We start from the raw sequence: 105,497 nt of genomic DNA on the forward strand, positions 1-105,497 counted from the left end.
CCCTCTCTTTTTTTTTTTGTGGGGGGGGGGGGGAGCAGGGATGAGGGGAGGAAACAGATATTTTTGCTAGGGATAGGCTGCAGAAAATCACTGGGAGCAGTGTCCATAGGGGAGTGGCAGGCCATATGCTATTCCCCCAAGCACTCTCCCATCCTTGACTACTTCAGCTCGGGGGATATCCTGACTTAGATGTGCCTCTGCCTATTTGTTTTTTTCTGGGTACTTGTCCAGTGTCCCCTTGAGCCCCTGTTATCCTTCAGTAGTTACTACTTTGTCATGCCCTTGTTTTATGCTCATACACTGAGCACAGCCAGCTGCCTTAAGCTTTTGCTTGATTCCTCTATGTGGAGAGTTATAAAACAGCCTTTTCAGTAAAGCAAATCCTTGAAGTGGCACAAGGCTCATGGTCTGTAGCTACATTAATTTATAGAAAAGTCCTTGTTGAAGACAAGAAAAATAAAACATTCTAGATTTTTCTTTTTATCAGATCATTATACCAGCAGCATCACTTCTTATTTAGATCCTATCCCCACTAAAGATAGTTTTAAAACTTTATATAGTGAACAGAAAGTAACAGTCAACAGGATGTGTAATTAAATGGCATTAATAGCTTCCTCATGAATTTCTTCAGTGCTCCTGAACATGAGCCTCACACTGCATTTTTCTGAGAAGTCCTGAACGCCAGCTGATGTGGAAGCGTCTGTTTGCACTGACCACCGCTCATCATCCATAGGGATATGAAGTTCCTTCCTAAATCTGCCTATAGGAAGCTCTAATACCTCCTTTAGTGATAGCCAGAGTGGGTATGGACTGAGCACAGCTGGCTGGCAGGGCACGCTCTTCCTCACGCCGCCCCGTCTGCCACCACTTGTGCCTCTTCTCCCAGGAAAGGCTTGGGGATAAGGTTTGGACCAGAAGGAGGACAAGCCTGACATTAAGAGTTAAAAAGCCAGAACCAGCTGCCATTGCAGACAAGTGGTATTGATCTGAGTTCATGACACAGAGACGTTAATAACTAGAGAGGGGCAGATTTTTTTTTTTTCTCAATCTGTGGGAATTTTCAAGCTTTCACAATTTTTCTGTATCTCATATCAAGGCAGGAAGTTGAAATACCAAAAGCCAAGCCAAATCCTCTTCCCCCCTTCCTTCTGGATTGTGTTGTTCAAAGTGTCTTTCAATTTCAAATATGTTTTTCCTCTTTTTTTCTATTTTTGTCTTTGGGAAGAAGTCATATGTCATCTTTGATCTGCTCTCCCTTTCCCACTACCCTCCAGAAGGCATCCCCTTGGCAGTAAATGCCCACACCTCTGGCTGTGCCCTGTCACCACCTCCCTATGAACAGTGGGGCCGAGCTGGTGCAGGGGTCCTCAGCACTCTCCCTCTAACTGCTACCATAGTACCTACCCAGCATGATACAGCAAATGGTTAATATGTTTTAATTCAAAAATAATTTAAATGAGACGTTTCAAATGTAGAAAGTCTTTCCCAAACATTTCAAGGCACAAAGTCCTTCCACTGGATCTATTGTCATAGACATTAAGTTTGGATAAAGCTCTGTTTTGATGGCTGGCTGCCTCTCAGGTAAAATGCAGTGAAGCACCAGGACCTACATTTATAAGAGAGAAGCAGGAGCTGAGCTTTTGCACCCTACAGCACAACTGACTCTAGAGGGAACTGGCCCCATTTTCCAATGCTGGTTACTCTAGTAGGTCCAAATGAGGCTCAGCACTTTTGAAAGTCAAACCTTGTTGTTCAGGCATATGGGACTCAGGCATAGATCCTGGATCTAGTTTCAGACACAAATGTTTGTGCCCAATGTTTCCCTAGGACACAGTAAATCACATCACTTACAAGCACTTACATGTACAGCCTTCTCCAAGATGGCAGTGGAAAGGGCTAGGCTACTATTGATTTTCCTCAGATTATGGCTATGTTATGTAGGGATCTGTACTGCTGTAAACTGCTTTTCAGAGTGCCTTTTGGATTTTTCTGGGATCTGGTATGCCTCTCTTCTGTATTTATCTCCTTTGTTGACTTTCTTTGGTTATTTTTGAAGTTGATTTGCCTAAATTTGAATCAACTTCATTTCATTTCTTAATGCTCAGTCTCTACAGATGAAAAAGGGGCAAAAAATTACTTCTTGTTTTACTTCCTTCACCAAAGTAGTGAGTATAGTGATATCTGTGGTGGGCTTTTACCTAACCTAGTAAAGCAAGATAGTATGTCCCATAAAAAGAGACAGAGCAATTTTATTCAAAAAATATGTGTTAACCTTAACAGCTCCTGACATATCCTCTCTTTGCTCATACCTTTAATGCCACAGGGTATACACACCTTCAAGGAATACAAATACCTAACATCAATAAGGAATCTCATACCATCCAGGTGCAGGTGTGCACAATTTATCTGGGACCAAATGGCATTCCCTTAACTCATTGCCTCCCTTCTCATTGCTCTTAAAGTCATTTGCATCTGAAGCAGATTGTAAGGGATCCCTTTTTTCCACAGAGACAGGGGACAAGTTGTCTTCCTCTTGAAAAGTGCTTTTGTGCACTGTTACAACTACTGTGTCTTCGTATTACTGTGACATCTACAAACCTTGGCCAAGGCTCACAACACTCTTGCTCTTGGGCCAGATAAGCATATTAACTCCACAGTGCCATACCTTACTTCTTTGCTCTCATTATGTCTCTTTTAATGATGGGACACGGCAGACTGGGCCATTCAGTCCAGTTAAGACCCATAGGTTGCACCTTGTTGTGCCCCAGCAATGGCAGCAGTAGTAGTCAGTTAATATTATTATTGCAGGAACTGACAGTCTTTGTTGCGCGCCAGGAGCCACAGTGCCAAGCAGGGAGCAACCACAGAGCAAAGGCAGTTACACCTTTGGGAGACTGCAGCATAGCAGAAAGAGGAGGGCTTGGGCAGATGGAAGAGCACAGGGAAGCAGTAGGAGGGCACTGGCTAAAATGACAGTATTCACACTCACAACAGCACACGGGCAACCTAATGCTGTCAGGTTGTCCATGGACAACTGCAAAAACAGCTGTACCTCCACAAGTTGCCTTGTGGTTCTTCCAGTCATCACTTGAGTGCACAAAAATCAAGCAGCAGGTAGAGCAGAACCAGAAGTCTGCTTAAATCCATCCTTATAGATGCAGAGATGGGAGCCACTGAGCGGGGCTGTTACCCGGGGATGTGCTGAGCTCCGTGAAGCCCCAGGCACCTTGTCACCATGAACCATGCTCGAAAAATATCCCAGAGAACATAACCACGGTCCTAAAAAGCCTTCTGGCCTCCTGAGTGCACAGCTACAAGGGATGGCCACTGCCCTAGAAAATTTTGTCAGTGACACCAGAAATAGCTGTTCAAAAAGGGACCTGATTCATTGACATTTGTTCTGTGAAATCTCACACTGATGCAATTTTGGGTAAATGCACATAGATGGAGTCAACCCACTTCTACTTCAGGTAAATAGCATTTATTTATTTCCCATGCCCACAAATCAGACGAATAAACCTGCTTTCTTGTTTAGCCCTGCGTGATAGGCCCAATCAGCTGATCCAGAAGCAAGAAATGATTTTGCAAATCGACATGGATAAGTTTTTAAGCCAGCTCCATTTCTGCAAGAACCCTGGAAGACTGAAACTGCAACATAAGATAGGTAAAAGGGATGACAGCAAAACAGAAAAGACAGTAACTGGAGACTCAGTAAAAACCTGATAGACACAAAATGGCTTTGTGCAGTGTTTCTAATGGTTTGGCTTAGTGCTGTGGCTTAGCGGACAGCATGGGAAAGCGCTTAGCCTTGCATCCCTGGCTCTGGCCCAGATCAGCCCTTGATGTGAAGAAATCCCTGCAAAAAGCTGTAAAGAGTAGTGGTGGCAAGGACATGGCAATGGGGTCCCCTTGCCAGACCTGCTGCTGTGGCGGCTCCCAGCAGTGACACACAACGCGCATGCCACAGATATACAACATACTGTGTCACTCAATCTGCGGGGTGGGGGGAAGACAGCATTGCGCTCCTTCAGCATTGCTCCAGCATCTTCCAGTTCCTCCACTGCCTTCAAGATGAATGGGAAAGCACCAGAATTCAATGTTAGGGTGCTGCACATCCCCTGGCAGTGATGTATTGTTATGGCTTCAAACACAAAAGGGAGCTGTGGTGTTTGCACGTGTGGCTGCTGGGCTAACTGCAGCAGTGCATGCTCTCATCTCCCAGTTCAGTCTTCAGCAGAGTTTTAATTTATTTGCTCAGAACTATTTATCTACCATTTTTAAACCTCACACACACACAAGGCTTCAGCAATTTAAAAAGTTTTGAACCATTTCCACCTCCCCGTTTCATTCCAATGTTGAAAGAACAGATACCTTGTATGCATTATTGAACACCGAAGATGGGGACAGAATTGAAAAACAAACAAGCTAAAGCTAAACAAAATATACTTGGTAGTGTATCTGTTATGTTCTTGCTCAGCTCAAAAAGACCCAGCTGAAATTGCCCCGTGATACCCAACTCATGTTATGTACCATTTAGAAATCAGAACCTAAGGAAGATCTTTGGCAATGTTTTGTCAGCAGATAAGCCAGCTAAACATTAACCTCTTTTTTGCAATCCCTAATCAGAGGTTTCCATTCACACGGCTGCTCTGTACTCTGAACCTTGAGTTAATGTGTCTCTGTTTTACAGGAAAGCTTTGCTCACGTCGCTTTTGGGCTCTGCAGACTTCACAATGTGACCTCCTGCTGCCGGCTCAGGAGGGAACATGATGCTGTCTCTGCTTAGGTCACGTTAGTTAACGAATCCACGTCAGGTCCAATGTTTAGCTTGTTAAGCACGACTTGTGGTTTCTGAATGAAGTGCACCATCCTGAAAGTAGAATTTTACAGACTGAGAGAAAGCACTATGATTTGGAAATTCACATTAGATGGACAAAAGTATTTCCAAATCCCTGTACAGGAGTGAAGCAAGCCTGAAACAGACTGCTTGCCTGGAAAAGCAGACCCTGCCAGCAGAGTACCTACAAGCCCTCAAGTGTCTTCTTCCATGAAAAAAATCAAATAGAAAACTAGACATTTTGGTGTTTCGGGAGAGTATATCAATGTGGTCTATTTTAAAAATATAAATAAGAGGGACACATTAGCTCAATGTTGTCATTTGTCGGTACTAAGTATTAAAAAGGAAATAGAGATAAGGGGCACAATAGCAGCAGAAGTCTTAGATTTGCACAGAAAGGTTGAATTTTCATTTGGGTAATTTAGGATTGTTTTGTGATTTCTCAGCAGTGCAGAGCTGATGCAGTTAAACTGGTTGCAGGGCAGATGCAGCATCCTGGGGTAAAAATGTTCTTGTGGAGCCACTCAGTGGCTCCCTGGTCCTTCACGAAGCCTGGTCAGCAGCATGGGGTGAGGAAGACTGGAGGATCTGAAGAGAGGAAAGCATCTTATAATATTCTCTGTCTGTCCCAGCCTGCCTGGACTCTGGGAATGTTCTGTGGGCAGCGCTGGGCCAGCATCCCCGCACAATGGAGCCATGTCCCCTCTTCCCCTCCCAAATTCTGCAGCTCTGGGACTGTCTGAGCTGCAGCGAGAACTTGGGGCAAGTCTTACTCTCAGTATCCTGGATATTGGGGCTCTGACCCTCTGTGTTTAAGTGTGCCACTGCAGACTTAGCCTGTCTCTTCTGTGTCATGAGAACCTAGTTTTGAAAGGCTTTTCCTCAGCTCCTGCTCAGACATTTTATTTTCCAGACAAGAAAATTAGCTGGGTCACAATTCAGTAAACCCTCCCTATCCCACACAACACTTCATCACATACTTAACTGTAACTTTAGCACTGACCTGAAGGGGATGTGAGCACATACTCAACTTGATGTCCATGCTAAATTATTTTCCTGAGCAAGGACTGGCAGAAGGATCAATCCTGAGCTGAACTTGCCAGATTTTATTTTTTAGACCTCAGCTGTTTTTTGCTGTTGTTTAGCTTAGAAAAAACCAACAGCATTGCAAGAATTTATTTTACATCACAAGAAAAGATATATTTTTTATACTTTGCTGTAACTCAATAACAATTGAAGGGATAAAGCTCACTAAAATAATTTATTTCTGGCCAGAAAGCAGAGACGAACATTTTCAGCTCAAAAAGTGAATGTTTTTCAGACTCACAAAAGGTGAGAACTCAGGGTGGTAATTGAGCACCCTTGTGGTCTTATTGCAGCCTTCATGCAAAAGCTCCTGGGTAGATGATTTCTTCTTACATGCAGTCTAAGGCTACAAAACTTTTTTGTAGACGTCCTTACAGTACTGCAAAGCAGTCCCGTGAATGTAAAATCATCAGTACAGGGATTATATTTATTTTTCCAGTTGTACAGCTCCAAGCACACTCTGACATTAAAAAAGTAAGGGACAGTAGCAGAGTACAGGGTCAAATATAGCCCCATGTTAAAAACGCAACACTGCTGATTACATTAGCTTTGGATCTGGGAGCAGATAAAGATACCATTTTCTGATTGCGTTACAACTGTGGCTAGGATGAGCTGTCCACCAGCTCTCAGCAACTCAATCCCTCCAACCTGAGGATCTAAATTTTAGACTTATGCAACAAAGAGCGGTAACGCAGAAGCCTCCCCTCTCTCCACATCCTTTATGTGTGCACCACGCCATTGAGGCACAGTGTTTGCTGCAGTATCCGCAACAAGCTGTTTATAAGTATGTCAGCCCGTGCTCCTATTGCGGGTGTGAATCTTGACAGAACAGGCTCAGTCCTGTGGGGTGCAGGGGGGCAGAACCTCGGAGCGGAGCCCGCTGCTGCCCCGCCGCCCTGCTCAGCTGCCTTCCCAGCCCTAACATGCCACCTCTGCTGAGATCCTCCAGTGTCCCTCCTATCATGGCCCTGCTGAAAATAGCTGTCTCCTGAGTGTCCTTCCCTTCTGGACCTCTAGGAAGCCTTCCTACAGCCTGTATTGTCTCACCTAGGTGGATCTGCTTCTCTCCGGGATCTTTCTGTGCTCATTTAAGACAGTGGGAAAATCATTTCCTCCTAAGAAATCATATACAGCTTTACTTGTAAATCTCCTGTGACTCACTACCTTAATAAGCAGATTTCTTTTACCATTTTTGATGTCAGATACAATCTAAATTATATTTGCATGTGTCCTAGGCTTCTCCTATGCAAAGGATTTCCAACATATTGAAGCAAAGCCTGATAACTGCTTAGGACTGAACAGTATTATCTGATTTTTTTTTTTAGTGTCTCAAGAATAGTAATCATACATTAGTCTGCAGTAAAGCCATTATATAATGACCCATCTGTGGAAGAAAAATTCCCGTGAACCTAGTGGTAAAGAGACAACCCATTTTAGCTGCCTATCACTTCCACATGAAGTAGAAGAGCATGGCTATATTGCCCAAAACTGCCTCTCCGGGAAGGCTAGTGAGAAGGAGAAGCCTGTGGATGGAGACTGGTTTGCTTGAATAATATTTAGTATGGATAGGCTGCATCATTATAAATACCTGTATCTGTTTAGATTTACCTCTGTGGTCACTGAGGGATAGCAGAAGCATATAGTGTCATGTGCAATTACAGACTCCATCCCGCTCCGTGGGAGGAGGCAGCACAGCTTTCATTAAACATCTTTTTATCCCAAGCTAAGAACTGTACACAACTGATCAATAAACTGGAAAGTAAAATATATCTTTTATTCAGATCAATAAAAACTCAAACTGAAGTATAAGCACAAAGGGTCAGACTGTGATGTCCTTATGGGCAGAAAACAGCACTAAATGCAGTTCAGTGGAAGCAAATAGCAAACGCAAGGGAGCTAAGGGGTTAGCCAGTGTCAGTAAAGCACCACAGTCAGACAAAATCACAAGAAAAAGAAAGAGAGAAAGAAGGACAAGTGAAGGGGAGAAGTCTGATATAATACTGCCAGCGTTGTATGGAACTGGGTGGGTTTTGCTCTGCAGAAGTGTGTGAGAAAAGTTTCCTGATATTCGGTGCGTTGGTACACTGACCCCCCTCTCTCAACAGATTTTCACAAAGATGTCACATTTCAGGTGAACCCATCTGAAGCTATATGCTATGTTGCTATATATGTTTGTTATATGCATGCATGTTATATACAGCTATAAGGTAGCTGTATAGTATATAGAGTATATAATATATGTTTTCTGCTTTACAGTGGCCAGAATAACCTGTACAAAAACAGCAGTGACCCTTTAGGACTTCCAATCAGCCGGGTAAGCCAATAAAAGGTAATGAATTTCTTCCTGTCCTTGCAGAACATGGAGGAAGGATGCAACTTCTCAAGATTGAAGTGGCTCTGCAACTCTTGTTTCCTTTGCTGCTGTCTGAGTTTCTACAGGCAGGTTGACTTACCTCTGATTTGTGCATCTTGCAAGGCAACCATTGGTGATGATGTAAAGAGCTGCACTGTGAGGTGTTCTTTGAGTTGGCTGTACTTCCAGGTGATCACAAGATTTTGGTTTGTTTGTTTCAGGGGGTATTTTTTATTTTGCAATTTCCCTCTTTTGGCTTGTAGGTACGATTTATAGCTTGCTTTGTTTTTATGCAAGAGCAGTTGTTCATTTCCTTTCTGCATGAAAACTTTCATCTGCTCTTTTGTGGCTGCTCTCCTCTTCAGGATTGCTGTTTCAGATTCAAGAGGTCCTAGCAATAATAGTTAAAATTGCCAATTGCTGGTCAGCAGTTAGAAGACACAGGACACTAGGGCTAGATGCAAGCTGCAGTGCTGATGGGGGAAAATGACTGAATAAACAATGCCAATGATCCCCTACTTGGTGCTATGTGAGCCAGATACACACACGGGGGCAGGGAGGACTGTCCGGTGCATCTCTCCACGGATGTGTATCTTCCCATGGAGCAGGCCTTAGGATGATTATTTGCAGGACTTGATAAATCTTCATCTGTTGAGGGCCAAGAGAAGATGTTAAGGCAGGCCCTCAGTACACAAACAGTAAATGATGCTAATCTCCCCTGTGCTTATTTTACACCAAACTGGCTGCCTTCATTTTGTATGTCAAAGACAGACATCCTCCTTTCCTACTCAGCTTGGTATGCACTGCCAGTAACTGCCAGCATTGCCCCTGAAGGTGACTGATTCATTGAGAAGTCTTTTGAAACTGAGTCCCACAAGCTTTCTCCTTTGCCACAAAGCATAAACTCTGATTTATCTTCATGACCATGCACAACTGCAAATATAATTGCCTGTGATTACCTGTGACAAAAATAAACTCCTACCACCCAGCCCTAGCTTTTAACTCTAGCCATTTCTGAAGTGTGAGCCACACATATTCACAGTTCTGCTGCTGAAATGTGGGGTTTGGAGGTCAGTGTGTCTTTCTTGGTTACAGCATACACAACCCAAAAGAACTGAACATTTTACCCTTTCCTAAGATAAAGTCCCCAAACAAAAAGAGCCAGCCAGAGACCTAAAAAAATAGATCTGGGACATGCAATTGAAGTTGAATTTGTCTCTAATAGCTCCAGAAGCATGCCCTATGATTGTAAGCCTATGGAAAGCATTTATGGACACCAAAAGTTTGGGGTGATGGACTTAAGGACTTGGCAAACGTGGTTGGTTAGAGGTAAGGTACTAGCGGTTGTACAGAATGTATCTTCACATTCATGCAATGCAGCTCCTCATTCTGCTGCTTACAACGCACTTTGCAAAACTTGCATCCACAGTGTCTCTCCACGTGAACATGAATTCTCCTATTTCTATGGATGAGGAAATTTCATCACAGAGAAGTTGAATGATTTTCCCTGGTCACGCAAAGCCAGAAACAGACGGCAGGAATGTCTGATTCATCTTCCTGGCTCAAACCGTCTGATGGCAGTTCCTTGGGATGAAGAAAACAGGCAGCTTTTTCAAGGGGACTTAGAGAATAAATGCAGTGGTCAAATCTTACTCCCTGTATATGTGTTTCCAGAACCTGCCATAAGTCAGCACAATAGTGTGCTAACTCCTGACAAAGACCAAATTTGACTAACCAAGTTCTTTGATAAACTTTGAGAGAGGCTGCACAGAATATGGTATCATCTTTCTTTCCCTAAGTGCTCAATTTGAGTCAGATTTAAAACATAGAATGTGAGGGGAAGTAAAGAAAAAAATCCCAAACCCATGACCTAAATAAGGAAATAAAGATAAATGAGTAGAGCAAGGAAAGTTTTTAATAATGCAGGGATCCAGTTCTTCAAGTAGAAAGAAGTTTAATCGATTTTAAAATATTTAAACTAGAAAATCTACTGTAGGAAACATTTCAGATAACTCATTCCATTAAAAAAAAAACATTACCAGAGATATGTGTGTGATGGAAAGCTGGAATGATTCAAACCCAGGATGGTGAGGGATTCAAAGTAGGCTCCTGGCTATTTTCTGGGCCAATGCTTCCTATCATTTCTGGATCCAATTTTTTTCTAATTCTGTTGCCACCTACACTGTAAGCATTAGGAGTGGGCATGCTGGGTCAAGGAGGCTATGGGGGTGACAGAGGCAGTCCGGCCTTCAGGGAGGTATTGGCATATGGAACAGCACCAGGGAACCAGACCGTTTTCCAGAGGAAAGCATCACCTCACAGACAAAGGGGAGACAGAGAATGCTGCAGGGACACTGGTGTTTTTCTTGGATGAGCTGGCCATAACTGTGCTAAGTTCTTTGTATCTAGGTGGTGACAGATACCTAATTTTCACAGCAAAGAAAGATGGCTTTGGGCCTTGTAAGCTGACCACCTGCCTTTTATTTGGTCTTTGGATGCCATGGAAATCTTTCTGCACACTTAGCTATTCAGATCAGAAGTAGGCAAGGAACGAGAGGATGATGAGAGGATCACTGTCTCCCCTCCTTCCACCACAAAGAGGGGATGTTCATTTCCAGGGTGTATAAGCTGCCCAGAGGATAGACTCACCCTGCAGAAAAGGCCATAACAAGAGTCATCAAGGCTAGTTTGGCTATGAGAGGTTGTAGTCTGAGGATCCATTGGCATGTGAACTAACAGTAATGGCCTTTCCATTTCTGGGACACACTCTCCTCTTCATGTTTTGCTTCCATTTCTCATTGAGCATGCTAAGAAGGAAAACATTTGGACATGGCTCAATTGCAAATAATGCTTTTTATTTACACGTGCACACATGAGCCCAGTGATTTCTGCAGTGTAAGAAAAAGAAACTTGGTCAAGGTCCCAAGCTAGTAAAAGGAGTGCAATGCTATATCTTCACACCATTGGAATAACTGATGGAAAATCACTCCAAGAAAGTATAACTTTCCTGGAGGAAGAGTTTTCTTCCCTCTTACAACTTCCTGTAAGTTCTTCTATGGAAAGTCTTGGGACTATAAGGGAAAAGATTTTTAAGGAAGCACAAAAGAAATAACTTATCTGTCAAATGTAATGCCATTTGTCTTGTAATCACTGTATTCAGGAGCCTTCTTTGCTAGATAAAATTTTCTGCTGGGTTCAGTTATTTTGGGGGATGAAGTCATCTGCACTAGGCATACGCAAAATGATTAAGTCATCTACATTTCCCTGAACTTTTTGCTTCGCCACCCTGTGGCACATCCGCTGCATGGTGAGACAGTGAAGAACAGTCAGCACAAGTGGAATAAAAGTCTCTTGTACGTTGCCATAGGATGTATCTGTTTGCCTGCTTCCAGATGTGGGGGGTTAAATGCATTTTGGGGTTGCCATTAGAAGCTAAGCACTCAGCACTTGAAGCTCTTCGGCTGAATCTAATGCTCATCTAATGCTCAGTCTTTAGCTTAGGCAAAACAGCCTGGAGGAGCCAGACACCCTGCTGAATTGTAATCAATTCCGATGCTGCAGGAGCAAACTCCTTTGATGTAGAGGCTCGTCGTGAGGTTGTTTGCTCTTCTACAGTGTTTGTTACTCAGGTATTTTTTGTTACTTCCATTTGGTCTTTGCTCAGAGTTCACTCCTTCCCGTTATTTTGGTGCTAATCAGAACTAATCTCTTTCAAAAGTTTCTCCTTCAACCCCTTGAACAATTTCTGAACTGAGATGAATATCAAATCCCATGAGCAAGCACAGATTTTTTTTATAACTATAGGTAAATGCTAACCTGTAAGTGTTACCAAACGTGTTCCAATATCATGAGTTAGTCTCAGGGGCTTTCCTGGTGGTCAAAAGATTTCAAAGAAAATATTTCTCTGGTTACTTCATAATCCCATTACTCAGAAGCGCTTTGGAGCCAAGCGTAATTTATAGGCTCAGTCAGGTCCAAAAAGTTTTCCCAGGAGATGCCAAGCTCTGGTTTAGGAGAACCAGTGAGCCACTTTCTTCATGGTGGTGTTGACAAACTCTGTCAGTAATGGTGCTCGTAGGTATTTTTCATCAGCTATTGCTGGAATGGGTTTGATTTACATGTGGTGACTCTGATTTCTTTCAGCACTTCTCTGATGCCTGGCTCTGTTAATGTGCTGAAATCTGGAAGAAGGGGAAACATAGCCTCTCATGTGCTTTCGGTGTGGTTGCTCCCACATGGAAAGGGCTTCTGCAGTGCCAGGGATGCTTGACGCCTGTGTCTGCCAGTCCCTGACATTGCACAAAGCTGATTTCTGGAGACACTGGGGAGCACTGAGGGCTGACAAGGGGATGTAGAGGTCGGGACAGTCTGGAGTGTGGGAAGGAATTTAGCTGCTGCAAAGGCAGAACTGAGACATCTCCCTGCCTTTGACACATCTGTGATGGAGGATTTGGGGAAGATTTGGAGGATGTCTGAATCTGATAACCTTTTCCATGCCTTCTGTTTTATTCTCCTTTTTCATGTTTAAACCTGATTTTTTCTGCAGGAATTATTTTGGGACAGCTTGCACTCCAGTGACAGCAGTCCTCGTTGGTATTTAGCTATAATTCCTTATCAGCTTTTAGGTACTCCAAGGAGGGGGCAACATTCCCACAGGGCACACTTCAGCTGTGAAGCAACAAAGGGGTTTGTAGTAGGCTGAAGATGGAAGAAGAGGTTAACACACAGAAAAGATATGTTACTCCATTGAGTTTTAAGGTACAAAGGGAATAGTACTATATCATAAAATGAATTTACATGCCTTCATTCATTCTCCCTGTAGTATAAAATGCCCTAAATGTCTCTGTGTCTGTGGTTCTCTTCCTATTGGAAAGTATATAAAGAAGAACAGCAAATTATTAAAAGAGCTCTGGTGCACTAAATAAATAAAAAATAAAAAAAAAAGGAAAATTCTAACACACTAAAATTGTTTCGCGATAAACCAAATTAATTCTTTAGTGTGATGCATTGATGTGTGAGGTTCTTAGCTTATCTGCTGTTAGGAGATTTTATGCTGCCTGCCCCAACATTATGAATACCAATCCTTCCTGAGCACCCAGAGGAAGATTGGTCACCTACTTGTTCAAGTAGTTACAGAACAACAAGCTTTTGGGTTTGGCTGGATACTTAGGGTGCTTCAGTCTTCCCATTCTTAGACTGAAAAGAGTCATACATAGGCCTGAGAGTTCAATGAAAAAATAAAGGGCGGGGGGAGGACACGCATCATAAATGAGATTTGGATCTTATGTTTGAGAGTATCCAAACAGAAAAGCTGAACAAGCACACTGATTGCACTTCATGAATTTGTGTTTCTCCTCATAAACACAGGCTTTAATACACTTTTCACTAAAGAGTGGCTTTCACAGTAATGCCCCTCATCCTACTGTTCCTGTGCTTTTGTAGCAGAGGCTCTAGTCAGCTGTGGTAATGCAATAATTCATAGCTCATCTCTCTTGGGCCTGATCAAGCCTTTGGCATATGCACTCAAGCCTCCAAAACACAATTCCTCCCTTCTGCTTGGCCCAAATGTAGTCCTTTCCCACATCATCAGAAAGATTAGCTCAGTCCTCCTTTAGGAGATTTTCCTTTGGGCTGTTCATCTTGTGTCCTCTCTCCCCGCAACAGCACTTTGCTTCCTGCAATGCAGGTGAGTTAAAGGTCATGTATCTCAGTGACGCAGAGTAACCAGTGCCGAATACCTTCCTCAGTAATCAATATCTGCCAACAAGGTGATGCACCTGTTGCCTTATGAACTATAAAAGATTTGTTCATTCAATATCATATATTTTAGACAGAAGACCTTATTTAAAATCAAGTAATTAAAATGTAATAATTCCATCGTGATTTTCCATTCAGAAATAGTGGCATCCTTCGGAGGCTTGTGGCTCCTAACCAGGATACACGATAGCAAAGAAGAAAACCGAGACAACATCTTTGATAGCAAAGAGGGTGACTGATCACAGAATTCAGTGGAAAGGTGGAGCAGCCTGAGTGTTATCAGGCTGAGCAATTCAAAGGTGAAATATCCATAACTGTGAGTTGGAGATTAGAGAATTGCCCTGTTATTACAATGCCCCACTACTTTTAAGAGGAGGAATGGTTTGGTCAGGAGCTTCCAAGAAAAGATAAATTCACAGGCAAAACTTCTGTCTGAAGGACTACAGGTGGCTTGGGCAGGCAGGTGATGGTTTAGCATACACTGGAAAGAGGGAAAGATGGCTCTTTCACACCAGGTTTAGCAGAGCCAGTGCTGTGTTGGGGGGAGAAACGCAGTAATACAGGTAAAAGAGCTAATGAAGAAGTGGTCTGTAGACTGCTGTAGGCATAAGGTTTAGAAGAGCAACTTGAATACGTAGGCAGGAAAGGCAGTTTCTAGAAGGAAATCACAGGTTCAGGAGGAGCATAGAAAGCATTGGAGAAAGAGGTGGTGAAGGCATGTTTCCCTCAGCACTGGCACAGCAAGCAGTGAGCAAGCAGAGAGGAGCTGTGCAATGAGCTCTGGATAAAGACCATTTTTGGCTCTGTCCCCAGCCTGTGTGTGTGACGACAGCCAAATCATTATACCTTTCCTGTGCTTTTTTATCCTTCCCACTATGGAAATGTCTCTTGCTCCAAGTTTGCATGGTTCTAGCACAGGAGGGCCTCACGTTCTCTGTGGCCTTCAGGCACCATGGCAACGAAATATTATCTAATTATAACAGAAATAATAGAAAGAAGGCCAGGTCCAAGTACAGGTCTGGAAAATTAAAGTAATAACGCAGAGGGAAAACACAAAATGTCCATAAACTTTACTAGGAAGGAGTGCTTATCAGCTTTGAAATCTCTGGGTCTCTTTCCCTTTGTCCATCCCTTTCCCCCTTGTCATTCCTCTTGTATTATGCCTTCACTTATATAGCTATCAGCTGACATCCAGCAGCTAAAATCTACATGTGTCATTCCCAACTATAGCTTGCACATTGCTACGAACTGCTTCTCTAGCCCTGTTTCCATGGAAATGGAAGCTAGCAGCATGACAATAAAGTAGGAGAAAATCATCAAAAGAGAGCAGTCTAATACCTTTATCTTACTTCTGCTTAGTAGTAGCAACAAGGCAAACGCTTTCTATCTAGAGCCATTTCCAGTGGTGGATCTCAAAGTGCTTTCTAAATGTAACTGTAGTTAGCCTCAAAACATCCCTGAGGTAAATAGTACTCCCATTTCATAATGGGCAAATAGACTTTTTAGACTTGAAGCTCCCTTGCCAGGTACGTACAGAGTCCTTTTTTCAGACTGGGCCTTTTAGGCACTGCATAGCAGTGTCACATAGCATGTGACATGACAGGACCGTGGTAATATGTTGAGGAATAGACCCCAGGGCTGTCCATCACACCACTTTCCCCCAAGAACAATCTTCTTCCTAGGTGTAGAAGGAAGTAAAAATGGCCTTTCCTGACTTCCTGGGATTACAGATTCAAATTAAATGCCACCAAAAACAACAAAAAGTGAGTGTCTGGCTTTCATTCCCACTTCCATTCTCAGAAAAAATGAGATCAGAGAATAGGAAAGCCTTTCAAGCACCTTTAAAACAATTGCCTATACCGTATGTCTGACCTTCTCACTCCCATTTCCATGGAAACAGAGCAGAAAAAAAAATGCAGTAGAATGGGACAGAGGACAGTTACACAAATGTATGTAATAGTTCTCACTAATAGACTCCAATTTCAGGTTGGGTGCATTTCAAGCAGGGTAATTTAAAATCTGATAGATATCTGAAGGTGCATCTCTCCCCAGTACAAATCTTCACCAGCTAGTCAGATCTATTCTTTCTTAGCGTTCATATCACAATAAACTTTATTGCATTGATTGATAGGTCTCCTCAGCTTGGTTGTTGGTTGCACCAAACTTTCCCTTGTAGTCCTGTGGAACAAATGTATTAGAACAGGTACATATGAACACCACAGTCTTAAAACAAGTCTCAGACACATTGAAAATAAATCTGTCCATCTATTTGTCTGTCCATCCATCTTTACATTACCTGTGCACTTCTGTGTTTCCACTGGGCCAAGCACGTAGCACTGATTTCATATGCCAGCTGCCATACGGTTGTCTTTGCTTTCTGGGGTGATACAAGCATTGTAATGAACGGTATTATTCATTCTGGACAGTACCACAGCTTAATGGGAACACAACAGCATTTTTCATGTATTTGTTTTATTTGCCTTCAGTGAAAATTTGCATGTGCATCAACAAGTCCATGGGAGGCAGCAGGCTTGGGATGTAGGTTCCTGGAGCAGAAGGCTCCCAACTTTCTCCTTTCATTGGCAGAGAGATGAGACAAAGTGGTGATGATGGGTTCACACACACTTGTTTATTTTGTGTCACTGACAGAAGCGATGACAGAAAATTCCAGAACAATCTGTAACATACAGCTGGAATACTTTAAATGGATCAAACCAACATTTGGAAAAAAGGAAGGGAAAGGTTTTCAGAGCTTTTTTCTGTCATCCTGGCATGGAGGTGGTCCTGCATGTGCATGAGGGGACACTTCTGCATGGATTGACTGTTGCAGAGGTCTGTCTGGGCTCAGAAGTTTGCCTGTGGGACAAATCACTCAGGCAACTTCCAATACACCCTAAACGAGGTGTATCCTCCAGGAAGGTGTCTGGTCATATAGAGAAGGAAGAGGGGGACGCTGACTATTAGGACTTTACCCAGTTAAACAGAGTTTGCTCTCAGGAAAGACTCTTTGAGCACGAAGTCTGTGTGGCCTTAAACAAAAATTTTATAGAAGATGCTGTAATTCTTCATTACAGCTGCTTTAGAGCTACTTCAGACTCTCCTCTGCCTTCACTGTGGACCGTTCAGTCAGAAAATAGGGAAGAAAAATGCTGAGGCCAGTAGCAGCCAGCTACCGAAGGGTCTTGTTAAAATACCCGAAGGAGCTCAGAAAAGGAGACTGAGGGATTTCAGTGTGCAAAGGGGAGTTGCTGAGGACAAGAGAGGGGGAGAGACTCTCAGGGAAAGAAGAGCCATTTAAAGGAGTCCTGCTGGCAGGAGGAAGAGGAGGGAGGAGCAGGTCATAGAGTAGAATCAGTCTTGCAACAACTGGGAAAATGCAAATAAAGAGTAAATGAGGGGGGAACTGTGGTCTGCTTATGGATATTCTGGAAGCAGACAAATAGGTTGACCTAATTGGATAAGTTATTAACCATGAATTACTCATTCCACCTGGATGATTAGCAAGTCTGTTTATTCTTGTAGCCCATTTTGTGTTTCTTCACAGATCTCACAGTTAAATGCAGAACTGGTTACTTAGGTAAGGCATTTTGATAAAGGAAGAAGGTAAACTAGTCAACTTGCTTACAATGGCTTCCTGCCCAAGGGCACTTGACACAGATTACATTACACAAAGAAATAATTCAGATGTGACTCTGAAGCAACCACATGACTCACACTGAACCTTTATTATAAACTTTGTTAATTGTTTACATGTGCAATTAAAAAGTCTGTACCTCATTTTGGCATGAATAGAGCCAGCTCAATTCTCCTTGAACTTTACTCAGAAAAGTCTGAGTTTAGACCAAGTAAAGCAGATGTACCTTTATCCGTAGAGCTAAGATGTTTTGGCAAGGTTGATCTGAACTGTAGAGAGCTGTTAAGTGTTGGTGTCCTTCCACTCCAGCAAAAGAAAGCAGGAACTGCCTTACTCACTGGCTAATTTATTTATCTTCAGATATTGCATGGAAAGAGAATTGCTGTCCTGGGACACCCCTACCTTTCTGGTGCTAAGAAAGTGTCAGGGCAAGCTTGGTCAGAAAAAAAGGTGCAGCATTAAAATTCAGCTCCTCTTTGAATTATTTGGGAAAGCTTTGCTTTCTGGCCCATCTAACTTTCCAGTAAAGTGAGATCACAGCAAGTCTGACAGACTTTTTGCCTATAAGCCAGGGCATCCGGGGCAGTTTGCTTCTTCTGAGAGAGGGAGGACAAAGCTCTGCTCTTGGTCTGATCGCCACGGTCATCTGTCCTGGGCCTGCTAGACCTGCCTGTACCTCTGTGAGGGCGCGACTCACCCAGAAACACCTCTTAAGATCCAGATTGTGCTTGAGGCTCTCCACATGGCCTTGCAGCCTGCATAGCTCATGTTAGTCCTCCCTCCATTATCACAGCTCTGCTCCAGATGTGGTTCCTTTGTTCCTGTAGCACATATAGAATGGCTCCGTCACTTTGTAGGTCCCATCACCAAAAGTGACAGGATTTTTAATTTGCTTATCAGAATATTTTGGGTCTGGTACCAAAGATTCTTCACATATGAGAGATGAGGGTGGGTGACTGATGATAGCACCTCTGCTTCCCAACCTCCGCATTCCTTGCTCTATGCCTGTCTTCCTGTTAAACACTTCTTTGGTTCATAGCCCAGTGGTTCTTTCCAGGTCACTTGTCTCCCAACTGCCTTAGAAGGAAGGTCCAGAGGTCCAGGCACTGCAGGGAGGAAGGCTGATGTCCACCCTTAGGAGCTCGCTCCCCCCTTAGTCTTGTTTAATGAACAGATGCAATGCTTACCTTCAGATCTGGACAGAGATGTCTCTGCTCTGTTTTAGGGGAACGTGGACTTCTTTGCCACGCACAGCTCAGAGTCAGTCCTGCAGGGAAGGGTGTCCTACAGAGGGTCCTGTGCCCCAAAGTGAGGCTGCTCTTGGCCCACTAGATCACCCCACATTAGTGCCTTATGCATGGTTTTGGGAGCCAGGGACAGGTCCCTTTCTTAGAAGATTCTCAAACCTAAGCTCTGGCTTTCTTCCATGACCTGAAATTAATACACCAAAATGGCAAAGAAGGCATAGAATGGAGCAAGGTATGGTAAATCTGAAGATAGTTTTGGTTGACTCTCTTTTGGAAGCCATGTGGCTTGTTTAGTGGAAATCCTTCAGATCTCTTGGGGAGGGAGTCATTCACTTACAGACAGTCCTGTTCATCCCTGGACTTCAGGAGCTGCTTTTAGAGCAGCCTCTCTGTCACCCAGAGGAGCTCAGTTCTAACTCCTCCACACTGCAGTGCCTCCAGGATGCTCTGGTGCAGTGTGTGGTGGTACTGCTGGGAGGTGGTCCCAGGGATGCCCCTGGTATGCCCTGCTCGGAGATCACAGCTATCAGACACCAGGAAGAATACAGGTGTGGGGCCATAGATCTCCTTAAAGAGATATAACCACAGCCTTCTTGCTTTGCCTTTCCTGCTCATGAGGTTGGGAACGTAACCACGGAAATGCACTTCAATTTTGCAAACATTACCTTGTGCTTCCAAACATTCTTCAGGAATCTTATCAGCAATGCTGAATGGTTTTTGCATTGAGCTAAATTGCCAAAATAGCTATTTTGTTGGGTTGTGACTCAAAAGATCTGACATCTGTTCAATGCTCTGCTACCAAGTTTATCTGTGGCCACAAGCAGATCCCTTCTTCTGTCTGTAATGCAGAGGGGTGAACTAACAGTGAAGTGGGGGGATTTAATTAGCTAATGTTTTGCTTGTTCAGATGCAGAAATTATCATGGCCCTGTAACATGTTAAGAAAGAAGGCAGTGAGTGAAAAACACCGATAAGGTCTGCAGAGCTGCAGCATAGCACCCAAGAGCAGAGAAAAGGAAGAAACAAGCTTCTAGAAAGTTCCAGCCAGTCCTGCAGCTACCTGGAGCCTCTGGACATGTTTTAGCATTTATCAGGTCAGAGCGTTTATCAGGCTAATATTTGAGTTTATACAAAAAAAAGAAAGCATGTGTGTGTATGTATTTATATATGTAGTTGTACAGATTTATAGCTGTAATTGTAAATCTAGGTTACTAGAAAATCACACACACTTTCATGTATATATATTTTTTTTCTGGTTTAAAGAAAGAGTGAAGACCACTCCCATTATAACACAGGTTTCTCCTGAAAAAAAACCAAACACGAAATCAGCTCAAGTCTATCTCTCTGCCCTTCTAAGCATGGTAGAAACCAACCAATCTATTCAAAAGATATTGCAGAGACAGCAGATCAACAACATAGTCTTCACTGCCTTAGAAAACCAGGCCAAAAATCAAGCTCAGCATTTGGAAAGATTCCTATAGTCCTCACACTCTACCACTTGAATAAGCAGAAATAATTCTCTTCAAACGTCCTCAAAGAAAAACTGTTTTATCAATTTGTTTACCTTTTTACACTCTAATTTCACTGGATTATGTACTGTGTTTTTCAGACTTGCCTCCCATTTTCTGCCCCTTTCCTTCTTCCTGTTGAGAAAACAACTTACAAAAGAGCCAGGTGAAAGTCTGCATAGTCTCAGACTCAGGCTAGTGATACCTTGGATCAGCTCCTCCCTACTTAGCAGCTTTATCTTGGTCTACGAGTAATTTTTAAATTAGGGTTGTCCACCTGGCTGGCTGGTGACTGTACCCATCCTGTGAGCTGATTATGTCCAACTTCCAACTGACTTCAAGTGTTTCCTGGTGTGTTGATGCATGCCTGTGTCCTGAGTACCTCAGCCATTGCAGCCATATGTGTGTCCTCAGTCCCTGAGCCATTGTTGCATCCAACTGACTGGCCCATAGCATGGCCCCAGAATTGACATCCCAGTTTTGGAAAGGTTGGCTGACACAGGACTTAGCTTTAAATGAACAACTCTTCAGCCAAGTTGTCTTTCAGCCAGTACACACAAAGGCCCTTGTTCCTTTCCTCCCATTGCCCCAAAAGTCCACCAAAGAGTACTACAGAGCTTGGGCACATGGAGAAACATCAAGAGAGATTTGGAAACCATGAAGAAAGTGAGAAAAGGGCAAAACTACCAACTACTTATATTATCCACTGTTTAGTTCTGACCCAGAGTATTTATTTCTTCTCATTAGCTCTAATTACAGAAGTATTTTGCATTATCATCTACATGGGGTATGAAGCTTGCTTGTTCTGAAGAAGAATGTGGGCACATTGCTTGTTGTCACCGCGGAAGCTTCTCCAAAGTCTTGCTCAGACTCTCTGTGAAAAGAATCAGAGCTGTTCTCTCAGCCCTCCAACCCCAGACTGCCAGCAAATCCTGTCCAAACATTTTCAGCAGTGGTCATAGGGCTGACAGCATTTTCTGAGAACATTCTCACTAAAGAGAGTTCCAGTAGTGTTACTTCTCCACTCTACAGAAGATTTTATGGGCAGGACTCCCAAATGTGGCCACAGATGCAGGACTGAACTCCTACAGACAGACTACTTGTGATCTTCAGGTACTCCTGAGCATTATCCTGCCAGGGGCTCCAGCCTACTCCAGTGATATTACAGAAAATTGAAGGAATTCAGCACCGTGTATATAGGGTTTGTCCCAAATAAAGTCTTCATTGCCTTTGGGTGGAGCAGTTAATTTTGAGTGCTTTCAGGGCATGAAAGACATCCTCTACATAGACTCTTACAGATGGTGCAACAGGTATTAGACTAACCAAGAAAGCTGGGAAACATTTTGCTCTAGAAGAATTTTATTATTTCAGATAGCCTCTCAAAAGTTTACATATTCATCAAACTGTATTTTTTCTCAGAATCCATCAGTTTTGTATAACTTTTTTTGGGTGATCAGGGGTTGAGAGTACTTATGGCCATTTTTGACAGGTTCCCATTTCTTGTGACATGTGAACCGCGGGAACCAGTGCAAAAGGTTCATGTCCCACCCAGACATGAGTTCCCTTCCTTTCCTCTCTCCACTCCACCTCTGTGACCCCCATTATCAAACACGGTTTAATCTTCCAGGGCTTCTTCCTCAGCAGCCACATTTCCAGGAATAGGAGAAGTCTTTGCAGCCTCCTGACGTGACCATTTACTAGACACTGTGTGCTGGCACTGCTTATATTCTGGGAGGTTGCTTACATGCTGTGCAGGCACTGGCTTTTGGTCACACATATATCCTGTTGTAGCAGCATTTGTGCTCCTTGCCCTGCCTGTTTCTCTGCTCTCTTACTCCTCCACTAGCCTGCCTCAACTCCAGTGAACACTGTCTAATGACATAAAACATAGCACTTACCAATATTTACATAAAAGCACAATCTACTATGGAACAGTATGGCCATTGGAAAGCCCAAGTACTTTACTTATTTTTCCTGTATCATATTTCTTCAGTTCTTTCTACTTTTTAAATTACTTTTGTACCTTGTAGGGACCAAGATGGCTTTTTCCTTCTGGTTTTGCATCTTGTTGATCACAGTGGACTGTGCAATAATACAATAAGTTATAGCGAGATGGCAATGGTTTTGGACGTAGTAGGACACAAGGAAGTTAAACTGTGCCAGCCTGAAATAAGCATCATGGTTTTTGAAGTTTACTGGAAGTCTCTTATCCAAGTCATTAATTGATCAGAACCACCAGAATAAATGAATTATCAGATTTTGTGCACCTCTCAGTGCTTCAGTAGATGTCTTGTCAACTGCAGAAAATAAACTTTTGCCTAAAGGTATTCAGTTGCATAAATAACCCATCAGCATGCAGGCTGGGCTAAGGCAAAACATCCATGTGACAATTCATTTTTGAGAGCAAGCCTTTCTCGCATTCTTCTTGGCTGTATTACTAGTTCTGGATCTGACAACTTTTTTTTTCATCCAGTCATAAGGGGAAAAGCAAACAAGGATATTTTTGCATCTGTCCCATGTAATGCTGTGAATTACTTTGCTATAATCCTGTTTCTCCTTTGTACAAGAAACCAGCTGCTCTGATTCAGCTTGTGAGCACACACGAAGTTAGGAAAAAAACCAGTCATCTCCAGATTCAGTCATGGCTTCTCCCATTATGTTCTGATGGAATTCCAGTATAGTTCAGTCTCCCTCTTCTTTAGCTAGGAGTCCTATGGGGGAAAAAATTCACCAAGAAAAACATTTTTGAAATTCTGTGTGCTATCAGATGGATTTAGGTCCACGATGTTTCATGAAATCAAGAATATCAGATCAGATTATATTGATAGAGAATGAGGAAGGGGAGGTAAACATGGTTTAACTTACTGAAACACCTTGAAAGATCTCACTCACTGGTGGAATAACACTCAATGGACTTAGTGTGCTGTTGAAGGTTATTTTTTGCAGTGCAACCTTAGCCTAAATACACCCTCCCTGCTGCTGTAGTCTGTATTGGTTGGCCACAGATTCTTCAAAGAAGATGAAACACTGTTCTCTCATGAATTTCACGTTTATTAAAAGGTTTCATCTTCTCCTGTGTAATGTTTGCATCACAACACAAATCATCAGCTTGCTTTGACCCTGACACCATTTTATAGGCTTAATAATAATAAATCTATGTCCTGAAATAGTTTCTGCAGATTACAGCAATCAATCAAAATTCAGGGAGCCTTAAACCATTAATGTCATCAGCAATGATCCAGCACCCTGGGAATCCATCTAAATCAGCCATTATTACTGAAAATGCTCCTTAAGAGCCTTAAGATAAAGGTAGTATTTGGGAGCATAAATTGCGGTTCTATTTTTATCAGCCATTGAGGGATGATTTTCACAGTGATTTTTTTGTACCTGTTTTGAAAAAGACAAAGCCAGAACAATTCTTTCTTTTGCCTCATGCAGCTGTTTTGGTTATTGTAATAGAAAAATAGAAGCTAATACACAGCAGATTGCTTTACTAGAGTGAAACTGAAGTATTTGTTATGTAAAGGAGTCTCCGGATTTTTCGAAGGAAAAGGAAAGAGCTGCTATCACCGGTCCTTAGTGCGCTTTATGTTGAAACATTTCTAGTTCAAGGCAAGACTCCTATGAGAAGCTGTGCCCACTTTATTGGACTACAGATGTCTACAGGTTTGGTAATTTCATACTGTGGAGTTTTGTGATGTGGAGAAACAATGCAGGCGTTCAGGACAAAGCAATTCCTTCACTGAGAGATATATCTACAACTCTTTGTCTTGGGATTTTCTGTAGCCATCCATTAACAGAGTACCTGAAAGCCTATCAGGTAAAATCAACACCAATAGTGAAATGTTGCAGAACTCAGATACTTTTTTCTTTTGTAGGTAAAAGTCTGTTTACTTTCTGGTTTGCGTGTAGACTTTTTAAAATTATTTTTCTTTTACCTGTTTTAATTGCATTTGTATATGATTTTTTAATTTTATTTTTTGCTTAATTGGTTGGGTTGAAGGACGCTAGTGAAACAGAAGGGCCACATGCTTTGGGGTAGGGTCTTTTGAAAGTGTCTAAACTATGTCCTGCTGATTATCATGCCTAATGTGCTCTGACAGCTTGTTCCCACCCAGCTGTGAACACACAACACATCTCCAACACATCAACACAGGCTCTGTGATCAGCATTGTCCTGAGAAACAAGCCATCATGTTAAAAAGATCAGAGCTCCATCACTAATGGGAATGGATTCAAGATGCCATTGAAGACTAGGTCTGGCCTTGCAGATTTGCTAGAAGCTACCTGATCCCCCAACAGCCTAAACCTAATGGACAGTGCTGAGGCAGTCCAGCAGTCTCCATCTTCAGCAATCAGTATCTCAGCAGAGATCCAGCCAGATAGCTATAAAACATGCCAGCAAACTCAAAGTCAGTGAAAAAATGTTTAAGTCATGTTGCTACAGATAGGAATGTAAATCAGCTAATCAGACTGTCCCTATCACAGGGCATCTCTGAAAAGGGAAAAACCTTTTTTTTCCAATGGCCTAATTTATCCACAGGTACAGCTACTGTTCTGTTGTTCATGCCTTGATTTTTCCCCAAAATAGAACAAACATGAACTGCATGGATGATTTTGAATCTTAATACCTAGAAAAGAAAAGAACACAGACAAAACCCTGTCTCAGAAAGCATGTTGTGTGACACTCACTGAAAAGCAGCTTAAATTTTGATCTAATTCAAGGAAATATATCTACAGACAGGTTTTCAGCCTCTAATTTCACACTGAAAAGTGGAATATGTACGAGAATAATTGTCTGGTTCCCTACTTGTGAGAAGCACTCTAGTCTTACTTGGTGGCTCCCTGTTTTTGCAACTGCTATAATTCCCTGATAAGAGATTAGCTGCTGTTCTGCACTTGAAATATGACATTGGCATTGTTGTCTGTTAATGGTTCAAACCAAGCTTCAGGTGTCTAGGGAAAAAGATTCCCACAGCTGACTCATTCCTGGTAAGAAATCTCTAAACTTTGCTCACCATCACCAAAGAGTTCTATAAAATTCTGGTCCCACCAGAAGTATGCCAAGTTCCTTTACCTGAAGCTGGACAAGACCCTGCGGAGTCTATGCAGTAGATAGAGACAGGTGTAAGGGGAAAACAAACAGGTATTGTTCTTTTTCATCTGTTCTGTGAGTTAATGGAAGAATAATCTATGAAAATCATAACCTAAGGAGCATGCAGCTAAATCACCTTCTCTTGTTCTCTCCTTAACCTTGTATTTCCTAAAATGATACACTTGATCTTTTACGTCTTTTAAATTTGATAGCAGTATCTTTCAAAAACAGACAGACAATTGTGACCTCGACAATGTCAAATAATTTTATCTACCATTAGATGCCAGTCCTTCTCATTTAACTGATTTGCATTCGGGACTGCAGCTCTCCCTGAGCTAGGTGGCTGTTAATGGGGCCTGCTGCTGTGGTTGGTGATGCAATGAGCTATAAATGCAACCTTTTATTTTAGCTTTTACTATGCAAGTAAAATCAGTTACTGTAAAAGCTGTTTGGGAAAATGGGTGACGAAGCCCATCAATTGAATAATGTAGCCCATTCTATGTCTGAAACTTTGCTACAGGAATTGCAGTTAAAGACTGGGGGTGGGGACCAAAAAAGCCCTAAGGCCAAGACTTTGGAGGTGGGCAGCTACTACTTTAATGGAGTAGAAGAACAAGCAACAAAGTTTTTATCAGATTATTTCTGAGGAAAGTTTCCCAGATGTACTGAACAAAGCACTTGGCTAAAGAGGAAAAGCATGTGAGAAGGAGCCATGTAATTTCTTGGGGTTCATGAAATTGCCCAGTATCATGATTTTGAGGCCGGTCTAGGCTCCATCTGATGGCTGCTACCCACATGGTAGGCAGGACAAATGTAGATTTCTCCGGGTTCTTCCTCTTTTGCACCTCTGTGTGTCACACCTATGAGGCTGCATGGGATTGCTTCAGCTCTGCTCTATAGCTCTAACAAATGGCCATGAGATCAGAGTAAAGTGGTGTTATGGTGTAGGAATGAGCCATAACAGATCCCCAGACAATGATGAAACCCATGGACCTGGGCAGTAACAGAGCTCAGGGATGTGCCAGATAACGACCTAATCCTCAATTGAGGATAAAACCAGCTTGTCTCCGAGTTGCATTTTATCTTCAGCAGAACAAGCAAAGGCTAATGAAATACCTATATTCGCTAAACAGGTTTGGAAAGATTTAAATCCCTGGAAGCTCTTGGGAAGAATATTTGGACTCTGAACAGCTAACTCTTGACACAGTATCCCTGCTCTCAAAGGAGTGTTATCTTATCTGAGAGAAGTGCTAATTTGCACTGAGTTGTATTTCTATGCAATCTAAACAGGAAGAGAGTATTTCAGAACTGGGACGTCTGGTGTATGTGGACTCCCTGTACTTACGAACATTTAGTCTTTTGCTTAACTTTTGACCTTCCAGTTCTGACTGTCTGGTTCTGGAAATGTGAGTGTTTTGATCTGTGAACTCTCATCTTTCACCTAAACTGCAAACTGAGACATTGATATCAGCACAGCAAAGGAGAAAAGACCAGCAGGATCACCTGCATGCACAGTATGTTACATGGTATAGAGAGTCCTTCTGGCAACCAGCTCCATCCCAGAGATTTCTAACTCTCTCTTGGTTCTTTTGAGGAGCAGCCCAGATTCTGTCACGTTGCACTCTGGTGAAAGTACATAAAGGAGATTTCTTGTGGCAGTGACAGTGCGTATACTACAGTACATAAATTAGATCATAAACTTAAAAATCTACATCTGATTTTTACAAATACTTACATGTATTCAATAGAGAGTTCATTGCATTTAGTTAACCATATGCATAAAATGTCTCTAAGAGCTGAACCTTAATTATTGAATGTATTTCATCCTGTTCTACATTCTCTCGGATTTATACCATAAAGAAGAAATCAGTGTAAAGCTCACAATAGTGTGACCTTCCTGGAGATTAATGAAGCCAAATTAGTATAGAAAGACCTGGCTTAAAAGTATATATGTCTTGCTAAATAAATCAAACATGATCTTCCTCAGTTGGGATTAGTTTAATCTTAGCAGATTTTGGTTTCCTGATTTCCAAGTTCCACACCCAGAAGATTCAAAATTGTTCTGCTGGTCCAAGCAGCTCTGGGGGGTCCCAGTTCTGCTGGTCCCAGCACCACTGAGAAGCTATGCCACAAGGCACCCCTTCCCTCCAAGTGCACAGCACAGCCCTATGTCTAGTGAAGTTTAAGAAGCTCCTCAGGAACATCAAGTACCCTCTGTAAGAGCTGTTACAGATGTGAGGTCTGGAGGGACTTGAAATAAAGAGTACGGTTCAGAAATGTCACTGGGGTACCCAACCATTATTCCTGCCTATAGGCACCAGGCCCTTCAGATCTGCTACAGCTGCAAGATAAAGCAATCCAGCCCAAAAGTTGGTAAGGTGTGTTGAAGGGAAAAATTGGAAAGTGGGCAAAAAGATAAGCATAGTCATACAAAAATGTGCACAGAAGAATTCTTCAAAACTTCTGCAGGTTTTTCTACTCCTAATCTGAAAACCTAAATCTCTTCCTCAGAGTTCTCCCAATACCTGGCTCAATCCTTCTGACTATTTCCTCACTGGATGAGGACCAGAGAGAAAAAGCAGTAGGTCAAGGAAGGCTTTTGACTTGGGAGAGACCAGTACTTACACTATTGGTTTTATTGGGAGGATAACTTAAAGACTTAATGCTTACTGCTTGTTGCTTATGAGGCTATTTCTGAAGCTAAAGATGGAAGGCAGGATTATTATTTTAATTATCATTCTGCTGAACATCTGAGAGGGGCATTTAACAATCTCCAAACTGTCCATGAGGAAGCGTTAGTTCTCCCTGGATTTTCAGGAGATTAGGCAGGTTATCTGGTGTCTGATGCTCCACAGATCCAAGAGTGGGGGAAATTAAGTACAGTAATGAACAGTAGGATTACAGTTCTTTTCCAGAAAAAATAAATAAGATCTTGCATTAAAAATTGTTAAAAGTATCTCTCAGTCTTTCATTTCTGTGTAGACGTGTGCTGTCATTCTCATGGGGTTGAGGTGGAGTCTGGATGGGAGAAGGGAAAGCTGAGAGTGCAAAACAGTGTTGCCTGCACAGTTGTAGAGTAATGGTCCATAGTTGTAAAATATTTTAAGCGTTTAGACTTGATGTGATGAGGATCAGTATACCCAAGGCCTAATGAGGCCTACAGAACAGATTGGCCATAACAGAGAAGCAACTTTCATCATCTCTTTTTTTATCCACATTATTCTAGATATAATGGGAAGCAACCTCAAGGAGTTACAGCTCTGAAATGTCTAATAAAATTTCTTAGTCATGGAATTTGAAATGTGAAGTTTTTCCTTCTTTGAGATGAAATGTCAAGTGGAAGTGTTGTCTGTATTGTGGATGATGCATTCTGAGTGCAGTGAGGGAGCAGAGAGCTGACAACTCTACAGTGGAGGGTTTCTGAAAACTAGCTGTGGTTTTGAGTCACTAATTGTGCAGCAAACCTGTGCTTGGCCTGACATTATGTGCAGCTATTAGCAGAGATGTAACAGAGAAATATATGCCATTCAGTGTTTCCTCTTTTAGGGCTTGCCAAAATTGTGTAATTCCCAGTGGTGATGAATGGTTTTGAATCCCAAGAAGTCAAAAGGATCAGGTGCTCAGCACTGCCCCTCTCTGAGAACTGAGCCAACGGGCTCATTGCAAATCAGCTGCCCGAGCAGTGCAAGTAGGGAAGTGTGTATCTGCTGCTGGGCAGAGGTTGAAAGGTCTATGATCCCCCGATCAACATCAGCCCTGAGGGGCTCAGATGCAGTCCTGGGCTAATGCAGCAGTTTGGCTTTGTGTAACAGAGAGCGGGACTTGGCTGGACAAGGAGTGCCTGATTGAAGTCCCATCCATCTGTGGTGGTCCTCTGCATATCAGTGACAAAATAGCAGTTTTCCATGCCTTCTGCGCTGCAGCACCACAACGTGTGTTGTGCTTCACTGGCTGTGTAATCCTATGGTTCAGTACAGGACTAGAAACCCCACTGGGGAGAGCAAAGAGCAAGTGCTTTTGCACCACACCTATGCCACAGCTATGACAACATTCATGACCATTCAGGATTTTGCCTGATTATTTTGCCAGGCAGAAAAAACAATCCTCAGCATAAGCTTATCCTTTCATTTTGAACTCTGTTCCTGCTTCCTTGGAGATCCTGTCTCAGTAGGCTAAAAAGCATCATTTGCCACTCATGTTAGCTCAAGCAATGCAACTCATGCAGCTCAAAAACTATGTTAGGCTGCAGGCTAATATGCTTAAAAACTTGTTAGCTGCCCATGTTTGGCCCGGGGAGTCTAGGCTACAATGCATAGAGTAATACACCTTCAAACTTTGCTTTGCTCTTAACGTAATATGAATAAAACCAGGAAGCCATATGGGTATAATTGGATTCCAAAGAGACACATCCATCACTGATACGTATGCAGATAGATATACATATAGCTTCACTATATAACTTCTCTAGCAGGTTTCCAGTGGCATTCACAATAGTGAAATGAAAGCCCATGCAAAAACTGCTGGATATTAGAGAGATACTAATTTTTGCAAGTTGCAGCTATGTACTGTACTGGGCTTTTCAATCATCTTAGCTGCACCTTTTCTACTCCTAAAGAAGGATCAAAGACACGTGATCAAAGATACCTTTTCTGTATCCCTGACTTGTGGTGAATGACTTATCTGACTGAATAGTCAAGCTAAATCAGCATAATAGTTCTGTTTTACTTGAGTAAGTTTGTACGGGAAATACATTCTCCCATTGTTCCTAATGCACACAGCAGCTTGATATGGGTAAATTCATGCAGGGGTTTGCTTCCTGGCTGCTGATTTCAAACCCAGACTGAGAACCAAGCCTCAGCTTTTCCAAGGATTTAGATTCAGTTCAAGAAAGAGATGAGGCCATTGTGGATTGTTACTGATTCAGACCCAGGGTATCTAAACACACAGGTGAATTGGTGTATTGTTACTGCTGCAAGCCCATTCCAAGCATACAGCATGATATGGATTTTCTGCCTCCCAAAGTCTTCTGGCAGATGATAATGTTTGCTGTTGCAGTGGTTCACTTTCTGTTTGAGGTAAACAGCAACCATAATACATTATTAAAATTAAGAAAAATATTTCCTAGTCCACACTGGAATAACAACCCATGTGTATAGGGCAGTTCCTAAACCATGCCCCGCCAAGCACCCTCTCCTGTGAGAGAGACTTTTCTGCACCAGCCCTTTGGGGTCTTTTACCTCTGCCCCGCTCCTTATGCTAGTGCTTGCATGATTTCCTCCATACAGGCTCCATCATTGGCAAATCTTCTTGAATGCTTTCTTTGAAAATCTAACCAAAAAATATCCAGAGCACTCTCCCAGTCTTTCCTATTACTCATAGCTTTAAAATATCTAAGGAGTTTATTTTAAGCCATTCCTTCATCTAATTCCATGTCTCTAATCAAATTATCCTGCTGTTAGCTGTTCTCTCAGTAATCCTCACAAAATTGTTTCTCAGTTAAGCTGATTTGTAACAAAGCCTCCTCCACAAGCTCAATTCTGGGGCCAGAGCTCTTGCTCTCCCCAGCCTGACCCTGAGCTTTTAAAGTCTTGAATGTTTCCTCTTGGGGTTGTTTTGCCTGGATGTAGACGAGACAAGGTGATGCCATGCTGCTGAACAGCTCCACAAGCAAAGCCTGTTTCAGCTGACTTCGAAGTCCATTTGCAACAGTCCTTGGCTTCCTTCTATACTCCAGAAATCACTGAAAAGGTATCAACTGAGCCAAGGCAACCTGCCAGTGGGGATGCAGTATTTTTGCCACATCAGTGGCAGGCAACAGTTTTCTTCTTTCATGAAAGTAAATGAAATATAAATCATATTACTCTTGTTTGGTGGGAGAAAACCCAAGGGGAAGGGAGACCAGTCTTCTGCTCACTAGAATGGCTAATTGCTAATGAGCTTCTGTCTCTGAGTCAGTTTAAGAATAAAAAAGCATCTTTTTCACGATGCAGTGGCTTACTCTCACCATGATGCTAACATGGAACAAGACTTTTTCAAGTGAGATCTCTTGTTAGTGCTATTAAAGTAGATAAATAGTGTCTATTAGGGTATATAAATAATTAAATGGATGTTGGAGTAGGATCTTGAACCTTGTTCTCCTATATCCCCTGGTGAGAGATCTAGCCACTGGGCCATCATATCCCTCCTAATTACCTATGTTTGCTCTGGGCCTGTGAATGTTTAATTATTTCTATAGAGAGGAATAACTCCCACAAAAAAGATTGGTATCGATGGAGTCTGGTAGTGATATTGGTTTGCTGAACTTAGTGTGCAGTTATAACATCACAATGCTCTTCCAGAAGTGCAGTGTCCTTGATTATTTCTCCCAGACACTAGAAGTGGATGCTTGGTGATTATAGAACCTGTGGAAATTGCTTCTGTTAACTTTCAGAGGTTTTTTCTTTTTTGTGTGTGTGTCTAATTTTTCACTTTTCATTTTGTATGGATTGAGTGTTCTCTCATGCCTTTCCTCCCCACCTCAAAGAAGCTTGTGGCAGAATGCTAAGAGATTCAGGCTTTGCTGAAACAGACAAAAAGAAGAAATGTGACCAATTGCAATGACAAGCTTGCACTGGGTAATTTAGTACACGCTCAAATGAATTCCTGCTTGCCTAATACACTGTATTAGTCAGTGTAGTAGTCAGATGGCCACAAGAAAAGTCAAAACAAAAGGAAACAGAAAGAATCTAAGGAGGGAAGAACCCATCCCATTCCCAGGGAGGGGTGAATCCATTTTTGGTACATGAATATTTTAGGTGAATTGTGTCCACTTCTCCCCAGAGCCATCTAGATCAAAGAGGCAAGCTGATGAGAATCATCAGTGGCATTCCTGTGAGCAGCCTGGTCTGATAGACAAACAGCTTTTGCACAGCCTCCTGCCAGTTAAGTCCTATTCTCACACAAGGCTAAAAATGAATTAAAATGGCTGTGAGGCTACTGAGTGAAACTGAGGAATCAAAGAATAGGAAAAAGTTTATGAGACTCATGTTACATAACCTGTCCTATGACAGAGAGCGCCTGGTATGAATTCCAGATGTTTCTTCATGTACCACTGAATGGGAGGAATTGGGACATTTGCCTTGAAAATTACCCAGAATGATATAGTTTGGTACCAGCGTGACTCTTTATCTAAAAAGCTAAAGGGAAAAAATGGTTTGTCACTGTCTTCATCTGAAAGAGTTTTTTTTCTTTTGTTTTGTTTTTTTTTTATTTGCAGTGTTTGGAAATAGAAAGAGATTCCATTTTACTAGTACTTGTTCAAGTAATGGAGAATGACAAAATAGACAAATGGCAGGAGGGAATACAAATTTAGAAATGCATCATGTGGAAATGCAGTGACTGACCTATGATAGTTCAGGGATGAAAGGGCTGAATCTGGCATGATCCTAAAGCTTTTGTTTTCCCTTCTATTTGCAGTGTTTGGAAATAGAAAGAGATTCCATTTTACTAGTACTTGTTCAAGTAATGGAGAATGACAAAATAGACAAATGGCAGGAGGGAATACAAATTTAGAAATGCATCATGTGGAAATGCAGTGACTGACCTATGATAGTTCAGGGATGAAAGGGCTGAATCTGGCATGATCCTAAAGCTTTTGTTTTCCCTTCTTCCACTCCAAGACAAAACTTCCCCTTATGGCTAAACACTGGGTAATAACGAAAAAAATCCTAATTTTTTATCCTTTTTGGGGACAGTTTTCCAGAATGGAAAGGAGAAGGAAGCCCTATTTGAATGACTGGAAATCAGAAGGACTAAATGATCAGGAAAATGTTTCTAACAAAGTGAATGTCATTTTCATGCCATATGAGTTCTGAATATATGGGTGGGCAATTACCCAATCTATTATAGGCCACTGCATATTGGATGGCAGCTACTGAACTCTTGGCTTCAACATGTTTGGATAGAGCAGTACCTTAATTCTTCTTCCCCTTCCTGTTAATGGGAAGAACAGCAGCTGGGAGGAACATTTGCTGTGGGCAGAGTGTAGATTGCATTAAGGATCAAACATTTAAGCAGAACATTTCAACAGGGATGCAGAACCCATTTAGATTTCAGCTGTGAACATGTTCAATCTTGTTTAAAACTGAGCCTCTTAGAATGCCTCTGCAAAAGCTGAGAAATACTAGAAATTAAGCTTGCATTGACCTTTGAAGCAAAAGGTCATAAGTAAGAATATTCCCTTATTTGTTTATGTTGACAAATACTTGGTGTAATTTTAGTACATGTAGCTATGGTACTGTACACCCCAGAGTTTGAAAGTGAGTCTCACATCCTCTGGTGGAAATGGAATTCTGACAGCTTTCTGCAAAACTTTTATTAGATCAGTCATGAGCTCCTGGAGATTTAAAAAAAAAAAAGTAATATTCATGAGATACAAGTTTAAATCAAAATTCTGAAAAAAAGCCAAAGCAGAACAACACCCCACATTTCTGAAGTTAGAAATTTAAATAGCTATGTGGAACTGAACATTGCAGCTGAAGATATAGTGAGCCTAACCCCCAAATCCTTAACAAATTTGGAATCCAGGTCTGAATTATCTCAATAACTTTTTTTCAGATACTTGATTAGTCCCCATATAATAGCTTCCTTGGTTTATCATTGCTTCAGTTCTACCTGCAGTCTAAGGATTGTACTGCCTGGCAGTTGTAGCAGCAGTTTTTTGTTCAGTAGTCCTGATGGATTTGACTGCCATGAATTTGTCTTATCACTCCTCAGTATTCACAGTTTCCCAGGTCAAAGAATTTCACAGTTTACCTATGTATTATTTGTATTCATTTGTTTTAAATCAACCACCTGTTAAGTTCGTTTGATGCCTTTGGACGTCGTGTTCTGAGGAGCAGTAACTAATTTTCTCTGTTTGCCTTCTCTCTCTCTTTCAGAAGTGGTTGTACCTATCACACCTCCTCATCAGCCTCTTTTCCAAACTAAAGCACCCTAGTCTAGCTATCTCCCCTCTCAGTGAAGCTACTCCACACCTTCAACCATCTTTGTTGTCCTACCTGGTACTTTTGCTAGGTTTTTTATCTGCTTTTCTAGATGAAGGAGACCACAACCATATGTAGTCTAAGATTTCCACTATCTTTGAAACAGCTGAGTTGCTTACTGATTTATGAACTGGTCTTCGCTGGATTGGGTACTATATAAGGTCTTTCTCACAGATTCAGATTTGATAAGGCAACAGACTGAGATGTGAATTTCCATTGCCAAGCTGAGAAAAAAAGGTAGGTATGGGACTTCTGGCTGATTGTGCTTATGGTGCAAGCTGGTGCTGCAGCAGTGACAATCACTGACTTGTCCTATATGCCTGTCTACACACACACACAAACCCCTGAGCAGCTTCATACATTGCACTTTTAGAAGAGGAAATGTACACCTCCCTTTGCCCTTACCACTAACGAAAAAACCACTTCCTCCCCCCACCCTACCAGCTATCTCCACAATAAAACAGAGATAGAAAAAGTTGAACCTTCCTGATTCAGGTGACCACCACAAGAATATCTTTTCACCAGCCCCTGCGAATGTACTCTCATATCAACTGTTTGTCCCATCCTGAAAGTGACTGCTGATGACCAGGTAAGCCAAGCATCTGATCAGACTGCCAGTTTGCCCGTCCTCCCTCCCTCCTTCCCTCCCTCCCTCCCCCCAGATTATTTTTTAGGCAGGGAGGTGAACATGAAAAAAAGAAATCCTCCCTGTGGGAACAATCTTTAAACAAAGTTTATAGTTCAGATGCAATGGACAAAGAGCTCCAGAAACTCGAGCATCTGTAAGAATAGTCAAGCTCTCTAACTGGGAAACACAAGTTCTATTTTCCATTGCAAATATTCAGGAACACCAGGTGCATACAGTCAGGCACACAAGGAGAACAGGTTTCTATGACACTAGTATAAAAGCACTCCACGGGAGCTTGTGGCAGCAAAATTAAATGAGACTGATAATTTACACTTTCTCACTTACAAATGCAATATCAGTGCTAGATAAATTATTGAAAAAGTTGTCAAATAAATGCCTAGTGGATAAGATTACCATTTTGCTGGTTGAACAGCATTTGAGTACGTGTTCCTCCAATACTCTCCAAAAGGCTTTATTTGAGTGAAGTTTTAATGTGACTCTTCTTCTACTGAACTTTCTTTAATGAATACCCTTGGTGTAATTCTATCACCCACTCAGGAGTTTTGCACTTTGATACTGCTCTCATGCAAATGATAGGAGAAAACTTTCTCCTTTACCAGACCATGCATATCTTCAAGGCTAGGAGGCCTGACCAGTGATTTCTGTTCAGTCACATTTAAAACTGCTGGTAAAGAAAGCAGAAACCATTTTAAAATATTTTAGCTTAGCAAGTAGGCAGGGCTAATCACTTTAATTTAACAGTAAAAATAGTAACCTGAATGGCAGCCAAATCTATCTATAGGGAATGAAGATAATTCTAGGGAGATTCTTGTGCTGGGATTAGATGGAGTCAGTGAACCTAAAGAGATTCTTGGAACACACAGCCCCGTCATGTATATTTGTCCATCTCCAGTTCACATGAATTTGTGCTGGGATTGGAGTAGTCTGGAGGGAAGGGGTTTGAAACAGAAGACCCAAGGATCTTTTCTGATTTGGAGCTTCCAACCAGTTAACAGTTATTTGCGCTGTGGTACATTTTTTGAGCCATAAAAGCTTCTAACACATTCATTGGCCTTCTTGTTACTGCTGTGTTCAAATGTTCATGTTTCTGATCCAAAAGACTAGGCAGTATTAAGATTTCAGTAAAAATGAGCCAAACCAAAATTGAGGATCTAAAATACCTTTTATTTCTGGGTTGATAAAGTACATTTATGAAAACACCAGTCCAGTCTGGTTTCTGTGTCACACTCAGATCTGGCTGGGTTTGGTTTCCTGTTCTGTTTTTAAGTTTTATCTGTTCAAAGCAGAAGGTTTGTGATTTCTGCAATTGCATGAGATGGTTTCTCACGGCGGAAAAACCTCCCAGACTTCGTTCCTTTAGAATCCAAAGCCAGACTCACATCACAGACCAAGTAGGCCTTGAAATGTGAGTATTGATCTAAAAGTAGTTCTGATCTAGATATCACTTCTTGAGCTGTAATACTTAGTAAAGAAACAAGAAATCAAACTACTTAGAGAAAAACACCACCATCTTTATAGCTATACAATTACCTTTCTCAGCCTAAGCCTGCTTAGTTTTCAAGAAGCTTGAGGCTTCATGCTGTATACATGGAGTAACCACTGAAGCAGGGATGTGAATTCAGTCTTCCCTTGTCTCTGGTGAGTGCCATAATGACTGGGCAGTATAATCAGTTTTCTTTAACCCAATGAATATTTGTATTTATATGGAATAAAACCACCAGTGGATTGAAGCTAACTCTTTAGTTTGGTGGGAAAAGCAGTCACCTAGGATACCTTATCTCTGACTTCAGCCACTGCTCACCAGAGACTATCCTAGACCTCATATATGCTAAGTGACTACTAGCATGGTCACTGTTGGCTAACAGGCTATATCAGATGGAAAATGGAGTTCTGCTTTTGATTCTGAACATTGAAAAAGTTCTGCTGAATCCATAACCCTTGTGAGGGTTCCATTATCAAACAAGTGAGGTTTTTTTAATGAGAATTTTCCTTGCAGAACTATTCTTGATCAATTCTAGTATGTGCATGCTGAGCCTTACATTCCTAGCCTCTTTCAAGATCCATGACTAGATTAATTTCTAGGAAAGGATGGAGAATTATGACATCTTGTTGCTGAGTGAGACATTTATCTGACACAGGAATGTAGCCTTGGATTATCAAATGCATCAGCACTAATGAATACATCAATAACTTTAAATTGATAAAGATGCTGGGCTGGAAAATTTCTCCCTTAATGATCTGCAGAGCAAAATTAAAAAAGTAAGTAAATTCGAGGTTTTAGAAGACTATGTGAATAGAAAAGCTAGTCATTAACAATCTTATCATATTTCTCTGCCTTGACCCTTCCCCTTGCATTTAAGTAGATCTCCCAGGAAATTGATCCACCAGGTCTCATGGTCCCTCTCTCCCTGTGGGAGCCAGTTCTCAAAGCTCGAGAGCCAGGTTTGCTTCAGAAGCTACAGAGGTTAAAGTGTAGAGAGACTTCAGATGTGAAGTATCTGCTGGGACTGATAGCCACAATACCCATTATTTTTCTCGTGGGGAGCCTACAGTCAGTTATTTCAGCTTCAAGACTGTACAGAGTAGAGCTGACATTAAAAAAAAAATCAGAAGAAACCAGCTGCCTAACTTGTCCTGATGCTTCTTGTGAGCTAAAAAGCTTTGAAGATGACAGCTCAAAGAAGAAAAAATACCTGTTGAACTGGGCATGGTCATGCATCAGGCAAGGCCTACATATGCATTACCAGATATGGGAGCACTTTGAGTTTCTGAGATCAGGCATGTTCCTCAAGTGCATCCTGATTTCATACCAGGACATAAGCTAGCCACCACCTTCCCTTGCAGCCCCATTGCCACAGAAAACAACCCAGTTGTGTGGGTGGGAGCAGCATTGGCCTGCTTCAGCTGCTTCCCCTGTCATTGGCTGGAATATTAGATTTGAGGACAGTCAAAAAGACCCCAGTCTTTGTTTTTTGACTGGATATGAATCCAGGAAATCTGATCTAGAAATCATAGATACGTACAATAAGGATGGGATGCAGTGATGGAACTGTGGTAGACTCACTTTCCAAGCTCCAGAGCATCTTTTCTGGAAAACTCCTACAGCAGTCTGTTTCACTTGTGCAGCGTGGTTACTTTACTGAGGCCTTGACATGGATTTCTCAGGCTTCTCAAGATGCTTTTCACCCATTTTATACCATTTTCAAGGGATAAATGAATTTTAAAAATGGGGGGAGTGTGGCATTTTGAAATGAGGACTATTCATTGGCACAGCCTGGCTAAGAAGCTGAATACATTCTCAATTAGTCAGCTTGTCTTCAGACCTGAGGTCACGTTACTGGTTGTATTCAGCTAAGAAATGTCAGGTGAGCCCAGGTGTGCCCACAGGTATTGTAGTCACAGTGTCTGCAGCATAGACATGCTGAGGGAGCATGTGCATTCACATTGCTATAGATGTTCTGAAAATAAGGGGGGGAAACCTGTTCATTTAATTGCCACAGCTAACCACCTTCCCCAGTAAAAGGAGCATTCCTGAACCATCTTAATAGAGGATGTGCTCTTCTGTATGTGACACCAAAAGGAAGATTCTTGTGACAACATTTCTTACCAAGGCTTTAATAGCAATCCCTTTCCCTTCCCCTCTGCTTCCTTCCTCCGAAAATGGTTGTTTTGAGCCAGCATTATCCAGGAGCTGTCACACACAGCTGGCCAGAAGAGTGCACACACCCCCAAGTGACTTGCGCTAACGGAAGACAACTTGGGTCCAGCCTCTGGCCGCACCCTGCTGGAAGCCCATGTGGCCAGCCAGATAAGAGGCATTTTCTCCACTGGAGAACCATGGACAAGACCTTGCTCTTCTGTGCCTGCCAAGATTACAGTGGAAAACAAGATTTCAGTTTTTGTAACACTGTTATTGGTAACGGAGATCAAGACATTTTGAAATATCAGCATCATTTAATTGTGTGTTTTTGTACACCAGTTGGCTTTTTTTTTTTTAATCAGTTTGTCCTCTCGTCCCCTCTGAAATACAGCCCTGCGGGACAGTGGTTGTGCACATTTATTCACCTTCCAGGTCAGTCTGTCTTCACCTAGGAGCATTGTTATTTTGTCTGGAAACCTACACTACCTACCATAAAGAGATGCAATGCCATGAACGCATTCTGAGGATCTTATTCACATATCCTGAGGACTCCTGGTGCTCATGGGTTGTTTGACAGTCCATGGCTTTCTTGTTTACATCGCCCGTTATCAGTAGAGCAACAGCTGTTTGCATAACAGCTTCTCCTCTTTCACCTCAAGTCTCCTGAAGCTTCTCCCCAAAATGTTGTTCCTGCTTTAGACCTGTCACTGCATCTGCTCTAGCCACTATGCAAGGTCAGATCTTCCATTTCACTGGACAGGGAAACTTCCCATGCAGTCTGCAGACCCTTCTCAGCAGAGCACTCTCCACTGAAGGGTTTGGTTTAGCTGGGATAGTTAGGCATATACTCCTGTACCCAAAAAATATTGTAGGGCCTGCCACCTTCTTGCATTTTCCATGCAGTAGATGCATGGGGAATTTCACACAGCTCTCCTGCCCTGAGGTAGAGCTCAGTGTGACCGGGAGGTAATTTGACTGAAGTCCTTCCTATCTTAGTTTTATTCTCACAATATGCCACCCTGTGTTCTTGGCTATGGATCAACTGGAAGGAAAGAAAGTCAAGTTCCGTAAGTTTCCCCTGGAAAGAAAGGAAATACAAATCTGGTGACTAAAAAACTGATCTCACTTAGAAAAACCAGCATCATCTTCTTCATCTGTGTCTTTTCAGCTGACCACATGGCTGGCAAGAGACCAAATTATTCCCCAAAAGACAAGTCTACAGCTTTCACATAGACAGGCCATTGGCAGGCACTGATAAGCCAGGCCTGAGGCAGTGCTAGGTTTTGCCCTGGAGCAGGCAGAGAAGCCGGCAGCATCCTGGCATTACTCCCTACCCACATTCTTCTGCGTGGAGTCCAGCATTACAGCTCCAAGGAGGATATGGCTCAGCATCTTTTTGAACCTGTCTGCCACCTTCACAATTGTTATGAAAGACCCAAAATCTATAAACCAACTGAACTTCCTGCCCCAAATTAATTGTCCTTTATCATTATGCCTAAAAGCAGAAGATGTCGCAGCTGGTACTGGAAAGATTAAAACTGAACTGCCTATCAGCAGGGAAGACACTGAGTTCGTCTAACCTTAGCCCCCTTAAAGTTGCAGGTCTAGCGTAAGCCATTTGCCTGGGCTCCCCCTCCAGTCAATGGAGTGACTCCAGAGCGTGATTCACTGCATCCTAAGAATAGTGCCTGAGGTAGGTGGGGTGAATCACCCTGGGGAATTGCCTGGCTCTCTGTGAAGAGAGCTTTGCCAGATAGCTTTGATGACAAGCCTTTCTTTTAAGTGCTTAAAATTAGATGAGATGAATCCCACCTCAAAATGTTCAACCTCACTGTCTTCCTGAGGGAAGAGCTGCAAATTGCATAAACCTGCAAACAGCCGCCGTTTTTAAGTGGCAGCCTTTACCCAACAGAATAATAATCCTGTATGGATTTCACAGGGAAGGTGGAAGGCGTCTGGGGCCTCAGCCCCAGCACGGTGCAGTCTGCGTCCTTGCCCAGAGGGTGCAGTGAGAGGTACGAGGCTGTTCCTTTCACCTCTGCCCCCGAGTATGGCATGGCTGGCTCCAGCTCTGGCAGCTGCTAGATTTGCATTCCTCTCATATTTCCACCTCATGCTCTTTCAGGTCTCTAATCCCATTCAACCTCACAACATACAAGCTGCTAAGAGTTGCTATACCCACCTTTTAGATAGGGTCTGTCACCCCATTCCCCTGAGTGCAGTGACAGACCTGAGGGCACATGAAAGCCAGCATCAGTATGAAGCACTGCCGTGGGTACTGGACAGGCAGGTGTGATGGACCACCCTGTCACACAAACCAGCCGCACGATTCCCTGCAGGAAGGTCACCAAATGTTGTCTCTTGGTGTGTCTGTTTCACCTAACACCCCGCGGACAAATCTGCTCAAGTACTTTGGGTGGTTGCAACATTAAAAAAAATATGACACGGATTAATCCACCAACCTTCACAGAACGTTTTTATTTTACACCAAGCACAAGATTTGTGGAAAAATGAAGCAAACCATGTAGGAAACAAACATTTATAGAGGAAGAAATGCTCTCAAGCATGAATTCATTATCTTTCTTCTCAGACTACAGTCTTCTAACAAGTTAGGAATACCAGACACATGACAGTGAAATCATCGTCTGAATTAACTATATTCATGTCCAGTTTTGTCAATATTGTTTGTCCAAAGACCTGAGGATGGCAGGTTTTACATCCTTTTGTGTGCTACCTGTTAATTTTTTCTCCTGTCAATATTTGCACATTTAAATCAGTGACCTAAATGCCTTCTTTTTTAGTATGCAAAGGTAATTTCTTCGTAAAGGAAAGAACGGCACAACAAGAAGTGTCCTTGCAATGGTGTTCTGGCAGGAAACAGGGCCTGGCGCAGCCATGGATAAAAACCTGCTTTTTCAAAGAATTGTCGGGATGTTTCTGGTTATCTGATTGCTGTTCAGAGGTTAAAGTGCTGGTCCCTGCAAAGATTATCCAAAGTTTGAATAGTGGCTGATCAATTGATATCTGTTTACCCAGAAGGTCCCTACAGAGTTTCTATTTTTGGTAGTCTATGTATTTGAGGACATAGGTCCTCAAAGGGATTAAAAAAGAAGAGAGACCAGAACCATGTCCTCAGCAATGCTCCCACGGTTCACGCTTTTTGTTGTTTCAGAGGCAACAGGAAAGGCCTAGTGCCTTTTGTACAGCCCGTGTCTGACGGGAAGCGTGTCTGACCCTGCTCCCCCACATGCCGTCCTGCAGGGAAAGCAGAACTGCTTATTTTTAGCCTTCTTTCCAGCCAGGGATGCTGGCAGGACCTCACTTTTTGCCATTTCCTCAGTTTCCACCTTCTAAACGAGGGCCTCCATGGAGTGTTGGGCCCCTGGGGTAAATGTTAGGTGTATCCTAAACATAATCATCTCAAAAGGGTCCCTCTGTGAACAAGAGGGGCTCTTCCCCGTGGCGTAAGGGAGGGCCACCTGTGCAGGAGGCCGTTATGGGCAGCAAGGGGCAGCCCAGGGCCTTGGCAGGTCTGTGCCACAAGGCTCTCCTCACCCCTGCCATTTTGTGCCTGGTTGCCTCTGCCTGCAGCCATGGGAGTGCCTGTGTTTGTCCGTGCAAAGCTGTCCACAGGCACCCACTCGGGCTGTGCCTGCCCCCTGCTTGGCCTGTTTGCTTTACAGGGACCTCCACCTGCCAAAGCCCCCCTTGCTCACTGGCCAGCTGATCAGCACTGGCGTGTGATCTACAGTGGGCCCGGTGGGTTGGCTTAAGGAAGCTCCCCCCTGGGAGGCGGGGAAGCCTGGGTGCTGGGTGTGGGGTGGGGTGAGGTGCTGGAGGCTGAGGTCTGAGGGGAGGAGACACCACCTGTCCCTTCAGTGAAGCCTGAAGAAGGCAACAGTGAGAAGCTTTAAAATCTCCTCTTCCCTTTTTGGCGTCACGGCTCAGACAAAGGGACTTGTGTGAAGTTACTTGCACATGACTTCGCCCAAGCCAAGCGGCTTGGGGAGAAAAAAACCCCCATGACGAGAATTCCCAAGCCTTTAAAAATATCACACCCACTTGTAGCTGCACAAAGATAGATTTAAGCAGTTTTTCATATTCCCTATGAAAAATGACCATCAAGCCTCAGCAAGCAAGCAGAGAGGGAATGTGGGGGTGTTTGTCTGCAGATAGCAAAAATAGAATATTTTAGTTTTTGCAAACTATTTTTCCAGTCTGCCAAGAGTGATTTCTATACAACATATGATACAGGCAAGACATCTGCCGGTCCATAGATTTCTGCAGTTTATGATCAGCCAGTCATAATTTCTCTCAATAGCTGATGAGGGACAATGCGTGACTCATGACCTAGCTAACATTTTTAGATGTGAGCTCTAAGGCTGCAGAAGAGTTTGTGGTGTTCAGCATCGGTTCAGGGAGCAGGAACGAGACAAACTCAGTGTCTGTTTAATCTGCTCACTAACTGAGAAAAACTGCAACAGATATGTTCATCGGACATCTAGCCCCACTTTCTATTAAGTAGGCAAAAATATGGTAATAGCCTTTAGTCTACGTTTCTTATAAGAACATCTAAGGGCCAGTGACAATGTTGTGATTATTAATAATTATTTCAAGCCTGTGCTACCTCAGTCAGGGGGTATTGACTACTGAGAGCAAAATGTGGGCAGATTTTGGAATAGAAACCTTGGACAGAACAGGAATAGGAATCTCTTTCTGCTTCCAGAGTGGCTGGCTGACTTCCCCAGAGGACCTCTCCTGGGGCAAGATAGGGATGGGCTCGAAGAAGTCAGACACCACATACCAATAATGAGGGGAAGAAACAATGCTCAGGATCAGTCTGCCCAATCCCCCCTGACTTCCTCCCTCTTCATTCTCACATTGGTTTTCACAATTAGATGCAGCCATGGAACTGGTAAATAACTTCTAGCTACAAAGGCTGACAGGTTGGCTTCATGGAAATCAGTGACAAAACTCATACTGATTTCAGAACCACCAGAACTTCATCTGCAGTGTAAAAGGCAGATCACAGATCATGAGTACTGTACTGCTTTTGCAAGAGTATGAGATAAGCAGAACTATCATTTTGACACGAGACTATTTTGGAGCTACTCAACTACTCCATCCAGTTCAATACATAGGATGGCTGCAAGTCAGCTGAAGTTATTTGCTCCCTAGTTCCCTCTCACAATATGAGCATTTGGGTCTCATTTTCAAAGTAGGCCACATACAGACAGGAAGAGTTGGCCAAGGATGCTGGTAAATAGACATCTCAGTCCTTACTGAAGCCTCAACAACTCAAATGCAGTTTCAAAACAACCTTTATTCTGCTTGAAGACTTATTACAATTTTTAAAGCAACTTAAAAACAAGACACAGCTCCATCAACTCTATAGCTTAAACAAAACTTCAAGGAGGCTCGTTTTCATTGTTGCCTTGTAAAGGCAATTTACAACCCACTTTACCCTCTACCTCCTCAAAGACCATTTTAAAACAAAGTAATCTTAATGTTTTAAAAGACATTTAACAGAACAGAGCTTTATTTTTAAAAACAAGAATAAAAAAAAAATAGCAGCATCTTGGGCAGCTAATGCAGTCTCATTAGGACAAGTGCAATGTAATGTTACCAACTCCCACAGTCCAGTTTAGTCTCCAGCTGCAGTAAATACAACATGATTCTACATAAAATGTTACATTTTGGAACCTTGTCCCATGGGAGGCATTGTGCTTTGAGCTGCCCATTTCTAAAGTGACCCTGAAAAAAAATAGTATCAGGATTCACTTTCCCAACTTAATACCATGCATAGCAAAAGCACTGTGTGAAAATCGGCAGAAGTTTTCCCCATTAGAAGCATCTGAATGTTTTCCCAAGCATTATTATTTCATTGCCAATTACAAGACAAAGCCATTTCTTCACTACAGAACAGTTGACACCAAAAAGAAAATCTGAAGATTTGGTTTTACAGATTGCTTGACAAGATTTCTTAGATAACTGAACCATACAGACAAGCTTTTTTAAAAAAAAAAAAAAAAATATCCAACAACACAGAAACTCAGTTTTCTAACTGTATTTGAAAACGTGCTGCACCCACAAAGGTCTAGTGTGCATGTGTGTGTGTCTTTAAACAAAGTTAATGATATCACTTACTGAATTAAGCAAAATGATCATGTTTGGTGAAAATGCACCTATACTGGGATCTATTCATACATAAACACAGTAAGTGGGCACACATATTACATATCCCCAAACCTGCAAATTCCAATTTCAACTTAAGGAAATCAGAAACTCCTAATTTTGCTTGTGGTTTTTGGTTCTCTGTGTTATGTCTCATACCTTTCAAAGGCCTTGTGAAAGTGCTGCTGCAGTGCAGCATAACTCACGGATTTAAAATAAAACAAAAAAATCCCCAAACCAAAAAAACATAACAAAACAAATCCCACCCTTGAATCACAGTAGATGGAAAAACTATGTGTCAATAGAAATACAGAAAAGCACCATGTTTCTTCATTTATATCCACATGCTTTTTTTCTGTATATATGAGTCTGAGATCAAATCAAAACTGGAGTGAACAATATGGTACATTAAGGACAAACAACTCTGCAGTGAATATATCCTTTGGCAGGATATAGCTCTGTGCGTTAAGAAGGGAGGGAAATGCAGAGGCCACACAACATGTAAGTACCAAAGAAAACCCACTCATGCCAATCTGAGGGTGTAAATGATCCTTGCAAATTGCACAGACCCTATGTAGGCAGAACTTCCCCTTAGGAAGCCCTAAGCTCTCATTCTCACAATATAGTGCTTATTTCTCACTGTTGCTTGTGCAAGAAAAGCAAGTGCCAAATTTGCACACACACTATTTTTTTCTCTGCTACAACCACAGATGAAGAGAAGTTGTACAGCATGACAGGAACAAATGATATCCCATAATGGGCTGGGCATGCTAAGGATATGGCCCGCTGACATAGCAGAGGTTTTCTTAACATGAGGAAAATTAGATCCAAATGCCTTAACTACGATAAAATTTCTTGACAAATGCTATGTGAAACATCAATTCAGATTACATATATTTTGCTTATAGAGAAAAAAATACAATTTTACTCTTAAAATACTTAACATCCAAAAATTAATATATGTCCAAAGAATATCTTGGATTGCTACAAGCGTTAAATTGTTGTATATCGAACTAATTTGTAACTTCAAGCCCAGTAGTATAACTGGCATGCTAGAGTAATTGTTGGTGCTTGTCACAGTAAAAACCAGTTATTAGTAAACCAAATTTACATGGTCCTACAGGCCTGAAAAGAGTGTGGAATGAGGAAGGGAAGGGATGAAGACTAAACTTCTATTCAGAAAAAATATTCAGACTAATTTTGTAAGTGGTGACTACCCCGAAACATTAAAGCTGTTTGAATCTTGTTTCCTGATATAAATTCTAGTAAGAAAATACATCTATAGGAAAGTGAAAACAACCCACCGAAAAAAAAAAGAGCAAAAATCAAAATAAAATCAAAAGCCTTACAGCCTCAGAAATGAAGGAATTATGTAAAAATTAAAAGATAATATAAAAACTACTGGAGACTGGCAAATTTTTTATTATTTCCCATAGCTTAATAAGCACTGCATACTTTGAATTAAAACACATGTATCTCTAAAACAGAGCCATTATGAGAGAACTCCATGGGTCTTACTCTTTTGATTGTGTGTGCAACTCCCTTTAATAGTAATGGGTCTTGCGTTTGCATCTTGGGGGAAGAATAAATTCATATGTTCACTTAGTCAAAACTTTTCCAAGATTTCTCTGAACTTCATTACTTTATCAATTTGTAATGTGTGAATTTCCTCAGTGGTCAGGACAATAAATAACCATTGCAAACCACGCACAATGAATTATCCCACAATTCCTAGTAAGTTTTCTCTAGTGGGATTAATGTATTTGTTTCCTTTAAGGAAACCGTAATTCTGAAAGTCTCTGGTGCCTGAAATTATAGAAGTGTTCACTTTGATACTGCCTCAGCCTACAAACTTAGGAAAATAAATCCAAAATGTTAAATATGATAGACTAATCATTTTCAAAACAGACATTTTCCAGTCTTAATTAGCCCTACGTTGTATCCAAACGTTCTCAATAAAGGTGGGAGCTTTTTTTTCACAATACTAATACAAAAAACAAACCTAGGCAACAGATTAGAGAAAATTCCTTAAAATGAAATGAAAATACCTTTACATGCTGACAAAAATTCTGCCACAGTAGGTCAAGAAGTAATTTATTTACTATGAAGTGGATTCATTCTGAAATCCAAACTATCTACCCCAGTAGCCAAATTTCCCCTGTTTTTTCTGCAGTCACTCTCAGAGAAGGATACACAATTTTTTGTCTTCCAAATACAAAGACAATCATGATAGAAGTTCAAAATGCTTCAAGAAGCAAACATAGCGTGGTACCATATTCTAAAGATATCTCTGAAACAATATTGTTGGACTCAGTGATATTTTGTAATGTTCATATATTTTTTATTGAATAAAGCAGCTTTGAAGCTTATCAGGCACTGCCCAACAAAATACTTAGTCAAAAAAAAATTACGAACTTTTTAAACTTCGAGCTAGTAGCTCAATATTCTATACAAAGAAAATTGTAAAATATTTCATAGTTTTAATTCTGAAGCCAACTCTTCCTGGCTTCCTGTACATTAAAAAAAAAAAACAAACAACAAAATGAATAACAAAAAAAAATCATCAGGAAAAATGTTCTCAGGCAAAAGAAAGAAAGAAAAAAGAAGACAAGGAAACAAGAGAGAAAAACAAGCTTAACCTGTAGATATGCTTGAGAGAAGACTACAGCCTAAAGAAAATTCAGTATTGCATAGCACGGTCTAAGAATTCAGCTTTCAGCAAACAGAAAAGGGAAAAGAGAAGCAGTTTGGTATTGATAGTTTCCATCAATGATAGTTAGTCATCCCATACTATGTACATTATTATATACTGTATGCCATTGCAAGTCCTGTTTTCTTCAGTCTTAAATATATTCTTAAAACAGGATTTTTAAACATCTAAACAAAACACTTCCTGGCACTTTGCTATTACAATTACTCTGAACAAGATACTGTAACTGAAGTCCTTTTAAAGTGTCCTTAGAAAAGAAAGTGCCATTCTGCTACATATCATTCACTAGAAACCAAAAAATCCACAATGCTGTGTGTCTGGATCCACTGAGTGCAGCAACACCAAATCCAAGCCAGGTCGTGACCACGAAATTCCAATAACCGAATGACAAAGACCTCTTACACCTTGTGTCTGGAGAATCCAATGTTCTAGCTGGTAAAGCTTCAGAAGTGGTCGTAAACAAGCACCATGGTTAAAGGCCTCTATGTCCCTGCAGGGAGATCAGGTTAGGATTTTTCTCTCTTGTGTATTTCTTTTCTTAATTAAAAAAACAAAAGCACTTCAGATTAGAAACATACGTTCACAGCTTAATACTGTGATCTCTCCCACTGCAGTTGTGAAGGAAAGCTCTAGTCCCATCTGAAGACAGACAGCTTTGATACTGCAGCTCAAATTCTTGAGTAAGACTGAAAGGAGCCTTCTCTCTCCAGAGGCCTTAATGTTGTCAGATCTTTTCTTTAGAAAAAAACCAAATAACCCAGGGTATTAAGATCTTCATCGCCTCTGCTGTGCATATACTGGGTAGGCTAGTGTGACATTGAGAGAGTCATTGTGCTGCACAAGTGATGTGTGTTGATAATGTAGCACCAGTTCTTTGAGTGAGTTGTACAAGTTATATGGCTCTGCAAATCCATACCCAGTAGGTGTTTTGTTTATCACACAGTGCTTTACTTCTCCATCCACCCTAAAGAGGAAAAAAAAGCAACCAGTTTTTAGTTTGTCAGTACAGTAAAGTTAAGCTAGAAAATAAGGTATTGGCAATCAATCTTAAGATGCTAGTCACTACATAGAATTCCTGTCTTCTATGGTGGGATAATGGTAAAAGCCTAGGTTTAACCCAAATTCCCAGATACTGTGTTAGCTTAGGGAGGCAGGAGATAGGCAGGACTTAGCAGCTGCACATAAAGGACTGTATCCATGCTTTGGTTTCTCTTCTTCTGTGTGAGGCTTATCTGTGGGAGTGGCACAGGTTTGAGCTGTGTAGGAACTGGAGCAGCAATAAGGATGGCCTCAGGACTTGTCGGTCTGCTTCTAAGCCCAAAGGTCCAATGGGATCCATGCATATGCAAGTGTCTATCTGCCCCTGGCTCAAGGTAGGTGCATCAAATGTTGGTTACATCATTCACAAATTAGGGTACGTACACAACAGAGCAGGCATAGCAGCCTTGTTTGCTGCTCTCTCGAACAAGGAATGTTCCATCTCGCTTTCCCCGCAGCAGATTTTCAGCTTGGCTTCTATTGATATTTCCCACATTCCACGTTCTCTCATCATGATGGGGCAAGTCCTCATCATCTTCTACCATAGAGTATTGGCTGTTGAAATAGGACAAAATGCTTGTGAAACACATAGCAGAGCAAAATCCATGAATCACGTAGTCCCTGTTTCATATTACTTGAAGAAAAACAAAAAAGTCAGTGGCTAGTAGGATGCCTCCCTGGTAAAACCCGGGATGTAAACCATGTAATAGTGCACCATTTAAACCACTGAATAAAAATAAAATCTAAGTTCTGGTTCTTGTTTCTTTTAAAAACACTCATGTAAATCTGAATAAGAATATAAAAGGATGCTGTGTTATCTTTCAGAATCTGCTGTGAGCAATTCAATACTTCTACCGTTGCTCACTGTTTTGGTAAATAGCAAGCCCAATGAAATCAATACCCTCTGAGTCAGCTTCATTTCCAAAGATCAGAACACTTGGTCAATGGAAAATCATGCAATATATCAACTACAGCTGCTGCTTAGGAAAGCTATGAGCAGTTGTACAGGTAGACAGATTAATTATTTATTGGGGAGATGGCTTTTTGGAAAGGGTGGAATAGTAGAGTGCTTTCTCTCTCTCCTTATAACCAGATTATAAGAAGAACACATAATATAGGGCCTTCTCTACCAGAACAGCCACCAACTATAAAGCTGATTCAGAGTTACAGAGAACCTTCCAAGCTAAAGCCCACCATGAAAGAAGATGTCTCTGGTTCAGCTGTGTGGACACCACTTTGGTATTCTGCAGTTCCAGAGCTCCCCACTCCACCAGCAGCCTGCACTGGTGGGCCCTGCCTCTCCTGCTCAGCTTGCAATCAGTCTGTGTTTGGCTAATGTATTTATTCTCTCTGTAATAGGTTTTTAATGTCTAAGAAAACATGACCTCCCACTCATCCACAGTTCCGTCTTTCTGAAGATTCTCAAAGCAGTCTACAGAAATCAGCAAGCTCACACAGAATTCAATTTTTCAGAAAGAAGAAGGGTTCTTTTGTTTCAGTTGACACTCTCTCTAGGTCCCTTATCCCATCGTACTCCTTTGTCCTGCATGATGTTCAAATGCATTCAGCAGTGGATCTATTTTCAACCAGCACCTAGAGAAAGTGATTCCTGTTTTTCCTGCTGCTCATTATATTGTTTTTTTCTGCATTACAACTTTTTTTCTAAAGTCATATTCTGAAAGTTTACTTTTTCAGCAGAAACCTGAGCACTTACCAGACTCACTGGCAAGGAGAGTCACAGAGTGAGAGAAAAGGAAGATTTTCTTTAAACAGTTTCACTTACTATTTTGATGCTACGTTAAAAGTATGGCCTGGCATTGTTCTTTGTCTACCGTTTAAGTGATGAGAGTACTACTGGAAACAGGTGCCTACATATTCTCCATCATACCATCTTTAAGCTGTGCTAAGACTGAGTGAACAACATGGCTTTAAAACATGTATGCCATTTTTATCCTCTGCTTCTAGTAGTGCAGCCACAGCAGAGATGCACAATTTCCAGGATAACAGTAGGAGACTCAATAAACCAAGCCAAATTAAAATAGATGTGGACAAGGCTAGAATGTAAATCCACAAAGCAGTCATTGTCAGTCTGCTGCTTTTGCTTTATGTTTAGCCAGGCAGTGTAAAAGGCGTGCACAGGAAACTACATAGGCAGAAAATGTTGATACGAATATTACTCAGACAACTTTGTTTTTCTATTTGTTCATTCTTCACTGTTACTACACTATTGATATTATTTTGTGGCTTGCTTTTGTTTAAATTTGGTCTACATACACACCACCCAGGTGCTTTTTGCTTTCTTCCCAGGAATGAAGTGAAATGTATTCATTAGCCAAGCCCCTGTCAGAACCTATAGTAAACTGAATTGCTGAAATGACAGAACACTATCCTGCCATTTCCCAGACAAATTAACCAGACCACAAAACCAGAGAAGGACCACTCTTCAGCATATACAAGTTTAGCATCTCCAACAGCAATGTGATATACCGATGTGGGTACCACTATACTAGATAGCACCATAGTACCAACACTTGAAATCTGGAAAAAGCCTGCCCATGCCTAAGAGACCTTCTGAACAATTTATCCATCCATATGGCATCTCTGTAAGATACTAACACCTTACGATCTTTATTTTGCTGGTAAGAATAAAGACACAGGCTAAATTCCAGTGCTTTGATATAGTAACTTGATTATATGCACTTTCCTGAATAATGGAGAGTAGGACGTGAGACAGAGTCCTTTCTAATACTTGCATGATGTAGGCTACCATGTGTTAACAGTGTGCACTGTTACTGGAGACCTAGGCTTGAGATTTCCTCTGTGTGGTCCAGGAATTAAATACGCTTTATCTCACTTTTGCGTAAGACGATTTGAAATACCAGAAATATTTAAATCTTTTAATACTCACTCTTCTGTATTTTCATTTCCAAGCCATTCATTTAGCTTCTTTTGCCGAACACCTTTTTGAGTCAGCCACCTGGACAATAATTGCAAATAAAATTAATTGTTAGTCACAGAAGGTGGATACCAATTAAAAAAATCTTAAAAAATTAATTCATAATCATACTCACATCAAGTACTGATCTCTTGTCTTCCTCAGCTGTATGAGGTCTGGCTTAATGCTGTTCATACGCTTGTCTATCTCTCTATATTCAGCTGCTTGCTTCTTTAAATCCTCTTCTAATCTACGCCTGCTGTCCACAATTTCACTTATTCGAGACTTCAGTTTTTCATAGTTGTGCATAATTCTAAATGGAATAATGTGGTAGGTTACACTCTGATGATGTCTTATTCATAACTTTATAATCTGCTATTTAGCGGTGTAGACACTTAAGAGAACAGATTATTTCTCTAGATGTAGCTTATACATTTTGCAAGTTCACATCTACCTCATTTGAGGCTTGCTTTGCTTGCAACTGAACAATTTTAAACTTGCCATCTTGCTTTAGTTTTAGGCAGATCTATACTTATTGTTTCTTTCTTCAAAATCATACAATTTGAAATGCAAATACAAATACTGACCTTTGTATTTCTTTTTCATTTCCCTCCCGTTTAAATTTTTCAATGTATTCCTTACTGTATCTTTCTTGGGTCTGACACTGCTCTTCAAATATTTTTATTGTTTCATTAAATGCTTCAATAGCTGTTCTTTTCATTTGAATTTCCTGAAAATAAAATAATTGTTATTACAGTTGTTATCAGACAGAGGGGATGATTTATTGGCTTGTATCACAGAAACACTTCAGTACATCGCAACAGAAGACTTCAGTATCTCTTTACCAGAACACATTCTGTCTGCAGAGCCTTGAAACACAGAGAGAACAGGCCTGTGCAAAAGGCTACCATGATGATGCTTTCCATGATGAGGTTTTCAAAGAAAGAAAATCTGCTAGGCAGAGAGCTAGCTATGATCTTTGTTTTGTATAAATAAGTTTTATTTGTGATAATTAGAGCCTTATGGCAATGCACTTTGCCCTTTGTACCAACCAATGACCTTAGAGACACATCTGGCTTTCTGAAATAAAAGTGTAAGATACTGGCCTACACAGGACTCAAGAGGTCGTCTAGTCCATCCTCCTGTCCCTACACAGCTAGTCAATAGCTAAGTCTTTTAAGTCATTAGTTCAAGTTGCCTGCACTTCTCCACCTTTCTTCAATTATTTTTAGGTGTATTTCCTGCACATTTTAAGAAGCAGTCTTCTGGGTCTGTAAAACAGCACTAATTCACTGGCACTTCAAGACTTGGCTAATAATTGATTAAGTTGAAAGAAGGATAGAGGCAGCTTTTCATTCCTGCACTGTATCTACACACGTCATCTCTCTACCCTGCATAGGAGAAACCAGACCCTTCAAAAACTAGTAATAAAATACAATGCTTCCCTGCAAATGTGTCTTGAAAACCATAACTCGGCTTGATGAGGTCAGTATGCGGAAGCGTTGGTAAATCAAGATAGTTCTGTGCTTGCTTTGGATGCAGGTGTCAGACTTGGGCACAGGGTGGGTTAGGTTACAGGTGGTGACTGTTCAAACATGAGTAAGCGATTCTACTACACTGAGCAAGCACATCAGATATGTTTCCTCTTTTGGGCAATGGTAGTGGTGGCGGAAGGGAGGGGGAGGAGGATGGACAAAGATGGCAGTATGAATTTACAATAATACTCTTCTAAATCTACAGAAATCTTCCACTCTCCCTTCAAATCTAGCTCACCTGAGATGTTCTTGTGTAGTCTTCATAGAGTCTGTCATATTCTCGGCTTTTTTCTTGGAACTGCGTATTATATTCATGTAATTTCTTTCCCACTGCTTCAATGCTATCCTCTTTTACAACTTGATCCTGGAATGACGAGCAGAAGGAAAGATACTTTGTAAAGAAACAATTATATTGCACAAATTTTCAGGATAAAACTGCTTAAAAATGCCTAGATAGTTACATGGTAAATGTGACTCCTCTTTCATCAATATGGAGATATAATATACTAGATGCATAATATGCAAATGAGAAATTAATGACAAAAAGCAATTTTGCATTGCAAGTGTTCAGCTTTATACTGAAAATTATATATCTCATCATTAATGAGTGGGATATTTATTAACGGAAGTTTATTTCTTAATAACGTATCTGCAGTATTTAAAGTTTTAATTATTTATATGCAAACTGTGGAGTTGGTTTTAAACAAAAATATACATTTTTATACCCACTTTATTTTTTCAAATACTAACAGAGCTGAAGTTCTTAATGATAAATGACTCCCCACTCTGCAGTAATTTCTCTGTATTTAAGTGAAACACAAAGAAAATAGACCAAATTACCTGCTGGTACTTAGATACCGGATACAGTAATTTTACATCCAATTTAGGATTATACTGGGCTAGAGATTCATTCCGGTAGTGGTTGATCAGCTCGACCACAGAGTTGAAAGTTAATGGGTCAGAAAAGCCGTATTTTCCATCTCGATGAAATATTTTGATTAATTTGTTATTTCCTCCTTTCCTGCAAATAAAGTTTGTTGAAAAGTTAGGCATACTTCAAGTACTATTTCCTAAAGAACACTGTATTTTAAATGCAGTATTGCATTTTACTGTCAAGTATTACAGACCTAGCGTAACTAATCTTACCTTAGTGTAAGTGTGTAGTCCCCATGCATTTTGGTTGAAGCATCTCGTACCAAAAAGGTACCATCAGCAGTGTCTCGAAGCTTCTCATTTACTTCTTCTCTAAAATGAAAGCAAAAGTAACCCATTATTCCAGCTACTTCTCACTCATTTATCCTCTCACTGTGCTCTAAATTCTTCTGTTTTAAAATAGGTGGTTTTTACAAGCCTTCTTGGTCTCCGTATTAATAAATACAGTTATTTAATATCTTATTTAACATTGCTGGAGAACAACTGTGATATAAAAATGGTATATCCTATGTCCTCTCACTGCTGGACAAAATTATATTAATGCAAAGGTCTTTCTGCTTGTTCATACAAGCCTGCACAATCGGAGCAGCCAGTGCCGGTCTAATGCACCTATATATAGTACAGTTAAAAATGTTGCTAATATATGGCACTTGTTAGTCTGGCTTGTTAACTATTGTGCCTACAGCTGAGGTTCTGGGTGAAAGACAAGAAGAAAATACTTATTTCTTGGTGTTGTCCTTTCATGCTAGTGTTTCACAGAGCTGTATTAAAGTAACAGAACAATCATTTCACATACGACATTCTAACTGACTGCCAGTAACTTTTTAGTCATGTTTGGAATAAAACCAACCGTTAATGTTTCTGTTGGAAAATATCCTAAAAATGGCTCTTAGACCTATAATTTTTCTATACTTAAGCATAATACATACACACAGAATAGCATAGCAAGAACATAAAGCCAAACATAAGAAATACATGTATTGAGCTGATTTACCTTGAGATATCTCCCCAGTACCATTCAGCATCTTGTAATGACATGTTGTTATTCATGCCGTTGTTAGTTACAGTATTAGGTTTTGGTGGCTTAGGAGGCAGTGCTGCAGATGACAGGGGAAAAAAAAAGTTGATTATAACTCATTGAAAACCTGACCATATATTCCTTGAAATTACACAATATTACATGAATGAGAAAAAAAAAAAATAGTTACAAAATAGAGTTTTCCATCACTAACAGTCTTTAAAAGACATTAGAGGAATCAAGATATTTTACTGAAAACAATATAATTCAAAAACAAAGATGTACTGTTTCAAAAAAGTATGTTACTCTTGCAATAATATATTTTAAGCAAAATATAACACCATACTCATCTCCACCCCCTGTGAAGAAAGCATTTGAGAACAAAAAATTCTGAAGTTTGCATTTACCTTCTTCCACTATCTTCAGGTGAATATAAATAATAAAAAATGTAAAATTTTTTTTTCCTCCTATGTAATGATCTTAGAGGAATGTTGCTGCTTCCTTACCTAGAAGCCGAGTAATAAAACATGCAAACCCACAGCAATACTGTATATTTTAAGGAGAAGAATTGGGTTTTTGTGATCCTCAGCATTCTGTGCAATGATTTGCCAAAAAAACACTCTAAGAAACCCATCTGTGACCCAAATATCCCTTGTGTTAATCTTAGTATTCTACAGAATAAATTGTGTTCCAAATGCCAGGACTGATTAAAAACCACATCCCCCTCTTCTCAATGTCAAAGCTGCATATGTACACCAGTGGGTGCCAGAGAAGATACTGCAGCACTCCTGACTTAGTAGCAAGGGGGACTACATTGGAATCAGGATTAAAGATCAACCCAGCTCTTTTAGTTCTCCAGTAAGTACATCATTTCTTACGAATGTCCCTGCCCTATATATTATGACCGGCTACAAAAGACGATGTTTTTAAAGTTGCAGTGAATATCAAGATAGCATTATATTTTTATATGATATGAAAAAATGATGCAATATGAGGTATTCAATTAATATTGCTAGATTTTAAAATCTAAAATCCAAAACTGATTCATAATCACTGTTTCAGGAGATAAAAGTGTTATTACAGCATCTCCTTTTAGTCACATTGTGGAATAGAGATAGCAAAAATAATTGTAAAAGGAATACAAAATTTTTATGATATAATAGCAGAACTAGAACTACGTCTGGCAGAATATAATAAAAACAGAAACAGGTCATTTCAGTAAAAATTCAATTAAGTAAGCAGACAGGTATTTCTACAGATTATGATTCTAATTACTATAACCATGCACTAAACCACAATTTAATTCTAATTTATGAAAAAAAGGAAAATTAAAAACTATTTGTATCAATGACAAAGTAAAGAAATCCTACATATCCACTAAGAATTTTTCAGCAGCTATTGTAAAGACCAAAATTAATTAAGTCTTCCATAATAAGACTGCAGTTTTACCTGGTGGATCCATTTCTATGTAAAACATCAAGTCTGTGCCACAATTTATATCTGTCTTAGGATATTCTATATCCAGTTCTTCCATATTCCAAACAGTATTGTACATTTGTATGAGTTTCACTGAGTAAGCTCAGATACAAGAAAAGACTCAGGCTCCTTTTGTAATGGTGTCTTGGAATTCATTTTAAAACCTATAAGGGGCTGCACTGTAACCTATTACATCATAATCCTCAGCCAATCATGTCAAAATAATGTCACCAGACCACTCCTGTTTCATCATTTTGTTCTACATTAATCTTAAAACAATTTCAGTTTCAGAAAGAATCTACATTTAGCAGTACTGCAATATAAACCTGCTATTACAAACAAAAGGAGCGAGTGGGCTCTCCTCACCCGCCTCCCTGGCTCCTTTTCCTGACTTTGCAGCATGGTACAGTCCAATCCTGGCAGGATGACAAAAGGCTGATATGCTGCAGCACGTAGCTCTTACACACACGCGCACACAAAACACACACACACACACACACACTCACACACAGGGCAGCTCCCTTTAGAAGTAGGTCGGTCACATCTCAGTTGAATTCTCCTGCTTGGATGCCTGAAGTTTACCATTCAAAAAGCTTTAAAAGGCTTCTGGACCTACCGTACATATTAAAAATGCAGAAGGGAAAAGAGCATGACTCTGTGTGTGTGTGTATCCATTACACACCCATTTTACACATACATACACACAGGCATATGCAGCTCCCTTTAGAAGTAGGTCGGTCACATCTCAGTTGAATTCTCCTGCTTGGATGCCTGAAGTTTACCATTCAAAAAGCTTTAAAAGGCTTCTGGACCTACCGTACATATTAAAAATGCAGAAGGGAAAAGAGCATGACTCTGTGTGTGTGTGTATCCATTACACACCCATTTTACACATACATACACACAGGCATATATATCTCCACATAATGAAATATGGATTATGTTTTTAAACTGTGCAGATTTATATTATTTTAATGGACACACAGGTCTGATATACTTGGTATTATTATATAAAATGTGCTTACTGCAGACATGTCTTCCCCCCCTTATCATTTTGTAATAAAATACAATTCCAATCAATTTAGATTAACTCATTTTGAAATACAAACCCCAAATATTGTAATCTTATATTCAGTAGACTTGCCTAAACCATGGAAGAAAGTCAAAACTGAGCAAGATCTTGAAATGTGATTTTGCTGAACATAAAAAGCCAGTCTGTCAGGATACAAGATTTAGTCTGCCTTTTCACACTGTTTCTCTACCCTGTTCTCACTGAGATATTTATCAAGTTAATTGTTTTTAAAAGCAAGAGTCCCTTGTCAGTGTCTCCCTCCTCACTTGACTTTGTCATTAGTATCCTCCTACCATTTAGAAATACTCCTTCTTAACTCCCCCCCATCGCTGACTGTAACTCTCTCAGACCTCTTGGAAGAAACATACACAGAATAGACTATTAATTCCAGAGCAGAACGCTATATAAAGTAATGTGAATACTTTACACTCACTATAATCTATGGGGGCAGAAAACCAGATACCAAAAATAACCACAACAAAGAGTAGCTGTAGCAACTATCTGTGCCTACATCATAAGAAATCCTGGTGTGGCTGAAATGTGTTCTATCTCACAAATACTCATTAAAAAAATTAACACAATTTATATCCTTCCCAAATATTTCACACATATCCATCCTCTCTCTATGCCCCTCAGCAGCTTACCCCTTTTAGACAAGCATTAACATAGAAGAACACGTCTGGAGTACCAACAGCTACAAAAAAATGCATGCTAGTTTGCTTTATATGTTAATAAGCTTAAATTCATTCTGAAGCAGACTCTCCCCTCCCTGTTTAGGTAGACGTGCTCCAAAGATTCCTTCCATTTCCAAAATGAAATAGGATACTTAAAATCATCCCAGACACAAGTCCAAACACTGAACTTGGAGGTTTTAGCCCACCTGCTACCCAAACAGTTGAGTTGCCAAAGTAATCATTTAAATTAGGTTATAAAGATTTCCTACAAAGACTACATTGCTGCACTTAGGTCTCATGTGGGACCAGTAAGATTTTTTTACTCCATTGAATAAAGGCTTTCAGGAAAAATTACTTCTCCAGGGTTTCACTGGTGGCCGAATTCTGGACTGCCCACACTTGTATAATCAGGTTAGTGCTCAGACTAGCCTAGCTTGCAGGCAAGAAAAGAGAGGAGGCAGATAGGCGATTCCCCATTCCCTGTATAACCTGGAGAGGTACTGAGGTACTTGACTTTCATTCATGTATCTTAAGACCATGAAAGCTCTACCTGGCAACCAGTTATAGTAAAATAATCCTACGAGGTGATGAAGAAAACACACACAGAAATTCAAAATCACTTACTTTGTAAATTATGCATTGCAAATGCTCGCCTTTGTAATACAGCCTGAAAATACAATCCAATAACCTGAAAAATTAATTGTTTTCCTCTTATAAAAATCTTGCTTAAAAAAAACCCCAAAACCTCCTTTTACTAGGAAGCTCCTCTGAAGCAATGAAGAAAAAAAATATTCTGAAAAAGAGATTGCTCTGCTTTCCAACCAATGTTCCATAAAAATCCCTAAAAAAGCTGTAACATGCAGTGAGAAAATCCAAGCCTTCTCTCTCTTCTTAACTGCTTAAAGCTCTGTGCTGTGCAGAAGGTATCCACTTACTCTGGTTCATTATTAAAAAGTGAACCTGACTTTAGTACTGTAAAAAAAAAAAAAACCACCACCACCCTCGGTAGCTTGCACGTCTCTCTCAGATAAAGATCTCAGTTTCATGATTAACTTGGGCAGGTTCAAATATTTGCTGAGCCAGGGATTTCAGGTGGGGGAGGGGGAGCCAGATTCAAAGTAAAAGTTGTCATCAGCTAACAAGTGGCCAATGCAGGGGTAACTTTCTCATTTTAGCTAAGTAAATGAGAAGACCATTGTAAGAGGCCTTAAAATAGTCTCTGTCACTGGCTGCTGAGTGCAGTATTAAAGTTGAGAAAACACCATGAACAGCCAAATACAGGAAGTGGCTAACTTACTGCAGAAAAAAAACCGAATAAAAATCTTCCTTGAAAAAAGCTGCAACTCTCAGAGCAGCCCTGTGCAAGCAAAATAGCTTGCTTGTAAGCACAGCATCACCTCCTACACAAGCTGGATCACAAATACAGGTGCTGCTTGAAGACCCTTAGCATGACGTGAGGCATTTTATCCATTTCCTATAAACTGAAAATAGTAGAAAAAACACCTGTCCATACCCATGGTGTTTTCCAGTATGTCAGGATTGTTCATTTCTTGGGCAGGCAGGTGGGGAAAGGGACTGTATAGAGAGAGGGAGCACTTTAGGTCAAATATATTTTCCTTGCCTCAGTGTTTGGTGGAGATCAGACTTGTTAAACAAACAGCAGCAACTGAAGAGCCTGCTCCCCTTTGCCTACAGAGGTTAACTTCTTTGCCAGCTATACTTTTACAAGGAAATAAATTCAAAGCGAAAGGAGAAGCAGACCACAAGATTTAATTCAGAGAAAGACGAGAAGGGGATTAATATTTTCCTCCCACTTGCTGGAAACAGTAAGAACTTCTAGTAGCTGTGTTCCTTGAGATCAGCTTGTGCTCCTTATGGCAGTCAAATGGCATTGAAAAGTTTTCACCTCCTGAACACTCCACCTACCAAAATCCTCCTATGCTACAACATACCAAACCCACTTGTACCTCATAATGAAATCCCAAATATCTGCAGTACATTTTCGGTGTTTTATAGTTGATTGATTAGCTTCACCTATAACAATCCCTTGCTTTTCTACTTTTAGCCTTTGCCTACTTGAACAATTGTCAGTTTTATATATAATTTAAAGCAGCACAGTCATAAAGGTACAGCCTACTGTAAGGAGATGGTAACCTGTGTTTCTGAATTAATCCAACTTCTGACAGTAACTGATACACCTCCTATTTACTGTTAAAATTACAGAAGAGGTTGATAACACTTCTTGGTTTATAGGGCTACAATACAGAAGCATGTTCTCAAAGGAGAAAAGACAACCCAAACCTCGTTCGCTGAATTGTTTACCATTTTAAAAAGCACAGGTACCCACACAGAGATAAAAGATAAGCCTTTGTTCCTAAGTCCAATTTTTTTTTTTTTGTTCGGATTCCAGTGCCTTGTGCAAAAATGAGTTTCTAATCATCCTGCAGAAGGGAATCAAGTGTCTTGTCAAAAAAAAGATACTGGCATGTACACACATGCATTTTCACACAATTGCCCTATCTTAACTTTTATTTAAATTTAAATTTCAAAACCTTGAGTGGTGCCCATTGAATCTACAGATTTGTATTTGCAGAAAGTCAGCAGCCTACTATTTTTTGCAGTCATGCTCACAGTGTTCTTCTATCTATAAAGCAGATTGTTTTCTAAAAAACGATGTATGAAACAGGAAGAGAACTGATCAGGTTTGACAGCCTTGCATGCATGTGTTACACATACTTACATACAAATACATACATCTATCAATCTGTAAAAAATTCTAATAACATCGTACGTGTTGTTTCAGTTTTACCAAATACTTTCAATTAGGTATCGAGAAACATAAAGCATAGACTACTGTCAAAACCTAAACCAAGATGTATGAAACAGGAAGAGAACTGATCAGGTTTGACAGCCTTGCATGCATGTGTTACACATACTTACATACAAATACATACATCTATCAATCTGTAAAAAATTCTAATAACATCGTACGTGTTGTTTCAGTTTTACCAAATACTTTCAATTAGGTATCGAGAAACATAAAGCATAGACTACTGTCAAAACCTAAACCAAGAATACAGCATTCCTAGGTATGGTGATTAACAAAGCATTTTTCTCTCCGTTAAATCGCGTATAAAGCCTGATTTTTATTAGCTTAGAAGGGGAGCCCTCTGCTGGGTGAGGCACGGACACACAATATCCCTCCCGTGCGACATCAGCTCTCCCTGGGACATACTGCCTTCTGCACACTCCAAACCACGCTTGGTGCTGCCAACAGTCCAGCCAAGCCCGTGACATGATGCAGAAAAGTCCTGACAAGGGACAGCATTCCTACATATTTGTTTGTATCCCCAAGACACTACCGACAGGACTGTGGGCTGAGCCTGACCACCGCAGCAGTCTAGGGGAGCTTTGTGTCCAATTCCAAGAGGAATGCTATCACACTTGCTAATATTTTGTGCAGCAAAAAAGCAAAGTGTCTGCACCTTGGGGATCCTGCCAGGACTCTCACCCCATCACCAGCAAGTGAGAAGTTAAGTGTAAGGCAGTCTCATTACCTCACTCATTCTTAGCTATGACCCTGTAAGTAGTAAAACCTACTTCTTCATGCTTCAAACTGCAATATTTCACAGCTTGAGCCATTATTTACAACGTTATTTACAAGCCTGGGAAACTTGAGTAAACTGGGATAGATGAAGCAGCTCAGCTTGAGTTAGTGCACAGGCCATTAGAGGCTTCAGTTCATCCATACAGGATGGCAGCTCCTTCCCGCCACTGCAGTAGCTCTTCCTCTGCTCCTCACCAGCCCGTCTCCCCACAATGCCACCAGCTCCCCACGTCCCCTCGCTCTCCTGCCATGTCCCCCTTCCTCTTTGCCTTCCTGTGATAAGACACACCTTAATCTCACACACCCAAAGCCACTCCATACTCCTTAACCCTGAGAGGACCCCCATCTCCCCGAGTTCCCTGCAAAAATCCCCTCCCAACTCTCCCATTGCCCCACCTTCTTCTGTACGACCTGCCTTCCCAGCTACCAGCTCCAAACCGACTGCGCTGCCCTGAGCACCTGCCATGCCCCATGGATGGCTCTGGGACCTGCATCCAGGGCAGATCTCCTCCAGACGGGAAAGCCAGGAGCCTTTATGATCCTTGAAAATGAACTGAAAAAAATATCCAGTCTTCTATACCTACAAATATAGCCTATTTTTCAATATTTACCTCTAAAAGCACATGTGCCTTCACACCTCTATATATGTGAGATTCTGTGAGACATAAGCAGCACTGTTAGCTATAATCTGTTACAATTAAGATATTTTCTTCAAATACTACTGTTTTGAACAGCATATTTAGAGACATGCACTTTGTTTCTGACTGTAAAATCAGCATTATTCTTTAAATTAATGTCTTTGTGGCTGTTCATCAAGTTGGGGTGTTAAAACGGGATGATAAATCACCTAGCTTGCTCACTAACACCATCTTTTGTCTCTCCTACTGATAAATTCAAAGAAGGAGACAGGATCAGAAAATGGATCTGGTTACCAATTATTCAAAACACCAACCACTTCTCCAATGTTACTTCTCCTGCAACATTACTTTGTCTCCACCTACTACACACATAGGCACAACAGGTATTTTAACTTCAGTACTTCAACTTTTGTGGGGGGCTAAGCACTATTTTAAATCATGAACTAAAATGCATAGTTTGCTGTTGAACGCTGTGACAGAGAAAAAAAAAAAATCAGTCCAGAGTTGTTCTGTGATAAAAAAATCAGGTAATGGCCTAGGAGTAACTCCTGTTTTTGCGTTATGGTGCGCAAAGCATCACTCTAGCTAGAAGATGTCCAATTAAAGATGTCCAACTTAAGCTACTAATTTTAAGACATATTAAGACATAAAGTCCAATTGCATACTTTCTATTGCTTTAAGGCAAGAAGGATAATTAGTGGGTGATGCGATAAGAAAAAAACCCACAGTTGTGCAAAGATCTCCTCCCTATTCAGATCAGTTATCTCCCAACACTACATTTAATGTATCTATGTACTGTGTAAAATACCACTAAAACTTCATGCACAGCTCATTTTAGATAGAATGTTTTCATCCAGGCTTGAGAATAACAGAAAGGAAGGAAGCTTGAGAATAACAGGGAGGAAGCTATCACTCCAGCCTGTGAAAAAGAGAAGAAACCTGGCAGCATTGGCTTCCCTGTTATGGCTTAGCTGTCATTACATTATTTTCAACAAGTAAGATTCTTTCTCCTTAAGACGTCTTAGCTTCTGCACTTTAAAAATTCTATTATAGATTGTCATTCTCAGAACACTTATATGACAAATAAGTTATCTTTTCTGGGAATCTTCCTTTTATTACAATGTCTCTAAACAATTTTTATGGAAACTCAAGCCACTACAAGCAATAATCTTGAAGATGATAATTCTGAAAAATACATCTTAGAGTCTTCTATGAGAACTACAAAAACAGAGCACTTCAGATGATCAGGTTACTGAATGATTTTGCTGTGGAAAACGGACTCGTGTCCTAATCCTGTAAACTTACATAACATTCTGTTAAGACTCAACTTTTGAAAATTATTCGAGCGCTTTACAGGCCTAAGAGCAGAGGCTAGCTAATCATAGACTACAAAGCTTGAAAATTTTTATCTGAGGGTTTTTTCAGCGTATTAATAGCTGTGCAAATGTTCTAATAAAAAACATTCCACTGCCCAGAATGGACTTTGAAATGCACAGGGAAGGAGTTCTATTTTTGTAACAGATCATATGAAAAATCCCAGGAGGACCCTCAAAATGAATTATTGCATTACAAAATATTAATTAATGCAGAAGCAATATTAACAACAAGCAGATGTTAGATTATAATTATTAATGTAGTGTCAAACCCTATAAATCTGATGAATAGAGCCACATTTCTTCAAGCGCCCTAATGATACTCTCAAGATGACTAGAATCCTTGTCCTCATTAGTAGTTCTAACATCAACACATTTCACTTTTATACTTTCCTCATATGAAGCAACTCAGGATGATATGCAACCAAGTGATCTCTAAAGTGCAACTTAAGAAACTCTCACTTTGAAACTTAAGAAACTCTCACTGTTGACCCTACCTTTGTAACCTCCCAATCAGTGCCTCTAGCCATATAAATTTACATACTCTAAAGCATTTGCAAACATATAATTTAAAAAAATACTATTAGCAAACTCTTTAGAATATTAGAGGATTCAATAATGTATTTTGCTTTTTAAGGCTTATAACGGTGGCAAAGAAAATAAATCTTTTAACAATTAGCAGTTATTTGCTGATTCTTAGTAAAATAGGACAAATAGTCATTAGAAGTTTGGACTCTCCTGGCTGTTATGAAGCATTAGGAAGGAAAATACACAGTGGTTCTGGAAATGCCTAACTATTTTGATAAAATTGAACAAAACCAAATAGGTATAAACTAGCTGAAAATAGATGTATAATAAAAGTTAGGGAAAGGTTCCTAACTAACAGAGCTGGCAAGGTTGGAAAAGCCTTCCGATCAAAGCAGTAGGAACAAAAATCTTAGGCATTTTAAATTAATCTTCATTAGTTGATGAAGGGGATTATACAATGCGCCCACCTGAAATATGAGAAATAAGGCATTTTTCTGCTGCTGTGTTCTAGCTCTTCAAATCTGAAGCAGCCCTACAAATCCTACTGCCATGAACTTTACTTCGTACTTTGAATAAAGAGGTGTGAGAGCTACAGCCTGCCCAATGTTCTGTTCACCATAGTCCTATCCTTTGTTTGGCTATTCTCTGTTAATAAGCTGTAAAATGAATTACTTTAAGCTAACATCTAAAGTCCCCCAGCATTAATAATTTCATTTGCACACAGTTAGCAACTCTGCCTTGCTCCGATCAAATACGTGATTTAAAAACAGGGATTTTTGCATAAATTAGAGGTGGGGTTTACTGTTTGTTGACTAAACTAGATGCTAACTCACAGAATCAATACAAGTATAATCTAACTTTCCTGAATGGGGTTTTAGTATTTTCCGTGTTGTTTATTGATATTGATAAATAATTCTTTTGAGTCTGTGGATTAAAAAATACATATATGTAAATAAAGGGGGAAACCTTACTTTCTTCTGATGATCTCTATGGGGGTATTGTAGTCTAAGAAAATTTGCCTGGGAGTAAAGTTAGAGTTAAATAAAATCTCCAGAATTTACCCCACCACCACCACATATGATATGCATTCTATAGGTTTACAGGTCTTAAAAATTCACAAATTCCTATTCACTGTTTACTGAAAAAGAAATGAAAGTCCTAAGGCTGTACAAACTATGGGTACTAAAATGATTTTAATGAAAAAGACAATTTCTTATAAAACAAATGTTGCACACCACTATAGAACATATAAACAACTTCTACTTAGTTCTGTAATTATGCACTTTTGCAATAAGTTTGATTAAAAAAGAAAAACAACGAGCATTTACTGTCCTTAAATTGAATTTTAATATTTAAGAAAACAATGGTATATAACTTTTTAAATTAATAATAGTTTTTACCTGGTACAGGCTGTCTCTCATTCCATTCGCTTGTGATTAAAACCTCTAGGATTTTTATGTGGTGTTCAGTATTATCAGAGCTGCAAGAGATGGATTAGACAATAAGAACTAGGAAAAATGCAAAAGTTTACATTAGAATTATTCAAAAAACATTGGAAAAATTTACAACAACGCCCTCCACATTAGAAGTAAGGTCAGAAAATTAATTCATTAGACTTACTTTTGTATATAACGAACCCATATTTACTGTACAAAACATAATAAAGATGACCCACGTACCTTGCTATCTGGAATTTGAAAAGCAGAGGGCTGAAAACTTCAGCCAGAGGCCTTGCATTCACGAGATTTTTGCTGGAGGCTTGACAAACTCTGAGGAGATGTTTGAGCAAGTACTGGAGTGTGAGCCAGTACTGGGGAGGTATATTTGGAGATCTGATGAGTTTCTTCAGCAACTGAGCGTATTCCTCTGAGCTCTGCACTTCTGCAAGCAAACAGATAAAAGGCTCTTGGTATCAGCACAGTAACATTCAACAAGTAAAATGAAACTATACGACTCCTTTGGAAGCATCAATTTTACAGCAAAAAAAAAATAATTCTGTCCTTCATTAGTGCCCTAAGACTTCTTTCTTCTTTTGAAAACAGTGAAATGCTCAGGGAAGAATAAAGAACAAGTATTTAAAAGTCAAATGGAAACAGATATGCATTTTGGTAAAAACCACAATGTGTTCAGAGTGTACTGGTAGAAGTCTGTCTTGTGTTTAGCGTCACACATGATTGGGTAATTCTGAGATGCACTAGATAAGTCTCACAGGTGGTGTTCTAACTTTGAAGGTTACCAGTAACAATATCCTGTCCTGAGATATATAACAGAATACTTGGCCCATGTGCTGAAAGCCTGTAAGCCGTACTTATTTGAAATGACCACTGTAGATGATGAATCTTACATGCATGTATTTCTCACTTCATAATCTGCAACTCCCAACATACTGCAGAACACCGTAACCTCTAACACATTTACTTTGTCAGCACTGATAAAAAGTTAAAAATTAGCTTTCTGCATACAGATAAATCCTTGATTTCCCCCCCCAGTTTTTCTATAGTCATGCTACTTACTAAAATGAAGAGAACTGTGTTATCCCTTATATTTTCCAATATGTTTACCTAAATAGGTAAGTAAATAATGCATGTCTAGATCTGAATTGAAACAGCTTTCAACAAAGGTTGTGAAGGTATATATATTTTCTGAGATGCTGCCAGGTTGTGCAGAATCTTCCCTGTTCACCCAGAATCTTCCCTGGGTGACAGCTGGACCACTGGACATTCAGAATCCTAATAAAAGCTTTTTTGTTTGACATTTGAAATAATGTGATAATCATACCTTGAGCTACAGAAATCATGTCACTGTAAACAGCTGCTGGAATGATGGGATTTGGCAGGTCCAAGAGATACCTCTTGAGAGCCTCTGATAAAGTGTGCACATCAAATGTCTCTAAATCCAATGAAGAGGCATCTAAAAGGAAAGAGCAACATCCTTTTTAGACATTAGAAACTGGAAAAAAACCACAGGCTCATGATATTAGGGCTTTATACCAAGCCAAAACTGCTAACTTAGGACACCAAGAAGCATCTCTGAGATGAAAAACATACAGTGCTCAAGACCATGCCCAAGCCTTTGGCATGTGATGAACCAAATGGCTTCCACAGCTGTATGTGGCCTTCTGTCATATACAGTGCAGGGCTGAACTCAGAATAACGGTAGTGACTTGCTGCATGTTGGCAATATTATGGAACATCAGAATATTTTTAACAGGTCTCTGTTTTCCCGGTAAATATTTTGTGTAAGAAGTATTAATGGAGGGTTTGGGCAAATGCAGCTTCTCTACTGGTAACTACTTCTATTATGACTGGAAGTTTGATTAACAACTTGGGGCTCCAAGTCTGTAAATATTTATGTGAGTGAGTCAAAACAAATATACACGTGCAGAACTGGGTGCTTGGTGTTTTATGCAGCTGTTCGGATTTATCTTGTAAAACCTGATATCCTTCCAGGATAGTTATGACTTGGGCTAAGGTTTGGGAGTGTCACATAAAGGACTACTTGTTAGCATTGGAGCAAGGAATATCAGCATCAAAAATAAAAATAGGAAAATACAGAAATGCTTACTTAGCGCAAGCAAGGTTAGGGTTCATCTTAAAACATGGAACTCTGGCACAGTAAAGTCTAAACGTTTACAAAGATCTACATTTGGTACAAGAATTTAGACGTGCTAATGCTGACCAATGTTCTAGGCTAGCCAAGTCCCCTGTAAAATAACTCCTGAATCTATCTGGCCAGTTTAAATCAAATTCAGCAGGGAGGGAGAGGAATCAGATATGCAGTGTGTCTACATGTACTGTGAAAAAAGGCAGTCAAGAGGGGATAGTGAGAAACTTAGTGCTCCTCCATCTCCTTTCTATTTTCCCCAAAGGAAAGCTTGCAGTATGAGCTCAATTCTTATCAGACACCAAAGAATTTACATCAGAAAAAAGACACTATGGCTCAGATGACAAAAAACTTTCAGTGTGGGTATGAGTTCTACAAGAGCAATTATGTGTCAGAGAATCCAAGCACAAATTCATAAGAAATAGTTTTCATTAGTTTTGTTGCTCCCAGGATGTTTTTTATTTCATAAGCCAAGTTAAATCCTGGTTCTTTCAGTGTTGACCCATTCTCTGAAGTATATCCCAAACTATTATAATGAATACATGAGTAAGAATAAACTTGTGGTATTCTGCAACTCTTTGGGTGTAATGTCATAAACAGACCTGAACTATTCCATCTGCCGAGCTGGCCAGATGCAAGTCAGCTTTGATTTTGGCGCTAGATAGCACTGTATTGAAGCTAACAGGCAGTTATGCAATTAATATGGAGAGCATTTTAACCGTAAGCAGAACAGCACACTAGGGCAGTTCACAACTTTTGAGATCAAAGCCAACTTTGCTCTCTGAATTAGCACTCTGCTAATTCAAAGAGAGTAGGCGGAGGAGATGAGATCTGTCTGTATCCATGTATCTGGACACCCACTGCACCGGGTCTGTCCTGGAAGATTCTGATCCTATCTTAAAGAGAACTCAGAAAGATACACTGTTACTAAAGGGTAAAGTCCTGCTTTCTTTTCTCAAACCTAATTACATTTTAAATAACAATACATGTAAACCACAAGTTTTTGATCTCAGGAGATAGATGAACCTTCCATAAAAGTACACCTCAGTTTAAAGACTTAAAAAGGAATTCAGATAAATTAAGAGATACATTCACATTGGTGCCACAGAAAATCTGGATTTATCTAGACTGAAAAATATAATTACAATACTAAAAATATGGCTTAGGCTGCTAGCACCATGTGCATATCTCCTCTCCCTGCTTGCTGCACTTACACTTCTTCACTCCCACCACAATCAGCAGAGGACAGGATGCTCTTTTGATTTGAAGGAACAGACAACTCATAGTATCATCTCTTGTTCATTTTGTTAATATTTGCAATTACTAAAAATGAAGAGAGCTAATTCACAGTTTGAGTTGGCTTCCTTTGTCCCTTTGGCAACGTGGCATGTAACCAGTTTCATTTTCTAGCCCTTGTATTTTTGTGCTCTTTTATGCAAGTGGAAGCTCACACCCCACATTGCACCCCAACTTGCAAAGTCGTGGTCAAGCAACTCCTCCTACAGTATCTCCTGGTCTCTCATAGTGCAACTGAGTGTTGCCAAGCCAGTATATTCTGACCTGAAGTAGAAATAAAGAGTACCAAAAAGAGAAGGAAATATATTTCAGGAAACTTGAACAGCTGTGTGGTGTTAGTGGTGTAGCTGCATTTTACTGTCCAAAACCTGAGAACCCAGCCTACTGCAGCAACATTAATTCAATTCTCTCTTTCCCGTCCAGCATCATCTCTGTAGCAGGCAGGGAATGTGCAGCTATTGCCTCTCCACCTACTGGACCAAAAAAATGCACACACAGAACTGTATGTAAACAAATGGCCATTTGTTTACAAAATAATAACCTGCAGCCTTACAGGAGTAGTTATCTTCATCTTGCTTCTGAACAAAACACCTTGTTTTTCTCTGTACAGCTAGATTGTCAGTCCTTGAACAAGCAAGTGACCAAGAAACGATTAAAATAATTATTCTTAGAAAAAAACATGCAGTGAAGCCATGAAAAAAAGACAACCTGTAAAAGTGAAAAATACCTTTCATATTAAGTGTAAAAGTTAGAAACCTTTTTTACTTATATTTAATTTCTTTACTTATGTCTTTTTGATATTATATTATTCAGAACCAGCACATATATATAAGCTGAGTATGGGAACAAAGAAAAGAGGAGCGGTCTGACCACAAAATCTGTCTAGTGCTTTAAGGAAGAGAACTGTACTTACCACATTCAAGAATTTGTCTTAATTCTGCTGAGCTGCTTGAGCCTTGTGTTCCATACAAAGTTGAGCACTCCAGACCTTCAAAACAAAATCGATGGGATACATTAATATTCCAGTGACTGTTGCCATGACACAACATACTTCTGTTTTCTTCAAATTATACAGTACAAATTAGCAACATTCTCCCACCACCATCCACCTATCACACTACGGAATGTGATTGCTTTTTAAGGCTGTAAGACACCTCTTTGTACATGCAAACTGCTGGGTCTGCAGAAACAGCTGGCCAAGGAAGATCAGAGATGCCAGCAGTCCCACGTATTCTGTACAACTCTCCATGGGCTGGCTGTAGAAGGCCAGGACTAGGAAACAGATTCACATACCCCAGGGAAGAAAACAGCTTGCAGGAGCAACACGGGAGCAACATCTTCCTTTACACTCTACATGCCAGCTGGAAACACTAGGTCTTTCAGGTGGAGAAGCGTGCAGTGGAAGCAGTGGTTGCTTATGCAAATTGTTGCTAAATACTGGCCCTTCTCATTGATACTAGCAAGATCCTACTCATTCAGGAAAGGCTTATGCTCTCTTAAAGTGTCAGAGCAGTATGTGAGAACCTATGTCCCCAAGGACAGCAGCCTGAGTCTGATCAGGATACCACTTGTCCTCTCGCTCCCTGGCTGTAAGGCCACTGAATGAGCAGGACCCACTGAGCTGCTCCTTACCTCATCAGGACTACGAAGGTGACATCACAGGAAGAGTCAGGAGGAGAGAAACAGGGCAAAAGAGGCAAGACATAGCACAAGAAAGGGGAAAGCCTCCAAAGGGTGGAGAGACATCAATATGGGAAAGCAGGAGAACAAAAAACCATAAAAATAACACTGGCTGGTTCAGCATACAGCAGCAAAAAAGAACTGGCTCCTGAAGCATAAAACCAGTTCTTGTAACTTTGTCATACTTAATTCTACTTTTTCCTGCTTTGGGGCAAAACATTACTTGTTTGGCTGTGTATCCAATTCAATGTTATGATGGCATTTCCGTTAACCAACTTAAGGTGCTTATCAGTTAGAAAAAACAAAGCAATACCAAACCCTTCTCCCTTACCTTTCAATAATACTTTTAGTTGAGTTATTAAATGTCATTTGAGGTAAGCTTTGGTTTTGCTTCTACAGTCCAAGTAGCCTCTACTGAGCAGAAACCAATGCAATAAACCTTAAATGAGATTACTTTATATCTCATTACTTTAGCAGCTCTAGAAAGAGGATATGCCAGCTCTGGATCTGATTCTGCAGTCTTGGCTCACATATGTAACAAAAAACCTTGGTACATCATTCTTCAGCCTACCTTTCTTTTCAATTGCCTCCACTATCTTGATAAGAATTGGTGGAGCAACATCAGGAGGTGCAAACTGCTCCGTAAGATCTGGAAGTGAAAAAGCTGTAAAAGAAAAAGAAGAAAAATAAGCCAAGCTACAGCTGAATGCAATTTCTGTTTATTAAAGTCATGACATATAATGCAACCAGTTAATTTTTAAGTATGGAACAAACATCCCAATTGTCAGGCCTAAACAAGAACACTCCACAAGTAATCAGAAAGCTGAATAAAATTGATTACAATTGCATTTTTATAGCATTTTCTTTTAGGGACCTCAGTCAGTCCTAGAATCACTCTCCATATTGCCTAGGAAAAGATAACACAATAAAAGTTTGCAGTCTATGGATGGGCAGAAATACAATGCAAGGAAGAAAAGAAAAGATCTTTTGGTCTGAAACATTTACATCCCGTGTGCACCAGATGAGGGAGCTAAACACATCACCATCTGGGAGTTTCTGATTTCCTGGGTAAAACAGACTTACAAAGGCCTGAAATTACAGCAGAAACAAGTATTTCACACTCATACACAAGTTTAATAACTTCTGTTTGCTTTCAATTTTCAAGCATAATGCTATTAACAGTATAGTTTTTTTGAAGGAAGAATTTTCTTTTCTACAATGACTGGTTAAGAATAAATAGCAGTATAATCAGAAAGGGACATTTTGGAGATTCAAACAAACCTGCATACAGATTTTATACAAAGTCAGTTTTCACGCAATCTAGTTTCTTCATGGAGAGAACATACTATATAAAGGAATGTTCTGGCTCTGTGATGTGAGGGATGATCTATCCCTAAATGCACTACTTTTGCCAAAAGAGTAATTCAAAAGTTTTAGAGCAGTCCTGTTTAACTCTTGGAAAGCAAAAACATTTATATAAAGATATTATTAAACTACTGCCAGAAACATCTGGCATAGTTTGATGGATTATGACTGATAAACAAAGCTTAATCACTGAAGTAAAAGCTGCCAGTTGCCTAAGCAATGGTGATCTCTGCCCAATTAAACTCACCATGGACAAATAGAGAGCAATTCTTAAACGCACATGCACCTATGTGCCTGCATGCTTATGTATACATACATGCACACACATACACACACCGTATTTCTAGAAGACTGAAACTGAACAAAATTATGAGGATAACTAAGTAGAAGGACAAAAAGAAAGAAAAACACAACAGCAAAATATGAATAGAGTGTTTTTAATTAAAAACTTTGAGATAGCCAAAAAATTAAATATACCACAATGAGAAAGAGAAAGCAGACCATTTTGGCTGAGAATTCACCCTATTTGGAAGCAACAATTATATAACTTCCTAAAATGCAAATAATTTCAAAGTGTTAAGACAGCAAGGAAGGTACAGAAGTTTGGAAGTGCAGAAAACTGAGGAGAGAAATGAAGGACAATAAATAATAATTATTTATGAACTAGTAATGGAAGTGGAGCATACTGGGACACTGAGACATGTCCCTTGCAAAAAGAAGCAGAATGATGGTATGATAATGATGGAATACTTTCCAGTCCATTCATAACTGAGAAGGACATTAGAAAAACATCTGTTAGTGATAACAGTTTAACTTCGGAGGCCCAGAAAATGAGCATTCAGGAGTCCCAAAAGAGTTGCCTAAGCAGATCTCTGGCCTGCTGACGTTATTTTTTAATGACTCGTGGAAAATCAGAGCAATTCATGGGGATCAAAAAAGTTCTAGTGCCCGATCCGCACTCTGAAAGTACAAGTAAGTTGACTACATGCTAGTTACATTATCAATCCCGGGCAAAATAAAGGAAGACCTGATACTAGACTTGTATGATAAAGCAATAAAAGAGAGCACTGCAACTAAGGATTGTCTGCATAGCTTTTTAGAGGATAGGTTCTGTTAAAAACCCACACTACTTCTTTCCCTGGTGGCACCACAGTTAGCTGAGAAATGCAAATGAGTAGACATAATAAATTCTAAAGTTTTGTCAGATAGTTGACTTAGTATAACACCGTGATTAAAAGCTAAATTTAAAGAAAGCACATGTTATATAGGTGTAGCTGACCAGCTGATCTCCAAGTATAGTTATTAAAGCAGAACAAGCTACTCAGGGAAGGAATGGACTTTTCAATTCTTTTTCAAACCACTTTCAGGTTCCATCAGAACACCTCTTTTAGCTTAACATCACATGTGCTTTATCAAACACAAGTTGGGCTCAAATGGAAGATGCTGCACTCCAAGCAGCCTCTGCTGAGGCATGCTGAAATATGGACCATTTGATTTGTAATATTCAGATCAGATAGTTCCTTTCAACCCCAGACTATGAATCTGTCTCATGATGAGGGCAAATCTATTGAAAGAATAAATGAAAGATCAGATCAGAGTCATACCAAAGGGTATGCTATGAAAATACTCAAATTACGAGATACCAATAGATTCACAGAATGCTAAGGGCATAAAGTGCATCCCTTACATGGTAGCAGAGGAAGAACAGGTTTTAAGAACAGAGTTTACGTATTTTTACTTATGAGAGTAACTCCCTTAGGTAGCTAGTTACATTAAGTACCTTTCTCCCTCTTGCATAACAGCAATGAAATTGCATCATCTCTGAACAAATTGCTCATCTCATAATTCCAGCTGGAGGCAGCGTGCAGCAACAGTCAACAGTCTTAACTGAAACTGAGGAAAGAAAGGAGAGACAAAGAAGGAGAAATAGAGATAGAGGACGGAAGTCAAACCTGACAGACATTTGAAACATTTCAGGTGACAGCTCAGCAGTTCAGGGATGGTCCATCCAGGCTACTAAGCAGCAGAGAGAATGATACTTTCTCGCATTAACCAAACTGTGCCTTGAAATGATGGCAAGAGATACACTCAAGTACCTATAAACAAGGTGTATTTAGAAAAAGAACTCAATTTCCTACTAGATTTAGATTTTCTACATGAGGGATGAAGTCCAAGCAAAGGAAAAAGGAGAACGCAATGTCAGGGGAGGACTTCAGCTCATGGGTAGAAGCCCTTGCAGGGTGGAGAAAGACACTACAGAAAATGGTTTGTCTCCATGGGACATAAAGAATGGGGTGGATGTAGACGTTATCCAGATTATCTAAACAGAGAGTGTCTCTTCCTGCAACCTACCTGACGCTCCATGCTTTTCACCTACACTTTAAGCAGGATCTTAGCTTATAAACTAGGTTTGTATCATAATCTGTTACTGAATCTCTTTGCTGTACAGTATTCTTGGATCAATAATATTCTTAGGGAAAGTGAAAGGCTTTTGGAAGCTATGCATTTACCATTATATTTATGCAAAAATCTATAATGTCTACAGAACATATGTATGTAAAGCAAATGTCACACTGGTTAAAAGGAAAGATTTCCAACACTCCTCTGCTACCCTAAAATATGCAATTAGAAAAATACTAAAATTTTAGGAGTTCAGAGGATTTCTGATGCCTCTTCCTCCCTACAGCCCTTTTCTCCAAGTCTGGAAATGTCTATCTACCAGAGACATTACTGAACTTTTAGATATGAAGAGAGCCTTTAAAATAATGACATTCTATTCCATAAATACATAAACTGTAAAATACTTGTGTATTTGACTGAAAACTTAGGATATTCACCTCTCTTAATACTATATGCACACTCTGGTGAGTATAAGCTCTACAGCAAAAAGACACAAACACACACACAATGGCAGGTACAAAACCTGCTGTTACCTTCAATGCAGCAGTGACAGAAGGATACATCTAAGTCACACAGGTATAGTGCTCAGCAACATTGAAAAAAACATTCACTTCATCAGCATGTAGGAGATGGCATTAACAAATCAAAATCACTTAACCTCCCACCTGTTCTAGGATTTCCTACGCATTGCGCCATCTCCAATATAATTAACTCACAGCATCATACTGACTTGTACTTTAAACTCCCCAACTTTTATACAAAATAGAAAATTATGTTCAGTTAAAGGCGAAAGGCCTCACGAAACACACATCTGTTGGAAAAAAAAGAATTAACAGTACTTATAGAACTGAAGCCAGTTTATAACATTTGCACAGAAGACAGCCAAGTTTGGGAACAGTGCCCTTCAATTTCAAAATGCTGAGAGGAAATGGCAGAGGCTAAACTGAAGAAAACGACACCTAATTTTGAAAAAAAAAAACAATTTGACTCCCAGAGCCAGAAAACAAGATATCCTTGAAGAAGTCCTGATTCTAGATTAGGTGTTCCAGAAGAAAACTCAGCATGCGTATTAAGATCTACAGAGGAAAAGGAAAACTTTTCAGGTAGGTGAGTTTTAGTAAAAGAGAAGAGAACAAAAGCCCACATGCAATCTGCATTTAGTACCTGATTTCAAAAGTATCTTTTGCTTTGAAGCATGCTGTAGCACAGCACAGAGGTTTGGAGAACCAAATCCACTCTTAAGAATCTGAGCAACTTTGTAGATCCCTTTGCTACAATCCAGTATCAGTTTTTCACTTAAAGCAATCATTTTTTCCCCCAAATTCCGGTAATTTTTTTGAAATTCCACGGTCTCCAAAATATTAAGGTTCCGAAAAGCTGTCATACAGTTTTCGTGTCTTCTTTCTAGTCACAAGTCTGGTAGTGGGTCTCCAGATAGTAAGGAAGCTTCTGATAACACATGATAAAAGCTGGATTTTCCACTAGCTCTATTTTTACCTTGCCACAGTGAGAACCAATGAGATGAACCAGAAGCCAGCATTCGCTCCAATCTGCAAACTCTTCCCTCTCCCTGATACAGACAGGCCTAAACAGCTCTAAGGCAACGGCACCATGTGGGAAATGAGAGCATACCTTACGTTCGAGGGTTGCCAACACAGCTACAAAGTGCAAGATGAAACCAGCACACAGCTGCACCTTTTGGAAGGGTTCTCAGTAAAAAGAGTTATTTTAGAGTTAGTACCTGGCAACGACAAGTGGAAATTTAAAGCTGCAATTTGACTTCAAATGCTTCTGAGCCAAATCTTTCATTACTACTAGAAGAAGAATGAAAATTAGTATTAAAAAAAAAAGAATATAACTTAAAATGTAACTACACACCATAGAAAGCAGTTTAATTTCTAAATATTTTACAGGAACTATATACCAACATTATTTGAATTTAGCTTTGAGTCAAGATTACTCCATGCACGTTCTTCTTTTTTCAGAAATGGCATTTAAGTTTGTGCATACATATTGCATTTGATGACAACACAGCTCTACATAAACGTCTAATATTTGAGAGCTCAGGTCTTAAGATGATCATAACTGGCTTATGTGCATGCAGATATACTCTTTATGCATGCAACTATCCACTAACATAGCGAATTGTGCATTCATAGATGTACACATATCCTTGTTTGAAAGTCATACAACATGTCCAAGTGTGAATGGTTTGACCAGCACTGAAATTAACTATAATAAACATAAGCATATTAATTAATGCAGAATAAGAAATGCAAAAGTAAGGGTCATTGTCAAGCAAGTTGTAATAATGCCTCCAACAAGATTAGCCAGCAAACTATAAAGAAACAATGGCTGATCAAGCACCTAAAATACTTTTGCCAGTGGTACCATCAGTGGCACAATGCAAGACAAGTTGTGGACAATGGAGGTTTATCCACAAGTTCAACACTCATGCTTGCTATTGAAAATTCTGGGAAACGTGGGAGCTTGCTTTCTTGATTGAAATGCTGATATTTCAGCAGTTGTGTACTCTACTAGGTATGGGAAATGGAATTCAAAAAATGTTCCACTATTATCACCCATCTTCCCTGAAATAGAATCTGAATTTCAATAAGGATCTATAATGGCTGAATTAAATCACTTGTCAGTATATGATGTCAAATTCAAGTGAAGATGCATTGGAAACGAGGGCAGTTTGGCATTCCTGCACAGCCTTTAAGGCAGTGGTATGAATTGAGGCAGTCCCATGTACTCCTGTGTGCTGACTGCTAGCGACCCCCAGACCAAAGACAGCAGTGGTTCAGGAGACTGCGCTGAGAACACACCAAAAGCCATGCCTGTGGAAACACGAGTTCAGATCCTGTAACAGTGGAAGTGTAACCAGGAGGTACCTCCACACGGATGACGGCACAGCCCGATGCTTCTCACAGCCCTGTGGTGGCAGCTGGTCCAGATGCAGAGTCTCAGCCATCGTGGCCCCCTCAGCACCTGCTTTCATCAGCTGGGGAAGAAAGGCTACTTGAGCCTCAAAACCCGTCACAGAGTGAAACAACTCTTACTGACACAAAACTCCTAACTTTTAGTGAGAGGGCATTTCATCATCCATTATATGTTTCTTTATAGACTTAAGAAGCAGAAAGTTCCTGCAGAAACTTTTGGTAGAACAGTATGAAAGATTAAAAAAACCCTAAACCCTATGGAGAAAGTTTCCACAAAGATCTGTGCTTCGGCTTCAATGCCAGACCAAGGCACAAAAAGATGAGTCTGGCATTACAAATAAATACCAGAGAGAAATTAACTGAGATTTGAGGATCATAACCTTGCCTTGCCATTTGCAATTTCAGAGAGACTAATTGCATTTACCAAAAGAACAGGCAGAGTGTTCAGAACTGCCCAACTGCTATTAGCAAAAGGTTTTCACTGGGCAAGGATGAAAGACAAGAAGGTGAGAGCGAAGACAAAGAAGTTGATGTCACTGTGTGTCTCTGATAAATCGAGGACTGCAATAGATAGTAAATTCAGCTGCAACTGTTGGAAGAGAAAAATACCTCTCCTTAGACCATGCTGACCTGAGATAATTTAGATTGGCTATAGTTAATTCTCCTAGAGACTGAAAGCATCACTGAAAGCAGCAGGAGTAAGAGCTGTTCAGCGCTCAACCACCTTCTCCAGTACTGGTTTCATTAGAAGATTTTTAAAAGACAGCACTATTCATGGAAAAATATGAAAGAGATTTAAGATTCAGTGAATTTGACACATCATTACAAGTGGCTTAATAAGTCTGTCTACTATTACTTGTCTTTTATTTTTATCAGGTGTCGTCAATCGGGCAGACTGCAGACTCAGAATACCACAGAAGCCTTGGCAGTCAAAGGAGACTAGATCCAGGAGAAATGAAGAGAGGTGAAGACTATCCCAGCACTAGAAAAAGGAATGGTCTGGCCCACCAACACTATCAGCCTTTGGGCTCACAAGAAGCCCATTTTTATGAAGGCAGAAAAATGTCTGTGAGTCAAGATTTATTGTGATATGAATGACCCCAGAGCTATGAAAAGGAATAGGGAAATGATGCCTGCTGGTGACCTTACATGACTGGAGTACAACTGGGAAGCTGGATTGAAATACTGCCAATTCTAAAATCCTTCAGTACTATGTGGCCAACACAGTCTACTTCTTCCATCGGTCAGTAGGTGTTGGGCATGAACTAGAGTACGAAGTGACAACTTCATTCAGATGTTCTCTGTTAATGGTACACTGAAGATTTTAGCCACAGAAGGAAATACAGATCTGTACTGAAAAACTGGTTTATCACACCAGCTGTCACTCCTCTTTCTCCTTTGTCTTCAATGGAGAAACACCTGAATAAAGCAGAACACCCTTCCCAGGGCATCTCAATGACAACATTTAACCCTCATGGATAAACAGTACTCTGTTAATATGCTTCTGGACTTCAAATAGCTTTTTAAAGCATCCATATTTCTGCTGTGATCCTACATCAGTAGTACAGAGTGACAAGAACTTTTCCAAGGGGCTTATTCCAAAGGATGATGACTGCAGGAGTTCTCACCTGCATGACCTTCTGAACTCCAGTCAGTCCCAGCGCACCACCCAAAACACAAAGCCAGCACTTCCAGAATCATCTGCGTGAGGTAGGTACTGACAACATCACCTATAAGCTTGAAAAAGGGGCATTTCAAACTGACTTTTGTAGAAAAATGTACACAACTTGTTGTAATATATGTGGCACTTAACAGAATAAGGCCAGGCAGTCATTTTTCCAGGAGGACAAATGTATGTATATTATGACTGGGCCATTTATAGTCCAACCCACTGAATCTAGGAGAGTCAGAATAAAAACTGAGTGTTACTTCATTTTATCCTGGCTACACATAATATGTGGAAAAAGACATAGTCACCTGTATAAATCAATGCCGTAACTGAGACAAGTCAAATACTTTGCCTAGATACTTTCCAGGGTTATCAGCACATATATGCAAGCAATGATCTGATTGATAAAATATCATGTGCACAGTGATTACACAGGAAGTTTGCGGGGCTGGGAGAACTAATTACTCTCTTCATCCCCATTTATAAAGTTGCACCAGCTGCACTCTCAGGGCTAAGGAGAATAGGGGCAACTATGGGAACAGAAGGGGAACAAGCCCAGGCAAATACAGATTAGCGCAAGAAAATAATCTATAAACAATAGATGGCAGAACTAGATGGAACAAAGCTTTGATTTGATATAGAAAGTCATAATGTATAATGTACCAATTCTCCCAAAAGAAGCCTGGGGTCTCTTCACCCTTCTCTGACACAAAAATGAATGTTTGTCACAGAGCTGCTGCATTAATCAACAAAGAATTCCTCTAAGACAAAACAAAATTAAAGTGCAGAGAGAAAGAAAAAAAAAGATGGTGTTTAGCTTGAGGGAAGTTTAGCTGCACAAATAAGCAGAAGAATAAAACCACCAAGCAACACAGCGTTGAATACTATATTCCTTTATAATACTTTAATACTTTTAATCGTGGCTGCTAATCATGTTTCACACCTATTAATTTAACGTTTCATAAAGCCCTATTTCTACCATCTGTTAAAAGGGAAGTGATACTGTCTGTACTGGGAAGGAATTCTGTACATAATATTCTATCAGATTAAACCTCAGTAACTTTATGAATTATGAGCTGTCAGGGACTTTTCTCATCTGCTACAGAATATACTTCTTAGAAATAGGAACTATAAATAAGACAACAGATGTTCTTTGTTGGCTTCAACTGACGCACAGATCATTTTTAAAAAGCAGCCTGTCGTTAAGACTGTTGTAGACAGTATTCTGCTTCCCTCTGTGGGTGAGCTTTTGCAATACTCCTTTTCAAACTAGAACTGAATTTAGGATTTGAAATGGCTGCAACTATTTACAATTAGTATTAACATAATTAGAGAAACAAGCAGCCCTGTTCTGAGGAAAAATTGCAAGGCTTACAAAAAAAAATATTAACTAAGTGCAATATTCTGGCACGCAGTACACTGCATTGTAATGCCATACATAATGCATAAACTGTTTCGCAAAAGAAACCCCCCAAAAAACCCAAGGAAGAGATGTGAAAACAGCCTGCTTATTCAACTGTTCTTTCAAAGAGCTGTGAGATAAGCAGAAACAGTAAAATAAGAAATAAGCAAGAATGTAGTAAAAGATGCCTTCTGCTTCTAAGTAGATGAAAGCACTCAATAAGCTGAGGAGCACAGAGGGGGCCCAGGCCAGACACCACTGGAGCTGAACTCCAAGCAGGGTGGCACCGGGGCTTTGTTACTGCCGGTCTCCGGGAGACGTGCGTCTCACCTCCTTCCAGTGGTCTGGAGCACAGCGCGTGGCTAGAGGCTTCCCACGCTTTTCTCAGTGATGGCAGACTGATGCTTAATTTCCTCGCACCCCTCATTCTCACGGATCACCCCAAGCCTTGTGTGACGTGCAGGAGCACAGCGGGTAGCAGTGTTCTCGCAGTCCCTAGAGCATCACTTTAAATAGAAGAGCAGGTTAATGTCTCTAAACAGAACGAGCCAGTACAATCCTCAGAGCGTGATTCTGAGGACGAAGAAAGAAAGTATTTTAATAAGCCAACACCTATTTTTTGTGTCTTGTTGATGTCTGCAGGTTCCCTGCCAGCAGTTTTCAGTCAGAGATATTAGAAGATGAGAGATAAAATGTGGCGTGGGTACCAAGTTACTGCATCTCTACAAGCAAGGAGATGATGACAGAGGTGACAGTAAGGGAGGGACAGGACAGGGTCAACCAAGAAGCTGGACCCAGTGAAGTGCAAAACATTAACTCTTTCAAGTTGGGCTTGTTATATTCCCTCCTCCTCCTTCAGGATTGCTGCTCCAGGGCTAGAAAAGAGCTGAGCTCTACAAGAATTTGAGTAATTCTGCTCAGTTCTCCTCAGAGATATTAACTGGCAATGAAAAACTTACCATTCCAGCTTCTGGCAGTGGTTTGACATGAAACCATACATGATATCAAGAAGGAAAATATATGACACTGAATATTCAAGTGTAGTGTGGATAGCACAGGTGTGAGGACAAACAGCATGTTCCACTGGCAGCTGCACCTTGTGACCTACTTATTAGGTTCCCAGCGCAACCTTCAGGGTTATTGTTGTCATTAAATATCCAGATTGCAGTAGTAGTAGTACCTAGAAGCCCTTATCAGAATCAGAACAAACTTGTGATAGTTCTCTACAAACAAATCATAAGACCAGTAAGGGAGGTTTAACTAAGCTATGTCTTAGAATTGATGCCAGCTGCCTTCCCACAAACTCTACCTCGTCTTTCCCAAGGATATTAAAGCCATGATATTCTATTAACTTCTGCACTCTAGACTTTTTTTTAAAAAAGGAACAGTGAAACTCTAGTAAAAGCATAATTTATTTTCAAGATACTATATGTAAGTTAATACATTTACATGGTATTTTACTACAGTCACTCTACAAGCAATCAGCAGCAAAGCTCCCCCTGTCTGATGCCTGCTATACTACACAGACAAATAAAGAAAACTACATTAGAAGAGCATCAAGACCACTAGGTCAAGCACTCAAAACTTAAGACAACAAAGAACTAAGACTGCATGTACAATTTGAATCTGAGTTCTTCCTTTCGTCTCTTTCCACATAATGACATAGCATTCTTCCCATGAAATTACTCTGCCCATTTCAGCACACAAAGCCTAGTGCTCTCAAGCGACAGAACCCAGCTGGAGAGTTGAGGTATTTATTACCTGGAGCATTATCTAGATTGTACAAGGACACATGGTCACCTAGTAGGCTCATATTCTCCTGTTTACTTTCCCCTTCAAACTTGAATTTTCTATTAGCTCAACTCGGCTTCCCATGCAAGAGTACTTTGCTCCACAACTTGTTCTCGAGTTCTTCCTAGCAAGTGGGGAAGGAAAAACGTACTCGGTTGTTCCTGGAAACCTTTGTCACATAAGAGAGAGACAGCTGCCTGTCTTTTAAGGGAAGGAATGCTGATGTCCATCTCAAGAGGCACTTGAAAATTTTAGTTCTGGCCAGCTAGTGGAGAGTCATGGTGAGATGATTTCAATGAACTCCATCAGGTAAAACTTCACAGATCACGTGAGTTCCCGTGCTGGAACCGTTTTTACCTAAAAAGCAGTGACATGTATTTTCTTCTGTAGTTTGGCCCTAACCTACCAAGACTACTAACCTCAATTCCCTTTCCACATAACCATGGTGATGGTTAATAATGGTGCTCCAGCAGCATATGCTCTTTGTAACCGAGACAGGACTGCTGGATGGACATTCACTGTGAGATACTGGGAATGCTGGAACTCGCTCCAGAATGACCTGTCCCACTTGTAAAGGACCCCTGTTCCTTACTGCTGTTTCCTTTTTGTTGGTACCATGGATTTGTTTCTTACACAAGGCCATCACTGGTTTGTGATAATAACTCTGCCTGAGAAGCATATTTTAAAACATACTCTTTTTATTCAATAATCACAATACATAAAAATTCAGGACAGTACGTTGTTTTGCTCTGAAAGAATACTTTGTTTTACTACCTTTTTGCTGTGGAGAAACTAATGGGGGAAAAAATGCCAACAAATCCCCCTCAAACTATCCACAGGCAAGCAATAGAGAGGAAAAGAATAAGCACTTCACTACTGCAAGAAAAAGATATTGTGTATTACTGTGCTTGAGAAGTCAAGTTGTTTAGATCTAGAAGATTTACATAAAAGCACTGGCAGAAGCTGCTGACAGATAAAAGCCAAAACAGCTCCTTCATCTTTTGGGAATTATGGGAAACATTTATAAGTACACAGAAAGTTAAAAATAATAAGTGTATAGCAGTCACCCAGAAAAAAAAATGCAAACAATGGTAACAGCAGTTCAGCATCAGAAGGGCTTTTTTATTCTGGAAACTAATGTATTTCAAATCAAGCCTTTTTCCTCCTCTTAAAAAAAAAAAAAAGGGAAGAAAAAGCTTAGGGCTCTAGCTGTAGTAACAGAAATACAGCAATGCTGAAAGGCACTCTTATAAGAAAGTAAAACTGGGTTAATCCTTACAGCCATTAAGCCATGGGCTGATCTGACATAGATACAGAAACAACAACATTATTAGGAAATTCCTGAACTGGGTCTACAGAGAGTTAATCCCACTATCGTCTTTAATTTCAGATGAAGAAGAAAACTCTCAGTCTGTATGTAATAAGATTTTTTCACCCATCTCATACACCTGTCGAGATTTCTCTGCATAGCAATGTCAGCATTCATTTCTCATTCCAATATATTTCACACTATCAAGATACTATACAAAAAGGATGTCACAGAATATGAAGTACGTGTACTTAACACATGAACTTAAAGACGTCTTTTCCATAAACGACTGTTTGTTCACACTCCACTGCTGAAGTAACTTTAATTTAGATCTTAGCATCTAGCTAAGCATCTTAGCACTTAGTTAAAGTGGTGAATGAATTTCATGGACCTTTACAAAGCAGTCAGGGTCTCAACTGGCTGGCTAACTGCAACTGGACAAAGACTTTTATTTGTGTACTGTCTACCATACTGCATTGCAGAAATTCATATAGTGCAAAATCTATTTATTGGAAGTGTAAAAAAAGAATTGAAAATAACAACAAAGATGGTGCTAATGAAAAGCTAGCATGAAAAACTGGCTCTTTTCACATCACCGTCTGCAAGCCAAACATTAACTGAAGTCAGGGTAAGGAGGTATGGAACAGGATTTCAGTCTGCATTGGGAGTATTCATTTGCAAAGAGACTAAAAGCAAGAGGCAAATTCTCTCTTTAAAAAAACCCAAGCATAATTCTAAGCACTTCAACTCAGAGAAATCCTTTTGCAACCTCCATGCAACCCTACAGCATTAAAGAGTTTCTTGGGGTCTAAAACAAAGAAAAATGTATCCCTCTTGAAAACAAGCAGTGTGTTGTGAAGGAGTGAGACTGAGCAGAAGAGGCTGAAATAACCGCAGAAAGTATTTTGTAAGTGGTCTTGGAAAGCCTAAACTGCAGAGAGACTGTGCAAACTAAAAAAACATACACATCCAGTTAAGAACTGACAACATGTTCCCCCTGTGATTTTTAACTCAGGTGGATCAAATGAAAGCTGCTCTTCCAAGGAAGAAGCCGGGGAGGCAGAAGCTCTTTTTATGTCCTCTACAAAGACTCAAGAGGCAAGCAAGAAGTACTCTGACCTGCTGCTTCCCTTCCTTGCCTCTGCCACCAGGCAGCTGCCCTACACTGGCCTACTCCAGCACAGGGGAACGTGCTGTGGACGTTCTCCAACTTCCCTATAGAAAATTCATGGGGAGCAGGATCAATGCTCAAGTTGACTGCCTCTGAACTCAGGGGAGTACTGAGTGTATAAATGAGCATGCCAAAAAATACTATTCTGTTGAATATTTAAGTGCTGCAAGTGTACAGAGCTTCTACAGGTCTCACACACAAAAAACCCAAAACAGTTGTTCCACCACCCTGCTCCTGCCAATAAAGTTAGCTAGTCTTCTAACTAACCCATCCATATCTGAAAATATAATGGCACTATCTATCTATACATCCATCTCTATTTCCACATATGTACAAACAGAGCTTAAAGCTACAATCACTCAGTTGTTTCAGAATGTCGATTATAGGATGCAATAAAGGAGTAAAAATACATCCCTGACTTGCACAAGATATGATCAAACATGTGAAAAGGTTTTCCAGCTATGACTCACTAAGAAATGGGTGGAGGTTTGTAAGGCTGCTGGCTGGAAGGAGTAAGCCCTCTTCCACACTGGCCAGCAAGGACTGGGAATTGGCTGCTATTCTGTCAAAAGGCCAGGTATATCCTGGTTGTTTTCCTGCTATCCTACTGGGGATGGGGGGGGGAGGAAGAGAAAAAAAGGAAGTCTTACATGTCTGTTTTTGTTATTGTGCTCCAGAGGAATCCCTTGGTCATCTTGCCAAAAGAAAGAACCAGAGTTACCTTTATTTGACCCTACTAGAAGGGAACACCTCTTTCTCATTTCATTTTACCTTTTTAAAGGAATTTATTTATTTATTTAAATGTGGGCCATGCCAAGAAGGGAAAGGATGTCTCACTTCACTCCCAGATGGAGAATCCTTCCGAAAAAACAGCTCCCTGTCGAGAACAGAAGGAAGAGGAATACATTAATTTTAAACTGACCTGATTCTTACAGGCTTACGACTCCATTTTTAAGCGTAGTTCACATGAACTGCCTGCTACATCGGACAAGCATCTTTCTACCTATCTCTCCTTCTAATTTTACCCCTCCAAACTTGTGCATGAAGCCGGAAAAACTTGTATCCTAATTAGCTCAGCCATGGCATCTTCAGAGAACTTTACTGAGGCTTTTACAAGATAAAGCTCCTCAAAAATGGTAGATGCAGCAGACAGCTAGTGTAACTCACCTAAGCTCTGCTACCCTACCACCAGGTACCTAATTCTTGCAGGACTCAGAATTGCGAATCAGGAGCCTGCCACCTCCCAAAGGGTTCTAATATTTCATGGTAAATGTGCCACTAATAGCCTCTTTTAGAGGTATCAGTATGAGCAATCATCTAAACCTAGGCCTTGTTTTAAGGAAAACGAAAATGCTTTTTTTTTTTTGTTTTGTTTTTTTTTTAAATACCATATTTCTTGATCTCTCAGGGGACCCAGCCCTTCTGCTTCTCTTTTTCTTGTGTTCCACTACATCAGTCAGCTTCCCACATTTCAAGCCTTGCTCTCAAACTGAGAACTCTTTGGAGACAGAGCAAGGTGGCTGGTTATTCTAATGGCATTCAGCTAAGAATAAAAAATGCAAAGGACCAAGTGAATATTCTAATCAGGTATGAGCAATCTAAACCTAGGCCTTGTTTTAAGGAAAACGAAAATGCTTTTTTTTTTTTGTTTTGTTTTTTTTAAATACCATATTTCTTGATCTCTCAGGGGACCCAGCCCTTCTGCTTCTCTTTTTCTTGTGTTCCACTACATCAGTCAGCTTCCCACATTTCAAGCCTTGCTCTCAAACTGAGAACTCTTTGGAGACAGAGCAAGGTGGCTGGTTATTCTAATGGCATTCAGCTAAGAATAAAAAATGCAAAGGACCAAGTGAATATTCTAATCAGCCATATTTCTTGATCTCTCAGGGGACCCAGCCCTTCTGCTTCTCTTTTTCTTGTGTTCCACTACATCAGTCAGCTTCCCACATTTCAAGCCTTGCTCTCAAACTGAGAACTCTTTGGAGACAGAGCAAGGTGGCTGGTTATTCTAATGGCATTCAGCTAAGAATAAAAAATGCAAAGGACCAAGTGAATATTCTAATCAGTGTTGCCTGAGGTTGCGAAGGGACCCAACTTGAGCAAGAAAGTCCAAGGCCACAGGTGTAGACTTCTCTAGACTCACATATTCAACTTGTTTGGCTGCTGCTTCCAAAACCTTGCAAGATAGTTTAGTTCTAAACTACTAAGACTGGGTTGGTTTTTGTTTTGCTTTCCCCAAAATAGCTACAAATTACATATCACCAAATTACATGCAGAAATTTAACATATACTGCGAGTTAATACTGTAGTCTTGCATCAAGCTAATAAAGACTAAGAACAAAGTTTCAGAGACTGTTAGAGTGTCCACTTATGCCATGGTCTGACAGTGCTTTGTAAAGCTTCAAAGCAACCTGTTTTGTTTTTTTTTTTTTAATGTGAGTCAGGAAAATAAGCATGGATTAAAGATTTCTGACAGGCTGTGAACAGGTGACCAAAACTTAACATGACAGAGAACTCTGTATTTTCCAAAACATTAAATTCATATTGAAATGAGGGAACTTCATGCTTTTACTTCTGCATGGCTATCAACTTGAGCCCAATAGAACAAATTGGAACCACATTTAAGTCTACTTTTTCCTGCTGGCTTTATAGCTTCCCCATGTTTTCTGCACATTACATGTTCTCTCTCTTTCTCTCTCAGCATTTGGTCTCTTTCTCCTTCTGGCATTCTGTAATCCTGCCAGCCAAAGAGCTTTGCTTTTAATAAATAGATCTGCCAACTTAAACACCAGTCTCCTAAGGCAATCAAATAATGAAACACACATGTATGTACTTGCACGTAATCTGTCAAATGCCTCTGTAGCCCACTACAAATGATTTTTGCAATTCAGGGTTTTCATAGGAGCATGCATTCATACACTCTTGGTTTTCAAAAATCAAATGCCATGATTCTTCAGAGTCCTGTGTCTTATTTGTACATACAAACCCAATGACCCTGCAATTTCCATATCGGTATCTAGAAGACACAAAATATGAAAAACCTAAAAACACAAAGGTTGTGCAGACAACTTCATACGGAGTAAGCCTATCCTTCAACTTGGTGTAGAGGCCTGCTGCAAGACAGCACAGATTCCTCCACAGCAGAACACTCTTCCCATGTTTCTAGTGTGTCTGGAAAGCTAATGAATAACCATTCCAGGTGTCAAGAGTATTTTTCATACCTCCCCCATTACCCATCTATCATCCACACTGAAGCTGCCTCGATTTCCACTTTCTAAACTAGTATTTCCCAAAAGAGAAATGCAATGTATGATGCTAGCAACAGAGTAATCCAGGCAAAAACTTTGTCACACTAGGATGAAGGTGCACTGCCACACCTCTTGATTAAATAAGGTTGCAGTTTGCAACATGGCAGAATAAAGATGCTAGCAAAAACATCTTTCAAGTAAACGAGTTACTGATTTGTATTAGAAAACTAAAATCAGGTTTCAAGGGCTGTAATTTACTATATAATGTCATCATTTGCAAAAATTCCTGCATTGTGAATCACAACTACAATACAGTGGAAAAAAATGGTGCATACTAGATATGCACCATAAAAACGCAAAGCAAAAAGTACTGAAAACATGCACATCCCTGAAATGCGTATTTCTATTGCAAGACATGCTTTACATGTACAACAAAGTACTGAGAACTTGAAATCTGAGAACTTTGAATTCTCAGAATCGGGAAACAAGTGAGACAACAGTAAATTATGTCACCACATCTGTTGAATCTGTGCACTCACATTCTAATAATTCTTTTGCTTTTGATGCTTATATTTGGATTCCAGCTGCTGAAGCTGGACGATGCAGGCAGAGGTATGCCAGGAAGATTTGTTCTGCAAGAAATCGTCTTGGACACCCAGTACTCAATAACTGAAGCCAGCCGTGGAGTAAGCAGATGGTACTCGCTCCTTGTGACAAATAAAGCCCTACACTGTGAAACCTAATGCAGTTCGGGTTCCTGGTTTTAGTTATCTCAATGAACATTCAAGTGTTAGAGTTAAGAGTTCTTTAAGTTAAGAGTTCTGTTCCCAGATTCAGCTTTTTGAAGTGTTTTTCCACGACCTCTCTATTACAAGGAGATCAACCTTAAACTATCTTAAAACAGTAGTTATTTTTTTCATTGTCTTTTTGGTCTACCTCATTCCTCACAGGAATCATGATACCACCATTGCTCACAACAGTGAGCAGAAGATGACTTAGTATTTGTGAATATGAATATGTGGTTATCAGCCACATCACTGGAAAGAGCAGAAGAGGCAATGAAGAAACCTGTTTCCAGAGAGGAGCCTGAAGGCTGTGAAGAAAAAGTGGCTTAAGACCACAAACTAAACAACCAGAATGAAGCAATTCCCATTCAGTGAAGACCTCGACAATGAACAAAGCAAGGATAAGCGGCAAAAAGGGTCAGGCGACTATGTAATTAAAAACTGTATCAGATGGCATACACTACAAGAAGGTGTAATTACATGTACAAACACAAGTTTCAGATGCATAGTTTTGCAATCTTAGCAACGTTCTCCTACTATAGTGCATAATTCTCTGTATATATGCACATGCATGAAGGTAATAAAACGCTGTATTTATTGTAAATGTAATAATTTGTTACATTAACAGAATATACAATTAAAACTGTCACCATATAATTTCCTCAATTATAAAAAACCCTCGTTACTGTCACACTAGTTACTCAAACAGGCAGCCCTAAGAAAAAAAACAGGCTTGCCAAAGTATCTAGCAGCATGGAGTAAATTTTTCATATACATTAGTGAAGAGGACTGAATACAATGGAAGAAAATAACTTGGTGAAAATAATCTCTGTACTGTCATCACCAAATACCATTAAATGCGTGTGTGTGTCCCAAATGAAGACCTTTCTACTACTAAATTTGCAATTCTTACTGTATAATGGACATACAAATGGCTAAACAGTTAAGTCATCTACATTAAATATGTACTAAAGGGAGGAGTTTGGACTAATTAGGAACACGCTTTAAATCTATCTAGAAGTTATGAGCTTGATACAGGAATTACTGAGTGAAATTCCACGCCCTGCATTAGCCCAACACCCCAGAAGAAATGATCGTAACAGTGTTTCCCTTCTGTGACTTCAAAATCCGTGAAAGGACAGACAGACACTGTTCTTTACATCAGTGTTTATCGTGTAGTATTTCATGCACATTCATATTATATGCAATCTGGTACACTGGAATCTCTTCAGCACAGAGCTAGCATTTGTGCTCCAGACCCTAAAGGTGATGGGAATTTTGTCTGAGAGAAGTGAGAGTAAGAACTGTGGGATTTGTCCCAATGCTGCTAAACTTTGACTATAGGTCTGATCCTGTTCCTTCTGAAGTCAGAATGGGTTTTGCCACCAATTTAAGGAAAAGTAGAAGAGGAGCCTGCTGCTTCTTGTATGAACAAGTCTTTTAAGTAAACAAAAAAAATCCCAACCATGTATAATATTTTCAAGAACATCAGTACTTTAAAATCATCTTATTTTTAGTTTGCATCCAAAAGGATTTTGAATAAAGCATTTGAATACTCTGTTTAGAAGAGAGCAGCTCACATTAACAAGCATGGGCATGTTCCATCTAAAATACCAGACAATTGACCACAGGATTTGATTGACTGGCTATTTAGATCAAACAGACAATGAAAAGCAAAAAAAAAAACCCCAACCATTCTCATCTTATTGGCGTGTTCTTACTGTGTCATAATAAAACCCTAGATATTTGTCTTAGAGGAAACATCTGGAGAAAAAGCGTAACAGTTGGTAACTGTCTTCCCCTTTTTTGCTAAACTGTACATGCAACTCAAAAGTCCTGCATCTTAAATCACTGGGGAAGGCACCCACAGCCCACTATCCTTTTCAGTGCAAGTTTTAATATCGAAGATATAAGAGACTTTTAACTATCACTATGAGGTTAGTCCAAAGCAATGATTAATATTACGCACCACAGATGAATGCCAAATGTTGCTCTAGCAGACAGTCAGAATTCTCCCAAAAGCCAGAAAGCTGCTCAAAAGAAGCAAGACTTCATGCTAGTTGCTCTGTTGTAAACATTGTTAAGCCAGTGATTTAATATAACCCCCAAAAAGTGTCCTGATAATAACGGGATTGTGAAAATCTCTCAATTCACGTAGGGGGCTGCAGCTTACACAAACTACCAGAAGGGTTTTGGAGTTGTCAGCACTAAGTTTGACCCAAGAGGAAGTTAGAAAAACATGAAAGCGGTGGGGAATGCAAGCTAATCTTTCAACCAATGGTAATACATTATAAATACAGCACAGCAAAAAGAATTAAAACATTCATCCCTCTGTGCCCTTGAGGACCCCTCACTGAGTGAACAGAGGTCCTTTCTTTCCAGATATTTGAGATGAAATTTTTGCTACTTGCTGTTTTCAATATTCATTCCTTAACACTTTCTCTATTGACCAGGCCAGATTGCAAGTACCACTAAAAAACCCTTTATTCTCAGAACTGTCTTGCACTTGAACAAAAGGCCTCCCTAAATCTTTCTCTCCATAAGAAAATTGCTTATGTAGGCTAACGACTAGCTACGCAATTCTGGCTTCAGAACAATGGAGCAGATTTGTACTGGCAAGAATATATTCTAAATTATACTCAAACATCTGTACAGATTTGACTCCAAAGTACCCAAAATAACTTGCTTCAGAATGTCAAGGGATGACATTTTCTGATGTTTCTCCCAAGGGAATGGCTATATTGCAAACAGTGCAATAAATATCTAATGAAGAATGAAAGTCTGTATTACAGTAAGAGGCACAAAGCCTGGTCAGCCAAGAGCATCCTAGGGGACCTCTCAAAGAGCGTCAACCCCTCGCAGAAGACCCATGAATCAGCGGAGATGGGAAGACCATGGGAGCAGATCACACCTCGCTGCACCCCACAGTGCCCTGGAGCCTCACAGCCCGTTGCAGACCACAGCAGGGCAGATGCCCCTCAAGCGTGCACCAGTCAACTAGGAGGAAAGCAGGAAATGATGAAGGGCTTTGCCATGGCCTCTGTCGCTCCTCACCTGTGCCAAGCAGCTGTGTCTCAGCAAGGAGACAATTCAAGCCTAAGTTCATAAATGTAACAGTCATTTTCGTGTATCCGTCCAGGTGCAGTACATGAAAAATTGTGAATTAGCAATAGAGGACTAGAATGTGTGGTCACAGGGTTGAACACCATGTGCAAGTAGGAAAAGGACTGCAAATCTTTGCCCTTAACTGCTATTTCTGCAATGTTCCTGGATAGAAAGATAACGAAACCAGACACAGATGTACCGTCTTATCTACCACTGCGCGTAATTAGTGGTTTCTTTCATTAATTCCCTAATTCAAGCACTTTGGTCTACGTCCAGCCAAGAACAGCTTAGGAAGAGGGCTTGGAAATTAAAAGGTAACATCACGAACTAAAAGCCTTCCCTTTGAGACAGACTGCTGGAGATGCCGTAACATGCTCCAAAACATGGGTCTGTAGCGTCTGATGCCATTTAAAAGTTTCTTCACCAAGGATAATCCTCCATGCTTATCTGCTACCTACCAATCTTGTCCAAGTGGGATGAGGAGATCTAGGAAGAAATCAGTGACAGCACTAAAGTTTTCTCTCCTAACCCCAACAAATAAATTTCACTGTTGTATCTGTAAACAAGACATACAAAAGTGGTGCAGCCATGCCTCCTGGGAGATGCATTCCCTCCTCGGACTACAGATCTCAGGTTGCGCTACTCTCCCTTCCTTCCCAGCTGGTGAGCAGGAGGCTACAGCATAGAAGTGCTCGGATATGCCGCATCCAACAAATCCAGTCCCACAGGGGAGAAAGAGCAAGGAAGAGACCCTTTGAATTACACCGATCTGATGTGTCTAAGCAGAATAGTTTGACTTTTGGCCAGTATTTTTACATTTTTAAGTGTGCATGTTTTTTAGAAGGAAGCATCAAAACTTTAAAGGAAAGCAGAGTTAACTTTGTTTGGTTTTCCAACATACAGAAACTCAATTTAAAAAAAAAAAAAAAGGCAAAGAAACCACCAAGAAGAATCAGCCTCATCTATGCCTTGCCTATTTACTGAAAAATACAATAGCTGCTCAAGAGCTTCTGGAAGCTGAGTGGACCAGAAGTAACTGCTCTTCCTGCAGCATCTTCCCATCCCAGACACCACCAAGTGATCGGCCAGTATGAATGGAAACGGGTATGTTCAGACCTGCCAAGGGTACATCTCACATCTTGCCCTCAACACCCACAATCTCTAGTGAAGAAACTCAGAGATTAACCTCTGGGAAATGCTCTAACACAGCAAATGATGCCAAGCGTATACAAACAGATCCAGTGGATTATACAAGCAAATTGTCTGACAGCTAACTGAACTGTTAAAGACCTTTTTCATCATTCATGCCATAGTTTACATGGTAGTTTTGAAGTAGAAGATAGTCTTAAAAAGATATTTTTAAAGTGTAGAAACCATGTGCAATTTCATCTTTCCCTAGCTCAGGGCAGTAACATGTTTTTGAAACTCTGTCCTGAAGATTTTGATTATAGATCCTTATTACCTGAAAAGCTGTCAGCTTAAGTATTATTTTTAAATGCTGCCTTACATGCAAACTGTTGTATAAAGTGGATCAATATGTGAAAATAAAGAATAGTGTTTGGGTGCCATTCTTGTGGACTGCTGCATACAGCATTCATAGAAGACTGAACAAAAAGCAGTCAAGTTAGTACAAAAAGTTACACCTGCTAACACTTTACCAAAAGACTTCAGGCAATGTCCAAGGATGCAGGCATTTCTATAACAAAGTGCAAAAAATGTAATACATAACAAAAAAGCAAAAAAAAAAATCTCTATTAGTGAAACCACAAAATAGGATTGTATTTTAGACATGTATTTTGCTGAAAGCATGAACCGAAGTTACCATGTATTAGCCACGGTTATTACTTTTTTTTTTTTAAAGCCAAAAATTCTCTTTAAATTCTTGTAAGTACCTAGATTCTCACCAAAGTATTCTCAGGACTTAAAATCCTTCTCCAGTTAAAATAAATATTTCTTTAAAATCCTGTAATTCCCCTTGTCATTCTTAGCTATGAAAATAAAGCAGTTCTTTGTATTCTAGCCTTCAGATTGATTTCATGGATGTTCATTACGGAAAGCAGCTTTGGAGCAGGACGCAGATGTGAAAGAGTACGCAGCCAGCTGCAGTTACAACACCTGTGTTCTTTCACACAAGAAAATCTGGATGCATATATGGCATCACACAACTATTTAAGTGGGCACAGTTATTTGCTCTGGGTGCAGAATGATCCATTCTTGGCAAAGACTTAGCACCATGTGTTGCTGAAACTCACAAACTGATGTTATCATATGCAAGCCTAAGTAAGAACCAGTATTTTTTTCAGATGTTCCTGGATCACAGCTACAGGAGCAGATCAAGATGATTCAAAGGGAGAGGAGCAGGCTACTTCACCGTTGCCTTGTTTTAAATCTGCCCCAGGAGCATTCATGTCAGCAGGAGGTATTAACAGACTGAATCAGTATTACAGGAGGCTAAAGAAAGATAAGCAAAGTCACTCAACATAATGCCACTGTTGTAACTATAGAAAGGCATATTAAAATTGGTGCGATACAAAACAGGCAAGTATTTCTTGTAGCATCAAAATAGGAGTGTCTTATTCTTTCAGTTTCTTAAAACACAACGTGTAACAAAAAGCAGTATTTTTTTAGACTAATTGATACAGCTGGGGAGGAAAAAAAGATGCATTTCAGCCACACGAGCCTTTTCAGGTCTGAGGTCATCTCTGAGGATCAAAACGGGGTTCTGTGTGCCCCAAGTAATGTATTTTTCCCAGAAATATCAATTGCTCAATTAAAATATTCTTCTCAAAAGCTCTCTCTCACTTTTACTCTTATCCTTATTATTATTATTAAAACACAACATGGAAGATGCTGGGTTTGAAGTTCCTTCCTCCCTCTTGCTTCCTTCCTCCTCTACCAGCAGGTGGGGCCATGCATCAACCATGAACTTGCCCAGGTTCACTGTTAATGTGCAATTTGTACTAGTGCTTGCAAGCATATCCCTGTGCTCTCTGTGGTGCTTACGAAGACTTTTTTAGTTACCATCATCCTGATTTTATCACTGAAAAAAATGCTCTGCCTCACTTTAATGCAGCTTGCAAAATCTTCATTTTCATTAGCGATAAAGCAGGTGGCAAAAATATTGTTTTCAGATGCATGCGCTCATCTGGCAGCTAGAAATTTGCCTTGTACACCAAGAAATGTGACCACAAGCTCTCTGGCAGGAACCTGCCCCATTTCTCAGTGCAAGTCAAAAGCAACCAACTTGTGAAGTCCATGACTGCAGGGCAGTTCTGATGACTGCACCAGGACAAAGGCTTACACTCAAACCCAGCTTTTTAGAATGAATCCAAGGGCTCTGGATTGAATGGCAAATACATTTACCAAATGCGATAGTGACTCATCACTTCACCCCATAATTTCCTTTTTCCATTTGCCTAAATCAGGAGAGATGATGACTGTTTTCTTTCCAATGGAGGCTCCAGGCTCACTGCATTCCGCTCACTCTTACGTCCCCTAATTTACAAATGTAAATAATTTTCAGAAACACAATCGTTCTACTGGCTTTATAGCAAAATTAAAGAAACAAATCCTACAGCATATTCAGTTCAAGCATGCACAAATGGTTTTATGCTCTCTGTCAGTCTGGATCTTTGTCAGACATTGCATAACCTAGTCTCTGAAAGGAGTGAGTTTCCAAATGTTCCGTGTCATTAGCTGTCTAATTTGCTGATCTGTATCTGTTCTAAGAGAAAAGCATAAAGAAAGTTTGGTTGTTTTTTTTTTAAGACATCTATGTCATAGTTTCATCACAAGAAGGAAGAGCTTTGGATTATTTTTAGGCTCTAATTCAGCTGAAATGGTATGAAGTGTCAACATACACAAGTTAGACAGGAAGTCACAGGAAGCTCCAAAACATCAAAACAGACAAATTATTAATGTAAAGTTCTGGTCTGCCCTTCTGCAATCTGACCTTCATTTCAAAGTGGGAATTTAGCATCTCAAGTTAAATCTGAAAGTATTTCTGTCGATCAATCAAAGTTTTATGCTCCAAAGTCCGCTTAAGATCAGCCTTCACAAACCAGGTAGAGAAACAATACTGTATGAACCAACTCTGAATGTATGCAGCTGTATCAGATGAGCTGAATCAAAGTGCACAAAACTCAGCTGGACTCAGTACAGCTTAGGCACTTTTAATTTTCAAAGAGTTGGGCAAGACTGGGCTAAGTGAGAGGAACCAGCCCTATGTAGTTCCAATTTAAAAAAAAAAACAATTCAAAAAAAAAAAAATTAATATCAAATCTTTACTGCTTCATGTAAACTTCAGATGTCTAGTGGAGGGCATAAAGATGACCCTATACTGGGTCTCCACTGTTGCAGGTGCCTTGATCCTTCCAGCAGCAGCCAGTCACCCCTGCCTCGTGGGAGAAGAAACCTGGGGAAAAGGCAGGTTGGGCCAGTGAGAGCCTCACACCAGCAACAGGGATTAAATTTGCCTTGCCATAGCCCTGACCTGCACCAGGCCTGAAACTGAAAGGTGCTAGAGACTTCCTGGGGCTCTTGTAGCCCCTTTATTTTCATATATTTTCAGATGCAATAAAAAAAAAAACCAACAAACCACAAACTCAGACTAAATCTACTTCTTTACTCACAAAGGTAAGGGGAAAACGGGCAAAATGCAACAGTCCCAAAATTTCAGTCAAGACGACCCAGTTCTGGTCTTGACCAATGGTTCTAGAAATTTAAATGGGTCATGGATAAAATAAAAATCTGGGGAAAGATTTGACTTAAGTGTTGTAATAAATAAATGAATGTTTTAACAGATTCTGAGACCACCAGCAGTTGTATTTGTTTTCAGACTGGCTTTTAATATTTAAAGAGCTCCCTATTTATAAGTAAGACTCTGATTGCATAAAACGCTTGCCTGATGAGCAACTCTGCCCGTGTTACTAGCCTCATTGACTGCAAAGTCTGTTCAGATATCTATGATTATTTGTGTATGAGTACTGCAGCATTCTGAATACTGGTAGCATTGTGCCTAAACATTGCAAATTTGGTCTAATACAAAACAATCTGGACATCAGTGAGCAAGTGATCAAGCTTAACAAGGCCAGGGAAAAAAAAATTCAGAATAAATAATTAAGTATTAAAGAGTACTGAAATGATCAGAAAGTATTTTCTTTAAAAAAATAAATCTATGTATGTAGTAAAATTAAAAGAACACATATGAATATATATAGTCTTTAAAAATCTCCAATTAAGTTTCTGATATTCTTATTCAACATATGCACAACAGAGGTACATACAGAACTGACTCTTCACAGAATGAAAAAAGTATATGGATTGCAAATAACTGAGGTACATTAAGAAGTCTGCTTCCAGTTCTCCATTAATTTGTCATTTCGATCCACAGCAGTTTCAAATCATCAAGTACTGAAAATGTAAACTTGACTGTATTTGGTCAAGCAAGTTTCATACTATACATGAATTTATTTGAAATACACTCTAGAGGTGTAGGAAGAAGTACCATCCTGGGAAGAATCTTCTGGCCCACTGCCCATTACATTGGCTGCTGGACAATATTAACTGTGCTATTCCCTGCACCAAATCATATATACAAAAATAGTGAAGCCACCTGGAAGTCAAACGTACATTGCTACATTATTCTTTATCTGAACTGTATTTCTGCCTGCACCTCTGGTTTCACCATAGATATCATTTTTGTATCATTCTGCCCACTTAAAAATTTTACCTTCATTCTGTTTATTATAAAACTCTTTCAGTGCAACATTCCCAGATTTGTTTCTAAGATTTAAAGCGCTCTCTGCCTTAGTTCTTTACAGTAAAAAGATCTGTAAAGAGACCACTTATTACTACTTTTCCCAATTTCTTTTAAGTAAACATACATTATTTTAAAAGTAATTAAACCTAACTCTTGAGCTATTTGGAGTTCAAATTTCAGTGTTTCCCCTAATTCTGTTGAGGGGGGTCTGATCCCTGGTCCTAGGGCATTACTGAAGGTGCCTAGCCTTTTACACAAAGCTTAAAATCTTTAATTCAAAAGGAGTTACGGGAACTTAGCTTATTTTTTTTTAATCAGAAAAATACAACGCTGGATTGCAAGCTGATTCGTAAACATTTTGGAGCATGGTAGGATCATGTGTGTAGACTTTGAGATTAAGATTCCCAGTTAAATTAGCACATTTTCTTGTTTCAAATCCCCACAGTGCCAAGCTATTAAAAATAAATACATTGTATGCAAATAGTACTCTGTCTAGAGGCAATAAACTTCAGTTTAGGAGAGATCTAGTCACTAAGGCTTGGGGCACTGTCTCATCCCGAGGAAGCAGAAAGCCTACATTTAAGCAAAGCCCCCCAGATCTGCAGCAGAATTTCCCAGAGTAACTCCCAGCAGCCGAAACTCCCATAAATGTCTGTTACAAACGCAGTCCTGGGGCAGGCTCGGAAGCTGCAAGATTAACACCAGGACTTCGCAGCACACAGCTGTGGCCAGCTCAGAGTGTGGAGCTGTGAACAGGAGCATCAAGCAAGCTTGAGTACAGAGACCAGGCAAGTTACAAAGCACTATTTTAAGTTTAAAGCAATAAATGCATCAAAGTCTGGGATGCCGGTTACTTCACCAAAGCATGCACATGTAAAGAATGAGATTTTCTTTCCACCCTCTGCCTCTCAAAATGACCTGTCAGCATTGAGGTGTCTATCCAAAGAGCCATGTTTATTCTGCAGTTACATATGATGGAGACAACCATCTCTGCAGGTGGGTTAAGAAAAAAAGTCACATTACTTGATCAGCACATATTAATATCCAATACAAGGAATGATTAAAGAAGTAATAGTGTTTTCTTTCAAAAGCAAATACCCCATTTTCAGAATTAATCTAATGAGAAACCGTGAGATTCTAATCACTAGAGGCTAAGAGTTCGAGGACTTTAGAAATAGGGACAGTATAACCTAAAATGCCACTACACCCCCATCTGCCCCACCTTCATTCTAACAATGATGTACACCTAGGCATTATATACTTGCAAGCAATTCTTGAGGGCTTAAGAACATTGCTATATAAAACAGTTCAGATTTACTCTTTATTAAGCCCCCAACAACCTAGAAATGCTTCTGCCAGGTTTCCACTTGGTTGCCACATACATTTTTCTGTATTTCCATTCATATCTTCGTTGATTATCAGCATAGCTGAATATAAACTCATAATAGGCACAGTGGGATGGAAGCTGATAAACTGATACCACAACCTTGCAAGTGATGCTGCAAACATTTCTATGGAGGCAAGAGGGTGATGCTACTATCCAGGACTATGCTGTCACTGTGAGAATCAGGATCACATAGTACAACTTGTATTTCCTACAGCTAGAAACACTGACAGTTTAAGACGTATTAGATGTTGAAGCAATATAAGCCATTCTAGACTTCTGAGAAGTGAAAGACCAATGTAAAATCTAAATGGACTTGGCTTGTTGATACGTAAAACCCAAGTATCTGAATGTCAGTAGGTAAAGGAGACAAATCACTTGGAGGAAGGGTGTTGGGTTTTTTTTATCCTGAAGTTTTTCCAATTAAAAAAGAGAAAAGACTCTTTCTTCTATTAACAGAAGAGTTCTGAGCAAATTCTGAGTTCTGCACAATACACTGTTGCAAATGTAGGTTATAAAGCAACCTGTGTTTAAACAAAGGAAATATCTTCCTTTGTTTATATAAGTGCTATTTTTTCTACTGCATGCACTACCCCCAAAAAATGCTAAATCTGAATTTCTCTTTATCATCATTCCATTGTTCATTTTTAAATACCTGCTCTTACCTTTAATGCCACAGGTAAACCTCAATGACAAAGTACATATTTTTTGCTGTTAGCAAGGGATTTATGATAGGAACATACTGTTTATTTGGAATTCGTACTGTCGGATTCACCAAGAAGTTTCTCAATAGTGAGTTTGATGAACCACAGAGGGAAATACTTCCACCAGCTTCTTAGAAACCTAAAATAAATGCTACCCTGCTCGTTCTCCACTTAAGTCTTTACAATTGTGAATTATAAGCACGCTTTCCAACCTGTGAGATGTACCTCACACTAAGTCATTGGTCTCTGTGGTGCCTGAGACAAAGCACATGAAACTACAAAGTGTGAGCTAAATATTCTGAAGTAGAAACAATTCTTAATTGACTGAAATGAGCCATGTGCTAAAAAAGCTGATCAGCAGGTGTTATACACATAAATGTACAGACAGACAAGTCTACGAAACAAAAATATCTGAAAAACATGGGGGCAACACGTGCCTTCTGAGAACAGTACTGACCTTGCTGCTCACTCTCTGCTTCAACTTTTGCAGGACTTGGTGCTACAGGAAGGGGTCGAGGAGGACGAGGCTTTGGAGTCGGGGGAGATATTTTTTTTCTTCCAATGTACTCTACGTAAGTTCCTGGGAAATCCCCCCTCTCCCCTGTGGTTTCATTAAAGCCATTTAACCAACCAATTTCCTCAGGCTTTGCTTCTTCCCCTTCACTGAATCCAAGTGCTAGTAAGGTACCTTTATTCACAGTTAATATATCCCCTAAGTGCAAGTCAATGTCTTCTTCTCGCTCTTTTTTGTAGTCATATAAAGCTCTGTATTGATATCCTTCGGCACTCATCTTGGCAAACGATTTAACATTCAAAAGTGTTATCAAACAGTATGAAAATGCAATTGTCCAGTTATGTTTTTATGTACAGAGAGATTCAAGATGTATTAAATGGGATAATAAAAATGTCAATAGCAATGTCTAAGTAATAAAATCCACCAGAGAATCAAAAAGCACCAGGATCTGTCATTTCACTGCTGATGTTTTTACTGATGTATTTATTCTGAGTCAATGATTGTTGCAGAAGTATGTGTTCCACTTCTTCTATGTCTAGCAATATTCTTCCAATTAGTTCCTCTTCTGGGCTTGCTGGCACTTCTGGGTCTCCATACTCAAGCTCAGCTGATTCTTGTAGCTGGTCACACCTTCTTCATTTGTACTTGCCACAGATTGCCCATGTACCTTAAATATTCTGCCACTGAACTCTGCACACATGCTCCTCCTGGAAAGAGAAGAGAAAACTGGTGAAATCATTTCAAATTCTCTTGACAATGGTGAACTTGGGATTCCACTTATGACTTAAGCTTTCTGCAACCCTGGCAGAGGTTGTATCCCACAAAAGAGCCCTAAATAACAATAAAATAAGGCAACCTCACAAAAAAATCTGCCAGCTAACACTTGTGTTTTTATAAAGGATGTATGTCTAATTACTTGAACCAAATTTGCACCCCTGCAGTATGAGGCATGCTTCCTTCTCTGTGGCTTATGGCTACTGAAGTCTCAGAATGAGAGGGCTAAGCCCTGGAGCTATCTCTGTAGTGCAATATTTAACCTGGCAGCAAGATTTTACATGTTATCTCCCTGAAGACACACGGCCACAACCCTTCCCCACAAGAGGTCTGCCAGGACAGAGGAGGAGCTCACTGTAATTAGTGCTGACACTTACCACTGGGGTATTCAGTCTCCTGCTGTTTATGCAGAGCATGAGGATGGGCAACAATCCCCAGCCCAAAGCCTATATTCCAAAAACCTACTGGTGGGAGCGGTCTTTTCATAATCTGCAGGAGAACCAAAAAGTCCAAAATGCTTTTACTTGATGAGTACCATATTTCTGTTTTCTTAAAAAGAGGGGCTTCCCCACTCCCCCCATCTTCCAGATGTTTAATGTGTTTATGGTATAATACTAGAAAAACAATCAGCAACTGAAACAGGCACACCCAGACCACCTAAGCAGCGCTAGCAGGAGGAAAGTATCAGGGTGTATGCTTAAATTACACTAAAGGCAAGAGAATACAGGCCTGAACATTTGACTCAAGGTTGCCCAACCATAAAGTAAAAAGGAAAAATATGACTAAAAAAGAATCAGTTTAGGAAACAGTAGCTTAAAGACATATACAACAGTGAAAGTTTTCTAAACATTATTTCAATTGTTATTCATTTTCATCTACTTAAAAAGGCAAGCCCAATCATAATTTGAAATGCTACACTACGAACCAGAAAGTGCTAACTTCTCAAAGTTGCATTGAAACTCCTAAACTACAGCTGAATAAAAAGACCTGAGGGGGCTCTGTAATACCAGTAGGTAAAATATTGACTGTGTACTAGGTACTTAGTGTATAGAAAGCTGATTTTTTTGACAAACACTTCCTTTTACATTATAAAGGGACACCAGTAGACAGGGCTGCAACAGGGAACCTCTGACTGCTCTTTTCCACACCATTTTCTCTAATGTCTCAGTCATCAATTCCCTGGAACATGACTAACTGACAAGCTAAACAGTGTTTGTAAGAACGTATAGGGGCTTCCTTTGCCAGTGAATGACCCTGATCCCTAACTTGTGTGTGGCTCCTCTTCAGTCCATCAGATCTAAATATAATTCCCTACAGCTTATTGTGCAACATCTGCTGTAACAGAACACAGAAGGTCTTCTAAGTTCTCGAAGAACTTCCTTATCATCGCTTCCAACCAGTTTTTGCTGTAGAAAAGAATTATCTGAGCCTGAATTAGACTTCTCATTTCAAAAAGCCTACACACAAGTATTTATTTTAATAACTTGCGAATCTATCCATGTGGATTAGGCATCCAGCTCCCACCAAAGTTTTAATGAGAAATTCCTGCAGCCACTTCTGAAAAACCAAACTATGCTGCTTAGCTCACACTACCAAACATCACAGCCTTTGCAATGAACGTGAAGAGAGTTTCACTGATACTTCATTTTGCCTCTTCTACCAGAGGACAGCATACAGACAAGAACTAGAGGGAAAAAAAAAGGCAACAAATCTAAAGCACAAGTATCAATTAAATTGTACAGAAGCCTTTTCAAAAGAATGGGTTCCTCCCATTTCACATAGCAAAGGAACAAAATGCACTTACACACCTTAGATCTATGTGTTGGAGCTAATCTAAATGTTTCCAATCAAAACCAACTACGCACAGCAAAACCTGCTAGAAAATTACCACTTTGACTACATTAAATAGTCCAAAATATTTATTTTCTTTTTAAGAAAGGTTCAACAAGTGCTCTGCTACAATTACTCATTTCACTCCTACTGCCTATGGGCATTTTGGCAGTCAACGAAGTAAGTCTTCTAAACACTCCATAATTTAACTGACTTGACCTACTCCTCTGATCTTTTATTATCAAATGTATCATAGCAACTTTATGGCCAGATATTTAAAATGAGTACTTGTGTCTCTTATGCTTGGTCTGACAATACAGAACTGGAAATGTTATAGCAACATAAAAACTGCTTATGACAGTTTTTAAGCATATTTTAAAAACTCAAAAACCTGAATCAGATAGGACAAAAGGTCTGATTTACTTGCGTATTAGAACAACTCAATGCAGTTACAGTAGCAAAGCTTCCCTAAATCCAGTTTCCCTGGGGCTCAGAGCTGCAGTACCGGTTCATACTCACTCCTCAGGACTGCCCTCAGCACAAGGTCCCCAGCGTTCTATCTCCCAACGGATCTACGGTTCGTGTACCTGGAAACACTCCCGTGGGTGAGCCATGCTGAATTTCTTGGATTTATGCCTTTTTCTATTCTCACTATCTGTCAGCTTTGGGGATGGAGAAAGACTCAGACTCCAAGAACCTTGCAGACAGCCGTAACGCAGGGACAGACACCGGTTCTCCACACCAGCCCAGTAACAGTGCAGCATCTCCAAAGAGCTCTCTTTGACAGTTCTTTACTTACTGCTCTGTTAAGATCCCATATAAACAAATTCCCTTTACTCCAAGTGAAGTTACATGGTCTCTACACTCAGACATTTTGACTCAAACTGACTTAAGCCGATTAGTCTTAAATAAATAGCTCAGAGACCATCTTAAGTAGAGGGGAAAAAAAAACCACCAAACACTTTAGGCAAGAAACATTGTTATATTTGAGATGATGTATTACTGGATTTCCATTTGGCCGGTGGAATGGAAAAGGAGGAATAAATATTGTAAGAGAATCAAATGCTCATTTGTTTTTTATTTACTGTCTAAGAGCTTGATCCCAATGAAAGACTCCTGAGTTCAGGCAGAATTCTGGTCTCTCAACAGAATGGTTTATGTTGGGCATTTAAGCAGCTATAAAATTTAAAGTTCCACAGAAAGATGCAAGACATTCTTGTAAATTTAAGTGGAAAAGGAAGGGGACATGAAAGCTTCCCCTCCACTCCCCCCTTCTCCCCCTATTAAAAATGATGTCTGGCTCCCACTCCACTGGTACCCAAGCATTTCCTCCCACACTAGCTAGCATTCCTTTGGTGACTGAGAATGAAAACTTCTACTCTGCGAATCCACGTTACTACCAGCCCAACCAGAGGGGTGCACGTGTCTTACTGATACAGCACCCCTATACAAGACAGCAAAGACTTTCTTCACCTTTATATTAACACATTTAATAACCACATCTCCTCATACCGCCATCTCTCTCATACTTATTCCAAAAATCCCCAGGGAAACAGTGCCTAACACGAACTTCCCTTCCACTGCAATTATGAGCTTCGTCAATAGAAGAGCAGACTAACATACTTAGGGAGGCACTGAAATAAAGAGAATTTAAGTGTAAGCAGGGAATTTGCTCGGAGACTGACTCTTCTCCCCACTAGGTGTCTACACACCTGTAACTCAAACTGCAGTTATCTCTGAAGTACCATGCTGCCGCTCTCCAGATGGAGATGACCAAGTTAAATACCACATTGGAACACTATTTTCTGCAAGAATGTGAGGTCCATGATATATCGTGAAGAAGGAGACGCATACTTATCATACCTTTATACCACTGTGTGGTATACCGCTGTGTGGAAAGAGTCTGTGGAGATTCTACCGCCGAACAAGTTCAAATACGTACACACAGAAGTAGTACATTAACCTCACTGTGGACACTGTAAAGCATGTCCCATTCTGAAACATCTCAAAGACTTTATATGGGCTGCAAAGCTATGGAAGAAGGCAGGGGAGCATCAAGACCATTTCAGAAAAAATCATTACAATAACAATAATAATTAAAAAACCTAGGAAGGCAGTACAAACTGAGCCTCCATCCTGTTAAGAGGCCGGCAAGTTAACCCCTCCGGGAGTCCTGCACCGACGTGCACCCGGGCAGCGGTCCCCGCCGCAGAGCAGCCTCTCTCC

General features: G+C 40.2%; 1 protein-coding gene and 1 long non-coding RNA gene across 6 annotated transcripts; one reads left to right on the plus strand and one right to left on the minus strand.

The window, feature by feature from the left end:
* Positions 1–44,130: 44,130 nt before the first annotated feature.
* On the minus strand, positions 44,131–101,374 carry PIK3R1 (phosphoinositide-3-kinase regulatory subunit 1). Of its 5 annotated transcripts, XM_009272465.2 has the most exons (16): positions 75,416–75,462; positions 74,263–74,375; positions 71,689–71,781; positions 70,351–70,425; positions 67,317–67,448; positions 66,218–66,419; positions 65,939–66,018; positions 55,147–55,249; positions 54,366–54,464; positions 54,060–54,240; positions 53,458–53,583; positions 52,272–52,414; positions 51,821–51,997; positions 51,658–51,726; positions 49,134–49,304; positions 44,131–48,675 (listed from the first exon to the last, which is right to left on the minus strand). In XM_009272465.2, the coding sequence occupies exons 2-16, from the start codon at positions 74,318–74,320 to the stop codon at positions 48,486–48,488; spliced, it is 1,899 nt and encodes a 632-aa protein (XP_009270740.1). In that variant the 5' UTR covers positions 74,321–74,375; positions 75,416–75,462; the 3' UTR covers positions 44,131–48,485. The 5 variants fall into 5 exon arrangements, with proteins under 5 accessions (XP_009270740.1, XP_009270738.1, XP_009270742.1 ...); XM_009272463.1 differs by lacking the exons at positions 74,263–74,375; positions 75,416–75,462 and adding an exon at positions 100,611–101,374; XM_009272467.2 differs by lacking the exons at positions 74,263–74,375; positions 75,416–75,462 and adding an exon at positions 76,380–76,487.
* Positions 78,810–85,776, plus strand: LOC109279260. Its single transcript, XR_002086106.1, has 2 exons — positions 78,810–79,534; positions 85,011–85,776. It is a non-coding gene; the product is annotated as an uncharacterized LOC109279260 (long non-coding RNA).
* Positions 101,375–105,497: the final 4,123 nt, after the last annotated feature.

This window comes from Aptenodytes forsteri, unplaced genomic scaffold, assembly GCF_000699145.1.
Source record: "Aptenodytes forsteri isolate BGI_AS27 unplaced genomic scaffold, ASM69914v1 Scaffold92, whole genome shotgun sequence".
NCBI classification, from domain to species: domain Eukaryota; kingdom Metazoa; phylum Chordata; class Aves; order Sphenisciformes; family Spheniscidae; genus Aptenodytes; species Aptenodytes forsteri.

Coding starts and splice junctions, on each gene's coding strand:
- PIK3R1 (XM_009272463.1), bottom strand. CDS start 100,944: ATGAGTGCCGAAGGATATCAATACAGAGCTTTATATGACTACAAAAAA. Junction 54,465..55,146: donor TACTGGGGAGATATCTCAAG/GTAAATCAGCTC, acceptor CTTTCATTTTAG/AGAAGAAGTAAATGAGAAGC. Junction 51,727..51,820: donor ACAAGAGATCAGTACTTGAT/GTGAGTATGATT, acceptor ATTATTGTCCAG/GTGGCTGACTCAAAAAGGTG.